Source organism: Gymnoscopelus braueri (assembly GCF_963280865.1).
Source record: "Gymnoscopelus braueri genome assembly, chromosome: 14".
Lineage (NCBI taxonomy): Eukaryota > Metazoa > Chordata > Actinopteri > Myctophiformes > Myctophidae > Gymnoscopelus > Gymnoscopelus braueri.
Window position 1 is genome coordinate 19,412,308 of NC_137619.1, and position 144,179 is coordinate 19,556,486.

The window sequence follows — 144,179 nt, forward strand, 5'->3', positions numbered from 1 at the left end:
ATTTACTTGATTACATCTTTCTTCATTTCCACACATTTTTAGCGTGCTCTTTTATTGTTAGCTTGGTTGCTTTCACTCTGCTGTGTCTGTGTCAGTGTTTTTGGTGTATTCTTTTGTATATATACACACGTAGCTTATAATGTGCTCTAAAATATGTGTTTCAGATCACTTCCATGATTTACAATTCTAATTAAGGCATTTATCACAGGCTCTACTCCAGAGTGACTTTTAAAAGTGCTAGGTCAGAGTAAGCACCATGCACAATTTGGCAAGCAATGGGATTAGAGTGCTATGCGCAATACTCGAAATTAAGTGTGCCAAGTACATTTATACATAAAGCCTCCACGGTGGATCCAGCTCTCGGGGGAGGGAAGCCGGGCAGAAGGGCGATTGTTGTCACTGCATGTACTCCTATACGGGCTGGGGTGGCACCTGTCAGCGGGGAATGTTGAGTATGTAGGACAGAGGCGCTACGTCCTCCTGGTAGGGCTCCTCACTGGCAGGTGAGCCAGTTGGTACAGCAGCAGTGGCAAGCAGTCAGAGGAATTAATTGGCATAACGACTAAAATGAGTGAAAAAAGGTGTACAAATAATTGGCTATACTCTAAATTAAAAGAAAAAAGGAACAGTGGTCACTGGGAAGTCATTCTCCGGTGTGGCAGGAGCATATACCTGACATGCACGTCTTTTGGCATTAAGTAAAGTAAAAAAAAAAATCAAGTAAAATGTTGACTTGACTTTTTTGTAATTTTCCAATGTAAAAAAAACACTCCTCTGAGAGGAAATTCATGTACTGATTTTCTCCGCTATGAACCTTAAAGGAATACGTCACCAGAAATCATACAAAAACAATTTGAAGACCAGAAAGGCCTGGCAGATGGCAGAGCAGAGGAATAAGTCTCAGTCACGGGGAATGTGGTGTTGTATAGGATATTGAAAAATAATAAAGTTTAATAGCAGATGTGAAGAAATGCCAGTGTGACGTCCCTTCCACTCTTCACACTCACACTCACACTCAGACACACACACACACACACACACACACACACACACACACACACACACACACACCCTGGGGAACATACATGATATTGTCTAAGACCCTGCTGTAGAGGGGGTCAGACATTGGGGAAGAGGACACCGTCTCTAACTCACTCAAATCACACCATATTCCTCTAACTCATCCATCATAGACATCAGCCCACCTCCCAATTGGACTAGGTGCTTCCACAAAGTAAACCAGGTTCATTCACTGCCACCGTTTTTCCTTTTTCTCCTCTGTACGTGTTTTGTAGTTATTGATGTGTATTATTGTGTTATTTGAATGCTATGTAGATTAATTGAATAGCCTACATAGGACCACAATGGAAACAAGTCCCCAGGACTTTTTTGTGTTATCCTTTTAGCCTTAATGTCTGACTGTACCACGTGCTGTTTACATTTCTGACTAATAACGTATTCAATAAAAAAAAAGGTATTGTGACAAAAAAAAATTGGGGTCTTTTCTGCCTTTATTTTTGATAGCACAGTGGAGAGAAACGGGAAACCGGGACACACTGTCAGGCATAAAAGCCTATGTGGTACACGTCTTGACCACTTGGCCATCCGCGTTGTGACTTGAATTACATTTGATTTTAGAAAAGGGGAAAGATGCACCAGTAATTGCCTCAAGAAAACATCAGTTGTTTAATTCATCATGCAGGGTTCGTTATATTTTGTTTATATTGATGCATTTGCGAACACTAACTGCAGTCCAGCCACAGTCATTGCAGATTCCTGTACAAACCTTGCTCAAAGGCAGCTCATCAGTAGATCATTAACCACTATACCTTTATGTTCCCAGATTCTTAGCTGCGTGTTTGAACTGACAACTTTCCATGAAGTCCCATGTCTGCTTTTCTAAACTTTGGGCTCCTACAGCCACAGAGAAACCTCCACACAATTCCACAAAATGAAAATGTAACCTAAATATATTTTGTGCAATGTTATATGATATGGTTATGCTTACAAGATCCCTTTCAGCTTCCTACTGATTATCTTGAAAATACAACGTTAATATCCTTGTTACACTCACTCCTCACAAGAGATGTGACCTTGAATATGCTGTTAATTAGAGAATGTTAGTCACCACTTCCTCACGTAAATATCATCTAATTTAGTTCTAATTGCTGTTGTAACTTTTTCCACCTTATGTTTTTGTACTGCAGTGGGCTGGTGAACTCTATATACTGTTGAATCACTGACGTAGAACAGTGGTTCTCAAAGTGGGTCCTTGAGGGGGTTCCCGGGTCCCCAGCAATATAGCACAAAAAAATCAATTTAACCCTATTTTATACTCTACAAGCTTAGAACACATTGTGAATGTAAATCTAATATTTTTTGAAACATTTGAACAACGCAAGTCTTTTATGGGGGTCCATGGAACACACTCTTTCAGATGGGGGTCAGCCCGTGGCCAAATACATATTAATTTAGGGGTTCTATCTTGACCCTTGAGAACCACTGAAGTAGAAGCATAGTTATAATATGTGAGTAAAGGATATTTAACTTCTTCTAGCCCATTGGTTCTCAAAGTGAGGTCCAGGGGTAGCCTGGTTCCAGACCATAGACCCCGCCCACTCTCTGAGTGAAGCTCCACGCAGCTTCAGTCTGATAATCAGGCTAGTCCAGGGGGACTCTCAGGGTTCCAGACCTTTACAGGTCCTTTTGGTTCCATTTGTACACTCTCAGAGAGAGAGAGAGAGAGAGAGAGAGAGAGAGAGTTATGGGGTTTGTGAACCACTGTTCTAGCCCTTCGTCTAGCTCTGGTCCATAGCGTTACAAGGAGTTCTCCTTAATGCTATGGTACTTTCTAACCGTTGCCCGCACACCCACGGTAGCGCAGGCTGCGCAGCCTCTCTGGTCTTTAGTAAAAACTTAAAAATACACTTTCGCTACTCACCAGAACAAAGTGTTGAAAGCCTACTTTCTTTAGTGGGAACACTCGGAGCCCCCCACCTCACGTCTAAAATACACTTTTGGCCAGAAAAGAAAATATTTCAAAAAAAATCTGATCAATAGAAGAATTCCATTGACCAGATCTGTAGGGGCGCAGTAGAGTAACTCAAACATGTTTTCCTTCCGGTGAAATATTTTATTTTCTGGTCAAAAAGTGTATTTTAGACGTGAGGTGGGTAGCTCCAAGTCTTCCCACTAAGGAAAGTAAGCTTTCAATATCTTACAACTGACTTTGTTTTGGTGAGTAGCTAAAGTGTATTTGATTTTTTTTTTACTAAAGACGAGAGAATGCGCAGCCTGCGGTACCGGGGGTAAGCGGACAACGGCTCGAAAGTACCATAGCGTTAAGGAGAACTCCTTCTAAACGCTATGGACCAGAGCTACCCTTCTTCCTGCCTCATGATTGGTTGGCACGAAGAGGAAGAGACTGTCGGGACAGCAAAGATGTCCGCGCACATTTGAAAACCTGGTGCTGCTAAATCTCTCAATTCTGGACTTCACTTCACTTGACACACGAGTTGTTTTTATGCTGCTGTTGTTGACTGCGCGGCGCTCAAGCAAGATTCACACAAAGAAAAGACAACAAGACGACTAGTCCGTGACAAGAGCCTGACTATTCCTTATTATCAGGTTCGGTGTCTCACACTGCATAAATAATATGCAACTCGGCTAGCATTAGCTGATATGCTAACACTAGACAGCTAGCATGCCATATATAGGGAGCTGTTAGCTAGCCTAGCACGCTAACCTAAACTGCATGACAGGTTTTATCATGTTGTTCGTTTGCTGTTATAACCTGCTAAGCACTACTTTAGTAGTACGTAGTAGTAATAGTAGTAGTAGTTAACTAATAGCAACACCGACAAACCCCTAATTAGACGTTTGGTATCTTACTGAGTAAACGGTGTCTATGTAAACATGTTTATGTTTGTGTCCTTGTTTTGTTTACGGCATAATAATATGCAACATTCAATCAAGTTGATTTGTGTTATTACCGTGATCGTATCGTGCACACATGTCAACTAAATTGTACACCGAAATGTGCTGTTATGTTCAAGGTTTGTTTATCATTGTGTTCTTGTTTGTCATCTGTTGAAATGAGCTGTCCTGTTTGACAGTGGACGGTAATCTTGCTCTCTACCCCACCTAGCCTTGGATCAAGACTATAGATGTATTTGATCGAGTCTGACTTTTACTTTCGTATCGTAGATATAAAAATGTCAAAATCGATAAAATACATATATTATAATCTTGATCCAAGGCTATACCCCAACTATTCCTCACTTCACGAATCCCCATGGAATAATCAGTTTACTCTTAAAGATACACAAAAATGAGAGCTAATTGTTAAGTGCACTATTTTATACAGTAGCCCAGGTCTTCACCGTGTTTGGCCAAGGACCTTAAAAAAAGGGAGAGATGAAGCATATCCTACATATTGGATACAATTGTGTTGCAGATTAAACTTTTTCATATATTTTATTATAGCTTCATAGAGTTGTTTGACAGCACTGTCATCAGTGTTGATGACAGTTAATGTTTATCTTTTCTATGAATATGTTGGACATTTAACCACTTAAACCCTCAATACTTAGTAAACCTGAGCTTTTACTCTGTACTTAGACTGCTCCTTTTTCCCACTCTACAACAAACCTCTTTGCTAAAAATAGCAGATCTACAAGCTCACAATACTAAGGCCTTGTGAGCTTATAGATCTATTTTTGTCTAAAGTTCTCCTCAGAATAGGGATGCTAAGGTTCAAGTGGTTAATGTAAAAAAAAAAACGGACCCCCTGTTGAAGACCCCTGCATTAGCCTTTTTATTGATTTCTCTCTATCTCTGGGAACCCCCCCCCACAGAAATAATGCTGATATCTGGAACTCATGTCGGACGTCCTGTGTGAAGAGAGAGCCACGATGATCGCCGCAGGGGAATTGCAGTCGTTTGTCCCGTTCGGACGTGAGCACTGCAGGAACCATCCCAACGCCATCAACTTGCAGCTCCGACAGCTGCAGCCCGCCTCTGAGCTCTGGGCCTCGGACGGAGCCGCTGGCCTAGTGGGGTCCCTCCAGGAAGTTACCTTGCAGGAGATAGAGAGGGTAAAAGGGGTAGGGGTATGTTGTCTGCTGCTGGCAGCTGTGGCAAAGTGAATTTCACCTCTGGGATCAATAAAGTATTAACTTGTCTTATCTTAAAGGTCCCATATGGTAAAACAAATGCTGTTTGCTGTTTTTGCCAGCTGAGGGACGATTAAACACTGAATATGTGAAAGCTCTTACTTGGCTGAGCAATCATTGCTGAGCTTCCCAGAAACAAGGTTAATAGAATCAGGTTGTAGCCGTGCTAGAGCAAGTTAGAACTCAGAGTTCATCATATTTCACTCTGAGACAAGTGTGTATACTGTCTGCATTGTTTGTTACTACTGGCTGTATTGTGTTAGCCTGGTAAACCAAGCGTTTGGTTGGCGTTTTGCAAAAGCCAAAAAGTGGAAGAGACAATCACAGTCTGTGCTCAGGCAGTGTGATTGAGAGACGCTGATTGGCTTTTCCACTTTTCGGTTTCTGCAAAACGCCCAGGCAGACCGGTCTGTAGAAGACGCATGAAATGTGTTGAATTGTGGATTTATTCACTGTTTCTTTTTCTCACGCTTAGCCAATCAGCTGTCAGCTAATGAATATTAATGCCTAATAAGCAGCAATTATAGCAGGTAAAAGGGCCTGTGTGTTAGAAAAGCAGAAAGAGGCACCTGATTTGTAAATATCAGTACAATAACTGTTAAATAGACACTGGAATGTTCCAAACATGAATGCTATAATATGGGACTTTTCTCTATCTGTCTATTTACAGGAAATTTGGCAGCTGAGGAAGGGCTGCGTGGGAGCTGGAGAGGAGAATGCAGGGTTTGAGGAGGAGCTTTACACGGCAGGAAACATGGTGATCTGGAGCCAAGGCAGCCGCTCCCAGGCGTCCAGTGTCTATAAGGCATTCACTGTGGACAGCCCAGTGCAACAGGTTAGCAGGGCTGCACAATTATTCTGTATATGACTGTTTCCCGAACAGTGGGTCGGGACCCGTTTTTATGGGTCACGAGTAAATATTCCTTTTTCATGTTTCCTAAAAATAAATATTTCAAAAGATTTCAGAAATACATTTCTTTCACAATAATTTGCTACATTTAAATTAAATTAAATCTCCCCCCAAAAAATCGAAGAAATTCAATGAATGTAAAAAACATAAAAATTAGTGAAAATAGCAGATCTACAAGTGCGACGCGTTGAGAGCTTGTATATAGGCAATTTTCACTCGTTAGGGTCCCGGGAAGACAGCAAATTTATCTTTTGGGTCTCGAGCTAAAAAACTGCTGCATATCATCATGTATCAAGACTTTATAATTGACAATTATGAAATACCATCATGTCTGCACTGCAGTAGTGAGAGATTTGATCGGATTTAGGATGGCTGGTGTAACAGGTTGGCTGCTGCTGCTGTTGCGGCTGCTGCACTGTGTAGTGGTTTCTAGCTGTAGGGGAGAGTTTAACACTATTAGAGCAATGTGATAGTCGTACTGAGTAAAATGGACCTGTACTGAGAAGATGGACCTCTCAGAGATGATGATGATGATGGCCCTTTTGGAAAAAAATTATTTGTTGCGTCTCTGCACCTGCTTCCTAAAAAAAAAAAGTGAAATATGTTTATTTTAAAGTATAGGAATGGGTAAACATTTTGAAATATACAGTTAAAGAGAATGGCTCCAACATTATCTCTCCACTTCTCTCTGCAGGCTCTTTGGTGTAACTTTGCAGTTCCACAGTCGAAGAAAGATGGTAAGTGGTTTAATTCCAGTCGTAACGGTGTCACTTACAGGAGTGTGAAATTAATGAGTACATTGTGGATGAGAGATTTCATCATAAACAAGCACTGCTCCTATGCTCAAAACAAAAAACAAAAATAAAGTTTCTAAAAGTAAAAGATGGATTAGGTCTACTATATCCATTTTCAAAAAATTGTAATACATAAACTGCTTGTACTTACAGTTTGTTACATTAAAACAAATATCTGTCTGAAAAGCATCGATTCCAGAGTTTTATGTGTGGAATAGTTGGATGTTTCCAGTCTCGGACTGATGTGTGATGTGTTGCAGTGGATGAGGACATCGAGCAGACGGTGTGTATTGTTCAGAGCAACTGCGTCAACGTTCACAGTGTCACCGGGAAAGACTTCACCTCACCGCTGCCATTCCAGGTGAGACAAAATAAATAACCTGGTACAAAATAAAATCCATATTGTTAATTTAACAGAGAGAGTGCAAATGGAACCAAGTGGACCACTTGACATTATTCAACAACCCTGACGACCAAATTCCATCCCATAGTTTTCATTCATAGTTTAAGCGGACTGTTTAAACCATGGAACGTTGCTGCATCGGTGAACATTTTGATGAGCATATGCTCACAGGATGATCCTTGATAACTGCTGCACCTTAGACCTCACACCCATAATCCCAGTAAAGAGTTTCCCCACAGCTTTCTTTACCGTATATTATCACAGCAGCAATCAATTGTAATCAATTATAGAAATAATAGATAAAGGGAGTTAAAGGAGAGATCCTGACATTTTAAGTGTTATCTTTGATGTGTCGCTAATCACTCGACCAACATTGAAAGGGATGTTGAGTTATTCCAGAGAGTCCCCTGTCGTCCAGTCTGGCGACCCCCTCCGTTGGCATAATGGGAGCCCGTGTAAGAGTGAAAATCGTCTATTATAACCGATGCAAAGTTAGTTTTTTCTCTACTACTGCTCATCGTGGAGTCTCATGATACTCAAACATGCACTGAATGTTGCGAACGAGCTACCGTTCGTGCAGAACGAGATGACGCTGGTTGCTTGTTTCTCTCACAGAACCTGGCATCTGTGGAAGAAACAAGCAACCAGCGCCATCTCGTTCTGCACGAACGATAGCTCGTGCGCGACATTCAGTGCATGTTTGAGTATCATGAGACTCCACGATGAGCAGTAGTAGAGAAAAAACTAACTTTGCATCGGTTATAATAGACGATTTTCACTCTTACACGGGCTCCCATTATGCCAACGGAGGGGGTCGACAGACTGGACGACAGGGGACTCTCTGGAATAACTCAACGTCCCTTTCAATGTTGGTGAGTGATTAGCGACACATCAAAGATAACACTTAAGATGTCCGGATCTCTCCTTAAGTAAATAAGCGATAGTTGCAGCCCTACTGTTGAATGTGTATTATTTTTGTGCTGACGCACATGACTGTGCGTCAGCCAGACTGCAGATATTACCCAGGCGTGGCATGTTGTCAGGCTAACCAATCATGATGGAGACGTTGGATCACTGACAGCTGACTGGTGGAATGATTGCCATCAATATCAGACGCCTGCAATTTACTGTCTACTGTATCTGTGTGTTTGTATATTTGAGGGGCGTGTGTGTCTGTGCACATACAATATTTGCATGTGTTAACTACTACATTTTTGTGCGAACCTTTGTGTGTGTGGGTGGGGTCTGTTACAGACCAAATGCTTTGTGTGGGCTGTTCAGGGTGCATGTTTGTGCGTGTGGTTGTCATTAGTTGAATGTAATTGGATCCACGGGTATGGTTGACTGCTGTGTTGTGGTAAACAGCGTGTGGAGGAAACTGAGGAAATGAGATTTAAGTTCTGCTTGTTAAGGACACTGTAGTAGTGTAGCGGATTCTTCCTACCCTGTAAAATCAGAGTGTTAATTCAGCTCGGAGATCTTGTAAAGATCTCCTGGTTAAATTAACACTCAGGATTTTGCTTTGCTTCCACTCCATGTTAATGAATGCAGCCGTTCTTCTCACTGGCCGCACGGACGCTCTGCTTGGTCACGTGAAGATTTCTTTTCAGAGCGCGAAATAAAGCGCGTGTTGGGCACTTTTTTGGTGGGTTCTGTCAACTGTGCGTAACCGGCTTCACACCTGCACCCACATTTTCAGATGGCCACAAAGTCTGTATCTAATATTTATATGTTGGCAATCGATGTGTGTCAAACAGTTTTTGACATACATATCTTGTATACCTGTCTTAAAATAAAATACTAAAGATGAACTAAATTAATCTCTATTAAGGTGGTTACACACCGGCGAATATACGCAAAATTCGGACTCGTTCCGAATAATTAAAAGACGCTTTTTTCGCTCCGCGATACTGGCTTGCCTTGACTTTATAAGGTTTTTTAAAAAAACGTATTATTCGCATGAAAAAAATCGCCCCGGTGTGTAAGGACCTTTAATCTGTGTCTCTCTCAGGTCTCCAATCTGTGGTCAACTAAATATGGACTGCTGCTCGAACGCAAAATTACTGCGACTGATGCACAACTTGGCCTCCCGGGGTAGATATATACACACACTCTCTCTCTTACACACATATACTCACACATCTACACAGTAATATGGACAGTCATGCATGCTCACGCACATGGTGAAGCACAGATCAACTGTAAAACATTTATGCTGTGACCAAATAGACAGACACAAATGGTCCAAATCATAGACACAAATACTAGTGTTTTTACAATACGGAAATAAATACTTCACGTCCAACATAAAGTAGTTTAATTATTATGAGGATTTCTCTATGATTTTGCAATCATACCAGAGGAAAAAATGGAAACGGAATAACCTAAAACACTCTTTTCTGATTAATCTGTACTGTATCTTTCTGTCTGTAGGGAACCTCTACCTACAGTGTTCAGTATGTTGCATCCTCTGGATGAAATCAAACCAGTGGTGTGTAAGCCAGCAGGTGAGACACCCCAATATATAATATTATATTTTATGTGTCAATGGCTTTGTGTGTCTGTAAATATTTTAGGCAGTATGTGTGGACATACAGTATGTGTTTGTTTGAGTGTGTGTATTGTCTGTCTGTGAGGTGTTGATGGCGGTACATTTCTGTCTGTTTCAGGTGTTAATGAAGGGAGTCGTGTTCAGTACGTGTCAGACTGCACCATGAAGATTATATTCAGCTGCTGTCAACCCTCCTTAGTTGTGTCCTACGACACCATACAGGGAACACACTCTGTGTGGGCCCTCCGAAAAGTCACGGCTGATGTAAGCTCCACACGCACACATGCACACGCACATGCGCACACACACACACACACACACACACACAATATGAATCACTTAGTTTCTCAATTCACTACTTGCAGTCTCGGAAATGGTCTAACCGTCCCCTTGTCTCCTTTCTCTCCTCCTCCACCAGGAGCAGTCTGCAGTGCTGAGGCGTCCAGTGGAGCAGCTCGGGACCCCAATGGATCTGATGGCCCCAGGTTTCCTGACCTCTCACCTCCGCAACATCTCCCGACTGGACTCCCCCGGGGGCAGCGGTGGTGCCTGTTCCGGTCCCGCTACAAGGTGAATAGCATTGTGCAGCCATACTCTCTCAGCCCCATGCCCAGGGCCGGATTAACACAGGCTCACGGGGCTGCAACCTGGGCCGGTTTTCCATCCCGTGCTCCGTGCTTGTGTTTGTGTCGTGAGTGCATAGTTAACTGATGCTTGGTCTTTACTAGCCCAGGGCACTCCAAAGTCTTAATCTGGCCCTGCCCATGCCTTTTCGCAAGCAATCTCAAAACAATTACCGTCATCGGTTTGGATAGTTGTAATTGGGTCTTGCCTCTGGATCGCCTAAGACGAAGATAGAGAGAGACAGAGAGATAGAGTGTGTGAGAGAGAGTGCTACAGTATTTGCATATTTCACCAGCACGTTCGTGTGATTGACCAAAACACAAAGGTATACTCATTTACTTCTAACGTCAAAGAACTCATTTGCCAGATTTGTCAGGTTTTAAAAAACCTACATATAGACGCTAATGTTGGTGGAAATAGTATATATTGGAGTTCTTTGCTCAAGGTCACATCGGCATTAGCATTACTGCCTGATTTACTACAGCATTACTTCTTCTCCATTACAACGTTGTACCTTCCCTGACTCCCCCCTGTTCTCTGATCTTAGTGGATCAGGACCTTCTGGCATTGCAACAGGTTCTCCTCTCCACTTCGGTGCACTGCACGGACACCAGAGCAGGATTGTGCCGTCGTCGCCGGGATTCCACTCACGGGTGCACTCCCCGAGTATATCCAACATGGCTGCCCTCAGGTAAGTTTTAGTTTGATACATTCATACTTTCAAGCTCAGAAACATTTTAGAAACTATCTATAGCTCCTGGTGATCAGTTCTCTCACTCTTTTTCTTCATCCTTTCCTTCCATCCACGTCGTTCTGCCTTTGTCCCTTTTTATAGCCGCTCCCACTCCCCAGGCATGGCGACTCCATCCTTCTCTGGTGCGGCTCGTTTCAACACATCGTTCCACAGCCCGTCCTCAAGGGGGCAGCACAGCCTGCTGCCCTCTCCCAACAGCACCGCCAATGAGTCTGTGCTGGTGCCAGAGATGGAGCCCATCATGCCAGACCTGTGCATGGAGCAGCTGTGGAGCGAGACCGTGGCTGCTGGTTCAAACAGGTAGACTAGAACATGCCTTGCAGCTGCAATCTGTACGTTAATGTCCTAGCCGGGATTTGAACCTGGGTCTCCCGCCTGGAAGGCAAAAGTTGTACCGCTCTTCCCTGCTTGGTCAAGGGAGATATCGCACTTATGAACTTCAGGCAGTACTACTTGTCAACCAGGAGGTGTCAGGTAGGTATCCTACCTCACACCAGAGTCTAAATTCCTCAATGGAAGAGTAGGGAGACCAGTGTGCTAGTACCATAAAGATTTGTTAAAATAGCATTGTATTCATTAAATTAAGTTCCGGATTGCAGCTTTAAAACTATACACATAAAAAAAAAAAAAAAAAACATGTAACTCTGAGAGTGTACACAAACAGACCTGTAATTTAAGTGTCTATTTGGTTTTATTTGTACATTCTCAGAGTTACAAAGAAAATGTTATTGGGGTGTATGGGGAAATTGTAAAAGCATTTTGGTATAGGACAGGTTCATATATTTTTACAATATGTTGCTTGCTCTACTCCAAATTAGGTGTGTAATTCATATAATTCTTGTAGTCCTGTTTGTATGCAGTATGGCCTACAATGTAAGAACTTCAATAAGCAACAGTGGGGGTAAAAAGTGCGGGGAAATAATTTGAATCCGGGAGATTGATGTGTGTGGACTGGGGAGCAGTAGGATCAGATATATTGGTGGAGATCTGGCTGGGACCTGAACTCAGTCTGGTGCCCTCCAATGGGTTTTCCTCAGGGTCGGCCTGTTGGGAGAGCTCGTTTTGGTTCACGTGATAAACAGTTCTGTTCACCATGGCCTAAGCCAAAGCCTTTGACCGCTCGCCGTCACTCGCGGCCAAAGGCTGCTCTCTTTGGGCGCTCACTCTTTGGGCGCTCACTCATGACAGACAAACAAATGAACAGACGGAGACCGATCCATAGCCTGACCCCCCTCCACTCGTGGGGGGACAATTAACACTGAGGGTTGTGCTGTGTAACTAGGGCCAGTTGATTGGGCTGAAATCCATGATCGTTTTTTTTTTTCAATCAATGGCTACATTGTGTGTTCTTGCCAACATACCAACTTCACCTAAAATTCACCAACATTTGGTTCATGGTAAGTTTCCTAGCTGGGGGTATATGGATCATATCTATTATCTTGTTCAAGTTTCCTAGCTGGGGGGGGGGGGGGGGGATATATGGATCACATCTATTATCATGTGTTTATAAAAGCATCCTTTTTTGACAGGTATAGACATTTTAAATCTCAATCAGAGTTACAACAGTTATTTGACAGCAATGTATCTCTGTGCTTTGTATGTTGAAGGGAGATGAGCAGCCAGGCATCTAAAGTTTTCCTGACCTCTGACCTCTGTGAGAACCACTACCTCTGCTTCCTGGTGGAGTCACACCAACAACTCAGGTACACACACACACACACACACACACACACACATGAAGGGGCTTCTGGTCTCTGAGAAGGAATCAAACTGTGGACAGTGGACATTGCCATTACACATTGTTCAAATAGTTTTAGCTGATGAGTGAATTAAAAAGCGTTGGAGATGCATTTGTCTGTTCTTTTCTTCATTCTCCTTCTTATTCATGTGTATGTGAGTTTTCCACTTTATAACTACACCTCAATTTTCAAATTCCTTCCTCTGTTTTAATGCTGCTTATTTGTTTTATTGAGTTGTCTTAAGCATTTTGAGTGATATTGTGTGCATGAAAGGTGCTGTACAATTAGATGTTAGTAATATTTATAATGTGGTTTTCAATGTTTCCTCAGATGTGTGAAGTTTATTGAGAGCAACGATACATCACAGCTCATATTCATTAATGTAACAGCCATCCCTGCCAAGGACGCAGCACCTCTACAGGTACATGAAGGTTCTGATGCATCATAATCAGGGGTGGACAAAGTATATACCGTACTCAAGTACAAATTACCTCAAAACATATTGAACCAATGAAAAGTATCCGTGTCTGACAAAACCAGCTAACTCCATTGGGTCCTCAAACTGTCGGCTAAACCAACTAACTCCACCCCCTCTCCCCTGCGTGGCACACAGAGCTCAGAGCTGCTGCAGACTCAGAGCGGAAGATAAACAAACTTTAACGATGCAGGGTTTTTCCCCCCGTAGTCTGTTAAAAGTAACTACAGTATGCAGTGTACCTGCATGTAGTTTTCTGAGGAGAAATTAGTTCATATAGCATTTCTCTCGCAGTCTCGCTACTGAAACTGCAAGTCCGTGAACCCCTCTTTGCAGAAGTTATTGTAATATTTAAAGTTTTGCTTATTATTGTAGGCCTATAGAAGCAGTGTCATGAAGCATCAGGGCAGTAATTCACGCGTTGTGATGCGTTGTGAGCTTGGAGATCCATTGTCAGCTGTTCTTATCAATGATGGACAAAACCTCTTAACTCCGCTTGAGCTGGATTGGGGTAAAGTGGTGATAATATAATGACTCTTGCAAGTATCTGACAATATATAAAGTCACAATACCAACTTTGATGAGGCAGTATTGCTTTGTTTTAAAAATGTAAGGTTTTCTTCATTTCCTGAAAAAGATATATTTTGTTTTTTCATTTCCTGAAAAATGAACAAGGTAAACGGCATCAAATGCAGAGAGACAGGTTAGTGCCTCAGTAAACAAGGATCACAGGTAAACAAAGAACTTAGCATCAGTCTAAACCAGGAACAATATACTATAAAAAATTATAATCTGTACATTGAAACTATAGGATACCAGGTAAACAATTAACCTAGCATCTGTCTAAATAACATCTAAACGTCTAAATTACATTTTAACTTTTGCGTAAGTCTGCATGGTCGTCAAGACTAGATCAAGTACCACCGGCTAAGGTGGAGTCTGACTCTGAAGAGGTGAGTCTTGGAAAACTCTGATGTTTTAGGGAAGGTTCAGAGAGCTTCCCTGTGTTAGCTGCTCTAAGTGAGTGGGAGGGGTTGTAGGGTTGGATCAGGCTTTGAAGGTATGGGGTGCCAGGCCTTCGTTTGCTTTGTAGGCCAGCAGCAGTGTTTTCTACTCTGTGCGGGCAGCAACTGGGAGCCAATGGAGGGAGCGGAGAAGGGGGGGAAGACATTTGGGCTGGTTGAAGCATAGATATAGAAACCTAGATACCTCATTGGCCTCTGCAGTTCATTGGAACGACCTGTATCGCGGCCGCCAGGGCAAGCGATACTACTGGCCAATCACAGCGCGTCTTTTCCGTGACTTGTCAGAAACTAGTTGTATAAAAATATCCTGTTACATTTTTATACAACTAGATTCTGCCGAGTCCCGCAAAAGACGCGCTGTGATTGGCCAGTAGTCAGGAAGCTTGCCTTCTCCAAAATGGCGCCCGAGATACAGACGTCTCGGAGCCGGAGGAGGCGTCTTCCTTTATATGTCTATGGGTTGAAGACCAAGCATGCTGTGGAATTCTGGATCATTTGGAGGGGCTTAAGTGCAATATCACCTATTGTGATATTCATCACAATATGAAATGTAATGTTACACTTCACTGCTTTCTAGTATCTTGTATGTCTGATATTAAAACAATGATTCTGCTCTGCAGGACATAGATGCCATGTTGGTTCTGGAGGCCAATGGAAGTCTGGTTCTTTACACAGGAGTCAACAGGGTAAGGACTAAACTTAATTTTACTTCCATGTTCAAGATGTTTATTGCCTTTTTAAAAAGTAAAAAGAAGTTGCACAGACACTAGAGATCACGTTAGGCCGGTAATTGACGGTTTTGGACATTTTTCTTTTATGACAAAAGCCAGAAAATATTATTTCCCGGGGACATCCTGGCCAGTAGAAAACAGTATAAAATACACTGCAATTTATTGCTACTATCACAACCAATCACACATTTCAAATCTTCTGCCCCGCAAGTCTCTCTCTCACACTCACTCACTCACTCACTTTCACAGGAGAGGGCGATACACAGCCAGATAGTTTGTCTGTCTGTTTTCAGATTTTATGTTTTTTTGTGAGGACTGTGGATGAAAATTAGCATCTTTGCTAAATCCGGTGTATTTACGTCCATGTGACGTCCATTAATATGCATTGTCCTGTCCAAATAAACAAATAAAGTAAAGATGGAGTTATTGGCGCAGGTTGCAATTTTTTTTATGAAAACTAAGTCGAATGCAAGCTGTGAAATGCCAAATTATCCTACCACAAATCATCAACAATGCACACATAATTGAAGATGAAGCATCCAACAGAGGTGCAAAGAGACCTCACAACAGCTGTACATTACTAGCACATGGATTAAAGTTCTCAGTTTTGACTGATTTCAGTCATTTCTATAAGATTGAGAATTGGAATGGGTCAAACTTGCTATTAGAAGCATCTTCCATGAAACCTTAATGGTTTCGGATATTTCATGAACGCAAAGGTTAAAGCCTCTGCAATTTCTTCAAATGTTTGGCTGTATGTAGAACAGCAGGATCATAGTTGTAGAATGGTAATATCTAAACATAATAATTCTACAAATTGTGCTAATTGCTTAGGGAACAGCGCAGGTGTGGGGGAGTCGTTTTACACTGTTTCACAAATCTCAGATTTATTTAAAATTATGTAGTAGTAGTATAATAGCAGTAATAATTTTATTTGTGGGAATAGTTATTTTCTTCAAAAAGTTACTTAGAACTCACTCTAGACAATGATTCCTTAATGCAGGATCTAAAAAACATCTTAGTGAGATTTGTTTTTGCTGTAATCCCTGAATATATACTGTATATACAAAATACAGGGACAGTCGGTATCAGTAACTGTAGTCCTTTTATAGTTTACAACACTATTAAGTTCAGAAGTCTTGTGGTTTGGGGATAGAAACTATCCCTTGGGGATATAAACTTCACCCTATTCCTATGGGTGGCAGCTCAGTTCAGGTGATGTGCTATTGTTTTAACCACCCACTGTAGAGCCTTGTGGTCGTATTTTGAGCATCTTCTGTACCAGCCAGTGATGCAGCCAGTCAGGATACTCTTTATGGTGCACTTGGAGAAGTATTCTGGAGTCCTCGATGAACCAGTAAGTCTGTGGAGGAAGAGCCGTTGTTTTGCTCTCTTGACGACAGTGTGATGTGACCAGCCCAGGTCTTTGCTGATGTGAACCCTGAGGGACTTGAAGCTGCTCAATTTCTCTTCCACAGACCTCTTGAAGTGTGCTCTCCCTGCAGCCTCCTGTAGTCCACGTTCGTTTCCTTTTGTTTCGCTGACATTAAGATGGAGGTTGTTATCCTGACACCACAATGTCAGGATAACACTGTCACTTCCTCTCTGTAGGCTGCCTTATCATTATCTGTAATTAGGTCTGTGCTGGTGGTGTTGTCCATAAAACTTTATAATGGAATCTGAGCTGTGCGTGGCCACACTGTTGTTAGTGTTGAGGAGGAGCTGGTGCCAATCTGCACCACCTGGTGTCATGAAGTTCAACAAAACTTTCCTTTGTGGTTTGAATTTTTTGGTGCATTCAATCCATGTCACCATGTATGTATATGTGCTGCTTTTTTAAGGGTTTATCACAATGTTATGTTAAGATGATGGTTCTCCTGGCTTTTTCCTGCTTCTTTGGATCCTACATAGTGGAATAATTTCCTAGGAGCTCTATGTAACTTTATGAAGAAAATAACTATCTTCACTTATACAATTATTATTACTACTACCACAACTAACAAACTAACTAAATACATAAATACATTTCTGAATTTAATTTGTTGTACTTTTGTTCTCCCAGGTGAGTAAGGTGTTTGTCCCAGGCCTCCTGTCCCCTACCTTCAACCTGTCCAACCACATCCCATACCGCAGTACTCAACTGGACAACGTCAGTACACCAGCCAGTGCAGCCAGCAGACGCATCCACAGGCTGGATGATGTATGTGTTTTTAATTTAGTTTATTGGTCACATCATAGCAGGTTCTTGACAGTTACAAAAATACATAAAATACATAAAGAGTTTAGTAAGCTGTGATCAGCTGTGATGTGCTCGCATCCCTATCCTCCATCCTTCTCTCCTTCTTTCCGTTATTTTTCCCTCCCACTTATTCGCCTCTCCTTCTATCCTTCCTCTTCCCTTGATTCTGTACCTGCTCTCCCTCCCTCTTTCCCTCCTCTTCCCTGCATACCAGGCCGTCTTGCCCTCTCCAGTGTCAGGGTTGAGGCATTTGGAGAACAAACAGCACGACACTTCCTCATGGTTGGATGACTACACCACTCCACTCCAGCAGCCCACGCCATACATCCACGCCCTTCGAGATCCTGTCTGCAACCGCGTCTCACTGGTGGGTGACCTGAATCTAGCAAAATTGCTCGATGAGCCCTAAATTCTAAAATATATTTAAAACCAAGGCATTAAATACATATAAAACAATATTATTAAAAATATCCAAATCACTAGTAATAATGGTAAATATTGAGAAATAATACATTAATTATTCGCTTACATGCTCTAAATAATATAGATTCTTGCATTTATTATTAATCATTAATAAATGTTTTAATATGTAAATCTGTGTAATACAAATCTGCCATTATAGCAGATATGGACGTGTTCAATTTGGTATGTATGTACAGTATGTGGATGTGTATATTGTATACCGGTAGTTATATGTGTATGTATATATACAGTATATGTATGTGTGTGTGTTCAGGTATGCTTATGTATAGATGCGTATGTGTGTGTAAATATCTATACACATACATACATACATACATACATACATACATACAATTGCATTTTTTCATAAAATAATAAATTAAATAAAAACAAATGTCAAAAGTATTTCATAGATAAATGAAAAATCTAAGAAATTCCTTAAATTAGGGGGGAAAAAAAGGTTTTAAGAAGTAGTGAAAATGCAAGATTAACAAGCTCAAGTTTTGAAATCCACATTTTCAAACTTGTTTTGGAAATCAAATTTCTCTTTTGGGTCTCGAGCTTAAATGTTTGGAAACCCCCAAACTGCTCTTACCAGCCACAGAATATAACAAACAACTGATGGGTGTCTCGTCACAAGGAGCTGGTCAGCCTCGCATATTCCTTTCCAACCCATGTACACCTCCTAAGCCATAAAATGAGCATAATGTGCTGGGTGTCGAGTCCTGACCATCTCCAGCAGCAGGTGGACCATATTTCTTTACTGCAGAGAGATTCTTGGTCATTTGAAGTAATTATGTTGGAAGCCTCTTCATTAGGCACTGACAGCATCTAGGTCAATCTAGTCATTTCAAGGTGTTGTAGTCTGGAAGTGAAACACGCAGCATTAACAGGAGATGCCGGAGGACGGTTATTTCAAAATGTGTGTGGTCCGTCTGGGCTTAAAATGCGACATGCAATAACACCTGGAAGGCTTTTCCTGTCACTGCTCTGTGTGTGTGTGTGTTGTTCTTTTTCAGTGGTTGTGCTTAGGAAACAACATGGGAGTGAAAGTTTATGACTGTGTGCACTGTGCAGTGCACGCATGCGTATGTCTGCCTCTCGGGAGGAGTGCTGTCAGATTGAGTGTAGACAATTTTGACAGCCTAGGGACACACACTCGAAAAATGCACTCAAACAGGCACACATGTACTGCATGCCCCTAAATGCCTATATATATATACATAAACACAAATACCTACATTCTTGCTTACATATACAATTATAATTTACATTTGAAGCATTTAGCACTAACAGATGTTCTTATCCAGTGCAGGGAGAAAGTGTATATACATCATGGGCACAGATCAAACAACAGATACACACAAATACATGCTCTTTTAAACACACACACACACACACACACACACACACACACACACACACACACACACACATACACATATTGACATACAGGATGTGTCTTAAGGCTGCTGTCATGACACATGCTACAAGCAATCAGTTAACCTTTTGTCCCCCCTGTCGTCTAATTCTGGAAGCTAATGCAGCTAGCTGGAGTTCCACAGGACCCACTGATTGAAGCCCTGTCATTACTCTGTAGAGACAGTCTCTCAGAATATATATATATTTCCTTTCTTCGTTTAGTAGGGGTGCTCCACAACACGTTTGTAATGATGATGTGTAGACAGATGTGCATTTTAACAAACAATATGAAAATATATATTTACTTATTTTCACTGTATTGGACCTCAATATATTGATATTACCTCAATGACATCTTAAACTGCAGCAAGGCTGCCAATTGAGTGTTTGAAATGTGACATTTCCATTGCTGACAAACGGTGTATGTTAAGTCTGTCTCTTTCCATGTTTGTTCCTCTGTCCCTTCCTCTCTCCCTTCTCTCTCCTTGGTATGTAGGAGTTGGGTAACGGGTCGATGCTGAGGATTTCTGTCCCTGAGGTTGCTACTTCAGAGCTGGGTGAGATTAACAATGGCTGCATTACAAGCAACATGGGCATGCACACACACTCACAATATTAAACATACACACAACTGTATGTGGCAAGAGATTTGACCAATTACGATTGTATAACATTTTGTTTTGCGCATGTGGACTTACATTCACACACACACACACACACACACACACACACACACGGCTGAGTCATACTGCAGTTAGGATGTGGAAATTAGGTTTGAGTGCTGCTGCATGCTGCTAACAATGATGTAAAATGTTGATGGATGGAGGATACTATTTTACACACACAAACACATCAATTGACTGATCATGATTAAGCCACCTACATTAGTGAAGAGTTTTTATTCAGTTTTATTCTTCTCTTCGAGGCTTGTGTTTTAGGGATAGATATAAATAAAAAATTAACTAGTTCGCCAGGCTGCCTACCCAGCACCCGCAAACTTTGGTCATAGCCACTTGGAATGGGAGGTGAAAAATCTAAGTTAGACATCTTGATCGCTTGACCCCAGAGATAATGTGTACCGATTTGTGAGTTTTGGACAAAATCTGTAGGAGTTGTAGCAACAAAAAAATATATACATTATATACATTGTGTCATGATCCAAGGAATACAGGGAAAAAAGATGTTGATTGTACCACCTACGGTTCAAGAGTTATAGGCCAAAACGTGAAGTGGGCTGTTGCGCCACCATGAGGAGATTTGAATAATGTGGGAGGGAGGTTCTTCCTTAGCTTAGTGGTAATGTGCGTGCAAAGTTTCCCAGCAATAGGGTGCTGCATTCATAATGTGTGGACTTCGTGTGCAAAACAGCCACCACCACAAACTTTGGAAGCCAATCATAGGGTGCGGCATTTCTTCCTTGGCCTAGTGGGAATGTGCGTGCTTAGAGGAGACAATAGAATAGAATAGAACAGAGTAAAATAGAATGGACAAAAACGAGAAAGAATAGAACAAATAAGGTAAGCCTTTATTCATCACTGGAGGAAAATTCAGTGTGTCAAAGTAGCATCAGCAGTGAGAATGAAACACAAGCGGTATAGGTAAGAGTCAAGAACAAAACCAAGATAACTAAAAACATAGATAAAATACAATATTGAGCTGCTGGCCCTAGATACTGGATATTCGCTGGATCTCTGAATGAGTGAACATATGTATGTATGTACAGGATATTCACTGGATCTCTGAATGAGTGAACATATGTATGTATGTACAGTCTATCAGTAAATATAAATATACAGTGAATATATGAATGAATACCATATAATGGACCAGTCCAGAATTATTTCGAATTGAACTAATCATAACTAGTATTATTTTTGTTGCATATAAGGGGACCCAATAAGACAATAAAATAAGCCTGCGTTGATGATTGGTGGGACTGTATTTTGTTTCTGTTTTACCAGTTTACGCTTGACCAGTCAGATAAAAATTAACAGAGTAAGAAGGTTTGTGTCAGGTTATGGTGTGCCCTGCCAGTTCCTGCTAGCTGTAGACCAATTATGTAGGGTCTGTTAACACACATTGTGCCCTCACTATTATCATGTAGCCGGTTAAAGCTGAGCTGAACTAATGTATCTCTGCTTTCGTTTAAGCAACCACTAATTGGTGCCGGTGTCTGTTTAGACCTCAGGTTCCTCTCTGAATGTTAACCTTCCAACATCTAATCTCCCATAGTCTTTGTTACATCTAGCCCTAGGAATCTTAAAAGCCTTCATACGGGTCTGTGTCCGCATTGTTCTGTGTGTGTATTATACTATGTTGCTTTGCTCTGTTCCGTCCATTATTTAATAATTGATTCCACAGATGAGGTATTCTTCCTCTAATGAAATGGCATTTATCTACCTCTTCCTTGACCTTTGTCAGCTCTGCCGTCCAATTAAGATCACAGGAGGAAGTTGATTAGGAATCTGATTGGTGGAAGGAGAGAAATAACACTGTAACACTAATCATTGTAGCAATGGTGGTGTTACTCTTATTCCTTATTTTTTTGTGTAGAGAATTTTAAGCAAACTTATAATTAAGCCAAATAAATGGTCTTACCTGATGTTTTCTTATGTGGTAATGTTCTACAAACACAAGAGACAATGTTTCCTGTTTAGCAAGATGAAAAGTAAACATTATTAATCAAACAACTGAGTGTCTGTTCCTTGTTGCCATAGCATTTCCATATCAGGGAATTGCCTTTGTTATCAACAACAACAAACAAATCATGCCTAATGCAAATTTAAAAACAATTATTTAGCAGTATTGAGGAATTGTTATATGGAATTATGACATTTCCATTTGTAGAGCTTCCTCACCTGCATAGGTCTGTCGAAAGGGTGACTCTGTTTCACTCTTTGTCTTACTCGCCTTTCTCTGCTCCCACACCAGTGAGGAAGTGCCTCCAGGCTATCCGCTTCATCCTGCCAAAGGAAGCTGCTATGAAGGTGGGTAAGAAAGATAACAGTGGTGTGTTGAATAGAACAGGGTTTTGCTTTGCTTCTAGGGTTAATACTTAACAAAGCTTTGCCATTCTGGACCATCACTTAACGAGATGTATTCAAATGTAACCTTTTTCAGGCATGTATGTACAGTATGCAAAGGGTGTGACTTCCATCGGATGAGCCGTTCTCCAGAACTTCCCCGCTGTGAATTAGCACGCGGCTACAGGCCTGCACTTTTAAGCTTAAATGTTAATGTTACCCATTCTTCTCTGCAGACATGATCAAATACAATGCTAATATATATGATACTTAGGAAAGGGTTTTGGAATAATACATAATACCTGTAACTATGATAGACCCACACTGATGTTCCTCCTCAAATCCAATGTTTTCAATCTAATGTTACGATTGTATTGTGTTTTATTTATGTTGAATTTTATCGTCTAGGTTTTAGTGAAGTGGTACAACATCTACAATGCACCTGGTGGTCCCGGCATTCATACTGAATGGAACCTGTTTGTCACCTGTTTAATGTCCCTCATGGGCTACAACACTGAACACCTGAGCTGGGCACGCAGTGTGAGTATGCTGGCATGTGACGTTGTGGTGTACACACAGCCTCATTATGGGAAATGGAAGTTGTCTCTCTGTTTGTTTCTACGCTGTGAGATATTATATATGATCATAGGCACCTAGTGCCCTTGTTATTAAAGCGCTCTAATCAGGGTTTGGTTAGGTCTGGAACACCAGGTGATGGCAATTAACAATGTGGTAGCCAGCACAGCAGTCCCTTGAGGACTGGAGTTAAACTGTTGTTGTATACCATGATGTATGGATGTTGTGTTATGACTGATCCAGCTAGCTGTTTCTTGAGCTGCTTGCACCTGTTTTTGTCCCTCCAGCTCCACTTTGAAGTGCCTCTCTCTCCAGTGATTGCAGCCAAGAAGGCTCGTCCCTCAGACGGAGGCTCTGATGAGGTTGGTGGTTAGATTACCTTTGATTTATTTTTGTATTATTTTCACTGCTTAATTTTCACATTTTCCTTGTCAGGGGTGCAGTTTAAAAAAAAGTACTACTCCCTAATATTAGCATAGACATGATCGTTTAGAAATACATCAGCCCATCTCATTACGGATAATTGATAGTTTTTTCTTGTTTTCACAAGTTTTGTTTTTTCGTGCTGTGCTGATTGAATTAACAATTTTAGAGAACATGCAGGGAAAACCGGAAATGTGTATAATTGTGATCACCCCATGAAGCTTTGAATTCATGGAGATGTTTTAGTTTTTGTCGCATTCCCGAGCCAATAATTCAATATTTGCTGTGTCCGCTGCGGTAGGAGACCAAAGCGAAGCTATATAAAAGAATAATATAAACTCCAAAACAACTCTCACAGTGCAATCTCTGATAAGTCTACTGATGCTCCAGGTTCAGAGAGAATGATTTTAAATATGGTTTTGCTCTTGTTAAGATAAGTGTCCTATTAACTTAAATTAGTCAAATATTGGACAAAAACATCTCTGTTAATTCAAGGCTTCATGGGGTGAGTAATTGATAGGTGAAGTATTGCTTTAACGCAGTGGTTCTCAACCTGTGGGTTGAGAACCAAATCTGAGTTCATGTGGGCCCACATGATTTTGGGGGGTTCCCCAGATGACATTAAAGTGACAATTTAAGGACTTTTAAGAACTTTTTAATACCTAAGAAAAAAATTCAATGAAATGAAAAAAATTGCATTACTGCATCAAAAGTAATCAACAAACTATACTATAAAAAGTAAAAACTGGTCAAACATTGGCCAAATTGTCAAATAATATAAGAAAGAGGCAAAAATTGTGAAAATAGTCGATCTACAAGGTCACAAGGTCGATCTACAAGGTCTACGTTGTGACCTTGTAGCTCGACTATTTTCACTATTTATCTGCGGAATCAGGGTGGTGGTGGGGGGGGGTCCCCAGTTCAAATATGATTATTTTGGGGGGTCACGGCCTGAAAAGGTTGAGAACCACTGCTTTAACGGACCTGTTCATGACTTCCCTGTGAAGGACTGGGAGCACCTGATGGGCTCCCACTACCACCGTCAGATGGCCAGGCAGCCTGTGTGTGGACCAACGGTGTCCTACCCTGCCCCTGCTGGCAATGCCACCCCTCCCTCGGATACGGATCATTCCAGTTCGTGCCTGAGGTTGGACAGTTCAGCTCCTCTGTTCTCCCACATCCCTTCCTTGTTCTATGTTCTCCATCTGCTCTACCAAGAACTTCTGCTGGATGAGTTACAGCGAGCTGGAGCCAAGTCTCTGGTCTGTGTGCTGCAACAACTGGCCAGGTACTGTAGCTGTGGGTCTGCAGGAAGTGGCTGTCACAATTACAACATTTAAGTTGACGATTAATTGTCACGCAAATAATTGTGATTTAGGATTTCATTGGGTTTTTGGCATTGGACATGGAACATATGAATACAAATTAAATTTATGTTTGCCTTTTAGGCTTCGTAATAAAAAATTGGCACAGGGCAGATATGACAGATAACTTATAGAATAACAGTACTAGTACTCTTAACCTTATTATTTGATAAGAAATATAGATTTTGACATCTATTCTGTATATCCAGGGACCTGCAGTTGCAGCACTATGTAGATCAGTACTGGAGAGACTACCCTTCATTCATCAGCAGCTTCACTGAAACATGCCTCATAGACCAAGGTAAGACATATTTACCAGTTCATTAGTGGTGCAAGAGATAATCAAAATAATCAATCTGATAAATTATTTAAAAAAAAAATCAATTTGAAATGTGTTTTTCTAAAGTTTTCCAAATCTTTCAAAAAATACGGAAAGACTGGCATTTGAAATCGGCGAAACCAGCAAATTGCAAGCATTTCAAGCGAGGGGAAACATGGTTGAAAGTCTTCTACAGGGTTTTGATTAATTGATTGATTGAATACTTTATGCAGAAAAAAGCACATGACAGTACAGTTCAATACATGGTCAGCTAATATGATTTAAAACCCAAGATTTCCATTGGGGTCCTTTGTACTCAATTCATAGAGACATTAAATGACGGACAGATATACACTACTATGCAGAACATCATAAAAACAGAAAAACTAAAAATATGTACAGTAAACAGTTTGAGGGGGGGGGGTTATCAACCAGGCCCAGGGAGCCCCGAACCTGGGTACTCGCTCCAGTCCGGAGGACCCCCTCCTCCGGGGGACACCCGGCCCTCCAGGCGGTCCCGTGGACCCACTCTTAATGGTATTGATAGCCTGAAGAAGGCTTTTGTCGAAACATTGGTAGCTTTGTAATAAAACAGTTTTGCCTGCGAGGTACAGGGATAGTGAAGTGCTAGGGAGTGAGTAAATTGGGAGTGAGACTGCTATAGACCATATTCACACGGCGGCCGTTTTGCTATTAAGTTCATGTTTATTCTACAGTTGGGAGCGTTGTCCAGGGTGTTATAGGAAGGGTTCAGTCCTGTGTTAGCTGATCTGAGTGAGCAGGAGCGGTTACTTAATTGAGTCCTGCCTTTTTGAATGTACATGCAGTAGAAATGACAAGTAATGTGGATCAATATTTTAGTTGTTCGGATCACTGTAAAACAAATCTGAACACAGTATCTGAGGGGAAACCTCACATACTGTTAATGACACATACTGTACACTCCTTTCAGCTCAGATTGGCCAGATGCAGCGTCCGTTATTCCTGAGGGCGGAGCCTCCCAGCATCTTCAGTTGGCTCAGTAGCTGTCTGAGAGGGGAGGAAGTCCTGCCCTTCCCCTTCCTGCCAGGCATCTGCCAGAGGACGAGGCTTTTGGTTCTGGTATGGGAACATTTTAAACACACACCCCCCCAATTATGACAAAAATACTATCTTCTGAACTGTTCTCCACTGACATATCATCTCATTTTATTACTATCCGATTTTCATCAGAGTTTGAAAGCGACTATGCAATGACTCGATACAGTGTATTATCATCAAATCACAACAAAGGGCCATTTAATGTACATTAGATCTGTAACTCTGTACCTGACATATGGTGCAATTTGGTGGTCAAACGTCATCTGGCAATGAGCTACGTGACTATGCACACCTACACAGACAATGGATAAATTAACTGTGAGGATTTTACTGAGTAGGTTTCCCTTGGTTTTCTGTTGGTGAACATAAAAGGCAATTTCTGTAATAAGTACATGGAGAAGAGTGAGGTGTGATTTTTTTTTTTCTGAGTTAGAATGTATGTGTGTATGTTTATATTTATCGCAGTTCGTCCGTCCAGACGGGCACCATCTGTGTCTGAGATTATTAGGTGAGGTCTCACCTGACGAAGACCACATTTCTTTGTAGGTTGAATGAACTGATGAACAAGCCAAACCGGAACCAATTTAACTTCCACCCATAGGGGGCGCACAAATGATATAAATGTCACTGTTTGTTGCAGAAATGTGATTATTGACCGCCAAACAAGGTTTTGATACTCCATACCTGTTGCCTGTAGTTGCCTTCCAAAAATGTGTCAGCAGGGCATATTTCTTACAAAGAAAAGCCATATATGAACACTACATCATACCCTTTAAAAGCGGGTGGCACAACCCTAAAAAGTTGTACCATCTGTCGTACAAACTCTTATTCCCCCGCGCACCAGCCTCTCCCCGTGACTGACACAGCCCTGGGTAGGCAACCCAGCCTGGCGTAGATCTGCTCTCCGAGGAGTATGTGCTGTATTTGCACACGTGGGAGTGTGTATGTGTAGTGCTGATGTCCTCATGCATCTTCATCCAACCTTCATTTAACCACACAAGGAACACCAAATTGAGTCCAAACATTTGTTTACAATGATTATCCATCACACCCAGACCAGCACACGGACAGACAGGTGGACAGACAGACACATAGACAGACAGGCTAGGTGGAGAGACTTGCTGTAAGGCAGACAAACTTCAGGCCAGTGGAGAAAGACATAAATAATAGAATTCTAATCTTTATATGCTGGCCAACATGTGGAATATTGATTGAATACAAGACATAAATGAAGGAAAAATATACATGTCTGTCTGTCTACCAGCCTGAGAGAGACATGCTGTAAACAGACACAGTCACAAAAAACAGATGTCATGCAGTGTTTGTGTACAAAATGTGTCTGTCTCTCTCTATATAACTGATATGAATTTAATATGAGTATAATATGAACAAGCTAGCCTTGCAGTTCATCTCCACATAGTTTGTGACCCTTCCTGTATAGAGATAAAGTTGAAAGACAAAATATATTGTTAGACTGAGGGTTTTACAGGACACTTTGCAGAAATCTTTGTCAGTTTATGTAAGAAATGCTAGTGTTTTGTACTTAAGTAAGGTATAATTGCGCCTCATATCAAACTCTTTATCAACTGTGCAACAGAAAATTGCATATAAGACACCTGAAGAAATAAATTGCATCTGTTCAATTGATAATTCGATGGAGTTAGTGGGTTGGACCGCAAAAAAAAGGACAAAGCTTTCAGCTATGCATATTTTGTTTACATACACGTATTATATACATAGCATCTACATTTTTCATAGGCTGTCCATTTCCATCTTTATTCAAAAGGTCCTTACAGGTCCTTACACACTGGGAGTGTTTTTATTTTGTGTGCTCAAGCGACGTAAGTTATTTTTTAAACGGTTGATTTTTCACTGCGAATTATAGCATCAACTTCTGGGTATGTTTGGTGTGTACTTTTTGCCAACGCCTTTTCAAATCGTTTATTCGTCATGCTCTGGCTTTATTCTCTTAATAACTTTTATCTTTTCGCATTTTGAACCATGGAACCTACTGCTTGAATATGCGTCAACATCCTGAAACTGCCACTGGAAATCAATCACGTGAAAGGAATATGTGTTGAAACAGTCTATAATTGTCTTTAATGTAATGGTGTACCAAATCAAATCAATGTCCCAAAACATAGAGCCTGTCTCATCATGACACAGCCATATAATAACTTAACGTTCATGTACGACTTGAAATCTCTCATGTAAGCCCCGGCTTGAATGATGCTTAACAGCAAAGCATCCTGGAAATAAAAAAGTGAATCATTATGTGAAGGTTGGATAAGTTCCCTAGCCCTCAGTGTTTAGCTTTGACGCATAATATGAGACATACAGTACAGTACTGTATGTCTTGTTAATGTGCATGTCCAGTTTTTGTTCTGGTCTAAATGCGCAGACGATGCTGACTTTTTTTTTTTGTCTCCTTGTTCTCTGTTCTCCTGTCCTCCTCTGCTCTCTCTCTCTCCTCATAATTCTCCCTGTCCCATTTCCCCCTCTGTTGTTCCTTCTCTTCATTCAACTTTCTACTTCACTCACTGTCACCCCTGTTCTCTGTCTGTCTGTCTGTCTGTCTCTCTCACTATTCTCTCTTGTTTTCTTCCTGATCTTTTCTATCAGAGTTATGCTCTCTATATCGTTGGTGATGAGAATGCCATCTCATCTGACATCTCAAAGTACCTGGTTAAGCTTACTGCAGGTGAGTGTCTAATGTTGGTATACATAATTTGGCTTTATTCAGTGTGTGTGTCCATATGCATTTTCTATCTGATCTACTTACATCAGCTCTCAAAGTGAAATACAATTGAAAAAGATTTGTATTACTGATTTGTTTTAATCACTGTATTTTAACAATACAATGTTAAAATACATACAATACAGCACAATATTAAATATTCTCTAGCAGATTAAATCTTCAATCTGTCAAATCATTAATAATATAAAAGCCTTTTGCCTAGCAATGATAAAAGATATTTTCAACTTGGTTCTAGCATTATATTTTTCCATTAGAGAGATGAAAGAAGTTAGAGGTTGGTCACTCTTGACTAGTGTGTGTGTGTGTGTGTTTGTAACGCCTGGGATTCGAAACCCGGGTCTCCAACATCTTAACCACTAAGCCAAAGGGATATCCCTATTGCTCTGGGGAGATATTAGACTTGAATCCAGGCCATCAAACTGAGGTAGTGAACCACTCTGTTACACTCACCACCCTTTTGACCTCCTCCCACGGGGAAACCTGATCCAGGTCACGGCACCATTATAACGCCCGGGATTCGAACCCGGGTCTCCCGCGTGGAAAGCCAACATCTTAACCACTAAGACAAAGGGATATCCCTATCGCTCGGGGGAGATATTAGACTTTCAAGCCATCAGACTGAGGTAGTGAACCACTCTGTTACATATGCACACGCATTGGCCTGCGTTAACAGATTGGTTTGTGGTTGCAGACTCTCAGTGAACAGTCTATAGAAACAGTCCGCACTCACAAGGTGATTTTTCTTAGTATTTTTTTATTCACTCACAAGGTGATTTTTCTTAGTATTTTTTTATTCACATGACAAATGGACGTGTTTCGGCTATTCAGGCCTTCAGCAGCGTTTGAATCTCTCTCCCTCTCTCTCTCCTTCTACACTCTGTTTCTGTCTTCTCTACTTAAAACATCTCCTGCTTCCCTTCTACCTACACTCTCAGGTCAGAAGTCGTGTGTCAGTGAATCAACCTATAGAAGGTAAACCAGGTCTTATTTTCTGTATTTCATCAACAGAAATCTATCTAATGGTAAAGCACACTCCAGAAAGCTAATGCTAAAGTTAAAGTCCTTGTAAGTTTTCAATATTTCTATTCAGCTGCATTTGCTAATGCTTTGTGTGTTAATTCCAGGCAGAGCAGTGTGAAGTCTGAGCCGTCCAGCGAGAGTCTGGCTGAGAAGCTTGTTGTCTGGCTTACCTCAGCAGGTGAGACAAGCAAATGTTTATAAAATAACAATAAGCAGGCCATATTAACTGAGTGAGATGGACTCTGGTGGGGTTTCCATCACAGGCCAGCATGGGTCATGGCTTCCTGCTTACCTCCAATCTCAGGCCTGCAGTGCCCCTATTTGGGCCATACTGCTGGCCTGAGATTGGTTTTCTTCTACCCACCTAATTTTAACTTGGGACAGCTGGTAAATGCAGTTAATTATCTATACATCCATGGAATGGAATACTTTGGAATATAAAACTAGCAGTAGGATCAGTCACAAAGACCAGAACTTTGAAGGACTGCTCTATTATCTCATTTTTCCTTTTCCTCTCATTGGTCCAGGCTTCACCCTGAAAGATTTGGAGTCCGTCCCATTTGGTGTGGCGCTGCCAATCAGAGAGGCCATCTACCATTGTCGGGAACAACCGGTTTCAGATTGGTCGGAGGAGGTCTGTCTGTTGATTGGGCGACAGGACCTGACCAAGCAAGCTCACAAGATGACCTTGGCCAAAAACAAGGCAGTAAGGGTTTACGCTCTAAGGGTTCAAGGGAAATTTCACTTTAAAACACTTCTGGGGTCTACTCTGGCTTTTGTGTGCACCCCACTACAGTTTTTAATTTGCTTGATTCAATATTTAAATATTAGATCAGACACGCCCCCCTCCTATCGAAGCCCATTCAACTTCAAATTCCATATTAACCATATTACACTCATTGAAACACATGGTTCTGGTGATTCTGGTGACTGATGTTGTCCTTCTAATGCATGAAGGGAGCGCCATTTTTTTATTACTTTTTTATTTTAAATGTTAGAATCGAATTAAAGGAGAAATCCGGACATTTTAAGTGTTATCTTTGATGTGTCGCTTATCACTCACCATCCTTGAAAGGGACGTTGAGTTATTTCAGAGAGTCCTGTGTCGTAATTTTTTCGACCCCCTCCGTTGGCATAATGTGAGCGCGTGCCTAAGTGAAATTCGTCTATTATAACCGATGCAAAGTTATTTTTTTCTCTACTACTACTCATTGTAGAGTCTCATGATACTCAAACATGCACTGAAAGTTCCTGAGAAGCTAATGCTAATGCCGAACGAGCTAACGCTGTTTGCTTATTTCTCTCCCTGGCAACACCGAGTTGCCAGGTTCTGGGAGAGAAACAAGCAACCAGCGTTAGCTCGTTCGGCATTAGCATTAGCCTCTCAGGAACTTTCAGTGCATGTTTGAGTATCATGAGACTCTACAATGAGTAGTAGTAGAGAAAAAAATAACTTTGCATCGGTTATAATAGACGAATTTCACTTAGGCACGCGCTCCCATTATGCCAACGGAGGGGGTCGAAAAAATTACGACACGGGACTCTCTGAAATAACTCAACGTCCCTTTCAAGGATGGTGAGTGATAAGCGACACATCAAAGATAACACTTAAAATGTCCGGATTTCTCCTTTAATAAATAAATAAATACAATGAAAAAAATATAATTCTTTCCCTGATTGGATGAAATTGGTATCCCGTGTTAAAATTTTGGACTAAGTTTTTCATACCTTTTCTATGATGTTATGATATCTTAGGATGAATGGTACAGTAGAACATTTTCATAACTCCATCCTGGGTCCGCCACAGCTTAAAACGTGCGCTGATAGGCCTTGCGTTAGATCACATATTTTAATAGCTTTTTTTTTTTTTTGGTTGCATAGTGTTCTGTCACTATGAACGTCAGATCAAAAAAATAAATAAAAAATCTACTGTACCATTCATATATATCCTAACATCATAGAAAAGGTAAGAAAAACGTAGTCCAAAATTCTCCTTTAACTTAGAGCTGGAGATACAGGGAGATCCCCGGTATCAGAATCGGAACCGGTATTGCTATCAAAATATAGAACTATTTAATACTGTGTATTTTATAATTATTTAACCACTGAAAAATATTAACAAGAGCTTTTCACTAAATAATAACTACATTAGATCCATTGGAACAAGGACATTTTTTTCCATGTCCTGAAAAGTAACGGCTTCTTTGGACATAAAAAGGTTTCTGCCCGACAATGACTATATGGACCTAGCTTTACAAGTGTGTGTGTGTGTGTGTGTGTGTGTGTGTGTGTGTGTGTGTGTTGTCTGTTTGTGCGTCCAGTCTGTAGGCTCGGGTCTGACTCTGGAACCTCCCACTACCACAGAGGCCGACGAGGAGGAGGACGGAATGTCTGACATCATCCAGGAGGTGAGAGGGTCCAGCTCAATCTGGTTCAGCACCAGTCTAAAGAAATACATCCTCTGTTTTAACCACCCATCCTCTTTTAGGTGACGGGTCTGATCTGGAGTCAGGACCTGAGGGTCCATGAGGTTCGCAGGCTACTCCAGAGCTCCAGGCCCGTGAGGGTTAGTGTGGTCCAGCTACCAGAGGTGTCAGACCATGAGTACATAGAGGAGAAAGAGAACAAGTGAGTTAAGTGGCGTGGGACATGCATTTTCAAATGTTCGTCTTCTCTATTTTTCTTTAATTTAGTTTTTTCTTTCACCTTTTGTGTCCCACATTTTCTCTCACTCTCTCACTCACTCTCTCACACCCCCCCCCCCTCTCCTACAAACACTATTCTTCCTCCTCCCTCTCTGCCCCCTCGCCCTCAGACTCCTCCAGTTGTGTCAGAGGACCATGTCTCTCCCAGTGGGTCGAGGTCTGTTCACTCTCTTCTCCTATCACCCTGTACCAACCGAGCCCCTGCCAGTTCCCAAACTCAATCTCACAGGTAATAATATTCTTTCCCTATCATGGAAACATGATTTCTTTTGTGGAAACTATTGATAGACTGGTGGGTTGATTTGGTAGATGGAATTGGTCTGTATATAAGTCTGTTTTGATCCTGTCCAGGTCGTGCTCCTCCCAGGAACACCATGGTGGACCTGAACAGTGGTAACATTGACGTTCCTCCCAATATGACCAGCTGGTCCAGCTTCCATAATGGAGTGGCTGCTGGACTAAAGATAGCCCCTGCCTCACAGGTATGTGTGCGTGTTTGTGTCTGGGTATCTGTGTATTGTTTGTTTGTATGTATGTTGTTTTTATCACAACACAAATGAAGTTACGAAAGAAAAATAAAGTAATTTGAAACTAAAGACGTTTTTGTGTGTTATGTTTCTATAATTTCAATTAGCAGTGTATCCATATCCAATGAAAAGTTGCTGGCCTTTGGACTAAATAGCATGTGCATTGTATGTTTGTATTTAAGGTGGACTCGGCATGGATAGCCTACAACAAGCCAAAGAGTCCTGAGCTGGCCAATGAGTACGCAGGCTTCCTTATGGCTCTGGGACTCAATGGACACCTCACCAAGCTGGCCACGCTCAATATACATGACTATCTCACCAAGGTAAACACATCTGTTCACTTTGTCATTGGCCCAGTTCAGTGGGCATGCTAGAGTCTATATCAGGATGCATGGGGTATTCACCTGTTTCCTAGGCTTTCCACTTCCTGTGTGTTTTCCACTCCCTGTCGATTTGATCCAATGAAATCCAATGAAACTGGTCAGATGACTAATGATATCCAATGAAATCCGACAGGAAGTGGAAAACACACTGCCTAGGAAACAGGTGAATAAGGTAGACCTCTCCCGTAAAAGCGAAAAAAATTAAGAAAATAAATTTTCATCAATACTGCATTTCAGCTATAAATCTAGCTAACCTCTGTCACCAAGTTGCTGCTGTTGCCATATCGACCAACCGAAATTGTAGTTTGAAAATGAATCCATGATGTAAGACAGGGTTGATGGAAATCTTTTGATCCGATTGTAGATTAGAGTTGGTCTGTTTGATTACAGTGGATATACTGTATTTTCATCACAAATGCATATTGCTTCAATGGGAAGTAACATGAAAGTAGGTCAACAAGACTCGTGTCCCTCTGTGCATTTTACCCACATAGAGAATTAGCGCAACTTCAGTTGTCTGTCTTGTGTCTATTCAGCTGAATGTTTTCTGTAGATCAAGTACTCAGCCGATGGACACAAAACAAATCACCCACAGCCTCTACTCCTCACACTGAAGTGACTTTCGTTTCTCCCCAAAAGTATTTTGAATGGTCACAGTCAGTGATGATATTAACTAAACAATGTTTATAGTAAGCTTAGTTTTTATATCACACACCATATGCTAGTGATGTGCGGGTCGGGTTTTTTCATGACCCGCCCCGCCCCAACCCGCGACGGAACGTGACCCGCCTCAACCCGCCCTGCGAACCCATATATAAATCTATGGCTCAACCCGCCCCGCGACCCGCGGTGGGAATATATATATATTATATAGCGCTCTTTTAAGTACCCAAAGTCCCTTTAAATGTCTACAGTACAACATTGTCATGAGCTGAATAAACAAGCATGTTGGTCAAAATAGGGTTTTTTTTTTTTTTTTTCGTGGAGAGCGGCTGACCCGCTCACCCTCAGCCCGCATAATTGCCTCTGAAATCCTGGCGGTCGACCCGCTCATCACTACCATATGCCCTCCTTTAACTTTCACCAGCAAAATAATAATAATAATAAATACATTTAAAATCGCGGCAATGAGCTCAACCCCGTGGTATGCATCACATAACTGGTAATGTGGTTATTGTACCCAGCCCTAGACAGTCCATCACAGAGCTGAAATTGTCTGGCTTCAAAGTCAGGACCTTCTTCAGTTAGACAAGACTGCTAAATACAAAAAAAATAGAGGCATGACCACTGTTATCCACAGATCCTTATGCTAGCATGTATTTGTTTCTGTTAATTTAAATGCTCTACACGCAACTCCTGAAATATTGCAATATTATATGCAGTACTGTCTATACTGTACTTAATTGACTAGCATATAGTCATGTAACGATTTATCGCGAGACGATTAAAGTCGATTCAAACTGGAAAGCGATGCAAACAGCAGAGGGCGCAATCGAGTTAGACTCTCTTCCTTGTTCACCGCCTACTATTTCTGCCTGCGTTTTCTCGTCACTCACTGAACTGGCAGTTGTGCAATAGGCTACGTTCACCCGGCCGAACGTCCTCTCAGACTATGAGATCTAAACAACTAGGCACTCGCGCTGCATAAAGAGGGAAATGTCAATCGCATGGAGGATGTTTATTTGATCGATGAATTGCCCAAACTATTTACGTTTACTGAGAGGGCCCCCTCCCCGTCTGACGACATTGTCAACAGTCTGATTTAAACTCTGCAGGGCACTGAGGTTCTCCAATTGATTTAACCCATTAAGACCTGAGGCGATTCTTTAAAATGTTTTCTAAATCCTGACAGTTTTTTGAAAAAAAGAAAGAAAAAAAGTTTCACGATTTTTCAAAAATAGCAGATCTACAAGCTCATAGCGCGGCACTCGGTGCCGCGCTATGAGCTTGTATATCTGCTATTTTTGAATAGCCAAAGAAATCTAAAGAGACACAGATGCGTTCCAGGTCTTTATGGGTTAAACTCTGCAGGGCACTGAGGTTCTCCAATTGAGAGATTAGTTAAGAATGAATTGATTAATATAAATGAAATTCACTATATATCTGAAACTGTGTTGAAAGGAGTTTTGACGTTTTCAGCGGTCTGATACAATTGTTAAATTATTAAATCAGATTATTATTCATTGAACTCTGCAGCCACACTGAGGCGCTCCAGATAAGCAATTTTAATTAGAATCCTATCAGTTGTAAGTTTCCCTTATTACATAAATGTGTTTTGTGCGTGTTCCTGTATGCTGAGACTGTAGCATAGATTAAAAAAAACTAACAAACATGTAAATCCCAAGCTTGTATGCATGGCGCACGCACGTACACACACAATCGCGCACACATACTTCTCTGAATGAGTAAAGATCAGAGCTGTGAACACACATCAGAGCCAGGGAACCAGTCAAACTGAAAGTCTTTGTCTTTGAGAACAGTGAACCAGAGTGAGCCATCTCCCAGTTTCAGATGAGCAAAATAACAGGATGCTGCTAGCAAAATGCCATCAGATAGGACTAAATTCTGCTAAATCAAAAGTAAAGCTGATCAAAAAGAATGATCCGGGGTTGATGGTTCATTCACTCTGAACTCAAAATGTGACTTGAAAATAATATGGCAACGGCATTTATGGCATATGTTTTCTTGCTATAAGGCTTTTTGAACCTGCATGAAATAGATGTAAAGGGTAGTGTACATGATAAATGTAGTTAACTTTACATCTAGGCTTGTGATTATTTTATATTAAGGTTTCAGTTCTCGCTATGTCACACAACAGACATATCTGTGATCAATTAATAACAAATGAGCCAAGGTGTGAGAGAGAGATGAATTGAATGGTTTCAATTGTATTGAACTCGGCAACATCCAATTTAGTTTCTCTTCAATTTCTCCTGCAATGTATTTCTGATCGCACAAACAACTTTTTTTTTCACAATTTGACCTGACTGGCTGTCATTAAAGACAGGCAGCCTTTATTACTGTAATACTGTAATAACCGTTTTCTCATGTAATACATTAGAAAACGGGCAAGAGGCAAGTTAGTCGTGTGTGTGTGTGTGTGTGTGTGTGACACACAAGAAATAGATTTGGTGAACTGAGCTTGTGTGGTCTGCTACCATTTTGTGTTGGTATTTTGTCAAATAAATGTGTGGGTTATTACTGTAGCTGTAAATAAATTATGTAATTTAGAATCTGCCTACAACAGCCGTCATACAGCCTAGTGTGATACTAGATGTTGACACTGTTGTGCACACTTCTGATTCTGGGACGCCGGCATGCCATGAAAAAGCACACACATGGGCAGCTTTAATAGGTTCTGTGTAAAAAATTTAAGCAAAGCCGGCATTAATTATGGCTCTTCTTTACGCCACTACTGCATGATCCCTGTACAAAAGTGGCAACAGAGACGCATACAGGCACACTGAATTGAATGCTGTCCACAGGGATCTAATGAGAGATGCAGCCCCTGGTGAACAGTCATTTCTTCCCACAGAGAAAATGCCAGAGAACAATTGGTGACATAATGTGATGTTTACATTTTAAAGGAAAACACTGTCAATGTTATGCAGTGGATCAATGTGTAGAGCAAGGTATTAACACTGTCAGGATTTAGGGGCCACCCATACTTAAATAAATGCCCTCATGGTTTTGAAAGGTAATAAGTGTCCAACAAATGTCAAATTCTGACATGAAATGGTACACTGTCAAATCTTTTTTCCAAATGCAGTATTTAAAGTGATGTTGAACTTTGGTAGAACTTTGGGTTGTATATTGCTAAAGGTATAAATCCGAATATTTTCCTTGTTCTGTTGCTTCTGTGCACGGTGATCAAAGAACCGGAAGTAGTGATTCCATTATGGAGTTGCACACAAAACATCTCATAATCTAGTAGAGAGTCCAACCTTTCTAATTGGGTTTCTAACAGCACAGTTTCTAAAGGGCTGGTAGCGCAGATTTTAGATAAGATTGTACATTTTTCACTAAATGGATGGTGATCTATTTTTGTGTACATAATTAACCTTGTTCCTGCCCCCATCTGTAATTTGGATTTGCATCATGCCCTCGTAACTGTACAACTCAAGGCTCTACCAAAGTCCAACATTGCTTTAACACCTACTGTATGCAGTGGTGGAAAAAGTACTCAAATTCTTTACTTAAGTAAAAGTATCAACACTGCAATATAAAAATACTCTGTTACAAGTAAAAGTCCAGAATTAAAAATGTACTTGAGTAAAAGTACAAAAGTATTGGCATCAAAATGTACTTAAAGTACCAAAAGTAAAAGTACTAAATATTTGAAAATAGCAGATCTACAAGCTCACAACGCGTCGCGATGCGACGCGTTGTGAGCTTGTAGATCGGCTGTTTTCAAATAGCCTAGGTTTAAAATAGGGCTGAAGTGGTTAATGTATGTTTCATTATATCATAGTTTATATCTGAAAAGTAACTAGTAACTAAAGTTTTCAAATAATTGTAGTGGAGTAAAAGTAGAATATTTGCCTCTGAGATGTAGTGGAGTGGAGTAGAAGTAAAAGTATTAGAAATTGGAAATACTCAAGTAAAGTACAAATACCTCAAAATTGTACTTAAGTACAGTACTTGAGTAAATGTACTTAGTTACTTTCCACCACTGACTGTATGTGATATAAGTATTTTCCTGAAACTAAGTGAACTGGCCTAATAACGTTTAGATTCATCATCTGTGTGAAATGATGTTTAAATCTGCCATATTCATCCGTCAGGCCCACTTTATATCTGTTAATTGTATCCCTCACACTCTCTGTCAGGGTCATGAGATGACCAGTATTGGTCTGTTACTGGGTGTGTCATCAGCCAAACTGGGAACTATGGACATGTCAATCACCCGTTTGCTCAGCATCCACATCCCCGCCCTGCTCCCGCCCACTTCCACTGAGCTAGATGTTCCACATAATGTACAGGTGTGTGTGTTTGAACTGTTATATAACTACGGTGTATGTTTGATCTGTCATAATAACATAAAGTACAGGACAGGTGTGTGTTTGATATGTCATATAACATACAGTAGAGATGTGGGTATGATGATCTGTCATATAACGTTCTCAAGCTTATTCATGTCAAACACTCCCAAATGAATATGTATTTGGCCACAGACCCCCATCTGAAAATATTTTGTGCCCAGGACCACCATGCAAGATTTGTGTAGTTAAAATATTTCAAAGTGAGCTTAGCTATTTTCAAATAGCCATTACAGTAGTGTTAAAGTGGGCAAACACATTTCGATGCTAATATTAAGTAATTTAGCTGGGGACCCCGTTGGAGTGGACCCCACTTTGATACCACTGACATACACTGCAGGTGTGTGTTGGGGTGTTCATGTGTCCTTATGGATGTGTTTGATTCTCCTCTCTCCTCTCCTGCTGTAACAGGTCGCAGCGGTGGTAGGCATTGGATTAGTGTACCAGGGAACAGGACATAGACACAACGCTGAGGTCCTTCTTGCTGAAATCGGTACATTTATTTTCCTTTCCCCTGACAGTTCCTGATTTTTGTGTGCTCTTGCCTCAGAGGCTGTGAGTATGGAATTGCTTAATTTTTTGTGGTCACCTGAGCAGAAGGGCTGAAAACTGCTTATAAAGAGCAACAAAAAAAAACTGTTGGAAAGCCTACATTTTAGGATGGATAGTTATACGCCCAACAAATCTAAAATACGTCTCACAGAGTCTCATCTTATGTAACCTAACTATACATATGTTCTTGCAGATTCAGGTTGTTAGAAGAAATTATTTTTTTTGTCATGAAATTTAATAGTAAAACCAATTTATTGACAGTAACCTGGTGTGTGGGTAAATGCATTCAGTGAAGTTGTTGTTGTGTGTTTTCTAGGCCGGCTCCCAGGTCCTGAGATGGAGTTCTCTACTGATAGAGAGTCCTACTCGTTGGCTGCTGGACTGGCCCTGGGCATGGTCTGTCTGGGGGTGCGTCTCACAACACACACACACACACACACACACACACACACACACACACACACACACACACACACACACACACACACACACACACACACACGTGTGCTTATATAAGACTTTCAGTGGTCATACATATTTGCACACATGCAGACACAAACAGGAAAAAACAGGCAAAAATATGCATACGGACATATTGCAATAGCCTGACACTGACATGATCAGACAAACACACATACCCTTAGATTAACCCATTTGGACCGGGAACCCCTATATGTAACTATACCTTTCAATCCGGGAACCCCTTTTGGGGTAGTTGTTGCTATGTACAGTATATAGCAACATAAATTTTTTGTAATTTTTTCAGAAAACTTAGGTCAGAATTTAGAAGGCGTTTTAGAATGATCTGCCTCAGGTCTAAATGGGTGAACACACAATTTTTGTTTGTAAAACATTCCTTGATGGTGAATCCAGAATCCAAAAATGAAGAAAAAAACTTGACATAATAGAATTAATCAGAGACACCACGTAACAAAAAAAATCTGTCCATTAAATCCAAAACACTGCTCATAATGTAGTCCATTTCTATATTTTCTTCTACTGTGGTTATAGAACGAGAAAATAAACATTTAAATGCATGTGAATAAGCTCCGGTTGAACGCTAAGGGCACACCCATGCGCGTTCTTCGCTCGTGCATGAGCCGGTTTGCTTCCAGGTGTTTTAAAGTGTGTTTTAGCTTTGGTGATATTTCTGGAATGTTTCTAAGCGGACTTTGGTAGAAAATAATCTAAATGATAATAGGAGCTGTGTTTTTGACTTTATGGACCGATTTTCTTGAGCGGTGTAGCCGCTCCTATAAGTGGGGTTGGGAATTCGTCCTTCCCTGTACTGTGATTGGCTGACTCTATTCACACCCTTTCCGTCCTTCCCTGTACTGTGATTGGCTGACTCTATTCACACCCTTCTCGCCGTACCGTGATTGGCTGACTCTATTCAGACCCTTTGCTTTGATTGGCTAGCGAGACGCATGATGAAATTAATAACCTATAAATAGTACCACGCACTTCAAAAAAATCATTTTAAAAAAAAGTGAGCTTCCATCAGGCTTTGACCCATTTCGTCCATACATGGGCATAAAAGTATGTCCATCTTGTTCCTTTTTTGACCATATATGGACACATTCTGGGTCTGGCAGAACCAGGTCTCCTGGTCTTGTTTTTCGGCCTGGCGGAGACACCCTCTGTGTGTGTGTCCGGCTCAGCCAAGCTAACATTGGTCAAGCTTCACGTGACATCATCACAATATGTGTGTGTGTCCGGCTCAGCCAAGCTAACGTTGGTCAAGCTTCACGTGACATCATCACAATATCTATACTACAATTGGCAGACTGGCTGAACGGGCACGGGAAAAAATCAACGGGAAAAAAAAACTGCGTATGCACCGCTGTTGCCAGATCGTGCGGGAGCAACAAGCAACCAGCTTCATGAAAAAACACAAAGCTGCGCACTGCGCATGCGTCGACGCACTTTCTCTAAGGGGGGGGCGACCCTCTGTTTTTTTTTTTTTTTTTTATCCCATGATTTTGTACCCCCAAACGACATTTTCTTTGGGGGGGTTAGGGGGGGGTACTAGAATTCTGTGTAATATAAATAGGTAAGACAGGATTAGTCAGGAACAGTACTCGCCTGGCGGAGACCTGTGCTCTGAGGAGCACATTTTCTAGTTTTACTCCTTTAACAACAATAGCTTACCAATACAAGCTGTAGATCAGAGGTTGTGTTCATTCAATTAGTAAGCGCACATTTCATTCCTCAGAGGCATATCAATGGCTTAAAGGTGCACATAGTGCAAAGAAAGGTCCAGTGACACGAATCAGTTGGGGTTGAGTGAATGACATGAGTTCCTCTTTGTTTCCAGGAGAAAAGAATGATGTCGACCTGTCATAATACACGTAAAGGTCCTTTTTGTTTTGGCCCACTGAGAAAGAGGAAGAAGAGATATTCTCACACTGCCCCCCCCTCCCATCCCTCCACTGAATTGATTGTTCTGTGTTCCTCTCACTCTTTTCTCTACTCCTCCTCTACCATTTTTCGTTCGTTTTTTCGATCCTGTATGCTTGTCATCCTACTCCCTTCATGCTTTCTCTCTCCTCCTTCCCTCCCTGTAGCATGGTAGTAACCTGATAGGTATGACAGACCTGAATGTTCCTGAGCAGCTTTATCAGTACATGGTCGGGGGCCACCGCAGGACGCAAGCCGGGGCCAACCGTGAGAAACACAAGTCCCCCAGCTACCAGATCAAGGTACACCAACATGTATAGACCGTATAAGTCCAACTACCACTATGGAATTAACAGAATACTGTACAAACACAACCACTTGTAGTTCTCACTGTAGGTTGCATTTACTATTGGTAACCCATTACACGGCCAACATAGAAGGATGCCCCCCCCTCACGCGCACAAACGATATACCACCAACAATCAATCAGTAATTAAGAGGAAATGTTGCCCAGTTTTTCTGTGTGATGATATGTTATTCTACCTCTCCCAGGAAGGTGACACCATCAATGTTGACGTCACTTGTCCCGGAGCCACATTGGCCTTCGCTATGATCTACCTGAAGACCAACAACAGGTGAGGACACAACAAGACTCCCATGTGGATCTCTTGACATCATATTGATGACATTATTCTATACATGAAATATTCAGATGGCACCGTCACTGCATTGTTGACTAGTGTGGTGACGGTCTGCGTCTCCTTTGGCCAAATACTTCATATATTACAAGTATAAAACCGCTATAGACATAACTTGCATTCCTACAGACAGGACCCTGTTCGACATGACTTGGCCTTGGCCATGTTGTAGAAAAAAGTCTTTGCAATTTGTGCATGGTGAGATTTTAAATGGTGCCGCAAGTTATATTTTTGATTAAAACAAAACATGTTTTTGTTCCAATGTTAAAGCTCTATATTCTGATAGTAATTGTTGCTACAATTGGCCCGTGTTCGGGGGATGGAAACCGGGCAGGGAGGGAGATAATTGTCACTGCTCGTAATCCTGGGGCAGCACCTGTCAGCAGGCAGTGTTGGGCGGGAGGATTAGGATGAAGGCTCTACGTCATCCCGGTTGGCTCCTCACTGGTAGGTGAGTCACTAGGATACAACAGCAGTGACAAAATAGAACATTTTTGTTTTGGGAGGAATCAATTGGCATAACGACCACATTCAAGATCCAAGATTCAAGATTGCTTTATTTGTCATTTTAGTAGGGGGTACTAAGTGAAAAATCGTTACGCGGCGGATAAAAGCATGAAATTTGATACAGATGTCCCTTGGGTCATCCTAAAACATCCTAGAAGGGGTGCCCAAAAAAATCTTAAACAGGAAGTGAGTTATGGACAAAATCCAAAATGGCCACCTAAACTGTTGACCGTTGACTCAAAAGACACCAAAATAATCTCCAAAAAGCATAAAATGTGGCACACATGTCCCTTGGGTCATCCTAAGACATCCTAGAAGGGGTGCCCAAAAAAATCTGAAACAGGAAGTGAGTTATTGACCAAATTGAAAATGGCCGCCTAGTGTTGTCGATTGACTCAAAAGACAACTAAAGAATCTCCAAAAAGTATAAAATGTGTCACACATGTCCCTTGGGTCATCCTAAGACATCCTAGAAGGGGTGCCCAAAAAAGTCTTCAACAGGAAGTGAGTTATTGACTAAATTGAAAATGGCCGCCTACAGTGCTGGCGATTGACTCAAAAAGCCTATAGAATCTCCAAAAAGCATACAATTTGGCACATATGTCCCTTGGGTCATCCTAACACATCCTAGAAGGGGTGCCCAAAATAATCTGAAACAGGAAGTGAGTTATTGACTAAATTGAAAATGGCCGCCTACAGTGTTGAAAGATGATGCAAGATACCTAAAGAATCTCATAAAAGCATGAAATGTGGTACAAATGTCCCTTGGGTGATCTGAACGCATCCTACAAGGGGTGCCCAAAAAGGTTTTAAACAGGAAGTGACCGCCTAAAGCAGTTGACACAAAAGAAAACATAAAGGGACGTCATAAAAGTGTATAATTTGGTACGTACATTGAGTGCTTCTTAATATATCCTAGAAGAGGTTATTTATTTGCTTGTTTATTAAACCTTTTAGGAAGGGACCATGTTGAAGAAATTCTAAATGGCTGTTTAAACAGTTGACCATGGCAGTCTGATATTATGCAGACTCAATACGACAGGTTATGCAGTGCATAACCTGCCGTATTTTGTAGTCTACCTTCTGTTTTCATTTCTACATCACTTATTCATTTTACTTTCTGCATTATTTTTTTATTGTACTCTTTGAATCTTCTTTATTTATCTAACTCTCTGCATATTCTTATTTATTTTACTCTGCATCTTATCTTACTCTGCATATTCTTATTTTACTCTCTGCATCTTATTTATTTTGCACTCTACATCTTCTTGCTTGTTTTACACTCTATCTTCTCATGTATTTTCTTCTTGATCATTACTGTTTTTTTGTGATTAGTGTTTAGTAACTACATGTATTCATGTGTGCCATTTCGCAATTACCAGCACATTGGCATAATGCTCTGCAAGGTAACCCAGCATCCCGGCATCTACACTTTCTTGAACAGAAGGGCTCAGCTTTGCAGCCACACTTGAGTTCTCTACAAACTTAAGCAGCCTCTGGCAAGAGTGTCCATAAAGGTGTCCATGAATCAGCGACTTTAATCCATCCATATTTGTCAGGAGATGGTAGAGATTGCATAGCTTTCAGGCTTCTGGACCAAATGCCAGATTGGCTGCTCGATTTGAATATTGTAGCAGTGCAGCCCGTGTGGGAGGAGTGTTTTCCATTGAGAGACTATTAAAACTTGTTTTGGCACCCCTTAGGATGCATTCAGATCACCCAAGGGACATTTGTACCAAATTTCATGCTTTTATATGAGATTCTTTTTTACGAGTGTCTTTTGCATCATCTGTCAACACTGTACACGGCCATTTTCAATTTAGTCAATAACTCACTTCCTGTTTCAGATAATTTCAGGCACCCCTTCTAGGATGTCTTAGGATGACCCAAGGGACATGTATGCCAAATTGCGCTTTTATGAGATTCTTTAGTTGTCTTTTGAGTCAATCGACAACACTGTAGACGGTCATTTTCAATTTTGTCAATGACTCACTTCCTGTTTAAGATTTTTCTGGGCACCCCTTCTGGGATGTCTTGGGATGACCCAAGGGACATGTATGCCAAATTGTATGCTTTTATGAGATTCTTTAGTTGTCTTTTGAGTCAATGGATAACACTGTAGGCGGCCATTTTCAATTTTGTCAATAACTCAGTTCCTGCTTAAGATTTTTTTGGGCACCCCTTCTAGGATGTCTTAGGATGACCAAAAGGACATGTGTGCCAAATTGTATGCTTTTATGAGATTCTTTAGTTGTCTTTTGAGTCAATCGACAACACTAGGCGGCCATTTTCAATTTAGTCCATAACTCACTTCCTGTTTCAGATTCCTTTGGGCACCCCTTCTAGGATGTCTTAGGATGACCCAAGGGACATATGTGCCAAATTTTATGCTTTTTGGAGATTCTTTTGTTGTCTTTTGAGTCAACGGTCAACAGTTTAGGTGGCCATTTTGAATTTTGTCCATAACTCACTTCCTGTTTAAGATTTTTTTGGGCACCCCTTCTAGGATGTTTTAGGATGACCCAAGGGACATCTGTATCAAATTTCATGCTTTTATCCGCCGCGTAACGATTTGGCCATTTTTTGTGCTTAGTACCCCCTACTATTTGTTTTCCATCTGCGAGCAGTGCTAGAAAAACAAACGAAATTATGTTTCTCCCAGTAAGAGACAGCAGAATTCATAAAAGAATAAAAACAAACAGTGCAGAAACATACAATATCGACCTGAGTAAAAGGTCCTAAAAACCAGGAATTCACACTATAAAAATAAGCATACTCTGATAAAAACAAAGTATTAAGACTAAAATGTTGAGACTGAAATTCATCCATAGTTCATCTGTTCCAACTGGTTCATGATTTGATGCATCGAATGCATGCACCTCCCAAAGTTCATCTACTAGGGAGATTTGAGTTCAGGAATCGTATTGCCTGGGGAAAGAAAGTGTTCCTCATCCTCTCTGTCCTGGCACTGATGCTTCTGTAACGTTTCCCTGACGGCAGAAGGGAGATCAGGCTGTGAGAGGGGTGGGTGGTGTCCCTGATGATGTTGGTTTGGTTACCCTCCTCATGCATCTCTGACTGTATGTGTCTGCCAGAGATGGCAGCGAGGTGCCGATGATCTTCTCCGCTGTTCTCACTGTCCTGTTTAGCTGCTTCCTCTCCTCAGCTGTGCTGTTTCCATACCAGGAGGTGAAGCTGTAAGTGAGAAGGCTCTCAATGGCACCTCTGTAGAACATGGTCAGGGCTGGGATGGGCAGGTCCACTTTCCTCAGCTGACGGAGGGGGTAGAGGCGCTGTTGGGCCTTCTTTATGATGGCAGTGATGTTGCTGCTCGAGGCCAGATTTTCTGTCAACAGTACACCCAAGAATGTTGTGCTGGTTACCCTCTCCACAGCTGCGCCATCGATGTCCATTGGCTGATGTTGTGGCCTGATCCTTGTCCTAAAGTCAACAATCATCTCCTTGGTTTTCTCTGTGTTGAGGGCGAGATTGTGCGTTTTGCACCAAACTGCCAGCTGCTCCACCTCCATTCTGTAGGCAGCTTCATCCTCATTTGTTATGAGGCCGACCACGGTGGTGTCATCAGCGAACTTTAAAATGTGGTTGCTTTTGAACCTAGCCGTGCAGTCATGTGTAAGCAGAGTGAACAGTAAGGGGCTCAGTACGCAGCCCTGAGGAGATCCTGTGTTCACTTCAACAGGTTTTGATGTGTTGCTGCCTACTCTGACTGTTTGTCTCCTATGTGTCAGGAAGTCCAGGATCCAATTACAGGTGCTACTATCCATTTAATTGGGGAGAAAAAGCGGGATTGGTGTTCCAATTCCAATTTTGTGTGCTTATTTCTTGGTTTCATCACTTCCAATTTCACTTGTTTATCCTGTATCCAGTATAGTCTAGGACCTGGCTAAAATATGTATGCACTTAATTTAGGAGAGATTATCTCAACTGTTCTTGGCTAATATGACCCCAAGGAACACTTAGGAACTATGAGAAATTCTCTATCCGGGGCGAAATACTCGGAAATGACCATGCCCCTTTTAAAATGACCGCTACTTCAAACATGGCTCTATCTTCTAAACCGTTGGAGCTACAGATTTTCTGGGGTGCTCAAAATGTTCACAATATATGGTTAGTGAAAAATAGAAAAGTGTAAAATGTCAAATTTTATATTTTATTACAGAACAGCTAAAACAAACGGCTAAAAACGGTCAACTTATTACAGTCCAGGGCCATAAGAATATTTTTGCGTGAATCAATCTAAAAGCACCAAATGTGTCCCAGATATAACCCAGGGCATGCTCTGATGATGTAGCAAGGGTGCCCGAGCCATCTGCCCGAGCCACTATGATGAGCCTTCAGGATCATCATAGTGGCCAAATCCAATATGGCCGCCACCAGAAAAAAGTTTTGGCTATGTTTGAACCAGATGAGCTACAAATGCAAACTTGGTGTCTAAATCATGTTTTTTGACCATTAGAAACATGTTGGAATGCTTATCTTAATGATTTAATCTATCTAGAGGACTCTAATGTGCATATCACATATATGGCCACTATGTTATGAAACAACCAATGTATCTTCCAGATGTAATTTTATTGAAACAATAGAATGATTTAGAGTAGAACTCATTCCTAATTATACAGCTACAGCTAGTGCAGTATGTGCAACAATGCACAGCATAAATGTAATCCTATCATAGGATGTATAGAATTTGAACAATCTGTATTATTGTACATTGTACATAATTGTCTTGGTGTTACAACAGCAACAGAACTGATACATACATTCAGCATGTCAAAAGGCCATTACATCCCAGATTTAAGTACGTTGGGCTGGTATTGGGACTCCATGACTAAGACTTGGGAACCTTACTGGACCCATCTTGCAGATGCCAGTAAAGCTTGCACCATCCTCCTCCACCGTGGCTTCAAAAGTCATGTAGTGGACATAAAGCAAATTATGCGAAGCTGGAGTCCGTTGCACCTCGATATAGAAGTTGTATGATTAGAACAAAAATAATCTGTGATTCTAATTTAAACATAATATTGTTAAAATTCTATACACCTTTGACTAGTATGATATTATTCAATTTATACTGAGCATTGCTCTGCATATACTGTACTGGCTGTTGCTGTATAATTTGGGTTCAACTCATATTCTATTGTTTCAACATCTGTACACAGGTTGTTTCTTTTCTTCAGTTTGATCTTAACTCATTCCAACAACTCTACACTCAAATCTGGATGAAACTTTATGTTTACATTTTTGATATAGGCCATATTTGTAATAAGCAAATCAGAGTGCTCTAGATGGCTTCAATCAATAATATGAGCATTCTAATGTGTTTTTAATGCTCAGAAAGTATAACGTAGACACCAAGTTTGCAAAAATGTAAAAAAGTAAAACTAATTGTCAGATAGTCCCATCTTTGAAATATGCAAAATAGAGTTCCAGCCACACCCAGTCATAAACATAAGCGTTCCGATAGTTGTTTCTAATTGTCAAAAAACATGATTTAGACACCAAGTTTGCATTCATAGCTCATCTGGTTCAAAAGTTATAGACAAAACCTTTTTCAGGTAGCGGCCATATTGGATTTGGCCACTATGATGACCTGTAGGGTTGCTGGCTCGGGCACGGGTTTCCCAAACATGAGTATTCTGAACATTTTGAGCACCTCAGAAAATCTGTTGCTCCAACGGTTTAGAAGATAGTGCCATGTTGGAAGTGTGGTCATTTTAAAAAGGGCGTGGTCATTTTCGGGTATTTCGCCCCGGATAGAGAATTTCTCATAGTTCCTAAGTTGTTCCATGGGGTCATATTAGCCAAAAACATTTGAGATATTCTCTCCTAAATTAAGTGCATACATATCTTAGCCAGGTCCTCTACTAGTATGAAATCCCTCTCCTGATGGGATGAAATTATAATGTATTTTCTGTTACTAACTACCGGTAATATAACTATGATAACTATGGGAATTATTATTCTTTTATATCACTTAGTTACACCCTTAACAAAATCCGTTAATAAGAATATCACATCTCAGAAAGTACAAACAAAAATCATGATGACTCAAAAAGACACTAAATATCAGAAAAATATGTGAACAAGATTAAATAAAATGTAAGTAAGTAAGTAAGTAAGTAAGATAACGCTAGTTAATACAACCCTGAGAGATGATGAAATCGTTAGGGATTGTGTGTAGGGATGGGTATCGTTAGGATTTGTATGAGTCCGGTTCCGGTTCTGCTTATCGGTTCCGGTTCCTAACGGTTCCCTATTTCGGTTCCAGAATGGTAAAAAATAAGAGGTCAAATGTTGATTTAACAAAAGTAACTTTATTCTCTTAAGCCTTACTCTATTCATTAAATGTCTTAAATTGACTAACATCTTCTCCTTTATTCCAACAGTTGATCCATTTGTGGATAATGCAGTGAGCTGTTTTCTTTTTTTCCCTCCTTTTAAAAAAGTTATTGTGAGCTTGTAGGTAGGCTATTTTCAAATGGCCGAAATGTATATAGGGCTGAAGTGGTTAATGTATGTTTTCTGGTCCTGACATATATATGCCTTTGAACATTTTTGAGCGCGTCTAGGAAAAAAAAAAGAGGGAAAAAATAGCGTGTCTAGGAACCGATATGCAGAACCGAAATTAGATTATTTGTATGGGTACCCGGTACCCATCATTTCTTATTGGGGTTCCTACCGAATTTCGGTACACAACCCTAATTGTGTGTGGCTATGACATTGAATTGACCTCAGTATAGTACATCACCACACAGCCAGTTTTTTTGTGGCTAAGACATGTGTAACCGGGGTTATGCACAGGTGACTTTAACCTGCGCTGTAATGCACAGAGCCAGACAATTAGCTCTATCTTATTGAAGGTGCTTTACTACTGAGCATCCGAACAGAGCACACCACACTGTAACCTCGCTGTTTGTTCATCTCCAAGCACCAAATCACAAATTCTTCACACTTGAGCAAGCCCTAAACAGGCCCTTCTGGCATCCTTCAGAGCTTAGCTCTGATTTGCCAGTGGTCAAGAGTGTTGAGTCATCCCCCCATATCCATCGGAGTCTGTCTTCCTAATGGGCGACCCATTATCGTTTTTTATTAACACCTCCTTGTCACTTCCTGATTTCTGTCTTCCAGGTCGATTGCTGATTGGCTAAAAGCTCCAGACACCATGTTCCTGCTGGACTTCATCAAACCTGAGTTTCTGCTACTGAGGGTGTGTGTGTGTGTGTGTGTGAATGACTATTTTTCTCATGTCTACTTCTCTACCTTTTTCTAATCATCTAACAGCTCATTTGCACCTGTCCTTTTTCTCTTTCTTCATTCATCTCTCTCACTTTCACTTCATCACTCTTTTTTTGTCCATATCTCTCTTGCTTACTTTTTGTCTATCTCACTCTCTCTGTCCTCTCTCTCTATCTAGACTCTAGCTAGGTGTATCATTATGTGGGATGAGATCCTGCCAAATGCTGAGTGGGTCAGCAGTAATGTTCCCCAGGTAATAATGCATGCTCACACGCACGCACGCACGCACACACACACACACACACACACACACACACACACACACACACACACACACACACACACACACACACACACACACACACACACACACACACACACACACACACACACACACACACACACACACACACACACACACACAGACACAGACATACACCTCAGCTTCATTCCACAGGACAGCCACTGTATCCTCCTAATAAATCATGTGTCCGTCTACTGAAGTTTTAATAATCATACAGTTTTGTTGACCTCATTGCTGTCTAGATCATCTTAGAGAACATTGGCAACACCGTGGTTTCAGAGGATCTCAACATGGAGACACTGGCGTGAGTACTGAAGACAAAGGCTGGAATGTATTAACACATTTACATATCAGGGAACGCTCTTCGAATGCTCTTATAATACTGTTAGAATAATAATACGGTAAATGGATTCAGTTTTGGAGAACAAGGAAATATTTTCAATCCCCCCAAAAAGTGTGTTTTTATTTACAGCTTAATCAAAGCTTTAAATAAAACGGGCATTTTAAAAGTTAATTTCGAAAGAACAAATTGAAAGTTCTGCACTAGGTAAAAGAATAGTTTATGTACTGTGAAATCAATCAATCAATTAGGTGCTCTTTGAGGATTATTGAATATAGACTAATAAAAAGCTGTGTCTGTTAAACTGTCCAAAATCAGGGTATGGGTTCATACCCTGAAACACGTCGGTGTCTCTCTGCTTCAATAAAGGATTTTTGACTTGTGCCTCAGATGCCTTTTTCTGTCTTCCATTTCACATGGACCTCCTTTTTAACACATTCCCTGCCAGAGGGTTTTTTTTATTTTACTTCCCCCAGTGCCAGTGTTTAATTTTTTTTTACACAGGAGCCGAGATACAGGATTTTAAAGTAATAAGTTAACCAAGGAGTGAATGGAGCTAGAAATCTTTGGATCGTGATATCTCTGGTTCTGTGTGGATAAATTGAAAAAAAAAAAGACGGAAAAACGGTTATACTCGTGGATGGCTTTCCATGGCAGTAAACGGGTGTATTTTTCATCAACGGTTATACTCGTGATTGGCAGGTAAAGTGTTAAGAGAGTTTAGATAGTTACAGCTTTTTATTAGTTAATTTCAATTTCAATGAAATTTAAATTGAAATATCAAGGGTTAAATCAGTATACAATCAGTCTGTATAGCTGTATGCCTCTTCTTTCCCATGTTGGTACTAAGTTTTACCATGTTTTCAACGCTCAGTGTGTGTTCTATTTTCCACATGCTTTTGTGGAAAACGTAACCAAAAGAATGTTCTGCAAATAGAGAGAAATGCTATCTGACACTTAATCCTGTTCCTGTCATCAGCCAAGCCCATGACTACATCATCGCCGGGGCCTGTATGGCTGTGGGCTTCCGCTTTGCTGGTTCCGCAAACTCTGATGCCTTCGAATGCCTCTACAAGTTCGCCAGAAGCTTTATGAAGTGTCTGACCTCTGCACCTGCCACTGTGGTCAGTAGCCTTTATGACCTGCAGATGTGTCTGTATGTCCATGGTTTGTTTAGCAGCCGTCTTGGTATAGTTTGTCTGTTTTTCTCTCGCTGGCTTTCAACAGGCGATAATGTTCATCACGTACGCACAGCCTTACTTAATCACCGAGAGGAGAAAATAGCATTTGATTAACATTGCTGTCAGTGAAGAGCTGCTCTGGCAAACAAATAAGAACAAAAAAACAATAGTGTCATCCCGACAGTAACATTTCACAGCCATCCTCTGAACAATCAAAGGTCACTGTTGAACATGGATGAACTCCTGTGCTATTAATACTACCTCATCATCCATAGCAGCAATATCTAACGGTCAAGTTTTCGTCCATGTTTGACATGTAGTGAGTTCCTTCCAAAGCGAGGTCACTCATTACGGTGACAGTTCAGCACACAGTTCAGCACTTTAGCTTGTACCTGATTGGTCAACTTCTTTATCAGCCAACTTAGCACCCTCTCTATCCATTTGTCAACCCCTCACCCAGGATAAATAAAGGCAGGGTCAGTGATAAAGTATGCAATTTTTTTGTCAGTCTTACTCCTTCAGTCTAGTGATTAAAACCTTTCTGTCTGGATGCATTTATGCTCCCTATTTTATTCAATTTTTGTTGATTTTGTCTATTTGCTTTATTATTTTATGATTACCTTCTCACTTCATATGTAAATGCATTGTATTGCATTTTAATGCTTGAAATGTGCTCCATACTGTATAAATAAAGTTTGATTTAATTTGTCTGTATTAAACGTCTCTCCTTAGACTGGTCATTACAACCTGCAGACGTGTCTGTCCATGGTGCTGTTGTCCCTGTCAATGGTGATGTCGGGTTCAGGGAACCTCAAGGTTCTGCAGCTCTGTCGCTTCCTTCACAAACGGACCAGCGGGGAGATGAACTATGGCTTCCACATGGCTCATCACATGGCCCTGGGCCTCCTGTTCCTGGGGGGAGGGAGGTGAGACAACCAACAACACCCACATACGCTATACACACACACACACACACACACACACACACACACACACACACACACACACACACACACACACACACACACACACACACACACACACACACACACACACACACCACTGCATGGTTTAGGCCTTGGTTTTGCAGTGCATAGGAGTGAAGTGAGATACAGACACAGTTATACACACTGGTGCAGTACAAGCATAATATACATAATAAACGGGATATAAAGCAAGCACAACACTCATATATTTCAGTGAGAACATACTAAGGCCTCCATCATGACGCAGACTCCAGGTGAAAGCATGGACCCCTTAATTGAGTTCACCTATTAACCCTCTTTAGTCATGGGAGGACGTAGATGAAAGGGAGGAGACGAGTTAATGAGGGGTTTTTAGGCATGGATTGAGTGCACTCTGTGTATATGAAGTTCACTCCCATAGGAGACGTACGCCTACTTAAATATAGGTCACACTCTTTCCTAGGAGGGGGTAACATGAAAATGAGCTGATGACACATAGTAAATGAATGTGATGCGCAGGACCTCAAACATAAACGGATACGATTGAGGTCATACACACTCACATAATGCTGACCTGAGCAATTAACCCCGGCAGGAGGGAGGTGAAATGTAAGCATTATGACACACACACACACACACACACACACACACACACACGCACACACGCACACAGCTAATTGTGGCCCGTAACATGGCATTGTGACTGTCACCCTTTGATGGAAGCAGAAAAGAAAGAGAGGATTACACACATGCATGCTCGTGAATTACACATTTGCGAAGGGATTTGCAATAGAGGGGGGCATGAACAAAAATGCATTGTTTTAAATTTTATACTTACAGTATCTACTGTATGAAAAAAAGCAGTGGAGGTGTGCACAGGTCCAAAAAGTTGGAACCTTTCCGGAACGGACCTGAGGATAATTTGACCCGGTCCGAAACAGACCTTAGTGGGAGGGACAGCAAGTGCATTTTCCGGCTGGAGGCACCAGCAGCTGCCTGTGGCTGTCAGATAAACTATGCCTAAACCTAACCCTAACCTCAGTAAAGCTATGCCTAAACCTAACCTTAGTAAAAACCTTGCCTAAACCTATCCTCAGTAAAACCATGCCTAACCCTAACCTCAGTAAAACCATGCCTAAACCTAACCTAATTAAAACTATGCTATATAGCCAGCTTGCAGCTGCCGGCAGTTGCCACGGCAAAGGAAACACTGCAGCGGCAGTTTCCGGCAGTGCCTTGGCAGCTACCGCTGCCGCAAAGTACACTCGCTCCTTCTGCTTGATGGGTCTAGACCGGTTACTGGACCCGATGCACAGGCTACATTATACAGGTATAATAATATTTTCAGCAAGGCTTTGTAAAACAATGCTCATTTCCCCATTGAGACTATCCCCATCTCTGACTGTCACCCCCACCTCTACTACAGCAGAGGGGAGGCTTCAGTCACAGACAGTCTTGGCTGCATTAAATCTGAGGAGTGAGCAGGGGTGTTTTTTGGTCGCTTCATGTGACACCACGGCTTGGGGGCAATATTTTTTCACGCGCACGGCCGCACGCTCAGGTATGGCATGGTACGGATGTGTGCCCGTGCATGCTAGAACCTTAACTATATGGCTATAACGAGTCCACCTACCTCGATTCATGAGCCACAGCCAACTTGAGCCAAGTACCCAAATGGCTACTTTGCATAACAGGTTTACAAGTGAGTGTGTAAATGCATCCTCACTCCTCACATAGGCAACACGGTAAGCAACACAGTCGCTGCTGCCAGTAGCCTATCTGCACGCAGCAATGCCTCAGCCACCTTCGAAGAAGAGAAAGATACTCGTTCAAAGCAAACTTTTAGTTTCAGCTCCTATAATTCAAGGCATTCCTTGAATTAGTTTTATTAATATAAAAAGACTAGAACTAAGCTAAAAAACTAGTCATTTCCAATAAAAACACGTTTCCTACTTTGAGGTAAAATCAAATGTGTGCGATGTGCGTGTGCCGTGCGTTTTTTCATTGTGCCGTCATTTAAATAGCTTTCCGCCGCCCAAAAAAATCACCAATACACCCCTGGGAGTGAGTACCGTCCCCGCTGATGATGAACATAAGTACAATGCATACGTCTAATTTTAAAACCAAAGATTAAAGTTTTAAAATAAAGCAGAACTGGTCCATATGGGTAAATCCATTTCAGATTCATTTGCCAGAGAGCTGCAGCAATTACAATGGTTCCGACCCGTACCTGAGAGACGAGTCAATATTCTGGACCCGGAACTTCTTGGGTATGGTCTCGGTTTTTGGTTAGTTGTGGACCTCTACAACTGGAGCGCAAAACTCTGCCAGGAGGTATGCCCCATTAATAATACAGACTGGCTGACACAGTAATATCAAACTGCATCTCTCTCTCTCTCTCTCTCTCTCGCTCTCTCGCTCTCTCTCTCTCTCTCTCGCTCTCTCGCTCTCTCGCTCTCTCTCTCTGTCGTGTATGTCATAGGTGCTTGGGATATGTGTAGCATGTTGGTGGTAATCAGATATGGGCTTTAACTGAAACCCGCCATCTCTCCCGTGCACTTACACAGGCATCGTAGCTGTTGCAGTCTCTCTGACCTTACCCTAATAGCAACCCTAATTGGTCTTTAATTTAAAAGAGACACATTTTTAGGGCTTTCACTTTTTTTATTAAAATGTTTTATCACACAATTTTTTTATCCTTTTTCACCCGGTGCCAATTTTCTAAGTGATCCTGGGCGCTACACTCCCCCGACAGCCTAGGGATCCCAGGGCCCAGTTCCCAGTTCCCTTCCCCTACATCAGACGCCCCGGCTGTCGCGGGGGAGGCGGTATAGCGAACAGCATTACTACATGTTTTTGCGAGGGTATTAACTACGCTAGGAGACACGGGGAGAACATGCACACTCCACACAGAGTAGGCCCTTAAGCCAAACCAACCCAGGGTATGGGCGCTGATGACGCGGAGGAGAAGACACCGCTTTTCTTTTCTTTTTTTATAGCAAGGCAGGACTTGGAACTGCTATTTTTAAAAGAATGACACATGAATTATGTAGATGTACAGTGTACACACACACCAGGTTTATATAAACACTGAATTTTTATGAAAGACAATGAGCCTCCTCACTCATGATGTGTTCCTAATATCAACCCACCTCAACCCATTTTTCACCTCAACCTTTTCATTTTTCTCTGGTCAGGACTTAATTGTAAAGTCAAATGTAGAGCCAGTGAGGTTATTTAGAGAGGGGTTTGTTGTGGTTACAGGAGCAGGCTCTCTTCCTTTGGTTCTTTCATTCATCTGTTTTGCTCTGGTTTTGAACCGGTTTCATTCATTTACCTCTCTGTCTAGCTTGTGCATTTTTCACATCTTTATCTCTTCTCTTTCTCATTAATTTCATTTTTTAAACCACTACCTGATAAGGTCTCTTTGGTTTTGCTTGACCTGTCTATGTCTGCATCTGTCTCTTTCAATCAGCCTTGCTGTCTCTGTCACTCCCTGTCGCTGTATGATTCTCTTTCCGCTTGGTTTCTGTTTGAAAGTTTCTGTTCCCATTCAAGGTGCTTTTTCAGCAGAAGTCTGAAGTGAAAGTTACACTTTTTTTTACCAGCTTGTGAAGCAAGCTGGTCTATATTCAGTTCAGTCGCTGTGCTAGTCGTGACTTTTTCTCCTCATTGGCTGTCCTTTAAGCCAATGGGGTGTCTGCAATGCCTTCCGATACTCTGAACGGGCGTAAGGGCTCCGGTCACAGAATTCAGCGGAACACTCGCTAATTTACAGTCGCCAATTACAGTAGACAAAGACACACGCTACTCTTCACCCTCTGGCAAGCATAGGGAAAAGAACTAAAGAATAGTTAACAAAAAGTAAATAACAACTACTACGCTTCTAATATAAACTGCAGTATTACACAGTACACTGTTTCAGAGACACAGCTAATTTCATTCTTATTAATCTATTAATTCTTATCTAATATAATCCTGACCTGAGTGCCTCATTGCAGCTGCAGAGTTTCTAATGATCTAATAATATAACAATTTTGGTTCTTGGTCCGGATGTTTTAAAAAGTAAACTTTATATGTGAAAGGCACCTTAATTTAACCGTAGTTTAATATTTAGTTTTTTTTTTAAATATTTAGTAAGATGCAAGAGTCATGACAGTACTTTTCAAGGGTTAAATAGCTTGGCACAAGCTGGTATAATATGACTGTCATTCTTGTCATAATATGACTGTCATACAGAGATAACGAAGGATATATCAATGGTATAGACTAACTTAACTCTTTGACTGCCAGAGTAATAGTGTAATAGTGTGCCACTGCTGCCAGCGAAAACCACTGAAAACAAAAATATGTAATTTTGTTTGTGTACTAGTAATTCATTTGAATTTGGGCAGCATGGAATTACAAACAAAATGATAATACTTTGAAATAAACTACAAAATAACCTGTCACGATTAGGCTGTGGTATGAGTTGTTGGTTTCTTCATGTTATTTAACAGTAAAATCCATTATCCATTTGTACAAATGTAACCAAATTGAACTGTAAGCAAGGCAAGTTTATTTGGCTTGCACATATCAACAACAAGGCAATTCAATTTGCTTTACATAAACATCTAGCAAAGGAAAAACATTTGTGATTCAAAAGGGTTTATTTGTCACAAGTTTATTTTGTGTACAAGCAGGGAAATGTTGGTGTGGCATGCTCTGCAGACTGTGCTAACATAAATATAAAACAAGATAAAACACATGGATATAAAAGAGGGGCCCAAAGAAAATAATCCAGTAAAAACAACGAAATAAGGTAATAATACAAGTAAGACGCGCGAACGCGGGAAGCGAACGCAAAAAAATTAAGATAAATATGAAATAAAAAAAAAAAAAAAAAGTAACCAATAAAAAAATATGTAAAAAAAAAAAAAAAATCTGCGTTAAAAGGAGCATGTTAGAAAAATACAAATTCACAAAAATTTGTGAATTTGCCTCCTTCCGCTGCGTTCGCAAATAGCAGTCTAACTGGCCCACCAATGACGGTGACTGACCACGACCGCATAATCACGTTCTGTATCCAATCCACTTTATTTACAGAGCACATTTAAAACAACAGCGTTGAACCAAAGTGCTGTACACTCAGTAAACAAATATACAATACTAAGAGTAAAACAATATACAATAGACAGGGGGGGGGACAAATAGAGGGTGCAACACATAGACACATTGCCTATGTATGTACTGTAAGGGTCCATTTGGTTATATTCGTATACTCTCACTATTAAATTAACACTCAGGATTTTACAGTCTAAAGACTCAAAAGACCAAAGTAGTACTGTACATTCACATTGTGATGTTGTTTACTGTGTGGTTTAAAAATGATAAATGAGACTAGAAAACAGGTTATAAATGAAACAGGGTAATTTCCCTGGTTATCTCTATTGTTCACAATCTCTAGATAATTCATTTTATGAGAGCACAGTTGACCCCTCAACTCAATTGACCTAACAAGTAACCCTTCCCTCTCCATAAAAGCCCTTACTTTATGACCCAGCAATCATAATTAGTTGAAGACACTTAAGAGCTGACTGTTATGTTTAAGTGGGTCTTTTGTGAGCTGGCATGCACACCTGCACTGTCAAATCTTGAGTGTTCATTTAACTCTTGAGAGTGTACAAATGTAACCAAATTGACCTTTAAGGGGCCCGTGAACACCTGCCCCTGAGTTAAACGAACTCTCAGGATTTTACTTTGTGCTTTTAAAAACGGGGTAAACTATTGCTTAACCCCATTAAAACCGGGAAAGTGTCATTTTCTATTCCTATATAGCCTCAATTTACAACCCGGATGCTAGCCCCTTGGTTCCACTTTGAGTTTGGGGCGATGTGGTATGGAGTTAGGGATTGACTATAGCAAATGAAAGCTCTATATAAAATATAGTACTAACCACTTAAGACAGATTTATACTTTGGCTAACAAAATGTGAAGAAGTTTAAACAATTTAGAATTTTAAATATTAGCACATTGAGTGCCAATGATCCGCGGACCCTGTAAAATGGAATGGACGGATGTGAATCCAGTGAATGTCGCCTATAATGATGACAAATAAGGGCACCAGGGTAAAAGTGGTTAAAGGGCCACCACAGGCAATGATCCTATAAAAAAAAAAGATCTCGTGGGGACGGTTTGTGACCCTTATGTACTGTATTTTATACTGTGTTGTTGTATTACGCCACAAATGTCTCATGCCCATAAACTACTTGAAACTGGATTTTCAGGCTGTGAAAAATCTTGGTGTGAAGGCCGCACAGCAGCCTGAACATTCAAATGTGCTTGTTCATTTCTGTGTAGTACTACTATATGTGAGGGTACATTCCCCAGTGCACATCCCTGTATTGACTGTTACCTCTGTCTACTTTGTATCTTTTTTTTTTTTTTTACTATGTTGTTGTTTTGTGTCAGGTATACTTTGAGCACTTCCAACTCATCCATTGCTGCCCTGCTGTGTGCCCTCTACCCCCACTTTCCTGTTCATAGCACTGACAACCGGTAAGACACACACACACACACGCGCGCACACACATGCACATGCGCGCACACACACACACACACACACACACACACACACACACACACACACGCGCACACATACTGTACTCACACTCGCACAGTATGGACAATCACTACTACACGTTCAGCAGTCACATCCAGACACAAAATATAAAGTTGATCCTTTGACAATAATATATTACTTTTAGATAAAGTACTATATTTATTAAGGTAATACTGTATGCTACCATGGTGGTCTCTCATGTACCTTTGCTGACCTGGAATTTAATTTCCCACACATGTGCCTCTGCTGCAGTGCTCTTCCTTTTACTACTACTACTACTGCTACTACTACTGATGTAGTAGTACTTCATAGTATTTTCTATCTCAAAGTGTGAATGTCACTACTGTTCCCACAGCTATCACCTCCAGGCCCTGCGTCACCTGGTGGTGTTGGCTGCTGAGCCTCGTCTGCTGGTGCCGGTGGATGTGGATAGCCTCAAACCCTGCTACGCCCTCTTAGATGTCACCTATAAGGTAATGTGGTACCTCTTATAATGCATTACGGGTGGTTCTCAAGACTACAGTTTAGAACCAGTGCTTTTATGATTTGATCTTCTTTGAAATCTGAGGTCTATTACTGTAGGTACAGTAGTTTCCTTAAAAAAACAAGGAGATGTGGGGCGATGATAACCGAGTGGTTAAGGCACGTACCATAGGCTCTGATGCCTGACAGCGAGTCCTGGGCTCTATTCCCAAGCCTGGCGGACCCTTGCTGCATGTCACTCCCCTACTCTCTCTCCCTGCTTACTGTCAGTCTGTACACTGTATAACTATCAAAAAATGACCCAAAATATCAAAAAGAAGTAGTTGGAGATGTAGAGGCAGATACTAATGCCTTGTCAGGTTTATATTTAACAACGCCGGTTTGCAGGTGTGAAGAAGTGGGTGAAATTCTTTTTTTTGAGCATGCTCCATCACTTACTACTTACTACTACAGAATGTAGTATTCTGTGAGAAGAGAGAGGGTAGAGCTAGAGTGAGAGCAGAAGGGAAAGAGATAGAAACAGGTCAATTTGGTTTTATAGCTACCTTTGCATGACATGCTGTAAATCCAAATAATATTGTTGAGCAACTTTTATCTGTTGCTTCAAGCCATGGTACGTTTTCCTCACCTACAGTACAACTCGAGCTTGTAGATCTGCTAGTTTGGGGGGGGGGGGGGATTTGACAATATTATGACGTGCCCAAAATAAGGTTGCCAGGTGGAAAGTGGCTTTAAATGATTGCGGCGCTAAAGGGTTCTGCTGGTTTCACAATAGCAAGTAGTACTAGTCTGTCACCATGGAAGTATGTCTATGTAAATGCAGTGCAGTGTTTGGCTTTTGTCCATGTTTGGACAATGATGGATTACGCTGATGAAACCATACATGTGTGTGAAAAAGCACTGGTCGTATCCTTTAAATGCCTCCTAGACCTAACACATTTGGTTATACCATTTGTTGACCTTCCTGTCTCCTCTAATGTAAATGAGGAATCTTTGAGCCATGTAATTTCTGTCTCCGCCATCACTTCTCTCTCTCGCTTTGTGTGTGTCTCCTGATATGTCTCTCTGGATCCTCTTTCTCTGTCCCTCCCTCTATCTCTGCGTCACAGATGTTCCTGTCAACCCTAACCCATAGCTGTCACTTCCTCATGATAAGCTCTTTCATACACACACATACATACAGTTCATGCATACACACATACGTACACTCAAATGGATGCATGTGTGTGTACATAAGATAAGGACACAGGATCAGGTACAGTAAAACTAATGAGCCATTCAAAATAAAGATCAAATAAAATAGTTAGGCTTATAGGCTCTGACACAAGACTGGGTCTCTTAATGAATGGCTTAACATATTTACAGTCAATACATATAAGTCAGAATGTACAATTTATCACCTATATATTGTGCACACTGCACACACATGCAGTACATATAGCCTAGTGTATATGGTGTATGTACGATATATAAGTGTACATGCTCACACACACACACACACACACAACATTTGAGTACTTTTTCCACCACGAACGGTCAAACTCCGGTCTGATCAACGCAACAGATGTTTATATTTTGATTGTGTGCTGTCATGCTTGTTTGAGCACAGGTAGAGAGCTTATATGTGTTTGGGAATATTGTTGAAGGTTATGTTACTTCGTCAGCTCACACCCAAGCCATATGACATTTATTTGATATCTGATCCCAGTAGTTTTGTGAGTTGTGCCAAGTAGGAGTTTAGATTAAATTGTGTTGTGATGAAAACATGATTTAAAACACGGTTTAAACCTACCATTTTATATTTTACATTCACTTGCCATTATTGTCTGCGCCAGGCCGAAAGGCTTGGCGAGAGAGAGTGTTTTGCACCATGTCTGTCCGTCCGTGTGTCCTGTCCGTGTGCGAGCAGCTAATCTCCGCCACCGTTGGCCCGGTCGCTGCGAAACTGTACACACACACTCCCTGGATGCCAATTCAGAACCTCTGCCCCAGATTTTTCACATGGGCCTGTGATAGCGCCACCAGGAGGTCGATTTGTGCAAAACCAATTTTTTTAAATATTACTCCTACAGATTTTATCCAAACATCATGCAAATCGGTACACAGTATCTCTATAGTCATGTGATCAACACGGATCTGTCCGATTTCCCATATTCCATCCTCATTGCCTACGGTTGACTTCCAAAGTTTGCAGGATTGGTCCGTTTTGAACAAAAGGCCTCAAATCATGAACGCAGCTTGCGATTTCCGTGAAATTTCACACGCACATTCCCTCTAGGCCGAGGAACAAATGCCACATTGGCCTTTCATAGCGCCACCAGCAGGTCTAATTTAGCAAAACACATTTTCGGAACAAAATGCCTCAAATCATGAATGCAGTGTCCGATTGCCGTGAAAGGCCTTAGAATAAATGTCACCCTTTTCACATTGGCCTATTATAGCGCCACCAGGAGGCCACAATAACGTACCTGACCTGGCGGAGACCTGTGCTCCGAGGAGCACTTTTTGTTTTCCTAATACCAGTAATGAGAATAATGTGATAGCTTTTCTTTGTCTACAAAAGCACTCACTTTTGGGAACGTGGGAGTGATAGATTACATCATTTTCTTTGAATAATTGCTCTCCATCCTTTATCTAAACCGCAAACAGCACGTTATACTGTATGTTCCTTATTTGTGCCAAATGTTCTAAGATACTATCAGCCCTGTCCTTCTGGAGCACTCCACTTATTTCAAACATTAATGAGGTATTTCTGCCCCGCTGTCAGTGGTTTCTGCCCAGTGTGTTATAAAGCTAGCCATTGTTGCTGTAATATCCGACTCACTGCTGTTTATATCTTCATTGTGCAGTAAATATCCTCTCAATTATGAGTTGTACAAATATAGCTGTTCACAAAGTTTTTCTGCCTTTTTGTGTTTCTGAAAATATCCTTCACTTTCCATTTAATTGAGTCTATGCAGCAATACACGCATGCACACACACTCCCCATGCTTCTCTCTCCCTTGGACATCATTCATTTGATATGTCTGGTATGGGTTGCTTAATGGGGAGTGTGCTGTTGTTTGCCTTGCTGCATACCAAATGTTCCCATGTCAGACAATAAAACACACACACACACACACACACACACACACACACACACACACACACACACACACACACACACACACACACACACACACACACACACAGTCCCTGACTCCCTACAGTTGAAGGACAGCAGAAGGTTGAAGGCGAACTGGAGGCTGCTTTATGTTCTTTGGGAACACCTCAGTTCCAGCCATCATTTCAATTACTGTTCACAGCAGAACACTAAGCCTTGCACTGTGGACATCAATTACTTATCAATGTCACTCCCTGTGTGTGGCGCTCACACACAATTACATAGGCCTCTAAGGGCAGTAAATGTTCATATTTATGTTGTATGTACAGTATTATGTTGAGGCAAACCGAGTCAGAGACATTACAGGATAGAAGTTTAATACATGAGCTCATGGGAGAAGTACATTCAGGATGGTGGTAAAGTAGTCCTCTCTGAGTAAAACAGGGAGAAAAGCACAGCTACTACAGGTATATACAAAGATAAGAGAGGAACTTGCATGTGTCACTTGACCAAGCTGTTCCTAAAACAAGAAATACCAGTACCTGTGCCATTATACCATGGAATCTTGACTCTGATATTCAAATGGTCACAACATACAAGGCCAAAGTTGAACAACATAACAGTGTAAGGTAATCTTACCATAAATCTTCCACACAGCTCAATTGATTGGTTCGGAAGTCACACACAGCAGCAGAACTGGTACAGCTGGTGCTAATGGACTAAAAAGGTTTGTCTAATGAAAAGGTACAACCCACCACAAGAACACTGGCTTCTATTGCATTTTATTTAGCCGGCTGTCTACCTTTTCCAGTCTTGGACAGGGTTCTGCAAATGAAGGAGTGGTACATTTTTGTTTACCAATTACATATGGCTGTCATCCTATCCTAACTAATACAATCGCGTAGTGATTGGACTTCTGGGTTATCTGCCGGTGTTATCGTTCAGTGTTATCGTTTCCGTCTGATTATTTGTGTGATTCTTTGTCTTTGCTACGTTGTATTTATGTTCTAGCAGACCACGTGTCCAATTTCCTACACATTTAGCCTAAAAAGCAATAATGCCTGTAGTTTTGCCTTTGGATTGTCTACTTTTTAATTCTTCTCTATACATTTGTATTCCTTCTTTGGGACATATTTTGCCTCTGTACGAACCACTCTATCCTTCTTCTTCATGTAGTTTCCGCCACTTACGGCTGCCTCCCACAGGTCGGGAGTATAACGCAGTTGATATTAAACTGTGCATGCGTCGAGTTACAGCTGTTGATATGATATCAAACTGCGCATGTGTCGAGTTACGGCTGTTGATATCAAACTGCGCATGCGTCGACTTAGGGCTGCGAGTGCACACCATGACCACAGCCACATGCTGCAAACTCCACACACACTGTGTTTTATGAGCTGGAGGGCGCTTTGGATATCATCTTCATAGCACTAGCACGCAGATTCACACGTGCAATGTTTGAATCCAGGTTGTGTTGTTATTAGCACACATAGCTTAGTTAGCTCAAACAGCATAAACATCAACTTCTCATGGTTGTGGGAGAGAGTAAATATTATGTGCTTTGACCTATGAAGCATATCCTATTCCTGGAAATACATCATCAAATATTACAACACATCATACAATGATTACAACAGATTAAGGAGAAAGTCCCCTTTTCCTGTCAGTTCCATAGCCCAAAAGTCGGGCTGACCTGTAAGCCGCATCCTGTCAGCCATCTCTCTCCCAAGCGCTTGGCTAAATATATCCTTCTGGTGCACATTGCAGTCAGGAGTCATTTCTCCTGACTGCATACCTTCCTTTATCCTGTACTCGAGCCTCTGGACCTGCTTCTAACTTTATATCATTACATGTATGTCATGTTTCCATAACAATAGGAGAACACACCTTGCCCACACATAACTATAAGTCAAATATAGCTAAATTTAATTATAGCAAATATTTTGAGTGTGCGCTCTGCGCTCATCTGTTCTCTGTTATTGCATCTCGTTTGTCATTAAATATGTAGCCATATGCATGCCCACAATAATTGTAATAATAGTATATTTAGCCTAGGCTACTAGATGTGAAGGCCGCAATAGCGGCCTAAACCTCTAGTTAGTCAAACTTGCATTTTGTCAGTGGAATGTTGCTGACACACACCCACATCAGGAATGACAAATCCACAATGATGATTTCAGTCATACTTTGGAATGTCTCTGTTGCTGGGAGATCTGTGTAGCGCCTATGGACTTGAAGGAATTATTCCTCTGGGTAGTTATCAGCCAGTTTACTGCCCTCAAACTAGAGGCCAAAGTCTTATGTCTTTATCATGTGAGCTTATTCATGTTGATTGTTAAATCTTCTACATGGAAGCGGACCAATAACCAAAAGGATTGCAGATTTGACGCCCGGCCCCAACTAGAGGATATAGTTTAGCGGTGTGCAACTTGAGGGTACCCTGACTCCAACTGTGGTAAAATGCCTTTGGGCAAGGCACTGAATCTCAAAACTGCTACCATGTGTGTTACCGAGGGCAAACCCTGCACAGTGCACACTGAAATAAACTCAACATTTATTTGTTTCTTGTTTCAGGAAACCCAGTGGTACGAGGAGACAACGGTGGAATTGATGGCTCCTACCATGCTGCCTGAACTACAGCTTCTCAAACGGGTAATTGGGAAATATAGTTTAATAGGATAACATCAATATAGTAGGTTTAAATGTATCAGTGGCTAATGAACACTGCCCAACCTTAAACGGGTAATGCCCAAATGAATGTTGTATACAGTATCTAATATCCTGTATTAGTACCCTCAAAGTTCAAACCATTGACTGTTTTACAGTATCATGACATGCTAAACTCCAAAACAAAAGCATCCACACTTTAAAACCTTAGAAAATAAGGGTTCCCTGTATTTGTGGATACATCTTACGCAGAGCGAATGTACTGCAAGCAGCCGCTAAGAAATGTTTGACATACTTTTAATGCAGAGCAACAATAACATTTGTTTTGAGTTGAAAACTTTAATGAATTGAATAGAAATTAAAAGACAAACACATTTCACAATTATGCCTTCCCCTGCCTTTCTCTTCACTATGGTCATTTCATTTTCAGAGTCGTGAGTTGACAATTCTGCAGATGGATTTCATCGTGCCTATTGTGTAAAAATGAATAAAGTAAACTGCACCTAAAATGGGTACACAGCCTTAATCTCGTTTTAAGTATTTTAATGAGAGACACAAACAATTATTATTTCTCATTTTGAGCCAACAAGTTTTAAAGAGCTTTGCAGTGCAACAGTTTGCTTGTGAGTGTGTTGGCGCAGCAGTTGAGAGTGTTGGTTTAGCAAAACAGCAATTTCCCCAATTACTGTAAGTTCTGAAAGGTCAGGGCATGTCTTTATTTAACTTAAACTCATTTCCTCTCTTTGCTCAAGTCTTGGAGAAACCAGAGGTCACTAGCATAAATAACAGTGCTTAGCAACAGTTTAGTATAATATACTAAACTGTTGCTAAGCACTGTTATTCATGTCAACTATATCATAGTTGACTCCTTTCCTCTCTTTGCTCAAGTTATGGAGAAACCAGAGGTCATTACTAGCATACAAAACAGTGTTCGCAACAGGATAGTCGAGAGTTAACTAAAAGTCAATGGGTCAAATTTGTAGCATGTCTTGTGACTATACCTTTCCCATTTTTAGAATGTGATAGCTTTAGTTAGTTTCCTTTTTATGTCCAGGTCACGTTGACAGTTGGACCAAAACACAGTTTGAGATTCTGATGAGAAAAAGCACTTGATGTTTTCCTGGCCACTGGATAGGTCCATTGGCTGGTGTCAGTTTCCTATGTGATTTTATGCTGGTGTGGTGCTTGGGTGTAATTTGAGTTATGGTTCCACGTCTGTCCCCATTTAGGCTCTGGTGCACATAGCAATGCCAATATTCCTACAGTGAAGTACTTAGATATTATAATAAAACATTAATTCTAAGATTAGATCAAATAAATCCTCAATGATCCCAGGGGGATATTCTATCATGCTTCTTTGTGTTCTAAACTGAAGTTATGTGAAATTATGGTCTTCACTGTAATTATTTTGATATTATACTCTCACTGTGCTGGTGGAAGTGCTGATGCAAAGATAATCTGGAACTAGAAGATTATTTTTGCATCAGCACTTCCACCAGCATTGTGAGAATAATATCAACATAATTATGATCAATGTTATCAAAAGAAACACAATTACATATTGATCAATTCGTAATCATGAAGTTAGTGTTTCTTTTCATAACATTGTTCAAAAGGCCATGTTTCTTTTGGTGATTGTGATCAAATGACATGTGAACAACTTTTCTTCTGAAATGGAAATCAAATAAAATGCAAAGTGCTTTTAACATTACACAGTGACACAGAGTGGAATTAAGCCAGGAAAATGTTACCTTTTGTATGAACATAAGCGAGATAAAACATGAATTATCCCCACATGGAAGATCTGTTATTACAGCAGCCAATAGCAATATATATATTTTAACACCTGAACAATGTAGCATCAAAATATACAGTGCGCACTCGTCTTTTCTTGGCTGTGTTTATGTTGAGGTAACATTTCATGGTGTAGTGTTTTGTTGTTTGTTGTTGCAGATCAAGGTGAAGGGGCCACGTTACTGGGAATTGTCCATCGACCTTAGCAAAGGAACCCAGCATCTGGAGTAAGACCTTAATGTCACTTTAGCAGAATAGATGGGCATGTCACAAATTCAGTCGCTTTAAAGGCAATTTTTGAAATACAATTAGTAAATATCAGCATATCATATGTCTTTTTGTTTTTAATTTACACTTTGTGGTGTTGATAATGTTTTGGTTCTGATGTCATCGAGTCCAGGACAAAAATTGGTATTGCAATGTTTCTCTCACATTTTTGAAAGTATGTCTGCTTTGCTCTCCCTTTCCTCCCCCACTCGCCTTCTCCTGCTCTCTTTTAATCTAACACTTTAATCTACTCTTTCTCCCCTTTCCCACTTTCAACCTTCCGCATTTTTTCCCTCCTATGTTACATCTTCCTCTCATTCTCTTTCCTCCATGCTCCATCTCTCCATTCTACTACCTTCCCCGTCTCACCCCACTTTGTCCTGTCTCCCTCTATCATCTCCACATCCCTCTCTCCTCTCCCCTCACTCACAGGTCCATTCTGTCCAGAGATGGCGTGTTGTATGTGAAGCTGAGAGCGGGTCAGCTGCCTTACAAAGACGACCCTCATGGCTGGAAGAGCCTACTGGCCTGCAACGTCAACAGCCACAACTCTGAAGTTAGGGCCTTCAAGGTACACAGCAGAGCAAGTGGCCTGCATTTGGCTTCTATGTACACACGTCCATTTGGACAGGGTGTCAAATTGTTGGCCTGCAGGCCACATAAGGCACGTAAAGGAGTCCAATCAGGCCTGCAGGATGAAATCTTGACCATTTATTATCTGTATGGCAATCGCTCTCACTGCATGTGGCCTGCTTGTGCCTGTGTTTTGCCCAGCAGATTGTGTACTTAAGAAAACAATAGAGGGTTGATTATAGTTAACCACCCACTGTGAACTCCAGTCAATCCCCAATCTGTTCAACGATCCCAGAACAACCCAGTTAATTCACCCGCTTTGCAGTCTGTACGTACGTGTCCCTCATGGAATACTTACAAAAAGCCGTGGACAGTACAATGACAAAAAAGTTAGTTTGAAAAGTGAGTTTCAGAATCGTCTTCACTGAGTGATTTATTTTTTATCCTTTCAGCTATAATCATCAGCGTCATGCTGACCCAAACACACATGTTATCACAGAGGTGAACACGTTCATTTTGTGCCCTCAATAAAGTGCTGGTGTTCGATTGGTTACTTGTCAGCTATGTATACTTCTACTCTCTATCTTGATGAGAAAATAGGTGCCATTGTGTTCTACATTTGTGTCTGATAATATTCCATTGCAAATGGTTTATTCATGGAGGATGTGGGGCTACCACAATAAGCAACATTTGTAATGCATCATCACAACTTTATTGTAGCCTGTGACTAAGTTAATTCTGATCACAAATATAATGCTTGCTAGGCAATCTTTTGCATTAGAAACTAAGGTGGTTGACATTCTACAAGTCTCCCTTCGTGACTTTACCTCACAACCATCCAGTGTTGCCTTGCAGGTTGATTTATACACTCTAGTCAAATGAACACTCCAGATTTGACTGTGTATGTGTTTTGGGGGGATTGCACTGGGGGGATGTTAATTGCCTTGCACCAGGGGGCACCAGGATGCAAACAGGAATTAAATTGAATTGCTCCCTGGTTGGTTGGTACTGTATTGTCTAGTCTTGGCAGGTTGTGGCTGTAGGCGTCACACTCAGCTGTGTCTTTGATCTCATGTGTTCTACGTTCTGCCACACAGTGCAGACTGTATACCTCTCCATCACTAACTCCTGTGGGTGGGTGTGCGTGCGTGTGCGTGTGTCTACAGCCCGAGGCCATCTCTACATTCACCTCTGAGCCGGCCCTGGTGTCCTTCGCGGAGTTCTTCTGCAAAGCCTCTGAGGGAATGAAACATGTGAGTTTACCACACAAAACGTACAGTACAGCCCTAGCATTTGTATTATTATTAAATACAATGAGTCTATCTCAAATCGAACTTTAGAACCTCACTTATTTGCACATTGCTGGCTACCCAGGCCCTTTTTTTTGTTCACTTAAATTTTATTACGTTTTCAAGAACAAAACGCATAAAACAAAAGACAAACAATAGACATCACATATGCTGCCAAACATCATCTTATATAATAATAAAATAGAATAGAAGGAAGGCACAAGTGCTGTTCAATGTTAATAAACGATAGTACATGAAAACTGTATATTTTTTGTTCAAAAGGTTTTTGCTCGTTCAATTCTTACAACAACCAGTTTCATTTATTTTATTTTTTTTACTTAAATTTTTTATCCCGCGATTTTTGTAACCCATTTTTTTCACCCGGTGCCAATTTCCTAAGTGATCCTGGGCGCTACACCAGCCCTACTCCAGCACTACACCAGTCCCCCACAGTAGGGAGGCCAGGGCCGAGCTCATGCTTCCTTCAATGCATGAGAGCCAACTGACCTTCTTGTCACCTGACAGGGGGGAGTTTCCCTGGTTGGACGTAGCGCGTGGAAGGAACACGTTATTCCAACCAGTTCCCTTCCCCTCCATCAGGCGCCCCGGCTGTCATGGGGGAGGCGGTATAGCGACCAGGATTACTACATGTTTTTGTGAGGGTATTAACTACCCTAGGAGACACGGGGAGAACATGCAAACTCCACACAGAGTAGGCCCTATCGCCAACCCCACCTAGGGTATGGGCGCTGATGACGCGGAGGAGAAGACACGCCCCCAGCGCCCACAGCGTCCCTCACATCGAAACCAGGACCTTCTAGCTGTGAGGCGACAGCGCTACCGACTGCGCCACCGTGCCTAACCAGTTTCATTTATATCATCTCACACATAGTACCTTCTCCCTAGATCGTCAGAAAAAAACAAACAAACATATATACACATATATAAATATATATATATATTTGAGAAGTCATGCGTTGTGTATATACACAGTACATGAGTATGTATGTCATGGGTTAAGTATCGTATCAAGACCAAACAGATATTTATTTGAAATCAGGCCCTCTGTTTTAATGCAAATGGTATAGATGCCCTTCCTGACTTGTTACGTATCTATCGACAGTATAAATTCCACAAATCTGTGTATGTACAGTATGTGAATGCGTATCTCAGGAACCACCCAACCAATCGCCTTCATATTCGGCGAGTGGGTTCTGACACCCTATGGGAATGCAATGTCGGTCATATCAGTGGTTCTCCAATTACATGCAAAGAAACATTATGGAATGACGGGTGTCTGCCGCGGAAAACGGGCTTGCACACAAATGATGCAAAATTACGTGAATTATAGGACTTACATCATACTACCCACTCACAACGCTTACTAGAGGTTCTCTGGATTGATTATTTGGATCGAGCAGTGCCATTAGTTTCAGCCTACACCGTTAAATGGAAGAAATTTCACAATTTTCTACCATAAAGTCATGTAATTGAATTGAAGCAGGAGAATTTCTCTTGCAGTCTATTTTAATTTTTATCTCAAGCTTCATCTTTCTGGCTCTATTTCACATTTCTCTCTCTGTGACTTATCTCCTTATCTTTGTGCTATAATTATAAACAGGATAATGTAGTGTTTGTTGGTGGTCAAGCACGAGTCTTGTCTGTGTCTGGATTAAAATTGTGTGTGAAATACTGTAAATTCACATTTTAATTTGTGCATGTGTCCATCTCTGTCCAACACTCTGCTTCTGTGTCTATCTGCCTTCTCCGACACCTGATTTACAGTCACATGGTGCTGTTACGTGCCTAAAATAACTGATCCTGAAGCTCAGAACGTGTTGCAATGCAGCACTTTGTGAATTTGTATCAGCTATTTTCGTCATGCCAACACCATCATACGACAGAGTATAGATTAAGAATGACTTTCCCTTTCTGTCTCCATCATATTGTCCCTCTACTAGGCTGTCTCATTCAACGTCCGTTAACACACCCAGGCCCTGCTGTCTTTGTCCCACCGTTACATGAATGAAGAACAATGTTTACATTAACATGGTCTTGTGATGTAATGGCTCTTTCTGTTGTTTCTCAAGTGGAGGCTCCAGCATGTCCAGTCAACCAGACTGACCAGACAGTCAGTCTGACTTCCTATCGCTGTCACTGTGTATTTATGACTCTGTCTATCTCTCTCTCTCTCTCTCTCTCATATATGTATGTATGTGTACAGAGTGAAGAAAGACTGGCCCTTTTCTCAGCCATGCTGTATGAGTGTGTGACTCAGGAAAACCCTGACATGTTGCCTACATACATTGCCATTGACCAGGTATGCTAGTAATCATTAAGATACATATTTTGATTTTATCCTTTATTGTCAATTCACCTTAAGTATACAGTGAATTGAAAAACATTTTGCTTGTGCAAATGCACAAGCTAAATGTGCCTCTCACTGTGAAAGTGCATAAGGATAACAATTTAATCCATGGCAAGATATGAACCCAATTTAAATGGTCATATTGAGATTGCTGGCTTAATGTTGACCCAGCATTGGAAAAATCTAACTTTGTTTTATAATGTGGAACAAAGTCAAGCATTTCCATTTCATGATTTAAAATAACACATTAGATATTTTATATATCATAGGCTTCCAGAAACGGATCAGCTGAGCCCCCTTATGAACACATTACGTGTGTGTTTGCCACGTGTACCGTTAGCGTTTCTATTCTGGCCGTAGAAAGTACTTTAGTACAAACTTGTTTTGTTGTATATAAACATAACCGTACACTTGACCTTGACACCAATTATCCAGATTATCGATTTTACCAAAATTGCAATTGATACATTTTCTTGCTCGATTAATCCAGTAACGGATTAATAATTTCACCCCTAGTTGTGTAACATTGCGTGATTGTTACCGTGATTCAGTGTATATCCCTCTCTCTGTCTCTACCAGGTGGTCCATTCTCTGCGTGAGGGCGACCTGTCTGAGACATTCCCCCTGTGGCAGATGCGGCTGGTGTTGGAGTTGTGTGAGAGCAGGGTGCTGAGGACCCAGCAGCAGAACGGACACGGGGGCCGCGGCCGAGGTGCCCTGCTCTGCTCCGAGTTCCTACCGGTAATGAAGAACACGGCTGACGTCACACTGGACACCTGGATCGCTGGTGAGGAAGAAGCAAATGGGGGAGGGGAAAAGATGGCCCTGTAATGTAATATGCACTCTGATTGCTTCCATCTATACCACTGGCTCTCAAAGGGGGTTCCAGGGGGTCCCCAGCAAAATGAGGATGTGTTCAAACACTTATGCCCCAAATTTCTTTTTTTTTTGGCTAAATGGCCAATCTACAATGTGCATCAAGCGTTATAGATTTGATATTATATTAACATATTGCCAAATCTCTTATGGGGGTCCCTGGCTCAAAATTGTTTCAGATGGAGGTCCGTGGAAAAATACTTATGAATGTTAAATGTTTGAGAAAATGTATTCAATGTTTGAGAATCACTGATTTATACAGTGCAACCAACCTATGAGCTGTAAGTCTGTAACCTGAAAGACTGACGAGAAGTGACTTGGCGGCATGTTCCACAGCTGAGATGTGTCAATACTTGTCCCTGTGTGTGTGTCTTGTTACACTGACGTAATGTAACTGTTCCCTCACTGTTGGCTCCCTCCCTCTGCAAATATCTCTGTGTTTGATATGTCTCTTTCTGTCTCATCTCTTCCTCTTATCATTTTGTCTTCCATTCATGTGCATGTCTGCTTTCTCCTCTCTCTCTCATGCATGAGCGCGTGCGCACACATGCACACGGGTGTGCACACATACACTCCCACGGTCTGAGGCGTGGGAAACGGGTGCGGTATTTTGGGCGAAGCAGCACTTCAAACAAACAAACCGTGATAACATTCCATTACTTTCGTATTCACATGGCCTGTTAGAAACGGACCAGAACTCAGAGTTAAACCAAACTGCAGCAGTAGTCTGGTCTGTTACTAATTATATTCTATTCATTTATATATATTTTAAAACATTCTTTATTTTTGTTATTTTATTTATCATCTTCGCCAGGCCGGAACGACCGGGGTGGATTATGTTTTCACCCTGTCAGTCTGTTCGTTCATCTGTGTTTCTGTCTGTCTGTGAGCCCCCAAAGGTGGCGCCACAAACCGTTGCATCGTCTATCGTACAAATTATATTTACCCCCTCACCTTCCTCGTGCACCCCATTACTAGCCTGCCCCAGAGCGTCTGATATCTGGTCTAGAGGAGCGGATTCAAAATCTCCGGAGAAAACATCTGTGGGCTCCTATTGGTTCACCGATCTGTGCGCCCGCCCCCGCCCCGCTCCGCGCCCCTCCTCCTCCCCCCCCAATGTGCAGCCCAGAGCCCATACGTCACAACATTTGGAGCGATGCCCACTGCACTCTGGTTGGTTGGGGAAATTAAAGGTTGACTCCTGCTTCCTATGCCAGGAATGTCAACAGCTTGGTCCAGGCTTTCTTTTTGAGCAAAACGCGAAGGAAAATAAAAGCCTGGAGATCGAGGCTACCCCACTACTGGCACAGCCCTGTGTAGGCAAACAGGCCCGGCAGGGCTCTGCACCCCAAGGAGCACACTTTTCTAGTTGTTCAATCATTTCCTCCAGCTGTATGCATATCTTGTGCTTATCTCGAGGCCTTCAGCAGCAGCTTGGCTGAGGGTATTAAGGACCACTGTGACCCTGTGGAGCTGTGTGTGTGTGTGTGTGTACTGCATAAAGTAACAGTGTCTTCCTAGAGCTAAGCGTATCCAACTACAGCCAGCTCTTTCTCTAATCTAATCCCCCCCTCTCTTTCACATGAGCCCTGTGTTTGTCCTGTTTTTTTTTTTAACAGTAATTGGTGTGGTTTTTAGACATTAATGTGTGTGACGTGTGCCCTCTAGATAACAGCTCGGTGCTTACGTCTTACATGAAGGGTGAGGACTTCACTGAAGACACCCAGTCCACCATGCTGGCCTGCTTCCTGGTTTACCACTCTGTCCCCTGCCTCAGGAACACACACTCTCAGCTGGCGGGTGAGACAAATGCATGCATGGAAACACACACACGCACACGCACACACCACAGCTGGAGAACAAGACATGTATACAGTCAGCTGTAAAATACACACAAACACATGCCTTCACATACTGTACAGACAAACATGCATTTTCGTATACAAACAACTTGTATGTATACAGTACACAACAAAATCAGTCAATGCAGTGTTCTCACACAAATGCACACACAATTTGCATTATTATTCACGTAGTTTTAGTATTCCCTTATATTTTCACTGTGTCAGCGGTTGTGTGCCATTCTCACATTTCTCCATCTCCTGTCCTTGCTTCTCCAATTTCTCTACCTCTGTCCCTCACTTCCTTCTCTTTTTCCTACCTTCATTGTCACTTTTACGTCCCTCCCCCTCGCTTTCTCTCTCTTTCCACCCACCCCCCTTTCTCTCCAGGTGGCCATTCCCTGGGTGACCTGCTGTTGAGTTGCAGCCAACTGGGCATTCCCCTCAGAGGCCTCCTGAGACTGGGTCCAGTGATGCTGGGCACCACATCTGGATCACAGACGGGCGTAGGTTACCCTCAGTATGCATACTAAAGCTCTTGGCTCCACCACCAACCTCCCTGTACTGCACTGACTTCATTTCATCATTAAGTGGTCATGCAAGTTCACTGACAGTGTAAACCTTTATCAAAAGTTACAGACTGCCTCTAATGGATTTTCACACAGTGGCTGAAGGTAAAATGTAAGACGGCCCAAAGTGAGGTGTCTCGTGGACATGGGAATCTAGTCACTAATACTTCAAAGATGCAGTTTATAGAATCTAAGGTATAGAATTATATACCTACAAAATGTACCAGTTATGTGGTATCAGTAGGCCTTTCCCTGCGTGCTCTGCTGAGCACAGCTCTTCTGTATTCTATAATCCTAGCGCAATTTATTGATATCTATCAGAATCTGGCCGTGTTTGGTCAACTGATATTAACTACGATCAGAAAAGGGCCAAAGAATTGCTCGGCAGTCATTTTGAGGCAGACCTCACACCATGTTGTCCCAACTGGGGTCACATACTAGTGGTAAAATGTTGCATCCCTGTGGTCCTGACCAGAAATTCTTAAACTGAGTTTCCTTTTGTTGCCACAAGATAAGAGCCACTTATTTTCTCAATATTTTTAAAGAGACTTTGTAAAACTGCATTAAACAAGGTAACTTTACCAAATCTTTATCTCCCTGATTCTTATGATATCAGCATTTGACACAAGACATGACCACTCTGGTCCTGTGATCAACTCCTGTGGCCTAATGCCCTGACTCTGTGAGGTCTGTTCACCCCAGCTGGGGTTAACCGTGGTCTGGTAATGCTCGGCTTGGTTTGGGCCGTCATCGCTAAGCCAGCCAGCAGGATTTAAAAGGAGCGAGAGTCGAGAGACAACATCAAAACAGACAGCCGTTCAACTGATGTTCTATGGAATAAAAGTACACTCTTAAGGATCTTAAAGAAAGTACATTAGAGACACTGATTGTGACACAGACAAGCAATGTTTGGAGCTAAACCCAGAGACATGCTGGACAGTTACCGGGGGGTTTAGGCCTCAGGAAAAAGGACAGGATGCTGTCATCATTGGAGTCTGCCATCGGGTGAGTGACGTGTGTGGTAAAATTTTGAACAAATGTTGCTTTTACAGATAACTGTTAAAACATTAATATCAAGCTACATGCAGTTATATCCTCCCTGGTAGGATTGAAAACCAGCTGTACCAGGGGTCCCTGATGACCAGGGTTGTAAACCATTGTCCTACAAGTTTAGTATGTTGTTGTACCACCAGTGAAATGAACTCTAAAGGTTGACAAATGTAAGTTGTGTTTGGTACCACAAAGCCTATTTAGAACTGACCATCATTTGGATATCCTTGCTGTATTTTGGGACAAAAATCAATTTGTCTGGTAAAAGCTTGAAAGTAACTTTGGAAGGTTGCACCCCATGAGACGCTGTAGGAGGAAGACTAAAATAAAGTCCACTTCCTGCCCTGCCCTTACTGGGAGGTAATATGATCATGCGATTTGCCTAGTGATCATATCCTCAGATAGACCTACAGTAATATCTTCAGAGGCTTCATGCATTCTGACCCTCTTCAAACAGAGTTATTATAAACTAAATAAAATACTTTATAGTCACTGCTGCTCAGTGGACTGGCAAACAGTTCTGTCACCACAAAGCAAAGACAGGTTGATGGCATAACAACTGTTCCTTAGCAGTGGAATGTTTATTTTAATTTTTTTTAATGACCTGAAAACATAAGACCAAGAAAACAACAACCAGAGTCAGAATCATAAAATTGCATACTTCTATGATGTCACCGACTCCTCATTAGTCCTCCTAGTTTAGCTCCACGTAAGTGAATAGTGGTGTCTGATAGCATTGCAGAAACATTGTTCAACTAGACAGTACTGTATGTAAAATGTTTGTACTTAACTTTGTACTCAAAATGTGTTATGCAATAAAATAAATGGGGATTTGAGGTCATTTCAAATGAGTCTGTGGTCATGTTACATTATGTTTCGAAACTTATAGTTTTTTCATTACTACTGTGTTTAGACCATTTACTTAAATGTCTGCTAATGTTGCTGATGATTGGTGTAGCAGCATCATCGCTGAGATGTGATTGGCGTTGCAGCGCCAGCTTAGTACTAATGTTGCTGAGCTGTAATTGTCTTAGCTACAGTCGCTGAGTTGCTGAGCTGTGATTGGCGTAGAAGTGTCTATTGGAAGGTGTTCTTTACTGTGGCAGTGTAAGCTGTGCTGTGATTGGTCTACTTTTGTCGGGACATACAGATAAATATACTGTAGGCCTACCCCTGTCTAGACCCCTCGCCCCTTCAGCGCCACGTAGTAAAAATTAAGATTGGTCATGGTCTGTGGTGTGTATCTGTGTTGCCTGTCTGTCTGACTTTGTACCATTCATACAGTACACTGGCAAAGCCGGTGAACCCGTCTGTAGCCAGCTTGGTGTTGACAATTTTCTGAGTTCAGCACTTTCAGGACAGGATGGCGACTGGTCCTCTTATCTCAGATTATCAGAAAAAGCTGTTAGAGGTTTTTAGGCTTTAGATATGGCAATGGGAGCCATGTGTGTGAGAGAGAAAGTAATGTTCTGTCTTCTGTGTGAGTGTGACCACTGGTCTGTGTCGACTACATATTTGAATACTTTACACATTTTTTTGCTTGTGTTTGCCTTTATGCCTTCATGTTGCAATGGTTGGAGGCCTTTTTTGTCTATCCAAATACCTCCCCAGTTATCTGCAAGATAAGCTACATTTCCTAGAATACACAAGGAACACTAAACAAGGCTGTTTGTCCCAAGGAGACATTTGTGTATTTGCAAACTAAAGTCCATATATCCATTCATGGAGGTTTGTGAGTTTGAGAGACAGGACTGTGTGTGTGTGTGTGTGTGTGTGTGTGTGTGTGCGCACTACATGTGTGGAAGGATGTACAGTGTGGGGGCTGCTAATTGTTAGCCAGTGGAATGCTTGGGGCTTTAGTGGAGTTCTTAGAATGTTGCTAACTAGCAGCTCTCTGAACATTCCAGAGCAAATGAAAAACATGCTAACAAATGCTGCATGCTCTAACACTACACCCTTTTCCTAGAAATGGAAGACATAGAAATGCTTTTCCCTAATGCCCAATCTTCCATTTTCAAGTGATCAGTTTGTTGCCGGCATGGTTAACAACTGCCACAGGCCACATTAAAATGCCATCACAAAAAGAGCATTTTAGACCTATCACACTGATGTCAGTATGGGAAAAGTCAAAATTGGACAAAACATTAAAAATGTTTGTGAACATGACTGATAATGTCCATGTCAACAACATAAATATTCCACTGTGAGGTACCAGAGGCAATTTGTATCATTTACAGTACAACCCCTGTGTCCTTTTTTACACTCAGGAATTTGCAATGCACCAGGAATCCTCTCTATATCTCTACATCTATGCTGTTCCTCATACCAGTCCTAATTTTCCTGGTTAGGGTGGACACACTAAAAGGTTTGTTGAATGTATTAAGAACTGGAGTTGCTTTCCTCCCAAAACAACCTTCCTACGTAGCTCTTTGTGCTCCATGGCTCGAGGATTTTCTGGCCCAGATACTGTATGATCTGTAAAGAATCAACTACACTTTGAAGTTGCGAAAGATGCTGAGCACACCCACTCTTCTCCCATTCACTTTGAGAAGTCTACTGCATGTTGTCAGGATTAGCTTCTTTCTCAAGTGCTTAATGGTACACACACACACACACACACACACACACACACACACACACACACACACACACACACACACACACACACACACACACACACACAGGGATGAGTTCAATTCAGAGAGTACTTTAATTAAACAAATAATACTATTGAAAAACTTAGCATGAGACTGCCATGTTGCACTGATTAAGAAATGTCATGAATAATTACGAGTAGTGTCTCATTTCCTGTTTAATTAATTTAATCAATACCTTCAATGCCTCAGTATGAACAGCTGACTTACTGATACTGTGTGTGTAGTTTGGTAGCATTTTTGTAGCCTAGTAACAGTCTAGTCCCATGTAGCTGAATGGATAGAACATATCACTGACAGTAATAGTATTATGTACTTCCTGTAATTCAATGGGTAGAGCGTGACTATAACATGGCTGGTTTGAGGGGTTTTGTATAAAATGGGTAGAACACTGCACTGACCCCAGGGTTGGGGCGTCTTATTCCCATTGGGCTCACGACTGCTAAGGATGTATTGTACAATGAGCATTCTAGTTACTTTGGATGAACAACTCCAGATGGCATGGGTTATATTTATTCTGATGGGTGTAACACATCCTCTCTCACACCGTTTATTTAGCCAGGCATAATGCATTCTGCATCGTTCTGCATAGCTTGAATGCATCCAGTACCACAGTTTGTAATGCATGTGGGTCATATGACATTTAGTTTGGTAGCGCACATCCATCCATCCAGCTTGGTACGCATGCATTCTGTGTGTTTGTAGTAGGGGATGGTTTGTACATCTGCTGCTTTGAACATTTTTGAAAAATCTTGAAAGTTTTTTAAAAATGTTGAATAATTTTGAATTACGAAAACGTCTGAAAACCACTGATTTGAGTAGATATGGGTAGAACTGGCCTCAGGTCTTAATGGGTTAAGTCACCCTGAATGAGATCTTCAGACAACCCTGTAGCAAGGTGAAGCGCACCAGTACCTGGTTCCTGTTATGTAACGTGGACAGACTGTGTCCATATCCTGGCTACCCACGCTCCGTTTGTCAGCCAACGTGACACACCCCACACATTCCAGACCAAATGTCATGGGACACCAACCAACACAAGTCATCATGGGCCAACAGGAACTGGGAGTGTCTGTGTGTGAGCTTCAAAGTCCAGTGGGATTAATGGTCTGTGCTTTGAACGCAGCAACTTCCACACAGAAAATAATTGGGCTTGTGCATCTCTTGTGCCCTCATTGTAAAGGGCTTGGCTTTTCCCAAAAATAGGAATAACTTGCATGCTTTCACCTAACACCGCAAAACCTTGCTTGCATATCAGTAGACATAAGCAGAGGCTAACCCTCAATTATTGCCCCATGAAAACAAAATGGGGGCGGCCCTAGAAATCTAATTTCCGGTTAGGTCCTGACGGCCATGTTGATTTGTCCTAAACTTAGTACAGTGGTACAGAAGAGCTGCCCTATTGACCACAGGAGAAATATGAGGCCGATCAGCAACATGCCGTCGCTATGACGTGTTGCACTCACTGTTTGGCCCCCAGTATTGCTGCATGCAGCTATATTTTGTGTTATATTAGTCTTGAATTGTTCCTCCTACATGATCTTATTAGGATCACAGGGATGTCAGAATTCAGAATCACTTTAACTTCATAGCTAAACTTAGGTAATTGTCTGAAAGTTATTCCCAGCACATTATTACTTATCAGATGGGACATTCCAACATTCATCTGGCCTTTTGTGTAGACTCTGTGCCTGTGCAATTGAAACAGATGGAGATCATAAAAAGCGAAAGGGAATTCTACCTAGAGGAGGTCGGTCAAGGAGTTAATTTGACCTGTGTATTAAAGAGGTAGAGAAGGAAGCTATATCTTTTTTTAACGGTAGTTCAGGATACGCTCATCTCTACCGGTCTATAATATGTCTTATGTAAACGTCGGTATGACTCTTAAGGGGTCATATTGGCCTCATTGAAGACACTTTCTGTATACAGACGCTGGTCTTGTAAAGCCCTGCTGGGCCTGGGTGTGGAGCAGTGGGAAATGGGGCACATCCGTTAGAGCAGATAATTTCATCCAGACATCCACCCAATGGATTATTGGATATGGATTAATGTGTTACAACATCGCTGGAGTTTGCTTCATAGGCCTACTTACCTTAAGAAGAACATTACACGTGCAAAATCCTGAGTGTTCATTGAACTTGGAGGGTGTAAAAATGGACCCATAAGAGTTGATGTAACACTCAGGGTTTTGCAGTGCAGTGTCTATTATCCTAATGCAGTAAATCCTACCTATCTGGTACTACCAGCAGGTTGGAACCAACGCTAACAATTATTATAGCAATCATGCCTGCTTTACTGTAATTACGTTGATACAATAAATATGAGGCACAGCCCAGAGTTGTTGACAATGATAAAGCTGCCCATACCATCTTCACAAGAGAGAACCCTGTCTTGGTACCATGGCTTTTTACAATTGTACTGCATGTTCTGAATGATCATTGCCGTCTTCATGAGGTGGTACAGTAGTGTGTCTAGTTGATGTGCCGCTTACATAACTATGATGCTTTGAGATGTCTATTCTCTACCCTCGATTTTCTGTCCGTCTTCATCGTCCGGTCTCAACAAAACATAAGTTGTTAAAAAACAGTCATAAAACACAAATAATGACATGGCTTAATGTGGATCTCAGACTTTGTGACTGTTCTATCCGACCTACATTTGCTTCCATTATTATAAAATGAAAATTAAGAATTTAAAAAATATAAAGCATTTGTCAATTCCTTTGCTCACCGGCAGTGTGGTCCACCGGTTGGCAATATTATCCCCGGACACACACAGACCCATTTCTAGATAGCTCGCCTCCTACATAGCCACGCCGTGAAAACCTCCACAAAGATTAGAGCAAAATGCTAAATTGGTTCAGGTCAGATCCAAAACCCCAAGGGGCTGTTAAAAAGTCCAGCATGTAATGTCCCTAAATTAGCCTGGTGGATGTGTTGACAATGATGATGTATTCTGTGAGTCCTGTGTTTCTTATCCTGGCTGAGAGTAAATTTGTTTTTAACTTGGACCCTAGTATCCCAAGCGAACATTCATCGAAGATAGCAGATGTACTGGCCGATATTTTTGTAGTTTGTAGATCAGCTAGAAAACGTAGTGGGTCAAGGATAGAGCCCTAGGGGACCCCGGTAAACGAAGTATGTTGTTGTGTAGTGTATATAAGTTGTTTGTAAATGAAAATGCATGTTTGTTTGTACTGTATGTGAGTGCTTGTGTGTATTTTACCTAACAGCTGACTGCATCCTATGTGTGTGTGCATGCATTCAGCCTGTGGGAAGAAGATCAGAGGGCCTCCGGGGAGAAGCCTTACCGTTTGTTTCCACAATAAAAAAGAGCCATTCTAAGTATGTCAGTGTGAACACACCTTTGTAACGCTGAGGCTCTCTCACATCCTGGCTTAGCTCTGACGCACTGAACATTACAATGCATCCCATGTTTTCTAAATGCTTTTCTTAAACCGGTTGGCTACAAGAGCACCTCTTGTTTAGGGAGTAATTGCTGGGGGCAGACAGAGGTACTCATACACACATTTAGACAACCATCATCTTATATGGTTTGTGGCTAGGCAGCTGCGCTGGAGCAGTCTTGCAATAGAAACACTACGTTGCTCAAGGGCAATTCCGCCTCCTTGAGTGAGGACCTACAGTATTATCTTTGTTCACCTACCCAGTCCCATTTGGTGTACAGATCCAAACTTATTACAGTCTGGTCACAAACTTGCTTCTCCAACCACCCTTGTGTTGCCAGCTCTCTCATGCAGTGGTGGACAGTGCACACAAAGAAACAAGCAGATAAGTATTTACTTTCGAGCCTATCCTAATCTAACTGCAGCCTATACGTATGATGTGTAAGTAATCTAACCGCATCTATGATGTGAGGTTTACACTTGACACCCACATTGACATTCCTGCTGACCCCTCCCTGTTCCTGTACATGAATGAAGTCTTGTGCATTGATGAATTAATAGCCTACATTTGAAAACATGCTGTAGTCTGCATGTACACACAGATATAATGTAAATGTATACACATTATGACAGGAAATGATACATTTCTACTTGCACCAGGGTTGTGACTGGGGTCAGTTCGGGCCATTGGTTTCCTCAAAATTACTGAAACACTTACCAGCCTTCGGGGAACTGTTGTGTGCAATTTATTGAGAAATGTGTGAAAGTGAGTGCTCTGCTGTAAGTGAGCAATGATACCAGTTCAACCTCGTTTAAAATGACAGGCCTGTATGCGAGAGCTTCTGGGAACTCGGATTACAAAACACCTGGTTCAAATGGTTCAGTTCTTCTTAATAATCTAAATTTGTTGTATACCACCTGGAGTACCAGGTGGGTAGGTTTGTTTCACCAGGACCACTCGCAGAGTTTCAGATTAGTTGGAAATCCCAGAAACGAATACCAAATGTTACAATTTATAGTTTCCTGTCCTGTATTTTCCAATACTCTGTAGTGTGTACTGTCCCTTATTGCAAACACCACAACTCTGGTTAAGTAGAATAAAATATGAAAGCATTTGCTAATACAATTTTGTAACAGTCTGTTTGGTAGGATTTGTCATGCTAGATGTGGCCCATTGAAAATGTGTCAGACTTTCAGAGTCATAGTTAACCACTTAAACCCCAGAATCCGCATTGTGGGGAAAGCTTTCGCTGAAATTAGCAGATCGACAAGCTCACAACGCGATGCAACACTGTATTTTCAGCGAAAGCTTTCCCCACAATAACGAGAAAAAAAGAAAAAAAACACTAGTATTGAGCCCTGAGGGACTCCGGTTACCCATATGGGGTTTAAGTGGTTAATAATGCAAAATGAAACAATTTTTCATATGGATTCATGTTATTTGTATACACACTGCACCATTATTCATTGTGTGTGAGAGACGGGGGGATTTGCATAATGTGCATGTCAGTTAGTTTTGGCCTTGATCTGGGCATATGGAGGACCCCATTCATTCACTCTGCACGTTACAGGGAGGGAAAAAGTGACAGCTCGCTGGGTGGGTGTGACCAAGGACATGAAAAGTATTACTCTGCAACTCTGCATAGCGACATCCACTCACAGTAATGAATGGTGGAGCTACAGGCTGCAGAGGACAAACCATCTGCAAGAAAGTTATGGGTAGAAAAACTTTTAAAAATAACTTTAGTCGAAATGCAAACTTGCAGTGTTAGGAAATGTTTTAGGTGACATCTGCACCGTATGTGTATTGCAATTCGATCTGGTGAAAACAACAACCTTGAAGTTTGTGCCTCACTGCTGTGGTAAGTGTGCATTTGTTTTATTTTGTGAATGAACATAAAACACACTAGGCTACTATGTCAGACCAGTCAGATCTCTTTGCCGGTCCAAATAAGGAAGCGTAGTGTTTGACATTGGGGAAATGTGATGGTCATGCATCGTGTGCAACATGACCAAGTGTTTTAAGTTTTTTTTGCATTACTTTCACAGTGCGGAGTCAGTGGAACAATTGTGATAAAGAGAGGTTAATAACAGCATTTGTGCGACTTTGAGCGAAGAGACGTTGGAACAGTTTGGAGACAGGCTGCTGTAGTAGAGCAGTGGTTCCCAAACAGTGGGTCGGGACCCATTTCTGGGTCGCGGTGGGTCAATTTGTATGGGTCGCAAGTAAATATCCCGTTTATTTATTTTTTCATTTCCTAGATTTAGTTTTTAATTAGCCTATTTAAAACAGTTCCCCCCCCAAAAAAATCTAAAATGTTTCAAAAGTAATTTCATACATAAATACCCAAAATCTCAGAAATGCCATAAACTTGAAAACAAATGTTTAATAAGTGGTGAACATAGCCGATCTACAAGCTCGCAAAGCGTAGCGAGCTTGTAGATCTGCTATTTTCACTAGTTTGGTGTAACAGGCAGAGCCTTCTAGAAGGCTCTGGTAACGGGATAGTAGCTCAGGTCCATAGCGTTAGAAGGAGTTCTCCTTCAAGCCGTTGCCCGCACACCCCCGGTAGCGCAGGCTGCGCAGCCTCTCGTCAGCTCGTCTTTAGTACAAATAAAAAATACGCTTTCGCTACTCACCAAAACAAAGACTGTTTTAAGATGTTGAAAGTCTACTTTCTTTAGTGGGAACACTCGGAGCCCCCCACCTCACGTCTAATACACTTTTGGCCAGAAAAGAAAATATTTCACCGGAAGGAAAAAGTGTTTTAGTTACTCCACTGCGCCCCCTACAGATCTGGTCAATGGAATTTTTCGATTGAACAGATTTTTCCTTCCGGTGAAATATTTTCTTTTCTGGACAAAAAGTGTCTTTTAGACGTGAGGTGGGGGGCTCCGAGTATTCCCACTAATGAGAGTAGACTTTCAACATCTTCAAACCGTCTTTGTTTTGGTGATTGGTGAAAGTGTATTTGTTTTATTTTACAAAGGAGAACTCCTTCTAACGCTTTGGACCAGAGCTATGCTGTGTAGAGACACTCATGCGTAATGGGCGGGCGGTTTGCGCCGTGATAAAAGGAAGTGTGCGGTGTGTCAGTCAGCCAGAGATAGTAGCTTCGTCTTCCTCTTTGTATTTGAAAGTTTTTTCTTTTTTCTTTTGGTGTTGTTGAATGACTAGGGGTTAAAGCAGCGATCTTTGAACCACAAGTTAACACTCCACTGACGGCTCCGGGTTCCTTAACGTTACGACGACACCGCAACTGAACTGAAGCGCGTTTGCGCAGCAGCACACATTTGGCCAGTGGTGGAAAAAGTACTCATATTTTTTATTTAAGTAAAAGTATCAATACTGCATACTAAAGTCCGGAATTCAAAATATACTTGAGTAAAATCATAATGTACTTTAAAGTACCAAAGGTAAAAGTGCCCATTATGCAGAAATTAGAATGTCCCATTTCACAAGTTTTCAAATGTATAAACATCTTTTGAAAATAGCAGATCTACAAGCTCACAATGCGTTTGCATGCGAAGCAGTGTGAGCTTGTAGATTGGCTATTTTCAAATAGCCAAAGTAGCCTATAGGGCTTTGTGGTAATGTGTTAATACAAAGTAACTAGCTTAAGTTTTCAAATAATAATAATAGTGGAGTAAAAGTACAATATTTGCCTCTGAGATGTAGTGGAGTAGAAGTAAGTTGTGAAAAATGAAAATACTCTAAAAGTAAAAAATCCTCAAATTTGTACAGTACTTGGGTACATTTACTTTCCCACCACTGTATTTGGCAAGTCGTTATTCATATGCATAAATATATTTGTATTGACACTGTAATAACCCGTGTCGTGCCCATAGAGTTATAATAACCCGTGTCGTGCCCATAGAGTTATAATAACCCGTGTCGTTCCCAGTGTGTTCAGTACGGTACAGCCAGGGAATTAAGTCAATGTCACGTTGACGTTGTCCTGAAAGGAGTCATTAACGCAATGCTGTGTGGGCGGAACCCGAACCCCTGTAGCCAGTGGGGTTTAAGTAACTAAGTATATTTACTCAATTACTGTACTTAAGTACAATTTTGAGGTAGTTTACTTTATTGGTGTGTTTCCAATTATCTATACTTTTACCTCTAGGCCTACTCCGCTTACATCTCAAAGGCAAATATTGTACTTTTTACTCCACTACAATTATTTGAAATTTGACTTACGAAATTTGAGTAACTAGTTACTTTGTAGATTTTGATTGTTATTACAAAACGTACATTACCCACTTCAGCCCTATATAAATTTAGGTGATTTGAAAATAGCCGATCTACAAGCTCACAATGCATGGCATCAAAAGATTTTTATACATTTGAAAACTTGAAATGGGACATTCTGCATAATGGTACTTTAAGTACATTTTTATACCAATACTTTTGTACTTTAATCAAGTACATTTTGAATGACAGACTACATTGCAGTATTGATACTTTTACTTAAGTACTTTTTCCACCACTGCCTGTAGCCAAGGGGGTGTGTTCTGTCATGTCAAACATAACTCACTCACTGCATACTGGTGCTAGCCTTGCCTCCTTGGCTGTTATAATAAGACCTTCAAAACTGAATCGGGACCATGGCCTAGGCTTGTTTTAGTGTGGCTTTGACACATTCATAGATGTATTTAATTCATGCAGGTTCACTGATGCCTTAATTAATTTTGGTAGTGCACACACGGCTACAGCAGACGCTGTTGGGGACGCCATATAAAGTATAGTATGTATAATGACTATACAATCGAAATGTCATTGTATCTTTTTAACATATCTTCCCTGTAATTGAGAGATCTGATCTAGGATGGGAATAAGTAATTCTAGAGCCAATATGCAACTGAGATTTTACAAGTATCTGCTTCAGCGCTATTTCTTTGCTCATCGGACCAATGATGTAGCCTACGGGTACTCTACATTTATGACTGAACTTCATTGTGTGTATGCATATTTGTGTTTCATAATGAGTGACCTGGGATTTCCCTGCCCCTATTTCCTCCATTCATGTGGCTGGGGAGAGAACTGTACAGCAACCAACACAGATATGAGATGAATATTGAGAATGTGTGTTGGAGTGAAAGAGAGGAAGAGAACATTAAGGTGTGGGAGAGAAAGGAAGAGGGAATATGTGCATCTGTGTGTGTCTGTCTATCTAACCTTTATTTAGCTGCTGTTGTTAGATCCACTGATATCTGTTATCATGACTATGTGTATGCGTCCACACTTCAAACGCTTCTTAAGAGGAAGTGAGAACTATGTATGAACTCTGTGACTGTGTACCTTTGTGCAAGATTTACATGCATAAAGAAAGCTTATATTCCTCCACACAAACCACCCCATATTAAACCAAATCATTATGGAAAGAAACTACATTTAGCCTACTCAAGCAATGTACTTTAAAGTAAACCATTGTAGGCTACTTTTACTGCTTGAGTGTGCAATTTCCATTTTATGCTACTTTTTTACTGCCACTGCACTACATTTAAGGGGGAACTATTGTACTTCCTACTCTACTGCATATATTTGAGAGCTTTACTAGTTACTTTGATTTGACACAGTGGACAATATAACAGCCTTTTAAAATGGTATTTCACATCTTACAAAAAGCAGGGGTCTTATTTCAGATGTCTGAGTTGTTAACAACTACAACATATAATCATTTTCCATCTAAACTTCTCATATGGCTTCATTTCATGAGGGGCCCGACCTATAGTTTATCTGGTCACTCTTTGAGGGCTTTGAGGGATTTTTACTTGTGATGGAGAATCTTTTTTACATTACTTTTACTTACAGCGGCACGATGTAACTTTTTTTTTTAATGACTAAAATGAAATTTTTTTTTTTAAAGTATGTTAATGCAACATAATTTATACAATTGGGGTGGTTGTATCCTGTGTCTCGGTGAGACATGACCTTTGACACGATCCTATTTCTGGTTTGACACAAATATTGACCTGAAGGTCGAGATTCAATTTATCCCCCGAGCAAGCAGGCACGCTCTATTAGCTCATTGGTAAAAATGTCGGCACTTAAGCAGGAGACCCGGGTTCAAATCCGGCGTAGAAGAGGAAAGTTACATAGTGCAGCTTTAAGTAAAGGAGTACCTCTACCACCTCTGCATGGAAGGATGCACAATTGCACCTTCGACTATGTGTGGCACCAACTGATGGCAAAGGGTAATGTCGGCATTGCTTGCACATACTGTTTGTGTATGTGCAAAGTAGATGGCAATTTTAATTTGACTACTTGTCATGTGGCTGTAATGTAAATTTAGAAAGGAAATGAGCTCAGACGTCAAACCAGGAAGTAGCTGAGTACAGGACATGCTCTTTTTTTCCCTGGAGGCAAATGATGTGAAGTATACATAATTAGATGTTTCTATGCGAGTACGCTGCAAAGTATGGATTATTGTGGGTCCATCCAGATTTGACAATGTATGTAGAGGTGGGAGAGAGATGGGGGGTGGGGTGTATGCTGTGAGTACTATTTGTGTACATGCCTGGGCAATATGGCAAAAATCATTCTGACAAATTTTGACCAAATTTATAAATATATTTGTCGCTATATGCGACATGATGTTAGCTTGTAGTTTGACTATTTTTGAATTGTTTTGAAAGTATAAAATAGGTAGCCTGGATTCGCTCTGTTCAGTGGATTATATTTTTTTACCGCTGAACGGAGCGAATCAGTCTGGATTCCTGGCTATAAAATAGGGTTTGAGGCCAAACCGCACCAATGCAACTAGTCGTAAACTCCTTGCAACAAAACAGTTTTAAGGCCAGTCCACACCAATGCAACTCCTTGCAACTGCCATTGGGAATAATGGTTGCAAGTAGTTACATGTTGCAAGGAGTTGCATTGGTGTGGCGTGGCCTTAATCAAAACCAGGAAAAGACAACACTTATATCTAGTCTCATATCACAATATTGATATATTGCCCAGCCCTGACATGCACTACAATGTCCTCAGGGTTATTTACTATTTGTTTATGCAGTCGTTGGTCAATAGCAACAGCTACCATTAGGTGTTACTCTAGCGCATAATCGACATAGTAGAGTCTATTCTACAAATAGAGAGAGAAAGGGACAGGCCATAGGTAGCTCATTCAAATGAACTGGAGCTCTGTGGTTGTTTTGACAGTAGCATAAAACCAAACGGGCACATGGTATTTACATGCTATTCACCATAAGACTTTGACTGAGTTCAGTGACTCATTGTGATGTCACAGGACTTAGTGGTGACGGAGGAACACTCATCATCCACGTGGTTGCAATTTGGTGCCCACTGCCCACACTACTGGGCTCTGATTGGTCATATTAGAACCACAGTAATTACAGTCACAGGAAATGGGCGGCCATGTAATTAATTCATTGTCTCATCTGATTCACAAACACTATAATTAATTTGTATGTTGTAAATATACCTTTTGGCGTTGGAGGCATACATGGTGATACAATACTGTGAGGAAGGAAAGAAATACATTGTCTCCTATAACATGATTCATTTTACACTTACTCTCTATACACAGTATAATGCTATATGTATATATACTTGTGTGCTTGAGGGTGCGAATGTGTCCTCATTGGGGTCCTCGTCCCTCATATTGGACCTCAGAACAGGGCTGTTGTCAGGGGCAGACAGTTTTTTATATTGTACAACATATCGTATGTTTGCATGACTGCATTCCATCCATGGACAAGGCTATTCTACACTTACCCTTCATAGGTTTAAAAAGGAAAGTGAAAGACGATAAGAAGGGGACTGGTGGCCACATGGGCTGGCTGATAGATAACGAAGAGGAACATTCTTGTCTTATCACTATGATTTTGTCAGTGTCGATTTATTCTTCCTTTTTCCATGACATAATTTGAATAAGAACAGCTAATGTTCTTATTCAGAGCACCTTGCAACTAAGGAATGTGACTGCAGAAAAAGCTTCAGTTCCCTGATATGACATTACAAGAATTGAGATAAGAGTAAGCGCATATCTATAGATAGATATAGTGAACTGTAAGGTGAATACTTATAGAATGGACAGAAAACTGGTTCTACTTCATTGTCTGGTCACTATAGTTCGTCTGACAATTTGGACACCAGGACTGGAGTTAAGGCAATTCCAATTCAACCAATACAAATATACACAGAAAATACAATTCAGTTTGAACCGCATTAATGTGTTAATGACACAGCCATTCGCTTTATAGTTTGTTTCTTAACAGGGCGGATGTATGGCAACCCATATGGTTTGCCATACAGTTTTTCAGCTATTGAACATTAAAGAAGAACCTGACTTGAATGGATCTCAGCGTGGTTAGAACTAAATGAGTCAACGCTACTGTGCTTCTAGCGCACTGGTGGCAAATGAGAAAGTAAACTCAGATGCAGGCATAAAGCCACAAAAAGATGCTTCAGCTAAAAAAGTAATTTTAGTAAATAAATCTTTTTTTGTACACGCTACATGTCCCGAGGGGACCTACTGTATGTAGGCAAGGAATGTGGGCATCTCACCAAGAATAGACGAGATCCAGGCCTTTACTTATGTTGCAAAGCTTTGGTTCTGAAGGCTGTGATAGAAGTATTCTAGAGTGCTGTAGTTAGGCGCCAGTTAAGCACCCTTCTGTCTCTCTGTCTCACAGTAATGGTAGCCTACCCTGCCAGAGTGCTCCCATTCAAGACACTTTCTAGTCAGACAAACTGGGTCTGTGTCCAAACCAATGGTTTCTAGGCAGGTTTAGTTCTATGGCAGGGGATTTTGGAAGGAATTGCGTCCTTACTTAAATAATATTAGTAATAATATCACAATTGTGCAGTCTCAGAGTTAGCTACAAATGGATAGTACTGATGATTTTACTGTGTAGCAGGTGGCGCAATGGAGGATGTGAGATGTTCAGAATGGTTGCTGGGTTGCTTGAACAGGTTATAGAACGTTTCACCCTGTGCAGCAAATTGGGTAACTAACAACGGTCCACGGACAACGGCTCCTAACGTCTCTATGAGAGGTTGCCGTATACGCCAGCCTCGTTTTTAGTCAGAGATACTGGTTTCCAGTAAAACTCTACCACCATTGCCATCACAGCAGAGGATGTGGTGGTGATGGCTCTGAAACTCACGTGAAAAACACACGCGCACACACACACACACACACACACACACACACACACACACACACACACACACACACACACACACACACACACACACACACACACACACACACACACACAGAAAAAAAATCTGTTGAATTCCTGGCCTAATAGAACAGTATCTTTATGACAATATTTGAAAATAATTTTAGTCACTGTTCCCTTTTTTGGGGGTAAATTGACATATTTACAGTATATTGTAGCTAACTGACACTCTTTCAGTGTCTGCAAACAGAGAATGAGCAGACATTCCTACTAGATTGCCAACATAAAAAGTTAACTTGGTACAGTGCTTGAAAATCTATCTCATAAATTTTACAAATGATCAAATGATGTTTAGATTTTTTGGTATTTTATGCTTTAGGACAGTTTAGGGAGATTTAGAGAGAGGAGAAACATGCGAGACAAGACGGGGGTTAGATTCAAACCCCAGTCCTTGAACTCACAAGGAGCATTCTGTCATTATGAATCAAATGGAATGTAATTATAATAAGACATGTAAAAAAACCGAAAAAACAATGACTAACATTGACGAGAAGTGTCATGTTTAGCGTTATCTTTACTGTGAGTGGAGTCTGTCGCTGTCACCACTGCAATATACGAGGTTACACTGTCACCAAGTGGAAACGTTTTTACATTACAAGACATCCCCTGTATAATAGCAGGAACGTGGAGGAGCACCTATATATCTATGGGAGCACTGCACCGGTGCACCCACCCTCTTCTGCGAGATTGCAGCTGGGTGCATTTTTCAAGGTTTGATATTGCGTAATAGTGAATAGCGTTTGACCAAACAATGAATCAAACGGATAACGGAATATAATAATAATAATACAAATAATAATAATAATAATAATATGTGTTATTACAAAATCCACAAGTGCATTAACTTTACTAGTCTGTTAACAGACTCCCTTCACAGACAGTAAAGACGATCACTTTTCATCGCCACAGCAACAGACTAGCCTCGATCTCCAGGCTTTTATTGTTTAGTTTTGCTAAAAAATAAAGCAACAGACTGACTCTGTTACCACTGCAATACACGAGTTCACACTGCCACCTAGTGGAGACTTATAAGCATTATATGACTACTAGCCATCCCCTGTATTGCTATAGCAGGAGCATCAGGTTTTTCAATCACTGTAATTATTTCTTGTTAGACGGTACAGTGTTGTTTGTGGTTTCAAATAAACTTAATTTAGCCTGGAAAGAGCTCTGCTGAACACATACTGTTTTGTCTCCCTGTCATCCTAGTTTCTCTGGAGCACATCCTTGTTTTCTTTATAGCATTGACATTCCTTGACCTCTTTGTTGACTAGGGTTAAACTTCATAGCACTTATTCCGACCTTGCACATTTCCCAGCAACTGCACGGGAGCAAATAGTTGCACACAAAGGTGTATTAATGTAGTTGAGAGGTCTGTTGGAGAGGCTTAATCATTTAATTTACCCACCAGCACAGGGATCCAACCTAACAACCCTCTGGCCCTCTTACCTTTAACATGATGCCATGATTTAAATTATTTTGATTTAATGTTATTGAGTAACTTATGTCATGTCAGTAATTGTAGTGTGAATTTCAAGTGTAATACCCAGTATCCACTAATATGTCTCAACATAATACAAGAAGTCTTGTATAAAGAACAGGCAGATGATGGAGTGGGTGCACTTCAACATATACACCACAAGAAGGCACCATTTCCCCAACCAATAACCAATAACCAGTCCAAGATGAACAAAGCCATATTAATTCCTAAAAGTAAATTGGATCATTTCAGCTACATGAAATTAATATAGATTTTTTTTAAACCAGTAAAATATAATAGTCTATAACTATAACAGAAGATATAAAACACACAGGATGTTGAAAAGACAATGTTGAGTATTCACAGTATCGGTAGGCCTATATATTGTATTCCTTGTGTTTCTACCCTCAAGCAAGTACTCAACAGCAGAAGAATTTTCCAATAATCCGCTGTCACTTTCTCTGAAACCACACCTCCTGGGGAGGGTTGAGGTATTGACTGGTTGCTGGGTGTCAGCTGGCCATATTGATTGGCGTATGTGAGAGACCAAGGAAGATTGCAGTGGGAAAGAGTGAGGATTTAGTTCACACAGTAGACTATTAACTCTGAAGACATGGACACAGCTGTGAGTGTGAATTGAATTTGGCTAATTTGACGTGTGTGTCACTGTCTGTCTGTCTGTCTGTCTATATAAATAAATACTGTAAACATATGCCTCTTTCTCTGACTGAGTATATGAGAGAGGTTTGACTGTGTACATTGATAGAAATCCAGTGCCTGTCACATGAATATTGATTGACCTGACCTAAATTTAAGCTTCTGTTGCTCCCTGTCAATGATGCAATGCAACTTGCTTTGACAATTTTAATTATTTGATTGTATCTAGGCTGAGAAAAATGACAAATGATGCACAGAGATAAATTAGCACTCAGCATTTAACTTTGTGGTTAAGAGAAATGGTGGGAAAGCACCGTGTGAGGTCTTGGATTCAAGTCTGACTGACTCCTCCGCAAAACTGACGACTGAATGGACACAGAGGCCCACCTGCAACGCATCAACTCTGGTGGTCATACATGAATCAGAGGAGACACACACACACACACACACACACACACACACACACACACACACACACACACACACACACACACACACACACACTCACACTCACACTCACACTCACACTCACACTCACACACATTACCTCACAAGTCACAACTCATAGAGCGATCTGCCACAAAGTAATGCACAAAAAAACCTGCATGATTAATTTATGCTCCCTCGTACAATGGTGTTGCACGTGGAAAGTAGCAGATCTACAAGCTCAATGCTTGTGTATCAAGCTGCTATATTGTCTTTTCGGTATGCAACACGTCGTACAACAAAGTATAAATCTGGCTTCAATGGCTCCTTGTAAGTAGCAAGGACAAAACTCCTGTCATGTATTGCATGTCTCTCTTAATTCTCTCTCTGCAGTCTGCACTGAGTGCACTCAATTATACAAAAATGATCTTTACAAAAAATAAAGAAAACACAGACACTTACTCCCCCAGGCGTTCATAAATCATAAAAGACAGGGATACACACACACACATACACATACTGTACACATACATACAGGATCACCTCTCTGTCTACCGTTCTCTGAGGGAGAAAAAAAAGTGCTTGCCTCGTCTTGCCCCCAGCATGAGCGTCTACCCCAGCAGGGTAATCAGAAACACAATAGCGGTGCTGTCTGCGACCTGCAACTAATGGTGTTGTGGCTAACGAGAGGTCTGAGTCAGTTCCTCTGGTCACCGTGACTCACTGCTTAGACACCAGACCCCCTGCCCCCCCGAGAGACGGACAGTGGCCAAGACTCCAGATGGGGGGGCCTGGGAGATTGGAGGCATGGGTGTCATGGAGGAAAGAAGGGATGGAAGAGAGAGTGGGTGACGGAGTACGGTGGGGGTGCAGGGAGTCAATGAGGAGAGGGGGGAGCAAATTGTGGAGGTGGAGAACACATGGGATTTATTTTCAGAGCATGTTTATTTTAATGATCAGTCAATCGATTGTGTTCCGGCTTGGATCATTGGAACTAACATAATAGGTATCACAATGTTAATGTTTTTTTTTAGGCTTTTCTGCCTTTATTGATACTAGTATACAGTAGAGTGAGACAGGGAGAGACAGACAGACGGGTAGTGACACACAGCGAAGGTCGTTGGGCACGGGAGTTGAACCTGCAACTCGCTGTCAGGCTGCATTAGAGCCTATATGTGGTATGCGCCTTAAACCGCTAGGCCATTGTTATATTGCAATTAAAATCTTAGTGTTTTGCCATTTATTTGAGGGCCCACTTGCAATATCCTCACGGCCCACCTTTTGGCCCCGGTCCACAGGTTAGGAATCCCTGGGGGTGTGTAGAGGAGGGAAGGAGTGAGGGGTGAGGTAACGGCCAGTGATGGAGTGATGATAGAAGAGGGTGAGAGAAGGAGTGTTGAGAGGTAGAGGGAGGGAGTGACAGAGAGGGAGAGGATGGTGATGAGAGTGGGGTGTTGGAGGGCGGCCGTTAACACTGTCAAATCCTGAGCGTTAATTTAATAGCTCAGTATCTTGCTTGCAGATAACATCAGAGAATGATAAATGCCCTCGGGTTTGTTTGCACTTCACCTGCACATGTCGCCTCATTTTTCTATTTCACTGCTTTCTGTTATTTTATTATGTTTACTGTGTCTTCTATAGCTGTGCATTTAAACTCAACTAGACATAAAAGGGACTCTGTGAAAGAGGTCTCAGTGGAAGCATGTTATTGATAATTGCAGACAGGCAGATTTACGTCATCAATGACGTGGTTTCGAAGGCTTTAAAAAGTGGAAATGATTTCATCACTATGGGCACCTACAGCCAATAATACTGAGTCACAGGACTCAACAGGAGGAGATTGTAACAAATAGAAAGGTCTGCTAAATCAAAATACCACTTTAAAGGGGATTTCTTTCCAAAAGCGATGGAATCCAGATGTATTTTGAATGAAGTGTCCCTTTGAAGTGCAGTTGTTCCTTTGCTGTGCAAAACCCATGGCCTTTCCTCTAGCGCCACCCTTTGGTCAAAATGCACACTTACACACACACGCTTGTGTCCAAATCGAATGGGCGGATTGCCATGAAACTTACTGAGCGCATTCATGCTGCCCGGAGGATGAACCCTAACCATTTTGATTGACCCCCACATATTAGTCAAGAGAAAGAGTTGGAAAAGAAACTGACGCCACTGTGGAAACCACATCTGTGCCCCTTTCAGTTGCATAACATGTCTCTTACTACTGTATATCCTGTTGCCCCTCAAACATTATTATGTAGAGTTCATAAACAGCATCCGTGTTTTGCTAACTGACGAGATGAGTTAGCTACTACTACTTTATTGACTTTACTTTAAATTTGCCTTTACATCATAACAGCAGGTTAGTGATTGTACTTGAATCACTGGTTTGTAGATGAGAGTAGTAACATGGGGGTTTATGAGTTTAATTCCCACAGGATGACTTGACGGTAGATGTGTTATTCATTCTATTCTGATATCAGGTGTGGTGGTTCCCACTGATTCATCTGTAGACCACACCCCTCACCCACGTCAGCCTCCTCCTACGCCGATACCAAAGCTGAGCCAGCATTTCTCAGCATCGATTTCTTGGTTTCTCATTTTGTCATTCTGCATTGTTCTCACTTCTTTTAATCTTTCTTTCTGTCTCTGTCTCTTCTTTCTCTTTGCTTTCTCACTCACTCATTCACTCTCACACCCCAAATGGCAGTAGAAGCAACACCTTCACGCAGAAATATATGCAGCTGTATTTGGGCAGGCGTGCGTGCCCACACACAATTTATTAGATTGTTTCTCACACTCGTGCTCTTTCTTCCTCTTTCTCTTGACAATTTCTCTTTCTCTCCCTTTTCCCCTTGTCTCTGTCCATCTCTCCAGAGTGTTAATGCAAGCAAATAAATTCTGTCTCGTCCCAAAGTGTACTGTAAATAGAGTTGATGCCTTCTGTTCAAACCTCTAAACCTGGTGGGTCCCTCACCAATGTAGCCATGGCCGGGGTCAAAGGAACATTCAGTTCCTTTGATCACATGGCTACATGTCTGATGTCATTCACAGACTGAATGCTCTCTGCTCCAGTACTGTACTGTATGTGGTCTTGAGTGCAGCAGTAGAACTAGGGCAGGGTATTACATCTTGTCACATACATCATTGTACAGTACAGTGCAGTACAGTGATTCTAATTAAATCAAGCGAGCTGAAGTACCATTGTGTGTGTGTGTGTGTGTGTGTGTGTGTGTGTGTGTGTGTGCGTGCACGCACATGCAGCAGACAGGAATGACACAATGAGAAAACAAGACTGGACGTTTGTGTGTGCATACATGCATTACACATCTTCAGTATCTTGACACTTATTTTTGCATGTGTTGATGGATGGATGTTCGTGTGTTCACATGTTGTACAGTATATTTGTGTGTGTGTGTGTGTGTGTGTGTGTGTGTGTGTGTGTGTGTGTGTGTGTGTGTGTGTGTGTGTGTGTGTGTGTGTGTGTGTGTGTGTGTGTGTGTGTGTGTGTGTGTGTGTGGGCGTGCATGCGGGTGGGCGTGCGGGTGGGCGTGCGCGTGCATGTGCTGTTTGCGCTCTGACCAGCGTGGGAACAGCGGCAGAGGAAGTGTATATTTATGGAATCATCTGGGTTCACATGGTTTCCTCTCACTGGATACAGAGCTGGACAGGCCTCTTCTATTGCAGTACTAGTAGATTCAGTACTACAACAATTCAGTACTACAGTTAGTAGTAGTTTACAATTGACAATTTAGGCATTTAGCAGACACTCTTATCCAGAGCGACTTACAATAAGCAAGGTAAACACATGTAGTGCCTCAGTAAACTAGGATCTCAGGTAAACCAAGAACCTATAGCATCAGTCTAAAATTATACACTATCAAAATAATAACCTGTACAGTACATTGAAACTATTGGATACCAGGTAAACAATGAACCTAGCATCTGCCTAAATAACATGGTATCTAAATTTAACTTTGAACATTGTGGTCAAGAAAAAACTACCGTAACTAACAAAAGCATGAGAACATAGTACTGCAACAATTCAGTAATACAGTAGTAGAAGTTTCAGCCCTACAACAATTCAGTACTGCAGTAACAGCAGTTTCAGTACAATAACAGCAATCACTCGTTCAGTATATCAGTAATACATTGCCATAGTACTGATTTTAGTAGTACTACGGCAATGAATTGCTGTGTGCATCAAATCAGTATTACTGCAATAGTGCTTTCAGAGCTACTGTGATTCAGTACAAACAATCTGCACTCAATACTACAGATATGATAACTATAATATTATATATTTATAGTATAATAGTATATTCAATACAGAAATATATATTATAAATGTACAGTATATTCACAACTACAGAATAATATACAGTAGTTACAATATAATAATATGAATACTACTACTACTACTACTACTACTACTACTACTACTACTACTATAGTAGTAGTAGTAGTAGTAGTAGTAGTAGTAGTAGTAGTAAAAGTAGTAGTAGTATACTACTACTACTACTACTACTACTACTACTACTACTACTACTACTAATAATTATACTATAACTGCAGTATAACAGTATTTACAGTGTAATAAATAATAGTACCATATATTCACCATAGCTACACTATAATGGTTTATTCATTACAGTTAATAACAGATTTTCTGCTTATTTCTCTCACATGATGTAAACCTAATCAAATGTAACTTATTGTCCTCGCATCTCTCTAGTTCCGTGGTTGTTTTCTACATTGTGCAGAAAATGTACATGTGCGTCAATATATTTGTATATGTAAATATACTGTACAAATGTATTTACGCACATGTCTACTTTGGCTTCTGTGAGCTTGTGTTTGGGTTTCATGTCTGAGTCTGACCTGCAAAGCAAATTTAATACAGAGCAATAAGTTCGCATACCACAAGAATCAGAGACAGCCTCTCTATCCACAGGCCAATAAAGACCAGAGCACAGTCAGCACACACACTTTAATTCTATTACATTCTTATCTCCATTAATTGAGTAATGTATCTGTGTATGGGTATGTATGGTACTCTTTCTCAATACACTGTATTATCTTAAAATGTCAACCCATGGCCATGAAACATCTTATGTTAGCTCTCTAACTCTATATTTGACATATGGTGCAATTTGGTGGTCAAAGGTCAAGGTCAAGGAGGTCAATTATTGATGAACACATGCATAACGCCCACACCATTCATCATAGGAGGTTTCCCAGATGACTTAAGACAATGGTAAATTGCTGCTCAAATATGTACGCTTTTAGTTGTGATTGCTATTGTATTGTTTTTGTAGTAAGAAAGAAGGTCATTGTACTATACAGTGAAGAACCTTGACACATTTTGGACAACTTAAACAATGTGATGGCTGTGTGCAGTATGAGACACACAGTGAAGTCAAAATCATTTGTGTGTGTGTGCGCGCGCGTGCGTGTGTGCTTGTGTGTGTGTGCTTGTGTGTGTGTGTGTGTGAGTGTGTGAAACAGTTTTTCATGGTAGAATGTTTTGGAGTACATGTGACATTTTCAAAAGATTTTAGTGCACTAAAATCAATATCTCTGCTGTCCGGCAGGAACCAGCTAACTCCAAAATGTACATTTTTCAGGAAATGAAAAAAACTAAACTAAAATGGAGTTAGGAGGGTTTTTTTGGGCGGTGAAACCGCCCCTATATGTGAGTTTCGGAAATTGCACCCCCCCAACCCTGCGCTGTGATTGGCCACCAGTGTACCCCCCTAACCCTGCACCGTGATTGGCCAATCACAGTCTATTCAGGACTGTGATTGGCTAGTGAAACATGACACATGTGCATAGCCCTATAAATAGGACTATGCACTTAAAAAAAACACATTTATGTTTTTTTTTAAGTTAGGGGTGTACAATGGTTGGTCCACAATATTACTTTTCTTTAAGTGAACTTCCATCACTGTGATGACCACTGTGACCACACCGCCCACTTCACACTGGGTGTGATTTTTTCATCATTGATAAGAACAGCTAAATGGACCTCCAAGCTCACAATAAGGTTGGAGGTCAAAAGGGGGTGGAGCCTAGAGTCAGCAAAACCAGCTAACTCCACCCCCTTTGCTGGAGTTAGCTGGTTTAGCAGAAAGTTTGAAGATCCAATAGAGTTAGCTGGTTTTGTCAGAAGCACTTTTTAATACTTTTCATTGGTTCAATATTGTTTTTACCAACACACAGACATAAAGGGTGTTCAATAGCACTGATTTATGGGAAAAAAAATGCAAAAGCGGAAAAATTGAGTTAGCTGGTTCCTGCCGGACAGCAACGAAATGTATCTCTGTTAGTGTTGACATCACCAGAGCATCCATGCCCAAGTTCACTACCTCAATATGGTTCAAATCCCCGAGAAACTGAAACATTCATATTTGTACTGCTGAGGTTCCAGTCGAGCAAATAACTGAACTCCCAAATTCTCATGCATAATAATAACCAGTAGTAGAGGACAGGTTTTACCGGGCTGCTGCTGGGTGTGAAGGCATTTACAGAGGAACTATTTAAGGAACCTCCCTGGAGAATTGAAAGAAAAAGAAAAAAAACATGGTAGAAGAGAAGGTTATTTTCAGACTGGAGCTGCTATTTTCTCATGACACAGAGAGAGAGAGGTCAGCATCTATTGGTCAACTTCTCAGGAAAGCTTTCCCATAGCCGTAGAGAGGGAGAGAGAGAGAGAGAGAGAGGGGGGGAGATGATGAGATCTATGTTGGTGTGTGTGTGTGTGCGCGCGTGTGCGTGTGTGCGTGCGCGTGCGTGGGATGACCAGTCATCAGCAAAGAGCTCTGGCACAAAGCAGGAAGTGGTGACTACAGATGACTCAGCCAAGGCATGACTGATAGAGCAGATGTGTTTTCCCCTCTCTATGTTCTCAACCTCTCTCTCTCTCTCCGTGAGCTTTCTTTGGTTTCTCTTTGATCTGTCCTTTCTCTCCTGCTCTCTCCGTCTTCTCATTTATTTTTCTCTCCCTCATTCTTTTCATCCCTTTTTCTGTTCTGCCACCTGAATCCTGATCCTCCTGATTCATATCGACCCCCTGGAGGTTGTGTGTGTGTGTGTGTGTGTGTGTGTGTGTGTGTGTGTGTGTGTGTGTGTGTGTGTGTGTGTGTGTGTGTGTGTGTGTGTGTGTGTGTGTGTGTGTGTGTGTGTGTGTGTGTGTGTGTGTGTGTGTGTGTGTGTGTGTGTGTGTGTGTGTGTGTGTGTGTGTATGTGTGTGTGTGACTAGAACACTCAGCTATGTGTGTGGGAAGATAACTGGCTTCCTTCAACGTGATTAAAACATTCCGTTTCTCTTCTCTTATTTTCCTCTCTCTATCTCTCTCTGTCTCTGCCTCTCTTTCTTTCTCTCTCTCTCAGTATTCAGTAAAGACATGATGAAGTGAAGAGGAGGACGACAAGCCTTGACCAGCAGGTGAGTGAAGACAACTCACTTAATGGGGAGGTGGGGGTGTCATCTCAGGTTTGGTAGGGGTCTGGACATTGGGTGTGTTAACTATGTTGACAGTACAATGTTTCAGATGGCCAGCAGTACTTGATAAGCTTTGTGTCGAGTCACTCTTCCTACTGTAGCTTTGATTATGTTAAGTTAACGTAAGCTTAAAGAAGGTGACGGAGTTGGGGCAGCAGCATAAGGATGCACAAATAAAACGTGAGTGAATTGGAGATTTTTGAAACAGTATTAATTTCTGTTTTTGAAACGGTATTAATTTCTGTTTTTCAATATCGTAGTAGTTCTATTTCTATTTTATATAGAGCATTGTGATTATGAGGTCATGATGAGAGTCAAGTATGATCAGGATTAGTAACAAGTACGGTGTTTGATGTGGATGCTTACATTCCGGAGTGAGTTTTCAACATTCCGAAAGCAGTTTGTAATCTCACACACACACACACACACACACACACACACACACACACACACACACACACACACACACACACACACACACACACACACACACACACAACCACACACACACACACACACACACACACACACACACACACACACACACACACACACACACACACACACACACACACACACACACACACACATACTGTACACATACACACACACATTTTAACACACGATGAGCATGCAGGTGTCATTTGGTCATAGGTGTTTGTGATTGATTGTTGGACAGATTTGGCCATGTTGTAGCCAATAATACCATCTATAATCGGCTCTCTGCACAGCTACCCGCAGGTTAGTCATGGTATGATGTACTGGCCGCGCCTACGCAGTCTTTGAATGGTGTCATGCTGTTGTATCTTGTGTTGATATTATGGCTTTCGTTGAAAAAGCGTACCATACGCTCATTCATTAAAACCCATTTCTGTGTTAATAAAGGTAAACTAAAAAAGATCACACTGTAGTAGACATTTTCCCAGTTTCCTATAGTGCTCCTAGTTTCTCGTGAGAGAGAGAGAGAGAGAGAGAGAGAGAGAGAGAGAGAGAGAGAGAGAGAGAGAGAGAGATCAACATCTACTGGTCTCATGCTCACATACATTCTAACCTTGTGAGAATGTTTTAGCTGATTTCCACTGAGTATGCACAGACCCACAGAACATAACGTTTAACTCAGACCCCTATTTGCCTTTCTCTAACCTTTGCGTTATCCCTATTTTAACCCTAAAACTAAGCCTTAAACTTAACTTAGCCGCTGGACTTTACTTTTGAGATTTTTTTTAATTTATCATCTTTCTAATTCTTAAGACGGTATTTCTTCTTAACAAAGAAAAGAGAGAGAGAGAGAGAACAATTTAAGCCATCCCCTCCCTTGACAACTACAGTCATATGGGCCCTTGGGAAGCAGGTGTGAAGTGAAGTGTTTGGTAGTATTGAATTGTCCCAAAACCAGCTTCCTCCAATCTATCCCCTATGCTGTTGCTGTAAATAACAGACATTGTTTGGTTCATTTGCTTGGTTACCTAAAGGCTTTGAATCATAGCACAGCATAGTTTCCTATGAAATAATGGAGATGATGTCTAAACTACTGTAGGGGTGAGGACCACAGAGAGGTTGCAGGACTCTTTCTGACATGTCCCTATAGAGAACTAATGAGTCAGTGCTCTATAAAGAATTTGAGGCTTGGACTGAAATAGTTTAGTAGTCTGGTGTACGTAATTATTGGCAATATAAATATAAAATGAACTGATGTTCACAAGAAACCAAATTATGCTGGTAATTACTCAACTGAGTTGAACACTGGATTAAAACGTATGTGACAACACACACACACACACACGCACACGCACACACTGCAGCCCTGTCTGTTCTTTTAAAGCAGCCCTCCACTTCCAGTAAAGGTGTGTTGTTGTTGTGTATCTATCTACTGTGGGCATCAATGAAGTGATGCAGTTAGTTTTGGTATCGCACACATCCCCACCGCCAAGGGAGAGATGCACCAGCAGCAGTGCAGCGTGGGTAGGCAGGCAGGCGGGGGAGGGTTACGACTGAGATGACTCAGCGTTCTGTTGCCGGGTAGAACAAACGTCATGTGGGCTCCCGCCCCCGGTCTCTTTATCAATTCACTGGCTGTGATGTAGCCTATTGTACAGTATCTCTTTTGTTTGTTTCTCTCAGCTGAAGGCCTCTGCAGAAGCCTGCAGTTGGTAGAGGGCTCAAAAGATGCATTTTGTTGCAGAAACCTTGTATCTCCATATTTCAACTTTATGTTTTTTTGTAAATAAATTCCCTACAAAATCATACAAGAGTGTTGCACAAAAATTGTGAAAATAACAGATCCTCAAGCTCACAACGCGATGCGATGCATTGTGAGCTTGTGGATCGGCTATTTTCACAATTTTCTAATGTTATTAAAACAATAATAAAAAGGAACGGTTTTGGACATACAAGGTTTCCACCCAATAGCAACGATTTGAAAGTCACTGGGGTCAAAGTAAAGTAGCATCTGCTATCATGGTACAGTTGTCAGATTAACCAAGAGACCAAGCACACCGCTAATAGCCCATTAGGCATATAAGTATTTCATAAACTTACCTCTCCCCATTGCAAAATCATGAGCGTTCATTTAAATATAAGAGAGTCACTTGTTTTTTGCAGTGAATCTTCAGTATTAAAGCAATTTCACCAGTTGAACCAAGTTCATTCATTATGGACTCACATCCAGAATACTTTATTGTCTTATCACATGGACCAGAAATAGTCTTAGAAACATTGTAGGCTGTCAACAGTCAGAACAATATGAAGGACATTAGTCCTTAAACCTGATTTATACCTTGTTGTTTGACCGAGTCTCATGCCGAAAATAGCCAAGCTCTACTAGCTTGTAGATGTGAGCTTGTAGATCTGCTATTTTCGCATTGTCCGCATTGGACATTAAGCATTAGACTGTGGGACAGCTGAAAGGGATGAGGTGAACACAGTCAATTCCAGAGGACCTAGTTATGACAGGATTTGTCGAAATCGTTGAAGTCCACCAAAGAGCAATTATGAAGCCTGGAGACAAATTGACATTAACATGGTCAAAAGAGACTAGACAGTAAAATCCCCATTGCTAATTTGTCCATCTAAAACTCTGAGAGTGTACAAAATGTAACCAAATGTACCCATAGGGGTCCATTTCCGTGTTCACACCAAGCACTATAACTACAACGATAACTATAAAAATTAAAATAGTTTTAACTGAAGTGGATAGCAGAGTTCTCATCACAACTATAACAAGGACAATGGTAAACAATATAGTTATATCATCATAGTTATAGTGCTTAGTGTGAACGGCCCTTTCTACTGATAATATGTGCACTGTACTTTTACGTACAGAATTGCAACAAGGTTCTTGAAGCTTTTAGCATATGCTACTGTGTTTTTTTAAGGTGTACTTTCCGCAGATAAAGGCACGTAGCAGAAGTGAGAAAGTATTGTGAAATGAAGTTGTCTGTACTAATCGCATTCCCGATACAAAGCTGTGTCTTTCTTTGTAAAATTCACAACTTAGTTGTGGGCTGAAAGGCACTCTCCTCTTCGTGTACTTCATGATGAAAGTAGATGTAAAAGGAGAGATCCATACGGAATCATATATTTCATCTGATTCATCAGGTCATTTACTTTTATGTTTGTAGAGCAGATGCACTACAAAACCCTGGGTGTTCATTTAACCACTTAAAACCTCTATAATTAGTCAAACAGAACTGAGTTGCAAGGTCTTTCTTCACTCTACAAAGCTCACACTCTACAAAGCTCACAAGTGAGCTTGTAGATTAGGGGTGGGACGATATATCGATATTGCGATATACCGCGATAAATAATCGATACACTGCCGAAAAATATTGATATTTTTTTTATGTGATACGTTTTTTTCCGACTCTGTATTTGTGTGATGATGATTATGAACTGTTTGGTGCTATTTTATGTGTTTATGAATTGAATACAAGGACTATCGTGATATATCGTTGGTGAAATTTCATGCAATATATTGTGATATCGCAATATATCGAATATCGTGATATTATTGTTATCGAGGGCCTAATATCGCCACAGATATCGTATGGTGAGATACCCATATCGTCCCACCCCTATTGTAGATCTGATATTTTTGGCGAATGTTCCCCCCCCAGAGTGGGGATACCGGGGTTCAAGTGGTTAATTCTGATGGTGTACAAGTGGTTTGGTTTCATTTACACCTACAGAGTTAAGTCGACACTGAGGATTCTACTGTTTTAAGGGATTCTAGCAGTTTGCAATTGTAGTCTTCTATAACTTATGGGACTACAGTTCCCAGGGTTAGGTATGTGTGATTTCAGATGAGGACGCCCACACAACTACAGGACTAAATTCGAGGTGCAATTTCACCTGGGCTCATCTTGAGACCTGAAAGTCAAGAATGGTATCTGTGTAATGGTAGGCCTAGTACTGGTTTGAATCTATCTGGATGTGAAACCATGACACTGTAAGGGCATCAAAAGGCCTTCTCACTCTGTGGTGATGTGGTTATTAACCATTGCAATGCTTTTTTTCAAGCATCTGCTCTGTAACTGTTAGACTGTGTGTGTACCTGCACGCATGTATGGGTAATACTGAGTAGTTTTATGTCATATGTGAGAAATGTCAACCTGAACTGTCAGTGATAAAAGAAAGAAGAAAAAAGTGTGTGTGTGTGTGTGTGTGTGTGTGTGTGTGTGTGTGTGTGTGTGTGTGTGTGTGTGTGTGTGTGTGTGTGTGTGTGTGTGTGTGTAATTTCATACCTGTGTGTTTGTTTGTACAGTATATGTCCTGAAACACCTTGTGAATTACAGCTTGAGCTAAATTCTTTATGTCTAAGAACACAAATATTACGACAGTATACCTGTTATTAAAGAAGAAACAAGAACCTGGCTCAGACAGTGCACAAGCCATATGATCCTTGTGAGCACAAGGACCCAGGTTCAAATCCGACCCCTGTCTTGTCTCTTCTCTCTCTCTGCCCTGAGTTTCCTGTCTTTTTTGTGTGCAGGCATTGCCGTATTATCATGCACAGTGTGTACTGTATGTCTTTCCAATGACACTTTTGTAAGGTGTACATTCAGGTTCATGAGTGGTTGAACCTGAGACTTTCTGGGTTACCGTAATTCCTTGGCCACTGTACTGCTCATCAGTCATTGCTGTCACCAGTCTGACACTATATCCATCTATTTATCTCTCTTTCATTTCACCCCATCCACTGTATGTGTCTCATTCAACATTAAAGGTGCAGTAAGTGATATGTTTTGTTAAAATAAGTGTTAAATAGCTCTATATTCTGATAGAAATCATTGCTATATAGAGTGTTTGTTCAGTAACAGGGGTCTCCCTGTATCTGTGTTTAGTAAACAGAAAATACATTGATACCAATGTTATCTAATCAGGAGAGAGAGCTCATAAAGGATTCATGATAAGTGAAATCGGAAGTGATGACACAAAGAGGTGAGCTGACAAAATTGGAACTGGAACAGTACAATATTGAAGCTGATAAATGGATATATCTGATTGGATGAAATTGGCAACGCACTTGAAAATGTATTTCCTGTTTTCTAAAGAGATGGAGAGACCCCTGTTATTGAACAAACACTATGACTCTATAGCAACAATTACAATTAGAAGAAATGTAACTTTTTAACATTTTCTTTTTGTTTTAACAAAAGAAAAACACATCACTTACCTTTTAATAAGCTCCCTCTTTATTTGTTTCTGTCTCTGAAAAGCAGAATTTGTTTATTGTTTAAGTTTGTTCACATGAGGAAGTGTCTTTCTCAGCATTAATTAGTCTACTGCTAGTAGTTTGGTGCAGAGGGCAGGGATGACATTGTGTGGGTGTTGCTGTTGAAGAAACTGAAACATGAGCCTACGTTGTGAAATGACTGACAGTGTGGGGTCTTGGTTGACTGCACACTGTAAAAGTAAAGGTCGCCATTTGAGTGAAACACACCCACACAGACAGATAACACCAGAGAGAGAGAGGAGGCAGGATAACCTTCAAGAACAACTGCATACATACATTTACTTGTCACTTTTCTAAAAGCACTTCCCAATTCTCGCCAGTAGATGGCGACATGGTCACACAGAAAATGTCCATATAAACGAGAGCTATCTCAACTCTTAAATGTGTTTTGCACTACTTTGGCTCGTTCTCCGTTTATAATAGATACCTTTATAATTAATGTAATATTATTATAAACCACAATAGAGCTCAATATTTGAATGAAAATATGTTTTAAAGGTTCCATCCTGTGTCTACATGTCAGCTGGCCATGGGGAAAGTAGGCTTGCCTACGTGTTGTTCATTTTTTTATTAAAAACATGTCGGACAAATGAACTTGACGAAGTGATTTTATGATCGGCCGCGATGTTTAAACACGATTAAATAGTTTTCCTACAGCAATGAATAGCCTAGTGTATGCTTGTTGTGGATAAGAACAAATAGTCAGACTAAGCTTATATATTGATTTAAATATATCAGAAGTTGAACCGTCCTCTCTCTCGGCATATCTATTATAGGCCTTCCTAAATAGGCCTACTTAGTGGTGGGAAATAACTAAGAACATTTACTCAAGTGCTGTACTTAAGTAAAATGTTGAGGTATTTTTACCCACTACTCCATCTCAGAGGCAAATATTGTAGCCTACTTTTACTCCACTACAATTATTTGGAAACCTTAGTTGTTACTTTGTAGATTTAGATTATTATTGCAAAACATACATTAACCACTTCAACCCTATACATTTCGGCCATTTGAAAATAGCCCATCTACAAGCTCACAATGCTATTTTCAAAAGATTTGTATACATTTTATATTTATTTGAAAACTTGTGAAACGGGACATTCTGCATAATACTTTTGGTACTTTAAGTACATTTTGATACCAATACTTTTGTACTTTAACTCAAGTAAATTTTGAATTCCGGACTTTTACTTGAAACAGAGTATTTCTACATTGCAGTATTGATACATTTACTTAAGTAAAACATACTTTTTCTACCACTGCCTGTACCTATTTCAACGTATTGACATATCACTTTGGGATTTCAAGGTGAATGATAAGGTAGCCTATGCTTTCAATCGGCCTTTTTTATTAACCTCCTGCTGTGGCCGTGTGACAATAGCCTACGTTTATATGTCTACAACGGTGCCTGTTTTAGCTGGTTATGAATCATCATATCACGTCATATGATATGTTGAAATGATGGCTTTGAGTTGTCTGTTGTCTGACAGAAGCCTAGGCCTATATAATCATCGGAAATAACCAGAACTAAAAGACAAGAGTTAGGTTACATATATTATCATATCAACCCTCGTGCTTCTATTGCGATATTATTTGGAATTGAATAGTTGATCTGTCTCGATGTTATTCATTTGGCAGTAGTAGGCAACCTATATGCCTAAATAGCCTAATATTGATTTTTCTTTTTTAACTAGTTTTATAGCCGGTGTCATTTTAATAGTCTACTCTAGACTGCGGGATTAGGCTATTATATTTTTTACTAGCCTATAAAACATATGTATCTGAAGTAGCCTATTATTAATAGGTTAACACTATCTATGCGCTATAATAATATGGAAATAAACTCTGTTCTCATTTTTCTGATGGACAGAGTCTCTGTCCATTAGAAAAAATAGAACATTTTACCCGTTCTTTTGACATAGGTCTGTATTGGTCTTTGACTTTGACATGCATTTGTCATAATATAGGCCACACAGCAGGTTTTGAAAGAAAATGTGGGAGAAGGATTTAAGAGGCCATCATGTCCATGTATAGACACACACAGGTGTTGATGAACACCAACACATGAGGTTAAATATGAACAAACATCCTGCTGTAGGCTGGATGGTATCGCTTTCTAAACAAACAATCGATAACCAAAATGTCACTGACATCCCCTTCTCTTCCTGGCTGATGTGAAAGAGACATCTGTGGTTGACAGTGTCAACCGACAACCACAAATGTCAACTTGACACGCAAGAATATTAAATTGGCATAACCGCCGTCCGTCCACACACAAACGTGCACAAACAAGAATGATTTTAATTTGATTCACTAAACACGAATTAAGGTAAATTACATATTTATAAAGGCCATATATGCATAAAGAAAATAGTTTTATGAGCACAGGGTAGGCCTATAGCAAAAATGTCTAATAGATTAGACTAGCCTTCTTAATAGGCTACATTTATGCGCAGATTAAATCGCTTACATCGTTTAAAATAACGATGCAACAGTTTCTCGACAGAAATGGTTGTAGTCAAATTAATATCGCATTAATTCAAACTGTCACGTGACAGTTATATATATATATATATATATATATATATATATATATATATATATATATATATATATATATATATATATATATATATATATATATATATATATATATATATATATATATATTGTGTGCCATAATGAAAGGCAAGGGTGCTTATTTGTACGAACGGCTAATGGCCCACGGGTGCCTTAAAACAACAAACACAAATCCCTTTGATGGAAACCATTTCAAAATAGACTAAAATTGATTTTCGTTTGCTTTGAACTTGGGAGATCTTAGGTTTCACGTCTTTAATCTGTAATGTGTCTCTGTCCGTTTGTGACTCACTGACTGTGTGTGGGCGACGCCAACGATGTGTCAGGCTATCTTTCTCTCTCTCACGTTTGGTTATATGAGGTGGAAATGTTAAAAATCGACTTTGTTTAGTTTATAACATAGCATACAATGAAATACAAGCGGTGCTGTCATTATTTGTATTCCCTTGTTTTCTGTGTGGTGGAATTATTAGTCGAGAGGTCATGTGAATCATGTTTCAAATCTACATTTAGTGAATAGTTTAACAGGTCGAGTGAGTTTAGAGCATGTAAAATATAGGCCTATAGGCTATAGCCTAAAATGTGTTTGATTTTTCATGCCGTACCAATCATGGAATTATTATGACAGCCTACATCCTCCAACCTGTATCTGCTACACAACTTAAAATAAATGCCTCACTTTAAATGAACTATAGGCTATAATAGGTCTATCGTTAATACACTTACACACCACATAAAATGTAGTAGGCTATTCCCCAATACTCCCAGAAGTCTATAACAATATAGCCTACTATTTGAAGTTATTTTTTTCATTATTATGATACACTGTAGGATAATAATTACATAATTGTGTTTGGGTATAGGCCTACCCTACACCTGCAGATGGGCTACAATGCAAACATAAAAATAGCTTTAACACAATGTTGTTAAAGGTGTCTTTACACGTTTTATAATCAGGGTTACCTTGCAAAACAGTACAGGCTAATACGTTGTTTTGTGTTAATTTCAATACAAAGCTATAGCCTATGAGCTATTTAGGCCTACTGTAGGATATATATATAGCCTACATTTTAAAATTAGAATAGTTAATTTAAGATACACTCCGCTATCAGATATGAAATGAACAGTAGGTCAGCAAATATTTGTCACTGATAAATATATATTGTAGTCTTGTCTGCATTGTGGCATTCATAAATTAACAAGTAGGCCTATGGCATAATGGTGAGAGAAACTAAAAATTATTCCACCTATATGGGCGAGTTTCTCTTAACGTAAAACATACCTGCAAATCATATTTTTCTTATCTGACAAACATAGCCTATAGAGCCTATCCATGGTGGAATAATTTCACCCCTTCGAGTTCAACACAAAAAAAAGGCTTGGGAATTGCACCTGCGCATAAATTCCCCGAGCAGAAACGAAAAGGTATAGGAGGCCTATTATAGCTACACGCATGTAACTAATTGCATTTTGTAATAACATGTATGGAGTCGTTAATCATCATTTTATGGTTCGGGTAAAACTTCTTCCCCTTTGGGAAATATGGAGCTAAACACCCTTTTTTCCAAATAGCCTAACGAGTGTCTGATTGCACAAGTAGGAGCAGCCTATAGGTCTATAGCCTATCAAAGCGATCTGCTTGTTTGGCACATTAATAACCAACACAATGACTCCTTATAGCCCGTAATGACTCCTTATAGCCTGTAATGACTCCTTATAGCCCGTAATTTTCTCATTGTGTAACAGTTTTACGTATATTGACGTTTTATTAGGGTTGAATCAGGCGAGCAAGTTCCTTATTGTCCCAATGGGGAAATTCAATTTGCAATCTTTGTGACAACACATTCAGTGATTCATGGCCTGTGTGAAAACACGCACATGACAGTTCTTCCACAATGCAACATCAAAGTGATTGGAATGTAAATGTGTCAATGAAGGTCATGTGCAGGCCAGACAGGCCCCCCATGTAGGCCTATATATACGTCCTTGCAGGGAGAGCTTAATTGAATTCCCTGCCTACAATTGTGGTCGCATTCAGTTTGCAAGTACAGGTAGCCTAAACATATTACTAGCCTAATATTGAGAGTGTATTGAAACATGGGGTTTTGTTGACCAGTAGGCTATCTTATTAAATAAAGCATGATGCAACATTCATATTGTAGGCCTATCTTTCATATTGTTAGATTCACATTCAGACTGTATAGGTTACATTATGACAGGAAACTAAAACTATATATTTTTTCATCACATTTTTATTATAATTTTTCTTTTTGGTAGCCAATGTAAGCTATAGAGTAAAGTAGCCCACCATTGGGTTTTCTGGTATTAGCCTGTTTCAGTTTTTGTGGAAAAAAAACATGTCATGGCCTGAAATGTATCATTTAATGTATTTAAAGGAGTCGTTCACCCAAAAAATAACGTATTTTCCATCAATTACACACCCCATGAAGCCTGTTTTTGTTGCATTCCTAAGCCAATAATTTGATTACCGGCGGACACTCAAAAGAGTCTGCTACTGACTGATGACCCTCATCAAATTATTGGCTTAGGAATGCGACAAAAACAAAAAAATCTCCATGAATTCAAGGCTTCATGGGGTGTGTAATTGATAGAGAATAAGTAATTTTTGGGGTGAACTACTCCTTTAAAATACGGACCGAACATTTATTATTATTTTTGCATGCATTTCAGTCACATTGTGTCCATCCATGTGCTGAAATGTATACCTTGTGCTTTTCATTTGTTCTTCTTCTCATACGGTGGCCTTCTCGGAAAATAACCTCTTTATGAGTTCTGATGGTACGTTATTGTGATGAGGCTGGATAAGGAAGCTGAGCATGGGTCCAGTGACGAGGCATTTGAGTCCATGGAAATGAGAGATGAATATCACCCAGTCAGCCTCCTCCACTCAAGCCTGCACGCACCTTCACACCACGAACATACACTTGTCTGGCTGTCTATCTGTCTGGCTGTCTGTTTGTCTGTCTGTCTGTCTGTCTGGCTGTCTGGCTGTCTGTCTGTTGGTCTGTTTCTCTGACACATGTTTACACCCACTCAGTTAATGTTTATGTCTCTGCAAATGCACACACACACAATAAACTCCCACACAGTACACGTTTGCAAACCATATTTAACCTGGCAGCTGCTGATATTATTTGCCAAACAAATATGATACTTATCTTTACAAAAGGCCATGATACTCGTGGATCATTCTCATGACGGATGATTTACAGAGCCACTAAAACTTCTAAGTGGTTGCATCATGCGCACTGAAACTGGACATGTTTTTCATTTTCACATTTAGGCATGTGCAATTTTCTAACTTTGTGACGATCAGAGCACTGCCCCACTTCATCGTTTTTGCACATACAGTAACGCACATACTGTATATCACTTCAGAGAATTGTCTGTTTTGTTCTTTCATGATCACTAGTTTTGAGGAGATGTCAATTTGAGTCTTTGCCCTCATTCATTTTACATGTCCATTTTGTCCATATAATTGACTCTCTTATCTGGAGCAATTTACAATGAGTGAGGAGGTAGGAGTTTAGGGGCAAAAAGACACCTTGCTTCCTGCAGGTATTGAACCTGTGACCGGCCACCTCTCCGCTAGGAACAGTCACTCTAAGCCACTAAAGTGTGTGACACTTGGGTCCTTGTCACTGTGTAAGCTTAATATGAGTTGTGTCCCCTAAAAAAAAGAATAAAAGATGTGTTTATATATTTGACATTCAATTAGCAAATGCACTTACCCAAAGTAACTTACAATAAGTGAACAGGAGTGGGGATTGAATTTTAGACCTTGCTGTTATGTGATAGTCATTTTAACCACTTCCTCTCTTCTGTTCTGCGTTTTGATCTCCTGTCTTATATATCGCATTATTATGGGAAACTCTGTTTCCTCACAGGGATGAAAAAAGATGAGGTATTTCCACTTGATTCAGACAGGACAGTGAAGACAGGCCGGAACGACACGAGGGATGACTTGCAACACAAGCCCCCCAGGATGTTCAAATGTTATGTGTCAGCACATTAACACCCAAATCCTGAGTGTGGGCGTTCGCCGGTTGGTGACCGGATAGTGCGTTAACCACATAATTGCAACGTCTCCGGTTCGATTCCAGCTGGAGATCTGTGTTGTGTGTCTTTCCTCCTCTCGGACCTCCGGTTCCTGTCTCTCTACACTCTCCTATTGAAATAAAACATGAACTGACCAGAAAACAAATATTAAAAGAAAAAAAAAAGGCCCCCTTCTATGGTCTTCTATGGATCTCTATAGACCCTTTTATGTCTTTTAAAATCCTCAGCTTTTGTTTAACTCTTGAGGGTGTCACTCTTGGATTTCGCTCTGTGCCATCAGGGTGTCATGAAATGATTAATTCAAGCATTTGTACAGTAAAATCTTGCGTGTTAATTTAACCCTGTGAGAGTCTAAAATGGTACCTATACTGTGTGTAGGTTTTCACTGTAACAGACATTCTTATCCAGTGCAACAAAGTGCAAGGTCAGAGTTAAGTGCTGTGAACTTTCATAAAGGTCACATTTTTGACGTGTTTGAGCGTCCTGGTTTCCAGAACTTGCCAATGGATGACGTTCACATTCACATGAGTCAAACCTATAGACAGTGTTGACAGTGACAACGCATCGATAACAGCTTAAATGAGTCAGTTGGTATAAAAAAACCTTTTCTTGCTTTCGCTTCACATTTGGAATAGTGTTATTGTGGTTTGGACTGGGATGAGCTTGTGTCAGTTTGTGATATTGAGCAGTTACCTACCTAACTAACCAAATATATTGTTCAAATACAATATTCAGTTAATGTAGATATGATTAGGCTAAATAATGACACCTTTGGTTCATATGTTCAAAGAAATATAAATTTCCTATCTGTGTTTTGATGTACTTCCTGATATAGTATGTGTTGAGTGGTTGTTGTATGGCATTTAGAGGTTAGAATAGTGACCTTTGACCTTTGTAGTATTAAGGCAACAAAGCAAAGTTGAATTTCATACACAGATGCTTAGTCTGCTGTTTTGAATGAACGGACATGTCATGGAATGAGTGGAAATATAATGAAGCTTTATAGACATTCTGAAAATGTACTTTTATTTGATATACTGTACAGTGTTTATTGTCCCAACATATTCACCTATATTTTGGTATAGCTTTATATTTGAGTACACAAGAGAGAACACAATTATTCAATTGAATTAGTTAATATAGTGTAAGAGCAGGCAATGTTTCATATAAAACTATTTACAGAGTATGAAGTTGTTGCTTGGGGCTGAAACTCCACTAACAAAATTACTAAAAAAATTAATTAATATGTCATTGTCAATGGAGTTGAATTAAGAAGTAAAAAAAGAAAGTACTACTACAACAGTGACTTATAGGGCCTACTAGAGCTGAGTGATGACACCTCTTCCATGGTGCGTACTTCAATATCAACATAAGTCTAGATTCTGGATTTAGAGTCTATGCGTGTGTTAAAGTGAGAGAGAGAGAGACAGAATACAGGCATTACATTTTGAAAGTTTACTTGAGGTGATATGAGCGCGTGGGCTTGTTTTGATTCCTCACATGGCACACACACACACACACACACACACACACACACACACACACACACACACACACACACACACACACACACACACACACACACACACACACACACACACACACACACACACACACACACACACACACAGCGATCAAATGTCACCAGGCAGTGATACCAGCTCAATCTCACTCCCTGAATAGTAAGGCATGGCCTGTCGTGAAACCCACAAACTCTTTTTCAGTTTTGTTTTTCAGACAATCTCAGTACCAAAAAAAAAAGGCAGTTGTTTTAACTTGAATCGGATTACTGATAGATGTTTATAAGACAGACTGCAAGACTCAAATATTCATGGAACTTCACATCTAATATCTTACTAAAATCAGATTTATCACTGTGTCTCTCTCTGTCTGGCCTATCTTGATTTAGTTGCAGTCCCTGTGGTTAAATGAATTAGTTTAGTCTAGTGACACAAGGGTAGATCATATAGTCAACATAATAAAGAAAACTGTAAATCTAGAAAGGAGGAACAAATGCTTAATTTGTTTGGACGTGCTTCAAACTAATAAGAGATCAGAGTGCTAAAAAGCGTTGAAATCTACTGTACGTTGCAGCACGTGAAAAGAAACAGAGAACAAAGATAAATACAATATTAGTCACTCCATGCAGCAAAGATACAGTTCAGTGAGTTTACGGTGAGAGTTGACATCTCTCTGCCTCCTACTCACTGCCTCCCTCTCAACTGATGATTGATGATTTCATAGTTACACAAAGTCAAACTCTTGGCAAATAAGCATTATATTGAAATACTATACTAGAATGCTGATGTTTACCGTAAGTAACATTTAAGATGCAAGGAATTGAGTTATTAGTGACTGGATAGATCACTGGAGACTTGGAGGGCTTTCAAAAAATTAGTTCACCCAAAAAATTACTTATTTTCCATCAATTACACACCCCATGAAGCCTTGAATTCATGGAGATGTTTTTGTTTTTGTCGCATTCCTAAGCCAATAATTTGTTGACCAGCATAGTCTCCGGTAGGAATCTCAAATGCAGGTCAATTGAGTGGAGATTTGACCCCCACAATAGTCTTACATGCATATTTTTGTCAGCATCATAAGGAGCTACATTTTAGAAAACAACAGCGAATCTGAGCCTTTAGTTTGTAGCTTGTGGTTCCTTTGTATCATATGTGGTTAGTTGTTTCAAATTCTACACCAGCAGTGTTAAGCAGAATATGTTCAACAAAGGCCCTCCATTTCATCATATACCCTCACTGCTGCGCACGTGTCTAGTGTGTGTGTGTGTGTAATAATAATAATAATATTGCATTTTATTTATAATGCACTTTACATTCTTACGAATCTCTGCTCTGTGTGTGTGTGTGTGTGTGTGTGTGTGTGTGTGTGTGTGTGTGTGTGTGTGTGTGTGTGTGTGTGTGTGTGTGTGTGTGTGTGTGTGTGTGTGTGTGTGTGTGTGTGTGTGTGTGTGTGTGTGTGTGTGTGTGTGTGTGTGTGTGTGTGTGTGTGTGTGCGTGCGTGCGTGCGTGCGTGCGTGCGCGCGCGCGCGTTGGTTTTACTGTGAGAGACCTCTCCCACCTGTGGTCATGTAGGGTGCATCTATCTGTGCCTCTCTCCCAGACTGTGGGAGGTTTGCAGACGTTTAGCTCTTTCACATCAGGAAAACATGTCTGCATGACACACACGCATACACAATACACACACGCATACACAATACACACACACACACACACACACACACACACACACACACACACACACACACACACACACACACACACACACACACACACACACACACACTGTCTGTCTGTAGCGTCTGATAACACACTTCGTTCTCTGTCACAAATTTGCCACAAGTGCTTGGCAATGGCCTGAATTCATGTCAAGGTCAGAGTAATGTTTACACTACATTATCAGGGTTGTGGACAGACAACAATTTGAATAGAAGAATATTTCACATATGGAGTCCTGAGATCATAATATAGTCAACCCTAAATGTGCCCCATTGTTAAAACTGTGAGAACTGCTGCTCTGCATATGAAGCATAAAGAACATTCATATAACATCAACATGTGTTCAAGTTCTGGTCTCATTTGGTGCTGAGTTCAGTCCAGTGTTAGTTTTTACATGATGTCCTTTGGTACTTAATGTTCGGGTTAAAAAGGCAGACACGGTGCTAAAGGCAGAATTGAGAATTAGCTTACAACAACTTCATGTTATTAATGTGTGTTATTAGAATTGATTGGTGGGGTTAGGAGAGCACCACGGTGAGAGATCAGAGATGTTTGTCACTAACCAGCTAATATAAACTATCTCTGTCTTACGACACTGTCAGTGTCCCCCGTGCCAAAAATAGCAGATCTACAATCTCACAATGCACTGCAACTCGTTGTGAGCTTGTAAATTGCCAATTTTCAGTGAATAATTCGGGCTACACATACTGGCAGCTCTGGTGTCTAACAGTGAAGCATCAATGCAACAGCTTCCTTAACAATGATGCTGTAACTACATCACTCTTGTTTTGGCCAAGGAAACTTTTAGTAAACATTACAACACATAAAAATGTAGACACTTATTTTGTGTTTTGATAGAAAGTGCACAGTAAAACTCAAGTTAACGAATACTCTGGATTTCTTTCTCTGTTGAAACGTGAGAAGGTGACAGAGCAGAGACGCACAGGAGGAACACTGATGTGTGACTCAATCACCACCATTGAGGGACACACACGCACACACACAAACTCCCACACCCTTCCTATCAGTATCGGGTTTTTTTTACACCACTATTACGTGTTGTATCCCTGGCCCCCCTCCTCCTTTTTATGTTATAATCATGAATTGTTTTAAACTGTAGATATTTTATACTTTGTATTGTTGTTGTTGTACTGCAACAAACCGAGTGTTAAACGTTTAATGGACCATGGAAACAAGCCTTCCGTTTGACGTTTTTAACATTGTATTGCTGTACCTTTAAAAATGTCAATCAATCAATCAATCAATCAATCAATCAATCAATTATTATCCAGTGATGCGCACGGCTGATTTCACCTGAATATCATGTTGCGAAGAGACATGCAATTCAGTCCTAATCCAAAACACACTCTAACATCTCTGCAAGTTCGTTTTTATTGCTTGAAAAACAATAACTTGCGGCGTGTGTCAACCTCACACAGGGCCATTGCACCACTAGACAACCCCCCTCCCAAGAAAAAAAGCTAAATATTGTATGGAAATAAATGTCATGAGTGATTATTTGGCTTCAAACCAAATCAGTTTTGTAGAGTGGGTAGTGTGTACAGAGACATACTTTAATCGGTTTTGTTAACACACTCTCAGCAGATGGTAGAGTAATTTTTATACCACACTGCAACATGGAGAGTGTTTGTAGGCCACAGCTCTCCTACAGACTTCTGTTCTCTCTCTCCCTGTCTCTCTCTCTGTTTGTCTTACTCTCTCCTTCTCTTTTTTTATTTGTCAGTATCCCTCTCTCTTTTTTGGTCTTTAAAGAGGCACTCTTTGTTCCACTATGTCATCTGAGCTGTAATTTGCAGGAGGCCTACATGTTTTATAAAACAGAACAACCGTTCACTCTTTGTTTTCTTTTATTTTCCTTTGTACCTGTTTGCTTAAAAGAAAGACATAATTGTCTTTGTCTCTCTTCCTCTTTGATTGAAAATGTCTCTGGTGCAGCAGAACGACAAGGAGTTCAGCTCTCCTACCCACCCTCATCCTCCCTGCCAGCTTCCTTTTCATTTTCTGACAAACGCACAACCGCGACAACAAAACAAAACGCATCAAAGAACACCCTCGACTATTCACCTTTTAGCTTTCTGACTAATTTTGATAGTAAAACATGCAGAGTAAAGCTAGTTTGTCTCCTCTTGTCTTTGCGAGCGCAGTCACAGTCTGTTATGTCACAGTTTCTATTCTATTCTGTCTTCTTAAAATAGGTCAGTTGACCGCCTCGCAGCGAGGCCTCTTCACGTCACACAAAGACAAATCCAATGTCCACCGACTGGGTAAAAATTGTCCTCCTCAGTCGTGAATTGCTTGTGGACTTGCAGTTTGAGTTGAGTCGTAGAAAATTGTTCTCGTGGGGGGAAAGCTGAAGTGGGCTGGTATTGTATTTGTGTGTCAGAGGCCATAAAGTTAGTTGAAAGTTTTTAAACTGTCATCACTCATTTACAAAAAAACATCTGCAATTATTTAAAAGCTATGCCCACGTGTGCTTTATTTCTGTCTTGTTTTTTATATGAATAGACAATCCATAAATTCATACTGAAAATATGATTCATAATGTCCATTTCTTCGATCAGTTAGCCTAATGTTAGGACCTTTGAACTTCAGCGTTTGAACTTAGGTAATATTAATTATTAATATTAATTATTAGATTGTTATAAGAGCTGTTTGTTTATTCTAATCATTTACACAATTCACTGACACTGCAGTATGCATGGCTGACATTTTATCTTTAAGCTGTCTTCATTGGTGTAAAAACATCTCTTGTTTTAAATACACAAATCGTTTAATTGTGTAATACCGAAACTCTAAATGTCACTTCACCAATGACATTTAAACCTGTAAACATAGTGACGTTAATTGGTGTCAGACTTGTTTTCTTCTTATAAATAAATCCAAAACTCATATTGAAACTCTGATGCTCAAGCGTGATAATATTACCCGAGCAACGAGGGGGAAATTTGCCTTGTGAAAATGTTCTGTTATTTGACAACCCACTCAGTTTCGGTAGGAAAAATCTGTAACCTTTTCGGCAACGACAAATGCCTATTCGAAAAAAGAAATTAAAAAAAGGCTTTAAACTATGGCTAAATAATTTTACGGCTGTTGTTCCCTCTTTGTTGCTGCAGTCAACTCATTGAGTGGAAGATGGTTTACAGAAAGAGAATGGCAATATTTAGGACCATTCCCTCATCCAAACACAAATGTGGAGTTGTAAGCTAAGATGAGATGCTTGCTTGTTTATACATTTAAAATTATACATCTACAGCTGTGCAGTGCTATTTAAATAATGTACAGCAGATGAGAGTGGGCACATCTCTGCTTTTCAGATATGACTAATTAGCTTCTAAACAAAGGTTATTTTATTACATGTGAAAGAGTCCATCAAATGGTTTTTGTTTCTGCTCATGACCCAATTGTTGGTGCAGATGTAAAATTATTTATTTAGAAAGTAGTAGTAGTAGGTTTATTATTACAGTATTTCAGTGGAGTTGCTACACTTTGTTGATCTTTCTTTAGGTTTCCTCTTTAGTTGTTTATTTATATTTTTACTCATTGTGTTTAGAACATTTCATGCAGTAAATTAGAAATTATTAGACGATTATTAGATTTCTTTGTCTTTAGCTGTGACCTATTAAAAGGCTGCGACAGTATACAGTATCTGATGCTGCTCGTGACCCAGTGGTTGATATAGTGCAGTCCATTTATTTATTCATTTGTGTAGTCACTTCTGTAGCTTCTAATTATTGTGTGTGTGTGTGTGTGTGTGTGTGTGTGTGTGTGTGTGTGTGTGTGTGTGTGTGTGTGTGTGTGTGTGTGTGTGTGTGTGGGGGGGGGTGTGTCTGTGTATGTGTCTGTGTGTGTGTGTGTGTGTGTGTGTGTGTGTGTGTGTGTGTGTGTGTGTGTGTGTGTGTGTGTGTGTGTGTGTGTGTGTGGGGGGGTGTGTCTGTGTCTGTGTCTGTGTGTGTGTGTGTGTGTGTGTGTGTGTATAAAAAAATAAATAAAAAAAAATGTGTTTAAGTACAAAACAAAATGTGTTTAAGTACAAAACAAAAAGTTATAGATTTGAAGTTTTATCTTTGCTCAGTCAGCTTGGAGTCGCAGATTTTATATTTTATATCCCCAGGGAAACTAAATATAAGAATTGAAATGCAGTAGATTTTGTTTGTGCCTCAGCCAAATCCTCATTGATAATTCAACCAGTGTAAAAAATGGGCCATTTCAGAGTTAAATGAATACTGAGGAATTGGCTGTGTAAGGACTGTCCCAGGATCGGTAGTCATGTGGCTAGGTTGTCAGTTTGCCGTGGGTAGGGATGTGGGTGGCATGTGTGTGTTGCTATCCAGAGACAGTTACTGACTAATCAGCCATGCAAATTAATGTGCTGTGTGTGTTTATGCATACTATATGCATATGCAGATATGCATTTACATATTCATTCTGTGATTTGTGCAGTATGGGTGTGTGTGTGTGTGTGTGTGTGTGTGTGTGTGTGTGTGTGTGTGTGTGTACGCGCACGCGTATAAAAGTGTGCGTGTGCATTTGCATGCACGTAGATGTACAGTACACAGTTCTCTTTTGACAATGTGTCCACGAAGCCAGTCTCTGTTCATTCTTCACCAGTTAAACTCACTGACATTTTCAAATTCAAATGAGACTTTGTTTATCATTCTGCAACATGGCAACACCGTCATGCCTTGTCTAAACTAACGTTGTACATGGTGTAACAATAATATTTAACACACTGTACAGTACAAGACTTGGAACACAAAGTCTAATTTATGTCAACATTGAGCCCTGTACATACATAATATTGTACATCTTCAGATATTCATATATAATAAACATGATTATATTATTATTGTACGTGTGTGTGTGTGTGTGTGTGTGTGTGTGTGTGTGTGTGTGTGTGTGCGTGCGTGCGTGCGTTTGTAATTCTTTCTTAGGACTTATGGTTGTGGATATTACTCAATATGGAGGGTGTGAAGTTCAGACTTTTGAAAGTGAAAATTCAAATGGCGTAGAGATCTTTATCACTGTCTTGCTTATCAGGGCATCAAGTCTGGTTTTAGATAGTCTTGTTAAAACAACGCATTGCTCACTCTATTCGAATGTGAGGCTTTCCTGATGCATTCTCCATTTTAGTTAGATTTATTATTATACACACACCGAGTAAACCCCTCAGTGTTTATGTAACGCTGAGCATGTACAAATTTAACCAAATGGACCTGTAAGGGTCACCGTAAAGGTCACTCTCAGACTTACAAAAACAATTAGGATTGTACTGTATATCGGTATATTGGGCTTGAACTAAGTTGAACAATTTTACATATTTACTCTACTCTCAGTTTCATTTGTGAGGTTTATTGAGGAATCAAGATCATGAATTGTTTAAATTGTTTAAGATTAACCATTTCAAGGCAAATCTATGACTGTATTGATATTAGAGTAAAACACCTTTTCTATGCACTTTCTCTTGTTTCAAATGGTGTGTATTACTGAGGTTTCATAACATTCACACATCACATATTCTGATTTGATGTCATGATTTGCTTGTATCAGTTATTATACAGTAGGAACATGTTTCTCATGTATGTCTGACTATAAACATCCACAATCAAAGCACTGGTTGTGTACAATAAAGTTTTTTTTTACTATCTTTACAGAACAGTGAAATAATAGATACATAAGCCAGTATTTTAGGAAGAAGGAACAGATGTTTCTTCGTGTTTCATCAGAGTCATAAACAACTCGTCAACACTTATGAAAGCTTCATGCTGAAACTTATGTTCCTTGTTCCTAAAATGTTGGATTAATGTTGAGTGCTGGTAACCTTTTAACGTGCTTATTTATACGTTCACAGTGTCTACTGCTAATGTTTTTTTTAGAATATTTAATCATGGCACATTCCCTTACTTCTCACTTTCTCACATCAATGTTAATTGTTGTTAATTTAACTCTGAGTTTGTACAAAATGGATAAATTAACACTGAGGACTTTACAGTGAGTTGAGAACCCACAGAACTGTATATATGCGGGCGGTGTGTGTGCGTGCGTGCGTGCGTGTCATGCCTGTCATATCAAGAGTTACGTAAAACATACTCACAAACACATGCACATACAGAAGTCATCACATGCAGATGACTATTACTCCACAGTTACCAATACAGCATGTGTGATATTGAGATTTGAGATTCATTTGGCTATGCTGGCCGGCTCTGAGGTGTGAAAGTACATTACGTACAGTACAGTGTGCAGGATATGAGCTTCATGTGCTGTTCGCAGCTTGTGTAAATACATTAATGACAATTTTATAAAGTGTTAGCTGTAACTGTAAGGTTTCTATGTTGGAAAGCAGCATTATTGTTACGATATATATTGTTTTGCTATCCACATTTGAATTAGCCAGTAAGGATGTGTTAATATGCTAGAACAAAAATCCACCATTTTGTAAAAACTCTTGCAAAAGCCCTCTTTCCCAAAATGGATATCATATCACTTTCTTCTGTACTATTTTTGAGTGCTCCACAACAATAGCCAAAACAAGATAAATAAACATATTTTAGATTGTAAGAGACATTAATCTGGTTCGCAGTATTTGATTTATTTTAAGAGACAGTAAAATAAATGAAAAAACACATTGACACATCTATTAGACTATTTCATATATATATATCAGTTTTCTGTGGTCTAACTCGGGCTGGGTTTCATTTCTTTAGCTGGGATACTCTGTAGAATACACCGTCACTCAAGGGACACAGGAAGAGGCACACAGGAGAAGGTCTAAAACAGACAATAAGTGGAACCACTTGTCTGTTTTGACTCCTTCTCCTCACTGTTTGTAATGCTTGAATGTGAAGCTTATTTTATGCTGCACTTGTCAGTCACAGTTATTGCAAGTCTCCCTTGATAAGAGAACAAGCTACTGTAACACTTCTATATGGGTGTGTGGATGACTGTACTTAAACCATACTGAGTCTATGCTTGACTGTTACAGTAGCTCCTCATAACACAGATGATGCTCAAAGTCTGCGCTTCTTCTGCTGTTGTGGTCACGGAGAAGATAAAGGTCTGAATGTGAAATCAAATCAGTACAGTCAGTGTAGTGCATGTGGAAACACGGCGAGAGTGGATTTTCCCACAAGCTCTGCCTCTGTCTTCAGCGTGATATTGAACCTCTCAATTCCTTTTTAGCAGACGTTTTGTTTACCACCCACCGCGCTATTTTTACTGCAGTCAGTTTGTGCACTGACGGCCTGGTTATGTACACCGTGAGAAAGGATGTGCCATTTTCACATCAGTTTGGGACAGCACACTTCTGTGTGTTCTTTTTTGTGTGTGACGTTTCATGCTGAGGAAGCTCTAGTATATATCTTATCGATAGTGAATGTGTTGTTAACAACATAACCTTTGCAATAGTGCAACAATAGCAGTGTACTTTGTGAGTACATAAGTTTCACGTTCTACCCAGGGAGACTCTCCACACTTCACAAATTCACACTTCTGAGTGGCAATGTACAGGCTGTTGTGTGCCTTGCAAACATAGGCATGGCATTTGTGGCACGTATGGCTGGTGTTAGTGTCTCTAGTGCCACAGAGCTTGCACCTCTTACTTTTCGGTCCTTGTCGGGAGGAGCTGGTGCTGCATACTCCTCACAAGACTGGTACTGTAGAGCAGTGGTTCTCGACCAGTGGTCCGGGGACCACCAGTGGTCCTTGAGAGGGGGTTCCAGGTGGTCCCCAGCTAAATGATGGAGATTTGGTAACCAAATGGACCTTTATAGATCTTTAACTCTTGAGAGCGTAAAATGAAACCAAATGGACCCTTACGGGTCTTTTTGGTTTCATTTTATGCTCTCAATAGTTACATTATTGTTAATCATCTGCATTACTTAATTAAATATTTTTTATTTTAACAATAACGCTTGCCTGTTATCTCTCCTATGGTCCCACATCAATACAGCATGGCATTATGGACAAAATCTTATCCAACGATAACAAAATGTTCTAAGTCTTGGGTCTGAGATTCTAAAGTCTTGAAAACCACTGCTGTAGTGGCTGGTGTGTGTGTGTGGGAAAGGTGCTGGTGCGTTTAGTTAGAGTTAGAGGAGTTACCAAAGCTTTTCCAAGCCCTGCCAGGGAGAGTCTCCTCCTGAATTGATTAATCTTATTCCAGGCTGGGTTGCTTGCCGTACCCACCAGTTGTTCAGGCGGCAGTGGCTCAGGAGGTAGAGTGGCCATCTTGGAATCGGAAGGTTCCTGGTTTCGATCCCGATTCCTCCTGGCTGCATGTCAGAGTGCAGTTGAGCAAGTCACTGCATGCCTAAGTGCTCCTGGTGAGCAGGTCAGTTACCTTGCATGGTTTCCTCCACTGTCAGGGAGACAATGTGTTGCACAGTGCTTTGGAGAAAGGTGCGATAGAAATACACCATTTACAGTTTACATACTTATGTGTTAATGAAATCAACAAATAAGAGATTAGAAACTCCCAAAGCAATATTTCACCTGTCTTACAGAAACTATAAAACGAAAAGAAAAAATTAAATGCATGAAACCTGAAAAAATTAATACGTTCCTTATCACGGCAGTCAACTCCCCTCTTGTTGGTGGTGTAATCAAGAATGATATATGGCTTCCTGTCCTCCTTACACGTGTGTGTGTGTGTGTGTGTGTGTGTGTGTGTGTGTGTGTGTGTGTGTGTGTGTGTGTGTGTGTGTGTGTGTGTGTGTGTGTGTGTGTGTGTGTGTGTGTGTGTGTGTGTGCATGCGTGCGTGCGTGTTTTCTGGAACACCAAAGTTGTAACAAAGTTCAATAAACCACTCAAAATTAAAGGAAAATAGTGATCAGAATGAGACCAATGGGACTAGACTAGGTGTCATGCTATATCTACAGTACATCCATACCGTATATACTTACTGAACATAATAGATCTTTTGATAAATAATCATCAGTTATACTTATATAATAACTAATACAAATATTAGTTACTAAAGGCAAATAATAAACAGCTAGAACAGTCAGGTAAGTCAGGTATAGTGTTAGTGCTATGTTCTAAATGGCAGTATTAGTGCCACAACCATAATTTACTCCCATTGACAACAGTGGCAGGTTTAGTGCCAGCCAGCTATATACAATGCTATGCTTTACCCACTGAGGTACTGTGTGTAGTGTAAGCTCTCTTTCATTGTTGTCTTGATGTTTCTTCCTCTCTGTCTGAGTGCTGCTGTGTAGAAAACATAAGGCTGAAATATTATTTTGCTAACAGTGTGCAGCAGGGCGGACAAAGAAAACACAGGTTCAATCCCAGCTACCGTTTTAAAAGAAGGAAGTCGCACAGCTCGTAGCCACGATGCAAAAATACCTTTTTATTTTAAAGAGCACAAGCCAACGTGTCTTCCTCAGGGTTTCAACCCCAGCAACCACCACAGTGCTGTAATCTCTCGACTGGAATCACTACATTTGCATCTGCAGAGGGATTTACACACATGCTGTTAGTGTCCTTTTACCCTTGCCTCAAAAAAGCAAGGAATGAGTTTTCTGTGTTTGACTTGTTATACTCACAACTCCAGAATTAATTTATCCTCTGTTGATGTATGAATGAATCCCTTTATCTTCTACAGAACCTGCAGTGGCAGCTATAGATTGATTATAAAATAATAAGGAAATGGAAAAATAAGTAGTGGGTAGGTTACTATGCTTCAGCCATGACACATTGGGGTAGTCCACTCCCAGTCCCGGTTAAGGGTATTCTGAAATAATGTCACCTTTAATTCATAGAACATGCATTTCTCCCTGAAGTCACCACGTCTACAACGCCATGACTATTATGGTGGAAAGTAGCCTACCGCTTCAACTTCTTGTCCCCATCTTGACCCTTGGCTGGGTTCTTTGTCAGTCTCTGTCCTGATTGGATGGTGTTGAACTTGACCCTGCCTCAACCTTCTGTTCAAGACTTCTGAGCTTTAGCGTCCTGGACACTGCACTATTCATATCATAACCATCACACTATGCTCTTATAACCATAATGTAATGCTTATAAAGGAATTATTAACCACTTAAACCCAATATGCTTGGTCGACCGGAGTCTCCCAGGGGTCTATTCTAGTGCCCCTCCTTTTTTCCCTCCACACCTAATATCTTTGATAACTAATCTACCAGCTCACAATGCATGGAAATGTGATACGTTGTGAGCTTGCAGATCGGTTATTTTAGCCCAGTGTTTGCCATATTCATGTGGTTAATGCCTAATTTATGCCCCGATGACGGTATCGTGTGCTGAAAAGAGATGATCTATAAGCTCACAACACATCGCGGATGTGACACGTTATGAGCTTGTAGATTATTGTAATTGGGAGTATTTCTTTTACAGATATTTTTGGCACACAACACTGATACTCATAGTTTGGTTTGGGCCTGATCGTAAGTGATGAAAATAAACTCCAGAAAGGCTAGTTTGTGGGCCTTTTATTACAGAAATACAAATACAGGAACTGCCACCACTACTGTATGGACACATACAGGTGGTTTCGACCATTATTTGCATCTGTGATGTCATTATATTGAAGCTTTGCATTAACTACTTTAATGTGTGTGGAAATGTGTGCATCATCAAAGACAGCAGTGAATCTTACATGGGTGTGCTTGTGCATGCATTCATAATATGCTGTGTGTGTGTGTGTGTGTGTGTGTGTGTGTGTGTGTGTGTGTGTGTGTGTGTGTGTGTGTGTGTGTGTGTGTGTGTGTGTGTGTGTGTGTGTGTGTGTGTGTGTGTGTGTGTGTGTGTGTGTGTGTGTGTGTGTGTGTGTGTGTGAGAGGCACCTACTTAGTCATACTCATTTTGCAAGATAAGATAACACTTTTCTTTTTTTTACATAAAGCAGTCACCTTAAGGATTACATACACATTCCAAGGCTATGAAGTATATCATTAGGGTAATATATCGTACAACTTAATGTCTATATGCCTCTTCACTCTGAACAGTACAAAAGTGTTGCCCAATACTGACCAAAACAAATTCATATAGCAATTGTAAATGCTGTGTTTGGGATTATATTTGAGATACATGTGGCCACACACTTTCTACATTCAGGACCTGAAAAGATGAGGGTGGAAAATGGAAATACTAATTTTGAGATGCAAATGAGGAAAATGCAAAGTTGGATTTGTAGGGCGAGGGATTCCACACAGCAGCAGAATACATCATTTAAGAGGCTGTCTGAAACTGTTTTCCATCGATAGAACATCTATTATTGAACGTCATATTATTTAGACTCTGTAAAGGAACAGCATCTGGGCTCTCATTAATGTACTCCCTGAGGTAATTACTGTGTGATTCACAGGGACTGTTTTCATTGGAGCCACCCAGCTGACAGGAACTAAATTCCTTTATGCTTTTGGCCTCCTCTCCTCTCCTCTCCTCTCCTCTCCTCTCCTCTCCTCTCCTCTCCTCTCCTCTCCTCTCCTCTCCTCTCCTCTCCTCTCCTCTCCTCTCCTCTCCTCTCCTCTCCTCTCCTCTCCTCATCTGGGTGGACAGTCAATCTACCTTGATGGAGAAGTATGTATTTCAACATAATGGGGTGAACATAGCGACAGGACCCGTCTTTGACTATAACTATGTTTAGGGCTCGGTGAGGGTAAAATCTGCTCATTCGTTTTTATCGTCAATGGCGATATGTTTTATCCCTGCTTCTGGTCAGGCTGAATTAACTTTTATTACATTTTATTTATACGTTTATTTGACAGGGACAATACAAAAAACTATTTATGAAGTTATAAAAACATGAAACATGAAACATTGTATGAAGGGTTTCAAGCCAAGGCTAATTTGCGACCCCTGTCCCTTGATAGGCCTTTCTATACAAATATCTACCTAGTTAAAAAATACTCCAATTACAATAAGCACATGCAAGAAGCTCTAATCTAAGTACAAAAGCATGCATTTCCTTTATAGAAATATGGTATGTTTGATGATATCATAATTAATTCAACAATTTAATTAAAATGTATGTTAACCACATTAACTCTGGCATCGCTCTTTTGGACAAATTTCCCAAATTTGTCAATAGGTATTTAATATTTCTCACATATTTAAAAGATCTTTCAAAAGCTTCCAAATTATTTTGAAATTCTTTTTTAAAGTGCAAAAATTGCAGATCTGAGCTCACAGATTGCTTTTTATACTTAGGAAAATACCCCCCTCCTGTTTTGTTTAGTTTTTTACTAATGGAACCCTGACTATGATGGACAGTATGACACTCCAAGGCAGATATAGCAGTAAGTCATAGCTGACATTTTGAGAGACGTTTTGTGCACTTTGTTACGGTACATTACATGACTGTCTGACCATGCAATCATGTGAGTGTGCATGCAGGCATGTCTATTTATGTGCATGTGGGCAGATAGGTGCTTTGGTTGTGTCCATGTCGCCCTTTGCAAATACAAATATTATCAATGCTAATATAAGAAACATAATAGAAACTGAAACAGTGACTCTCATTACCCTCCCTGCATGCTTACGCGGTAGAGTGTTGAAATTTGCGCGTGTGTGTGTGTGTGTGTGTGTGTGTGTGTGTGTGTGTGTGTGTGTGTGTGTGTGTGTGTGTGTGTGTGTGTGTGTGTGTGTGTGTGTGTGTGGTCATGAAACCTTTATCAGTAGGCTGTCCTGAAGTGATGACAGCATTTGGATCATGGTCAACTGTCAAGGTCAAATTTACATAGTAAGCAGCAATATCGTAGGAACGGACAAGAGAACAAGAAATGTTGGTTGGGTCTCTTTCTACTCCCAACTTTCCTCTTTTCTTCCATATGTCTTGTAAATAGACATGGCAAGGCCAAGAAATTGCATGTACTGGTAGATAAGGAGTAGTGCAACAATGGACATCAGTTCTCATTTCCAAATTCATGGGAATCTCCTCTCTTCTCCTTTGCGTCATTTATCTATTGTTCTCAACCAGAGTGACTTACAGTAAGTGCAGCCACATTAATTAACTAAAGTGGAGTGCATCCATCACAGGGGTTTGCTGCCCACTAGATATCATGTCAGACTGCTGTCTGTATGTGCATGTGTTTGTGTACATGTGCAGACGTGTTTCTGTGTGTATTTGTGCATGTACTTGCATGTACTTGTGCATGTACTTACTGTGTGTGTGTGTGTGTGTGTGTGTGTGTGTGTGTGTGTGTGTGTGTGTTTGTGTGTGTGTGTGTGTGTGTGTGTGTGTGTGTGTGTGTGTGGGGGGGGGGGGGGTGTGTGTGTGGGGGTGTGTGTGTGTGTGGGGGTGTGTGTGTGTGGGGGTGTGTACTACATGGGTGTGTGTATTTTTTCTCTCATTTGTCATCGCACATACCCTGCAGAGAGACTCTCTGGCAACAGAGGCAATATCCCCCGGTACACCACAGCTGCAACCCGCAGTCAGTGAAAGCACAGATTAATGACTGCTGCAGTTATAGCACTGCAGTCATTTCCAAATATTACCTGTTGAGGATGGAATAACAGTGCAGCATGCATTCCAAATGTTAGCTACAAAGTGTTAGCTGCAAAAAAAATCTTATTTTTTAAATCTATTTTAATGAGGGTCGGCATATTGACTGACAATCAGTTGAGTACATGTCAGGAGCGTGGGAGCGACATGTTTGTATTCCTTTACTGGAAACAATCTGTGTGTGTGTGTGTGTGTGTGTGTGTGTGTGTGTGTGTGTGTGTGTGTGTGTGTGTGTGTGTGTGTGTGTGTGTGTGTGTGTGTGTGTGTGTGTGTGTGTGTGTGTGTGTGTGTGTGTGTGTGTGTGTGTGTGTGTGTGTGTGTGTGTGTGTGTGTGTGTGTGGGCGGGCATGCATCCATAAAGCTGTATATTCGCTGACTGGAAATTTGCACAGACAATTCCCAGTCTTTCAGCCAGTCATGGTCCCATGGCTGAACATTCAGAAATCATCAAAGAAAGTCACTGAATGCACTTTTTCACTCTTAAACCATGGGTCCTTTCTGTCCAATTTTTATTGCACACTTGTTGTTTGTGTACTGTACAGTCATATGTTTTTCCACCCACAGCACTTTCTATTCATTTGTACTTTAGGCCCCCATACCAAATTGAGTCAAAAGCCTTTTGAAAGCCAACATGTTAATTTGGAGTACACGCCTGTCAATCAGTGTGGTTAAGGTATGGGCGTGGTCAGCAGTTTGGGTCTGAACTTTGTGTTCAGAGAGGAAATATATAAGAATTTAGGTTTTGGGGTATTTATATTGCGAAGATCGCTGTTTACACAGATACTGTACCTCTGTAAGTTTATAAATTATACAAATTTGTCTCTATGTGTATGGGAGTAATCAGTCCTTTATTCCACAACTCAAGAAAATGTCATATATTATATTAAGAGTCATTTTGAGCAATTTTACAATTGCCAATTGACATTTTCCAGTGTAGTGGTTAAACATGGCATTTAGAATGCCATCAGCACCAGGATTAGGGTTATTTCCACTCTTCTGTTGTAATGGGGAAGTTAAGTGTGTTTTTGTTATCCTTTACAATTCCTTCCATTTTTGTTATTTGTCTTTGATGGTTGTGGATTTTTCATGGGTGCCGGAATAATTAGAACTTGATGAAGCCCTGCATGGACGAAACGTTGTTCATTTTTGGTTATAATAAAAAAGAAAGGTTTTGAAAGGGAGTTTATATTCATCAACTGTTCAGTTAAATTTTGTCTCTGGTTTATTGTTATTTCTTAGATCTGAGGGTATTTTTTATAGCATTTGAGAGCCTCACAATACTGAAGGCATAACATATAATCTCATTGGTTCCTACAGTAGCTGTTTAGACATTTTTCGGAGGTTTGTTTTGGTCAAACAATTAGATAATCTAATTTGTACCCTTTTGTTTGCGCAGTTTCATTTTACATTTTTCTGCAATTTCTTTAAAGATGTTGATACGTGTACTGTAACGTTACACGGCCTGATTTTCACCTTCAGCACTGATAGGGGGGGAAAAAAAACGAGGATTGCATCACACATTGATTATCTCTTGACATGCCCTTAGATTTGAAGTTGCCCAGGTGCTGTTTACACAGATACCTCTGTCTGTCTGTCTGTCCATTGTCCTTTAGCATTGTGTATTTTGTTCATTTCGGAGAAGACTAGTGGTATCCTCAGAGGCAACTAATGCAGGTCCTTAAAATAAAGTGTACATAATGATTTATCAAGTGCCGTAATGCCCTGTCTTAACCCTTGAACTGCAACCAATACATACTGCCAGCGTTACAAATACCGCAAAACCTGTTTAGCGGTGAGGCACACTTTATCACCCGGCCGTCGAAGACGGCATTAGTCAAACTGGTTGATGTGCTTTCTCAGATTAATTACGAAGCTCCATTTGTTATCCCAATAGCCTGTCTCTTAACACCCATGCCGTTATGGCCTGAACTCTGGCAGGTTAAAGACATGGGTTTATTTGTCTATAATTTCATGAATATGCGTCAATGTGTGTAAATTTCATCGTAAAATTATACAAGCTACTGTAACAACCACCACCGCATTCATTAACATTTACAGTAATTTCAGTCAGATCCACACATATCCTTGTCAGTCATGGTTTGGAAGGACATTTATGGCCTCTTAATTAGCGCAAATTTACACATTTTGCGTTTCATCAAAATCACCATATAATTGAAAGCATAACACACACATCTATGCCTCCACCGTTGTCCAAATACATCCATGCTCAAAATTTCACCTTTGATGGTAATTTAATACAAATCCATGCATGGGAGCACGATCCAGCATAGAGACGAATTTTCTATTTTCATGTGTTCTCTTGTCCAGCACCTGATATTTTATTGTTTGGATGTGTGCTTTTGTAAACCTTTTGGCACGTCCTCATAACAACTTGTAACTACTCTCCAAACGACAGGCCTCTGGAGACACTTGATCTGTGTTTGTGGTGTTAAATAGTGTGACTAGTTTTCCTACACCTGCCTTGGGGTTTTCTCTGTTGAATCACTCACTGGTGAATTTGTGGTTGTTAAACCTATACTCCAGCGCCTTCCAAATCACCGCACATGCAAACTTGTTAAGAGAACAACGGGAGAGCTAAGATCAGGGAGGAAGAAGAAGCTACTGGGTGTAAAATCCAATGAGAGCCCATGAAGCCTCCAATAAACTAGTGGTTTCTAGGTTTTGGATACTGAATCAGAAGGCCAAGTTCAGAGGAAAACCGTAGTGGCACTTTCACAGAGAAACCACAAATTGTAATTTTGCGGTTTGACTACACTTGAATATACGTATAGTTACTTGGAATTACATTTTAGTGGTTATCAGAGTTAAAAATAAATGGCTAAAATTACTCTCTACAGGGCACAATACGAGGCTTCTGAAAACCAGCGATGAGTGAAGACCTTCATTTCACCATTACTTAGGGCAGTTCTTCACTATGGCCTTTGTTCTACTTTTGTTCCCCGAGTTCACCCTCAGAGCCATTGGTTAGCCCCAGGCATCTTACTGCCCCCAGTAGCTTCAGGAAACTCAGTTTAATTACAGTCAAGGCTATTATGACAGGCAAATTTCACTAGATATTAAGGTAGCTATCATTACACACAGTCTTTCACAGTGGGTTTTTCTTTCTACAACAGCACATTGTTCTGAGTGGTATTCCACGTCCAACATGTGTAATCCATCTCTTTATGTCGTGGCAAAATGATGAAGAACCCTGAGGAGTCAGGAGGCATTTTAAACTGTCAGCGGGTGTAATGGTGGAGGTGCGTGGAGACTGACAGTGATGTAAATGGATGTTTGCCATTTATCGGAGACTTTTTCATTATGCCAACCTCTGTGTGTGTTAGATGGACAGGGAATTTGTCTTGACAGTGCGTGTGTGAGACGCGTGTGCGTGTGTGTGTGTGTGTGTGTGTGTGTGTGTGTGTGTGTGTGTGTGTGTGTGTGTGTGTGTGTGTGTGTGTGTGTGTGTGTGTGTGTGTGTGTGTGTGTGTGTGTGTGAGAGAGACGTGTGTGTGTGTGTGTGTGTGTGTGTGTGTGTGTGTGTGTGTGTGTGTGTGTGGCTGCACGCGTGTGTATGTTTCTACGCAAGATACAGTAGTGTGTGTGTGAAACATGCCATTGAGTAAGACAATGTACGTTCTGTATTTGTCTTTGTATGTCTGTAGAGTAATGTTGCAATTTTTCAGTCAGGGTATTTTAATTGTGTCTAATTCAGACTATATGACGGCTGTGTGTGTTTGTGTGAGTGTATTAAACTGTCAAAGACTACAGTATCTATAGCATTTATCCAATTTCCTCTTTATTGTATACAGCACTGCACCAGAGGACAGTACACAGTAAAAATCTAACTCTCAGAGTGTACAAATGGATTCCATTTCTGCACTCTCAGAGTTAAATGAGCACAGAGGATTTTACTGTGTGAGAGAGACAGGTGGAGGCAGAAGGAGTAAGACAGGTTCACGCCCAGAACTCGCATCACTGAAAGTAGAGGACATTCACTCTGCCACACCATTCCACATATGTTGTCTTGCCTTTTTTTGTGTCCTCATGTCCTGCACATCTGTTTATGGGCCCAAGCTATGACACAACTGGCCAAAATACAGCACTCGCCAATGTGTTTTGCTAAAATTGAGTTTAAAAGCCTGTGGAAAGAAAGGTCTACATAGTGGGGAAAATACTACTCTCTCTCTCTCTCTCTCTCAATTTGTTTTTAGCTGATCTTTACCAATTGTGTATTTTAGCTCTTAAACCTGTACGTGTGCTGTGCAGTGCAATATGTGTGACTTTGTGTGCTACTTCTGCTACAGTACATAAACATTAAAATAGCTCCAGGATACTGCTCATATTTTTATTGGCATATGAAGGGCTTTGTTAGCAAACGATGCAGGGTTTCATGTTCGGGAGAAGTTCATGAAGTCTTCATTTATGCTTTATGCAGTTTAGAAATTTGATTACACTTGTGGGCTAGTCTAAACAAAAAGTTAGTTTAACCCTGCCACTTAATATACAAAGCCATTAAGCTACATTGTTTAAGCTTTTAAAGCCTTCTGTGGAGATTTCCTAGTTTGAGTTTGTCAACATTCTACTTTGGATTCAAGAGTTGAAATTATTAGGTGGGGCTTATTACTAATAATAATACTCCTACCACTACCACTAATGAAAAATAAGAATAAATAATGACATGAGGAGATTTTATCTTATTTATTTAAAGCTTTGTCTTTCATAATTTGCATATTGTCGTCCAATTTGAATGAGGAATATAGTTTGGATGCTTGTTAAGTGTAGGGTGACACGCTATCTGAGAGCATTCCCGCTGCTCTCCAGCCCTCAGCATGTCAAACCAAAACAAAGTCTGACAGCATTTATGTCAAAACAAAACAAAAAGGAAAGCAAGGGGACATCCACTGCTGGAATGTGCATCAGTGTGTATTTTTAGTCAAAAATCATAGCCTGAAATTTCCTTTGTTTTCTTTGATGACATATTGCAGTGTGTTCTTCTCCGTGGGTCGGCGTGTCAGTCTAATCCAATGAGTGGGTTGAAATTGCTCGAGGAAACACTGATGTGTCACGATGTCAGTGGAGGGTGGCTGAGTGGCACGACACACTGTAGGCTACTGTACTGTAGAGTGAAATCCTCAGTGTTACTTTAACTCGGCCTAATGGTGGCGCTGTAACAGCCCACTTCACCTTTTGGTCTATACCTCTTGAACTGTAGGTCGTACAATCAAAATCCTTTTTTGATTGTTATTAATGTCAACTGGTTATGGTAGAAATACTGAGTGAAAACCCAGGTCCAAACACACCAACCTTCTTGTTTATAACAGGGTTACATGCTGATATATCCCACCAACATTCTTGTTTTTAACAGGGTTGCATGCTGATATATCCTCTCCCTGGCTCTTAATTTGGTGACAACATTGACCATATTATTGAATTTACAACCAACACTTAAACATCACTGTTTTCACCTATTTCTCTCAGTCTCAGACTGTCTCCCTTCCTCCTTTTTTAGTCACACCCCTCTCAGAAGAAACGTGTAGGTAGACTAGAATTGATTGACACTTGGCTCCCCAATTACATTGTGTCCATTAGCTTGGACATCAGTGGGCCTGGCAGTTTAGCCAAGTAGTTAGTACTGCTGCCTGTGATATGAGAAACTGGCGTTCAATTCCCCATCTGCATGCTTGTTTTTGTTGTATTTTCTGTTTACTAAAGAGCTGAACAAACACTATACAGCAAAGATTACTCTATATTCTTATCGGAATGTAAAGTTTTGAAAAACATATCGTCTTTAACTCAGAAAGTGTACAAATGTAACAAAATGGCATTTTGGATACTGATTGTTTCTCTGACAAAGGTCTGAGGAAACACAGCACACTTGGCTTGGGATTTCATCCAGTGGGGGCACCATTGAGCCACATCTAGGTCATGAAAGTACATTTTGTTGCAAACTTGGACCCATCTGGTAAAGATATCACCAGGAATGTTGTATTCAAGTGATTTATATCAATAAACTACTACTACTACTACAAAAAAAATTATTTGGTGTGCCAACACAAGATTAGTACAGTATGGATTTACAGTGAGCAAATAATAAACAGGAGCCAGGAGAAGGAATACAAAACAAATTCCAGAGTGTTCATTTAGCTCGGAAAGAGTAAAAATCAACCCTTGCTGGTCAATTATTACACTTTCGGCTACTACAGTTCTACTGCGTAGGGGACAAAGAGGGAGTTCATGACTACAAATCAAGGAAAGACTGATACAATTATTTGCAAGTTGGATTAAAGTCTGCTGTGCTATATTAATCAAAAAGTGTTTATGTTTTATCAGTTAAGCAGAGTTCTGTTTTGCCAGCTGTGTCTATTTATTTACATGTGTTTACAGTGCCTCAGTGAGCATGTGGCTTTTGTACCACTTCTTGTTCTGTGTGACTGACAGGAGTGGGGTCAGAGAGTGGCATTGTGGCTCACAAATAACAGACGGTTTTATACAGCAGTGTGTTTGTCCTGTAAGTCTGTGCGTGCGTATATATGGTTGTGTGGGGGTGTGCACGTTTTGTTTTTGTGCATCTTCTGTTGTGTGTGGATGCATGCGGTCGACCATTTACATCTGTCTGGACTTGAAGGACCCCATAAACCACGACATGTAAACCTGGGATTTTGTTTGTATTGGTGGTGCCGTGCATCACATAAATACATGGAGGATTCAGGAAAGATAGTCACATTATTTCATACTGCAAACCTGTGCTGTAGATGTTTGTAGAGGTCCCCCCAACAACAATGTTTTTAATCCTCGCTAACAAGAATAACACATGACCTAACAGAGGTCACCATGTGCCATTAACATGCGTCCTATTGGGTTATAATCAGAGACATATCTGACCACATTGTTACGCATCTCATAAAACCAAATGTAATTAAAAATATATATATATGTCCAGGGAATTCACCATCTTTGTAGGGGAAGAGCAGCAATCTGCATTTTGCATGGGATAATGTGTATATCAGGGGTGCATTTTAATGCCAGGTGTAAATACAATGCGGCTGAACACCACTGTATCTAAGCCTGGAAAAGAAGGCAAGAAAGATTGTTTAATTCATATTTATTTAGATTTTCAGTAATACATAATATACAGTAGTGCCTCTGTTTGTGATTTAGGCATTCCTCCCTACTCAATGATCTGAAAATTAAAGTTGCTTTAGCTGTCTCTTTGTTTTCTATATATGCCGTTAAAATAAATTATCTTTGGTTACACAATTGAGAGCTGGTATTCTTCCCCTGGTTGGGTGATTCCAAAATAAGTGCAATTAGGGTAAAGTGGAAAGTGAGTCCCATCTTTTTAGTACCGTTTAAATAATGATGACTTATTTTTTATGTAAATTGTGTATGTTTACGTAAGTGTCTCATAAGATCCCTCAACAAAATCGTGGAATATTCTGGTATTTAAATTAGCAAAAATGTGAATATATATTTCTTAATTTTTGTGTATTTAATATTGCTAACTATTCCAAAGTTTGGAAAATATATATATTTTTTTCTTTTATGTTGTTATACACAGTAAAATCATCAGTGTTAATTTATGTAACAAATGTAAAGATTTACAAATTTGACCGATAATTACATTTCTACACTCACAGAGGTAAAAATGGATAAAGGAACACTGAGGATTTGAATATGCGTAAAAGTAAGTAAGTTCCCCGACCTCCCAATGTCAGGGTGGACACTCTAACCACAAGGTCCCTGAACTGGTTTAAATGGGGCCATATGTTTTGTTTTAATAGTACTTTTAGGCTGTGTGTCCACCAAAATGTTAAACATTGTTTAACACTCGGCGACCAGATAAAAACGCCAGACGTGAATGAGCAGTGCATTGAAAACTATTCAAAACTTAAGCTCAGGAGAACAACCCCTTACTGAAAGCTACTTTTAATCATTGCTTGATAATTACATGACATAGTTCCCTTGTGCTACAAATCTCGAATATGGTGACTTGTACATTATAACCTTAAGTAATCATCAGGTACATAATGATATATGAAACAATAGCTCCTTACATTTATACGATATAACATGACACCTGAACGTCTCTGTCCAAGGCAGTACAGTATTTCCTGCATCCTAACAGATTATATGTTTTTGCTTGTTTGTTTCAGCTGGGACAATGCTGGGCCAGATGTGAAACATCATACCAATGTGATGGACAGCTACAGGAGGTGAGACGTGTCCATGGACATGACAGAGAGGAGTTGTCTTCAGCCTGTGTGATAATGCAGTCCCACAGAGTGATAGTGATGATGATAATAATAATAATGACAATAATAATAATAATAATGACCTCCAAGAGAACCTTAAATTTGCATCTAATGGTTTCAATGGCATCAATGGAAATACAATTATATTTGGCAAAATAGTTTTTAAATAAATATTATGACTATCTGTGAAACAATAAAACTTTAGGGACAGAAGGTTGAGTTCACCGGCTGAGTTAAATCAGTTACAGTATATACAGTGCGTCTGTACAAGATTTGCCCTGAGGCGAACTAGTTCCTTTGTTGTCTTTAATTTTATTATCTTATTTTTTTTACTTGATCACCCACGCCTGGCAGGCATAATGTACTTATTCATTTATTATTCATTCCCACGCACTCAAAGTTACTGGCTTAAACTAGGGAAGATTTCTTTAAAGGCTGGATTTGCTTTTCTTTCCCAACAAAGCCTCTTTTAAGTGTCAACGTGAAGACACGGATCTGTGAGATAAAGTTGTTTTGTGTAGACGAGTCGAACCCCCCTTTTTGTCAAGTTTTAAAGGTCTTGCCTGCAGGCGCTACTAGCCTGTGGTTAATTACTTCTCCAGAGAGAGAGAGAGAGAGAGAGAGAGAGAGAGAGCAGAGAGAGAGAGCAGAGAGGGAGGGAGAGAAATCAAGACTCTTTAGAGTAATGGAGAGGGAATAAGAGAGAGCTAGTCTGTGGGTGAGTCAGAGAGTGTCAGAACAAGGCAGACAGAGACTGTGTGTGTGTGTGTGTGTGTGTGTGTGTGTGTGTGTGTGTGTGTGTGTGTGTGTGTGTGAGTGAGGGAGGGAGGGAGTGTGAGTGTGTGAGAGAGAGAGAGATTAGGAGGAGGGACACTATAAATGGCAGCCTATAAAGCTGAGTATGCTTCTCGTTTTTGGATTCCTGGGTAGTTGAGTGCAGACTAGGTTAGCAGTAAGCACTGCAGAAGTGAATCTTGGCTGTGACTGAATTTCAGACCTTACACACCAGTTAAACAGGAGAGACTGCAAATTCTAGCCTTGTATGCAAGATGCAAGTGACATGTTTTTTTTTTTTTTTAACATCAGCCATAGCCTTCACCTGGGCCTCAAAATCAACCATCTCTGGATCAGGGCCCACTTGAAAATCTCAAAAGCTTAACACGGCACCTGATAGGCCGTTTTAATCAATCGATTGTGTTCCGGTTTGGATCTATCGAACCATCACAGTATACATTAAATTCCTATTTATCTGTATCACAATGAAAACTCACTTTTCAAGTTCTTTTTTTTTTACATAATATATATATATTTATGTTATCATTAAAATCATAGTTTTTTTTGCCAATATTTGAGGGTCCACTTGCAGTATCCTCACAGCCCACCAGTGTGCCCCAGCCCACAGGTTGAGAAACACTGATTTAGGCAACACTCTTATCCAGAGTGACTTGCAGTACTGGAGGATGAATGCAGAGGAAACACCTGCTCATATACTGTATGTATGAGCCTGTTCAGCTCATATGGGACATCTGTATGATTTAATGTCATCTACTAAAGGAGTAGTTCACCCAAAAAAGTGACTATCAATTACACACCCTTGAATTCATGGAAATGTTTTTGTTTTTGTCGCATTCCTGAGCCAATAATTTGATGACCGGGTCATCGGTCAGCAGGAGACTCAGCTACCGAAGACTCCGCCAGTGGGGTGTGTAATTGATAGAAAACAAGTAATTTTTTGGTTGAACTATTCCTTTAAGTGACAAAGGAGTGAAATTATTTAATGACTAATTTAAAATGTCAACCGGGTTAAACAAGGGGCCTTACAAAAAACCTCTCAACTGTTAATAATGTTTTTTTTAAAGAAAGCAAAACGTCTTGGAGGCCCCAGAGCGTGCATTTAAAGGTCATTTATTTTTAGCAGCTCAAGGGTTAAGTGAGTTATAAGTAAGTCATACTGTTCGTATATGATGAGTAAATCTAATAATACACTTAATAATCTTGTCAAACTTGCTCAAAACAGAATATAATTTCAGCAAAACACACATCATAAGGAATCTTTTCAGCTTTTGAAAAGCTTAGTGTTTGAAAATGATGCATTTTAATCCGAAAGCAGTTAAATGTTTCACTTCAGGAAAACACAGGAATCTTAATTTTTCACATGAATGAATGAATGACATTAAACATGCCAATCTGTGTTGAATTAACAAGAAGGCTCAGTTCAGTTCAGATGCAGTATGGCCTGAATTCTCAAAGATACAAACGGCTATTTATCTGACCAAGCTCAGCGTGTCAACTTTAGATGTGCTCACCTTTGCTCTCAAGGATTTTGACTTGTAGATGACAGATCAGGTATGTGGAACTTTCTCAACCAGTCATAGCTCCAAATGTAGGTCATGTTTTGCGCTGTACTATGTAAACGTAAACAAACCTTTATCGGCCCCAAATTCCAGGTAAAACTCATGATTAGGTAACACACTATCAGCAAACCTCAGGATTAATCACGTCTCGAGCGTAATAAAGGTAGAGATAAATATTCATTAGCCTGGTACACACTAAAATATTCAGTGTTCATTTATCCATTTGTAACTCTGAGAGGGAACAAATCTAACCAAATGTAATGATTATAATGTGAGATGTTATGTTTAAAGGGAAATAAAGCTATACACTATGGCAGTGGTTTCCAAACATTTTAGATCCAAAATATACCTTTGGGGTCTACCTGGGACTCAAAATCACAAAAATGCATATTTAATAGCCCTATTTAATAGTTTTAAGATAATTATTTTTTAAATGGTAGGAGAAAACAAAAGATTGCGACCCATAAAATGCGTCCGTGACCCAAAAATGTGTCCTGACACTGTTGGGGAAACACTGCTATACAGTATGGGGTTTCCCAGAAACCAATGACAAACATTCTGATATGCAAGGAGTTGAATCCTTGACTTTTGCGTTGGAGATAAGAGTTATCATCGAGCAAGTCAGGACTCACACTGGCTCATCTTGACACGGTTAAGTGAGGTCACAAATTTACTCAAAAATAAGCTTGTAACTACACACACACATACACACACCCATAGGCTGCATACTATATATAGCTATCTATCTACACATAATAATTGGTGAGGTCACCCAAAGGGGTTTCCCTGAAGGGGTTTCCTGTTGTCTACATTTTGCCTGCATGGGTCCTTCAAACAGCTAGCTCATTTGTATACACAGAACTGGCAAATTAGCTTCAGTTGTCCAATTATACTGGTGCATATCAAATAATTTATGTATTACAGTGTTTCTTGAAAATATATTGTAAATATTCCAATTCAATATATGAAAAGCGTTTAACAGTGTTTGGGCCTTTCAAAACATAATATTTGCAATTCTTCTTCAAAGGTTATTCTCTTGCTTGCAATTATTTTTGGGGGGATTTTTTATTATTATTACAGATTACACATGTCCCAGTTCATATTGCATTTTCACTATGCAGCACAACATGAATTGCCCTGAATTGCTAGCAAAACACCTTCTATTGATGTGGCTGGATTGAAATGATGAGGTATAAGCATTAGACAGAATATTGTAGGTCAAGCTGGGGGTAACAGGGAAAGTACACTTTTTTTTGACATTCTGATGAGGTTGAGGTCATACACATATGTGAATAAACGCCTCCACACACACACACACACACACACACACCCACCGTGGTCTGCTCATTTGCTTGTTGGCTGTTAGTGCTGTATACGTCTAGACAGATAGACACAGGCAAACCACATACTGTATACACACACTGACATGAAACTCTTTACCCACATGGGCATGCAAAACACACACACACACACACACACACACACACACACACACACACACACACACACACACACACACACACACACACACACACACACACACACACACACACACACACACACACACACACACACACAGCTGTTCCGGTGTCAGTGGAGTTATCAGTATATTCCAGGAGATGGTCTATAAATGGTTTATCTTTGGTAGTCTGTAGGGACAGAGAGGCAGCCTGCATGGTCAAAATGTGTATGTGCGTGCGTGCGTGCGTGCGTGCGTGCGTGCGTGCGTGCGTGCGTGCGTGCGTGCGTGCGTGCGTGCGTGCGTGCGTGCGTGCGTGCTTGCGTGTGTGCGTGCGTGAATGTGTTTGCCACATCTTGGTACAGTTTTTAATTCTCAATAGTAAAAAATAAATACATAAAAAACGTTCTTCACAGAAGACCACAGATGGATTTAAAGCGACGCAGCCAGTTATTAAGTCAGACAGACAGGTGGTCTGAGAAACAGACAGAGACAAGCAAACATAAACACTGTAGCGGTTATTGCACACGGATAGACGGGCTGGGTGACAGACAGGCAGGTATAGACAAAGGCTGTCGGACAGAAAGGTAGACAGACAGATAGATAGATAGATAAAAACAAACAGGGACACAAAGAGAGGTAGGCATGAAGACAGACACATAAACCAAATGGTAGGCGAAGTTAGACATGGAGATAGACAGATAGAAATAGACAGCGAGACAGACAGACAGACAGGCAGGCAAGGAAACAGTGAGAGAGTAAGACAGACAGACAGACAAACAGACAGACAGGCAGGCAGGCAGACAGACAGTCTGCTCAGGTGAAGCTACTGTATCTCAATGCCACTCTGAAAACAGTGAGTCACTGCAGTCTTTGCCTCGCAGATGTCAGTCAAGTGTAAACAGATACTCATCAAAACGTGCTCCACATGCACTCTGGCTCTTCCACGTTTCTCTGTGTGTGTGTGCGTGCGTGCGTGCGTGCGTGTGTGCGTGTGCGTGCGTGCGTGCGTGCGTCTGCCTACTTACTGTACACACGTTCTCTGACATTGTCGACCTTGACACACATTAGCCACTGCACACAATCTTCTCTCTCCCTCTTATCACAATATCGCTCAGCTGGTTGGCTTTTATTTGACTTTCTAAAGAGTTCAACTAGAGTACATGGTTAATTACATCAACCGGAATGTACACAGATATTAGCAAACATTAAGCTCTGTGGTGAAGAAAATATGTGAAGCAGAACCCAAGTACAGTACAGCCCTCTATATCATTCTAAAGCTAAATATACAAGTAATTGAATTATTGTATCTAAGGGACTGACCAACTAAACAACTAATACAGTTTGCCTGGTGGCCTCACACACACAGTAAAATCCTCCGTGTTAATTTATCCATTTGTAACTCTGAGAGTGTACAAATGTAACCAAATGGACCCTTATGGGTCCATTTGGTTA

At 40.6% G+C, this 144,179-nt stretch overlaps 1 protein-coding gene and 1 long non-coding RNA gene across 2 annotated transcripts in view; both read left to right on the forward strand.

Annotated features, from left to right (window-relative positions):
• Positions 1–3,441: 3,441 nt before the first annotated feature.
• anapc1 (anaphase promoting complex subunit 1) lies at positions 3,442–77,048 on the forward strand. Its single transcript, XM_080448620.1, has 52 exons — positions 3,442–3,627; positions 4,857–5,096; positions 5,845–6,009; positions 6,779–6,821; positions 7,139–7,239; positions 9,293–9,375; positions 9,715–9,788; positions 9,951–10,096; positions 10,251–10,402; positions 11,004–11,147; positions 11,292–11,510; positions 12,818–12,913; positions 13,280–13,370; positions 15,070–15,135; positions 17,243–17,380; positions 17,634–17,786; positions 19,800–19,860; positions 22,235–22,290; positions 22,735–22,866; positions 23,190–23,264; positions 24,333–24,613; positions 24,899–24,990; positions 25,961–26,109; positions 28,711–28,789; positions 29,782–29,818; positions 29,971–30,044; positions 30,394–30,572; positions 32,188–32,274; positions 32,355–32,494; positions 32,682–32,800; positions 32,923–33,053; positions 33,281–33,421; positions 38,311–38,463; positions 38,932–39,013; positions 39,389–39,480; positions 41,640–41,774; positions 42,025–42,107; positions 49,830–49,908; positions 50,116–50,190; positions 50,484–50,545; positions 51,561–51,705; positions 52,495–52,688; positions 59,178–59,264; positions 59,684–59,801; positions 65,489–65,566; positions 67,535–67,602; positions 68,075–68,213; positions 69,382–69,468; positions 71,729–71,824; positions 72,452–72,659; positions 74,417–74,548; positions 74,980–77,048. The coding sequence occupies exons 2-52, from the start codon at positions 4,881–4,883 to the stop codon at positions 75,120–75,122; spliced, it is 5,976 nt and encodes a 1,991-aa protein (XP_080304746.1). The 5' UTR covers positions 3,442–3,627; positions 4,857–4,880; the 3' UTR covers positions 75,123–77,048.
• Positions 77,049–101,426: 24,378 nt separating this feature from the next.
• The window catches only part of LOC308099944, an 85,789-nt gene continuing 43,036 nt past the window's right edge, over positions 101,427–144,179 (forward strand). The window contains exons 1-2 of the long non-coding RNA XR_013934401.1: positions 101,427–101,482; positions 138,813–138,872. This is a non-coding gene — a long non-coding RNA (uncharacterized lncRNA). The remainder of the gene's footprint in view (positions 101,483–138,812; positions 138,873–144,179) is intronic.

Coding starts and splice junctions, on each gene's coding strand:
- anapc1 (XM_080448620.1), top strand. CDS start 4,881: ATGTCGGACGTCCTGTGTGAAGAGAGAGCCACGATGATCGCCGCAGGG. Junction 6,822..7,138: donor TCCACAGTCGAAGAAAGATG/GTAAGTGGTTTA, acceptor GATGTGTTGCAG/TGGATGAGGACATCGAGCAG. Junction 72,660..74,416: donor ACTGGACACCTGGATCGCTG/GTGAGGAAGAAG, acceptor TGTGCCCTCTAG/ATAACAGCTCGGTGCTTACG.